We start from the raw sequence: 113,271 nt of genomic DNA on the forward strand, positions 1-113,271 counted from the left end.
TACAGGTACAGGTATAGTTACAGGTACAGTATAGGTACAGGAACAGATACAGGTACAGGAACAGGTACAGTACAGATACAGGTACAGTACATGTATAGGAACAGGTACAGTACAGGTACTTATTTAACACACACTTGTACAGTTTTGTCTTTTCTACACTAAGCAGCGAATTTGACTCAGATACGTACAGTGTAGGTAATAAACGTTGAGAGCTTTGCAGGTGTCGGAAATTTTTGGAGAGCCCCCCTCCAAGTGGACATATGCCAGGGGTGAATTACAGCCAAATAATAGTCAATAATAGTCTTTCACACTTAATGCTAAAATAATTAAACTTAATGCTAATTAATTAATACAATAAATACTTAATTACTAATACTTAATAATACTTATTCATATTTTAATACCAATTAATTAATCACACTTTAAACTTTGTACTTAATACTATTTGAATTTGAATAATAAGAAAACTTTCCAGACCTGGATGAGAATGTGCAAAACTCTTTATTGGTGCTGATCAGCCACTGCTTCCATTGAGCTCAAGGAGGAAAAAACTTCTAAGTTGAAAGTATCAAAGAAAAACCCAAACCGCGCATCCCCATGCCACCCAAAAAAGTCCCCCACAAAAAAGCAAGCAAGTAGGAGCAAGAGCGCCCCCTCCAAAGGAATCTCCTGAATATATACCCTGGCACCTCTAGATGCGTCTATACCTTCTTACGTCAATCCACCTGACCTGTCTGACTTTTCTCCTGACACTACAGAATTGCCCGTGGCACCCCTGCCTCGTCTGCCTTTTACCGAAAATTAAGTCAGGCCTGGTGTTGCTGTTCCCGCCGACTTTCCGAACTTTTGCATTACTAAAAATATGCTGCGTTGACAAAACTATTGTTTAGGATGAGCCCCCAAGAACATCTTGTCCTATTCCCCCTCACGTATCAGACGACACATATAAAATGATCAGATCAGTGATGATACTCAATCCCTCAATCACCTACCATCACCTATGATATAGGAGTTCTGATTTAGGATATGATTATAACATATACGACGTTTTATGATCATATGTTAGGATATGGGTTTTTTTTTGGTTACAATAACATCTGGTTCAGAATCAACTGAATCAACTGGTTCAGAATCAACTAATTATATATCAGTGGTATTCGACTTATGATTACGTTTTTTATCTGATTAGTAGAAGTACTGCACTATGACTTAAGCTAAGCTTTTGCATTTTATAATGTTGTTTTGCATATATATATATGGAGATCTGTTTATGCTGACTCATTAAATTTGCTAGACAATGATCTCAATCTGTTTGTACAGACTGGGCATGCACGTGCATTTTATTTTTAACCCTAAGTTCCTCTGTTCTCGCCTAAAGGATAGGTTCCCTTTTTTCTTGTTTTTCTGGAATTCTCAGAGTTCTGAGTCCTGAGTTTTATAACTTCAATAAACCCAATAAACCACCTTATTTCTGTTAACACTTGTCTCAAGGCATCTAACACTATATATATACATATATTATATTATAATCATATAACTCATATAGCTCAACACTATTACAATATCTGGCCTACCCCCATATGCCCTACAACATCAATTGTAATAGTTCATATAATAAGAGCACATATCAAGATTTTTTCCAACACAGGTCGTGAGTGATGAGTGTGATGAGTGTGAAGACATGGTGATGTTATTTACAGGCGTCCCTACAAGTCTTGTGCGTTCAGTGGAGTCTGATGGCATGTTGTGTGTGAACATGAACCAAGCTGAGGTTCAGGGCCCATGGTGTCTGAACCCCTGCTACGTCTTTCACAGGAGAAAATAACAGAGTCATCATTTTGTGTGTCACACACACACACGCACATATACACACACGCACGCACACACGCGCACACACACGCACACACATAAAGACACACACACAATGTGTGTGTGCTTCCTCTTCTCCCTCTTCCTCTTCTTCTTCTTCAACATCTTATTTAAAAAGGACTTTTCTTCATGGCTTGTTTGGCACATGTATTACTGTATACATTGTAAAGTGTGTGCATGTGCATGTGTGTGTGAATGTGTGTGTTAATGTGTGAGTGTGTGTGTTGATGTGTGTGTGTGTGTGTGTGTGTGTGTATGTGTGTGTGTGCGTGTGTTAATGTGTGTGTGTGTGTGTGTAAGAGAGAGACAGAGAGAGAGTGCTCACTCTCATGCTTTATCTTACTTTAGATTCTCCAGAGGTTCAGTAGCTCCACCAGCACATGATGTGGGAACCATTATATGTGGGTCTAGGCTGAAGAGTGTTAATCAGGGTCTTGAAGGCAGCTGAGAATGGCTGAAGGCCTTCACAAATAAAGTTGATCACCAGCTTATCTACTGTGGACTCCTGATATCATCTGATCAATTCTGTAGACTCCTGATATCATCTGATCAATTGCTTGCTTGAATTACTGGAACATGGAGTCTCCATTCTCTTCCTTCATTGAGCAATGCAGTTTTCATAATCTTTCATTTTTTTGTGGGTGCTTTCTCTGTAATGGCGCATATGATAACTGGATTTTTTTATACTTAAAGCATTTTTCTCAGTTAAGATAATGATTTACAGGGTAACAGTAAAACTCATTTAAAATCTAGCTTACATGTTCATTCTATTGCTCTGAGTAATAACTAATAAGTAGAACAGGATGGGTATACTTAAATTATGCTAGCTGTGTAGTGTTTTCATCTATTTTCATTATAATGTAACGTATGGGATGTCTATTTTTAGCCCAACACAAAATTAGTACTTTAGTTTACAGTAATGTGTTTAATTAGAAAACTTATACTAGTTTAACAGACATATACATGTTCATTCCATTTTGCACTGTACAGCACTTATGAAAATTAACCATGGTTTTTGTGGTAAAAGTGTAGTAACCATGGTTTTTTGGTGTATTGTTTATTATTAGCAAAACAGTGGTTTTACTACACTAAGCATTGTTTAACTATGTGTTTTGAAAACCATGGTTATTTTGTTGTTACCGTGGTTTTTTGGTTTTAACGGTAGTAAAAACATGGTTAATTTTCGTAAGAGAGTAAACGCTGTGAACATCACATGAAGTTTTTATTCAGTTAAATATCATCCACAAGGTTATGTTGGATTTTGTCGTGTCACACTTTAATGCAGGGAATGAGTTTCTCTGTATTTTCACTGAATCCACGCAAAGTGGTGCCAGATCATTAATTTACTTTGAAAAACGCACCTTGTCATTGGCTAGCGCATTTATTGGCTCATGAATCTTACAGCACGTTGTAGTTTTGAAACATACATGGATGATTTTTTTTTTGTTCTTTGTACTTTTGGGGGAAAATAAATGTAGCAAATTTGAATAGATCCTTTTTAAATTAAGTAAAAGTATAAAAGTACCACAATTTAATTATACTCAAAGAAAAGTAGAAAAAAATAAAAAAATGTACTCAAGTACTGTAACAAAAATATTTGTGTGTGCGTGTGTGTGTGTGTGTGTGTGTGTGTGTGTGTGTGTGTGTGTGTGTGTGTGCCTGTCCTTCCCCCTCTGCAGTATAAACTGTAATGGAAGTGAAAGTCGGCAGCTCCATTTTGTGACGAGTGAAAACTAAAAGATTTGAGGAGTAAAAACACAGTGAGTATCTAAAGCTCTAATATATAAACACACTGAAGTGACACTAGATTCAGAAGAGTTTTGTGGGTTTGTACTGAAGCTTTAATGTACACAGGCTGTTTTATAACTTTATAGCGTGACTATTTCCTGTAAGTGACCTCTGTGCTGATTCAGGGTTTAATTTAAAACACCGATGTTGGAGTGAAGTAAACGTGTATCCTGCTGTAATCTGGAGAAGGAGACATGACCTCCAACATGAGTGTGTCTGGAAAACAGGACTTAAAGAAAGACAAGAGGTGACTTACTTTTACATTCACCAGCAATAAATACACACCGTCTCATGGGAACACATCTGTATCTCTAAACACACAAGTTAACAGAGGAACTCAACTTTGCTTTAAGGTGTTTAATAGCAGTGAATATATCACTGATCTGATCTAAGAACAGTTTAGACCAGGGGTCGGCAACCCGCGGCTCCGGAGCCACAAGAGGCTCTTTCATCCCTCTGCTGCGGCTCCTTGTAGATTTTGAAAATAAATATTTAATTTAAATTTATTTTATTTTGGTTTGTTAGTTTTTAAAAAATGTAATTCTAAATTCTAAGATTATGATGCTCTTGTAACATTAAAATAAAGTGTTTAATTTCTTTGTCACTCAAAATATGCCTCATAACTGCCGATTTGCAAAATCCAACGCACAGAAGCAGACACATCTTTGGTTTGCTGCAGCCGGCAAGTTTTGATGTCATGCAGGGTTTTCAAGTGTCACACATTGAGAGTGACGGTCAAGCATTTGGGTCTTTTGTCACGCTCTCCCGCTAAACATCATATTTCTCACTCAGAAAAACTTTGACTATTTATCATATATTTAATATGGCTCAGCGCCACAAAATGTATCAGTCCGCACCGCTGTCTCTATGGAACCGGGCAGGAATCAAGCGCGTCTCCCCTGGAGTTCTTAGTCGAGCTTGACACTTATCAGCCATTCAAAAAAGAGGCTACACAATAGCCAATCAGAAAATAGCACTATCTGGGTAAGATTTAACGCAACAACCAATAAAAAAAACTTGGGGGGGGGGGGATGTCAAGCTTGCCTGTCTTCAAAACTTGAGAGCCCTGGTCGTGAACACGAAGAGGACTCAATTAGACATTGAACATTTTATTTGAAAGTAACCTTCAACCCAACAGAGCAGCATAGTCCCAGTCAACTTTGATTGGGACTCCTGATATCAGTGTAATTCCTGAGTTATGAGGCCTGTCTCCTGTTTGAATAAGTGTACAGACTGGATCTGATTTAAAAAGATGGAATTATTGGTGTTTAAAGATGAACACATTGTTTAACAGTGCTGATACAGCGGAGTATTAATTATTGCTGATATTTCTGTTGTAATTCTAGAATGATGGAGGGAAAGAGATCAGACTCACCAGAACCCAGCTGTGTGTCCATGAAGAGTGACTGGTCAATGGAACTTCCAGTTACCTTCAGAGACAGAGACAGTTCTACTGATGTGAGGTCAGTATAGTGAGGTGTTTTACAGCAGTGTTCCACCTGATCAAACTCACTCATCTCATTATGAAGCCCTTCATGAGCTTTATCAGGTGTTGAAGCAGTAAAACACTAAACTGTGCAGTGCTGCAGCTCTCGGACTGGCAGTGAGGAAAAGTGCTTTAAGAGTTCAGTTGTCAGTGACACGGGGAATAAAAATGGACAAAAACAAAACTCGGGCTGGTGACATGGCCCGCAAACAGGAAGTGAGGCGGCGCCCCCCGCGGAGAAACCAGTAGCGGAGCGGCATCCCTCACAGGAAAAATGCGGACCAATGTCACTAACACCGCGAAGTTCAGGGAAAAAAAATTAAAAACCGATAAGAAAAAAAATGCTCCCAATCAGTGCGAGCGCAGCTATCCTGCTGGGTTCTGGTCTGGAGAATCCTTCTGTCAGTGTCGCAGGGAATAAAAACAGACCCAACTGCAGGATAGCTAAAATGAATGGGATTTTATTAACATAAAAAACACTGAACAGGAACACGGACTCACGACAACAAAAAAAGACAACAGAGGATTCTGCGCTGCACGGCAATGCGGCAGAAATAAATAGACAAGACAAGCACAAACATGAGGAAAAGGTGTGCAGAAGCAGGCAGGGAGAGACATGTGAACACAAAACATAAACAAAAAGGCACATGGCCAAAGTCCGGGCAGAGTCCTGACATCAGTTCAGTCTGTAGTCCCTAAGCTGGAGGGTCTGTGGTGCTACAGAAGAACATTTACACCTGGGACATTAATGACAATATAAAGATTTTATTCATTTATTCAAACATTTGTTTCTAAACATGTTGGTGTCAGTTAGGAAATCCTGAAATCAGTGTATTGTGTTAAGAGGATAGTGTTAAATATCTGTCTCTGTATTTATTAGTGTGTGATTTGTGCAGCTATGAATACATATAGTCCATATTACATGATGGGTTTTGTTTGTTCACAGACCACAAAAATCAAACATCAGCAGAAATCAGCTGGACTCTATATTCAAGGTGTGTGTGTTGCTTTTAATGTGTGTAATGTGTGTGTTGTTGTTAAAGTGTGTAATGTGTGTGTTGTGATCCCTTGTAATGTCTTGATGTGCAGCAGCATTAAGGGTAATCAGTTGTATGAATTTTAAATGTGATAATAAAAAGACTTTTCTTCTTTAGATAAAATAAAAGCCTCTCTCACTGTGTAACATGATAATATTTAGATCTGTTCCTGTGTGTTTCTAACCAGGAGCTGGAACACAAAGTCATCACTCTGATAAAGAATAAGCTGATGACGTTTAGGAAGCTCCTGAGTCCAGATTATCCAGCATGCACTGAGAGGGAGGTGAAGGATGAGGAGGATCTACACATTGTCACAGAGGGAGCGATGAAGATCACACTTTACGTCCTGAAGAACATGAACCACACAGATCTTGCTAACACACTGCACAATAGTAAGAGCTCTGAGTCATGACTTTATTCCATCAGCTTCACTTTAGAGAGAGGAAAAAGTTTTAGATATGAACTTTTAGTTTTAAATTTTATTTTAATATTATGTTGTATCTGTTCATGGTCCAGCTTCAATAATATTTAGTACATCAGTGAGGAATTAATAGCAGGGTTTGAAAGATTTTGTATTATATTTATTACTAAACTAGATATTACTTTGTTTATTAGAACTCGCCTCTGTGTATCAGCCAACGTTGAAGTCCAAGCTGAGAGAGAAGTTTAAAAGAATTAATGAAGGAAACTCACAGCATGGAAGCTCAGCACTTCTGAATGAGATCTACACTGAGCTCTACATCACAGAGGGTTGGAGTGGAGACGTCAATAATGAACATGAGGTGAGACAGATTGAGGCAGCGTCCAGGAGACCAGCAACACAGGAGAAACCCATCAAATGTAATGACATCTTTAAAGACAAGTCCATCAGAACTGTGCTGACTAAAGGAGTTGCTGGAATTGGAAAAACAGTCTCTGTGCAGAAGTTCATTCTGGACTGGGCTGAAGGAGAAGTAAATCAGGACGTCACCTTCATGTTCCCACTTCCCTTTAGAGAGCTGAATCTGATGAAGCAGCAAAATCTCAGTCTGATGAAACTTCTTCATCACTTTTTCCCAGAAATAAGAAAACTAGAATCAATAGATTGTGACTCCTACAAAGTGATGTTGATCTTTGATGGTCTGGATGAGTGTCGACTTCCTCTAAATTTCCAGAAGAATGAGAGATTGTGTGATGTGACAGAGTCAGCCTCAGTGGATGTGCTGCTGACGAACCTCATCAAGGGGAATCTGCTTCCCTCTGCTCTCCTCTGGATAACCACAAGACCAGGAGCAGCCAATCAGATCCCTCCTGACTGTGTAGACCAGGTAACAGAGATACGAGGCTTCAGTAATTCTCAGAAAGTGAAGTACTTCAGGAAGAAGATCACTGACCAGAGCCTGGCCAATAAAATCCTCACACACCTGAAGTCTTCAAGGAGCCTCTACATCATGTGCCACATCCCAGTCTTCTGCTGGATCTCAGCCACTGTTATAGAGAGAATGTTGGGTGAAGCAGAGAGTGGAGAGATCCCCAAGACTCTGACTCAAATGTTCACACGCTTCCTGATCTTTCAGATCAAACACAAGGACCAAAAGTACCATCAGAAATGTGACCCTGATCCTCAGCAGACCAGAGACAGTATCATGGCACTGGGAAAACTGGCTTTCCACCAGCTGGAGAAAGGAAACCTGATCTTCTATGAGGAAGACCTGAGGGAGTGTGGCATTGATGTCAGAGAAGTGTCAGTGTACTCAGGAGTGTGTACCCAGATCTTCAGAGAGGAGTTTGGGCTTCACCTGGGGAAGGTGTTCAGCTTCGTACATCTGAGTGTTCAGGAGTTTCTGGCTGCTTTATATGCATTTTTCTGCTTTATTTTAAGAAATACAAATGTGGAGCAAAGCACAGGACTTTTTAATTTCTTCAGAAATCCAAACATGTCTGATCTCCTCAGGAGTGAAGTGGACAAGGCCTTACAGAGTGAGAATGGACAGCTGGACCTGTTCCTCCGCTTCCTTCTGGGTCTCTCACTGGAGTCCAATCAAACTCTTTTACGAGACTTAATGCCACAGACAGGAAGCAGATCTCACAGCAAACAGGAAACAGTGAAGTACATCAAGGAGAAGATCAGGGAGAATCCATCTTCAGAGAAATCCATCAATCTGTTCCACTGTCTGAATGAACTGAATGATCATTCACTAGTGCAGGAAGTACAAACTTACCTGAACAGAGATTACTATAGTCGTCTCAGTGGATCCAGACTCTCTCCTGCTCAGTGGTCAGCTCTGGTGTTTGTGTTACTGAACTCAGAACAGGAGCTGGATGAGTTTGATTTGAGGAAATTTGATCGATCAGATGAAGGTTTTCTGAGGCTGCTGCCAGTGGTCAAAGCCTCCAGAAAAGCTGTGTGAGTATTTTTATTTATAAATTTATTACTGCATGGTTTATTGTTTTAATGTAACACTGAACTGTACTGTTTGGATTAATGTGTGTTAATAGTTCCTCTAATCATCTTTACACAAACCTCTGGTACTTTTACAGGAGATTGTTTCACTTTTTACACTAACATGTTCTATCTGAACTGAGGGCTGGGCCACATGGACAACATCTTAAAACATCATATGAGTCATTTTATAGCTTTTATATATGAATCTTGAAACATTAAGTGTTCTCTAAAATGTATGTAAAAACATCTATACAAAATAACTGCATGCATTTAAGAACTAAAGACATTTCTGAACTAAACACCAGTGAAAGACTTTTTCTTTTCTGTCTATTTTCAAAACTCTCACAGATGAGAAAAACATAAGACTGACAAAATGGGATCAATATGGATAGAAAATATAAAAAGTAAATATTAAAACTTTATCAAGGACTGAGCTTGTGGTAAATAAAACATCAATCATCATTTTGGACCTCAACACATTGGTCAGATGAAGAGGGAAAATGTTCAGCTTTATCTTCTTATGTTAGAAACACACTAGGCAGCTAACTCAGATGTGTGATGAAGATTTTCTTTCTCTAACACTGACCTGGTTGTAGACGATGGATTTTAAATGTGACTTTTTGTATGAATGTAACCGGGTGGTAAAGAAAGAAACACACACGGCAACAGAATAGCTAAATGTTTATAAAGGGGTTTATCTGACAGCTGTTTTTTGTTTTATTTCAGTTTACAGTGGTCAATGGGAACGTTAGTAAACAAAAATAAATGAATGAATAAACTATTACAAAACAATGTTTCACCAAAATGCAGTGTAACAAAATCAGTTCTTAACGTCGATTTACCACAGCTAAACACTGATTAGAATCCCAGCACGAAATGCACTCTCAAAAGGCATCTTATGTGTTGAACTTCTCACTAAAGTAACTGAACACACAGGCTCAGAAAATATAACAAAACAAAATAAGCAAGAATACGATAATTGAAATAAAGCAAACAAAATACGGTAGTGCTATGGTACAAAAGAGATAAAAGAAACAAACACACACAGTTAAACATTAGAACAAGAGGTTTAACAGTATTTATAGCACTTAAAACACTTTCAGATAATCACATAATATAAGAAGCACTGAACTTACACTGAAACTTGTACTTGCCCGTGACACGAGGATCGCGCCGATTATACTCGAACCGACCTCTACAAGAGTTGCACACAAAGAAAGGTTCACACAAATAGGTCACTAGTTCCTAAGGTTAATTAAACAGTTTTAAAGAGATATTTACCAGGAGGAACAGCACCATTTTTAGAATAAATTCTCCTCAATATCAACACAACACACAGCATGCGACTATCCCACAGAGTTCTCAACAAAAATGGCTGTTCTATTCTCGCGCATGTGCAAGGGAAATCTCTCGAACACATGAAGATTGTTATTTTGATGGGGTTCTTTTACTTTGCTTGTGTAACGCTCCTTATCCGACGGCACTCAAATCACCAGGCGGACACGAGGAACTGCGTTCAATCATGCGTTGTGTTTATTTTCTGTAACACAAGGAGAAAAATATTTCCTCTGGCGACACAGTGGGCATTTAGATACATATGCATCCCCTCTGTGCATGAGATACACTTCTCTGCCCTTTTTATTGAACAAACACCAAATCGCGATGCAACGCGAATCTTATTAGAATAATTTTAACAGTAAACATTCAACCATATCAACATACCTGTAACACAAGGAGAAAAATATTTCCTCTAGCGACACAGTGGGCATTTAGATATATATGCATCTATCCAAAAAAACAGACAGAAATGAGATTCACCTGTATAGTAGTGAAAAAGATCGCACATGGTGAGCAAATTATGTCTAAACTTCACGAAGTTAGTCATATACAATCGACTACCATATCATTTCACAACATCACTAAACTATCAATTTAACATTATTTATGAGATAAACATGTGTTATGTAACAAAAATAATCTCATTTCGCTGGAGCACATTTTTACCTACCCCCTCTGTGCATGAGATACACTTCTCTGCCGAAGGAAGGGGTTTGGTCACAGGTTAAAGGCGAATGACCCACTAATTACTTAATGTCGCCACCGGAGGTCGCACAACAATTAACTGAACAAAAACAGTGATTTTGGTGAAAGTCATAACATTTAAAGTAACATTTTTAACCCTGTTACACTTATCAAGTGTACAAGCAGGTAAAAAGAGAGAGGATGAATAATCTGTCACAGGTGAGTGTAGTGTCGTGACCGCTGTTATTAAAAAGTCCTGTTTTGTTCTACTTGGAGCTCGACAAAGACACCAATCTGTCAATGACCAATCACATTCTTGTTCTTGGATCGTGATTTTTTTTTGTTAATCTGTTGTGGTTGAATTATTTGACATAGTTTTTTGTCTGGTTCACTGCATCAGAAGATGGTGGATGTGGTAAAAATAGATGGTGAACACAAAGATGGTTGCAGGTGACGGTCGGTCAGGTTTATCACTGTTACTGTTGAAGAGACGTCAGGTTTCGTTCTTTTGAAACTTTCTGTGGATTTTGGAGATTTTAAGCTGTGGACTGTGTTTGTATTTATAAGCAGCTGAGTCAGTGTTGCAATGTAATGGAGTAAAAATACTTCGTTCCTGTACTTTGTCCCGCACCCGGTTCTCACCCTCTCAGGGGGATTTTTCCAGGGCAGCTCAGCTGTGGGCAGGGATGAGGCATCTGTAAGGGTTATCTACTTTGATGGATCATACTTTTTTCCGCTGAACTTGTGTGAACTATTGTATTCTTTTGCATGATGCTTCTGAAGATGATTGATTAAATTTGTCGTATTGTAATTTGAAATAGTACATCCACCTCTTGAATCTTTACAGACATTACAATTTGCAGTGATTTTCTCTGCTGAATCAAGTGTAAAATAATTCCAAATGAGCGACATGTTTAACCCGCTGAGGTAAATGGAAAGGGTGCCTGCTAAACTTGCCTGTCTGTCGCAGTCGGTTGTGCAACATATTTCCTATAAAATTGATTATATTAATTTTCATTCATGCAATTTATTACACAAGTGTATTTTTCTTATAAGTTCAAGCAATAGTCTATGATGTTTGCTGTTCATTATTCAACCACCACGGGTATCAGATTGGATCAGTCACGCAACACCGATACCCGATCCACTCAAAATGCTTGGATCGGCGTTGATACCGATCCAAAATATCGGATTGGTGCATCCCTAGTAATCTGCTCTCTAGCCGATTCTTTAATTTCTGCATCCCTAAAATCCGTATGTCCTTTTGGTCCTTGCTCTTTTCAGTTTTCTGCTGCATATAATTGGAATCACCTGCAGCTGACTCTTAAGCTTAGATCATTTCTATCGCTTTCTTCCGTTAAACATTCAATTCAGTCACAAACTCAGGATCACTGTACTTGTTTTTAGCTTTTTGTTTGTTTTTACATGTCATTGTTTATAGCTGTGTTTGTGTATTGTATTAGTTTTTATGTTGCCTCCTGGTCAGGTCATTATTGTAAATGAGAACTGGTTCTCAACTGACTCACCAGGTTAAATAAACAAACAAACAAACAAACAAACAAATAAATAAGAGTTATTTACATGACATAAGGGTCTTCAACTTCAGTGTTCTGATATTTCATCATTTCTCTTCCAGGCTGTTTCAGTGTAATCTGACAGAGGAAAGCTGTAGAGTTCTGTCCTCAGTTCTCAGCTCAAACTCCTCCAGTCTGAGAGAACTGTACATGAGTAACAATAAACTGCACGATTCAGGAGTGAAGCTGCTCTCTGATGGACTGAATGATCCACACTGTACACTGGAGATATTGAGGTACACACACACTGTCTGTCTGTGTTTTTGCCCTGTTTCAGTCTGCTGTCTTGCCCTGCTGTTGATTGTTTGCTCCGCCCACTCATTTGTTACCATGGACACTAATTGCACTCAATCTTTTCCCCAGGTGTGCTGTCTTAGTCTCTGATCTTTGTGATTGGTTCCTGTTTGCTATATCTACTCTGTTTGTTCATTTCCCTGGTGTTAGTTGTTGGTATGTTGTGTGTTTCTGTCGATGTTCCCGTTGCCTGTTCGCTCTGTGTTCTGCCTTGTTTTGCCTGCCTGCCTGTTTATCTGTTTTGTATGTTGGATTTTTAGAACTCTAAAACTGCATTTGGATCCTCACTCGCCTTTGTCTCATCACGACACACACGCATAGCCACACACACACACACATATATATATATATATATATATATATGTGTGTGTGTGTGTGTGTGTGTGTGTGTGTGTGTATCTCAAACTATAAGTTAGTAAACATCAGCATGGCATTTTAACAGGCTTTATTTAAAAGGCTTATTGAGTTTAATAAAAGTAAGATTGTTGCATTATAAAGTCTTATAACATTGAATAGGAGCTTAGAATGTGAGAGGTTACAACATGAAGCATTAATTATCCTATGAATAAATTCACATAGCATCGTTTTTAATAATTTCATAACAGAGAGATTTAGATAGATCTTGTTCTTTCTCCCTAGTGTTTCACACAGAATACTGTAAAAGCACATAACATTATATATAAACACTGATGATATTTAAAATTTCCACTACAACAGTTAGATACATGGTGAGACTTAAACCATGCCTAAAGCCAGACAGAGTTTATCTTCCACTTCACTCCATTGTGACTGAGATGATCAGAGATGGACTCATCAAACACATCAAACAGAAACTTCCCCCATACCCCAAGACAACATGAAATGTTTGCAAGGTCACAGCAGTTTTCAGCAGTCTCACCATGTACTGTATCTAACACCCAAACTCAAAAGTGATCTGTCTAAATCTCTCCGATTGTTATGAAATTATTCAAAAACGATTCTAGATGAAATTATTTAGAGAATAATTAATGCTTCATGTTGTAAACTCTCACATTCTAAACTCCTATTCAGTCTGTTATAAGACTTTATAATGTAACAATCTTTACACTCTGTTATCATTACATAATGTTTAATGCATAACAATACTGAGGTACAGCGTCTGTCTATAAAAAACATCTTAATGTCAGGTTTACATACTCTCTTGTGATGTGGTGAGAAATCACAGTATCCTTTTATCTATGATGTGCATTCCTACTTGCCACATCTGTACACAAATGTTTATTTTATATTTTTATCCTGATATTAGAACCTTGTGTTCAGGTAGACACTTTATTTCTCACTGATGGAAACACCTCAATTCACTATCAGATAAATAAATAAAACATTTCATCATTTCTCTTCCAGTCTGTGTGACTGTAATCTGACAGAGGAAAGCTGTAGAGTTCTGTCCTCAGTTCTCAGCTCAAACTCCTCCAGTCTGAGAGAACTGAACCTGAGTAACAATAAACTGCAGGATTCAGGAGTGAAGCTGCTCTCTGATGGACTGAAGAATCCACACTGTACACTGGAGATACTGAGGTATACACACACACACACACACATACATACTAACCCTTTTGCAGGTTTTTCGCCTACATGACCTACCCAAAAAAAAGTGGTACATCTCCCACATACTTTGACACACAGGGGTGAGCCTGGTCTCATTGGAAAGAAGATTCTCTAGTTTCAGAAACTAGTTTCAGATTGATTCTAGGCCTTACTGGCACAAAGTTACAGAGGCTAGAATGGAAGGTTTTCATTTCTGCCTGGGTTGTTTACCTGATAAACTGATTAATCTTATTTTTCTGGAACATGTTAGGGACCAAATAACAACTGAGGGTCATAGCCACATGTCTTGGCTTTCACCAAAAAAAAATTCAAGTCAAAAGACCCAAAAATGGCTTCAATAAAAATATTTTTCTACGGACATGGTCGTCTGGTCCAGCGTTTTTGTGTACTTGTTTACTGTATAACTTTGAATTAAAAGGCTGGATGCTCAGTTTAAAAGGCCTAAAACAAGCAGAGACTCTCTGTCTACTACTCTGGTGTGAAAACAGGCCTGTAACTTGACACCCTGAGCTGTGAGAGGGACAAAAGGTCAAGGATTACGTAAGAATTCTTCTGCGCAGCTTTTTCACGCAGATCCTGGCAGAGGAGACGCAGCATGTTGCATATCGTTGGAATCGTCTGCTTATTGGCTAAAGAGCTGTATAGGTCCCGGCCCATTTCATTGCTCTTGGAAGGAGTAATTGTCAGTCAAATGTGGGTTCTCAAAAATGATGTCATGACATCATTGGCTTCTCAGCCGTCTATCTCTGCAATACAAGCACCGATTGGCTCAAGTGAGGGTTTGTTTGATTCGTTAGGCCCTGTGATATAATCAGGTTACTGCTATAATACGATGTGTGTATTTGTCCACTAGATGGCAATAGAGTGTGGAGTATGTGGGTATGCGGGAGTACTGAAGAAGTCGTTGTAGCCTCGTGCAAGCTGAGCAGTGAATGTAGCCACAGCATGTTCCTGTCCGTTTCTTAATATATATATATATGTATATCTGATGTTAATAAAGAAAAGACATTAAGACATCTCAGAAGCTTTATTAAAACATCACATGGTGTCAGAAGTGGGATCGCTATTGATGCGATGGCAAAGTTTCAACCCCCAGACAATTTCGACTTTAGCCACCCCGAAAGATGGCCAGAATGGCGCCAAAGGTTTCACCGCTACAGGACAGCCACTAAACTGGACAAGGACGAGGCCGAAGTGCAGGTCTGTATGCTGCTTTATTCGATGGGGAAAGAAGCGGAACAGGTGTATCAGACATTTACGTTCGGAGAGGGTGAGAATGAAAGAGAGGATTATGATAACGTGATCAGGAAGCTTGATGACTACTTTGTACCAAAAGTTAATGTTATTCATGAGCGTGCACGATTTCACATGAGAGTTCAGAGGCCAGGGGAAATGGCCGAAGAATATATTCGCAGCCTGCATGAGCTAGCCAGTACATGTGACTTCGGGGCAGCAAAGGATGAAAACATTCGCGATTGGCTTGTGTTTGGGATTTTAGACAGAAAACTGTCGGAAAAGCTTCAATTAATGCCGGATTTGACGCTCAAACACGCAATAGAGCTCGTGAGACAGTCTGAACAGGTACGAGGACACGTTAATGAACAAGCTGTGTGTGTTAGTACTCAAATCAGTGAAGTGACTGGTGCCAGAGGAAAATCACATTACAGTGGAAGAGGTAGACAACACATAGGCTCAAAATGAAATCAGGCCGAGCAAGCAACAGAATGGAGGTGTAAAAGATGTGGAAGAAATCATGGAAAAGGGGACATTTGCCCAGCAAAAAGTGCTGAATGTCGCAAATGCAGAAAGAAAGGTCACTTTGCTGCAGTTTGTAGAACTCGGGCAGTCCATGAAGTCACCAAACTGTCAGAGGACAGCAACGTCACACACTTCCTTGGTGAGTTGACACAAAGTAATGATGCACATGGAGCATGGATGGTCACACTTCCAATTCAAGGCACAAACATAGACTTTAAAATTGACCTGGGTGCAGACATAAGTGTACTTTCTGAGATGACATTCTCTGTTTTGAAGTACAAGCCACAACTCATGACTGCAAATGTGAAACTTGAGAGCCCAGGGGGAACATTGCACTGCAAAGGACAGTTTAAAGCCGTCACAGTCTACAGAGATAAACAGTACAGCTTTGATGTGTTCATCGTGGCTGGCCCACACATACACAATCTTCTTGGGCGGGATGCAGCCAGTGCTATGGGCTTAGTGAAAAGGTTGGAAGAGCTTCAACCCAGTTCCTCGCCTGAACTTGGTTTAGTAAAGATCAAACCTATCAAAATCTGCTTAAGAGAGAATGCAGTACCTTACAGTGTTCACACTGCACGTCGCGTATCCATACCTTTACTCTCAAAAGTTAAAGACGAGCTAGAGAGAATGGTTAAATGTGGCGTTATTCAAGAAATCACTGAACCTACTGAATGGTGTGCCCCTATGGTAGCTGTTCCAAAGAAGACGGGGCAAATCAGAATCTGTGTCGATCTAAAGCAACTAAATAAAGCTGTCAAAAGGGAGAAGTTTGTGCTGCCTACGATCGATGACATTCTTCATAAGTTGGCACATGCTGAAGTTTTCTCACTCCTTGATGCTGCTAGTGGTTTCTGGCAACTGCCACTTGATCGGGAATGTGCAAAACTGACAACATTTATTACTCCTTTTGGGAGATATTTCTTCCGTAGGCTCCCATTTGGAATAACGAGTGCACCAGAAATCTTCCAGCGTGAAATGTCCGCAATCCTCAACGGCCAAGAAGGAGTCGCGGTGTTCATGGATGATATTTTAGTTTATGGCAACACCCCTGAGGAACATGAGCAGCGCTTGCAGAGAGCTTTGACGGTCATAGACCGGGCAGGTTTGCAGCTGAATAAGGAAAAGTGTCTACTGAGACAGAGTCAACTCAAGTATTTAGGGCACGTCATAGACAAGGAGGGCATACGGCCGGATACAGCCAAAGTTGACGCTATTACACACCTGGACAAGCCACAGAACATCTCAGAACTACGGAGAATGCTGGGGATGATTCACTACCTGGGGAGGTATGTTCCTCATCTCTCAGATGTCATTCGACCTCTCAATGAGCTGTTAAAACGTGATGTCATATGGTACTGGGGTCCTGCGCAAGAGGAAGCGTTTAATAACGTGAAACAAGTAATCACAGAAGCTCCTGTTCTTTCATTTTATGATGTCACAAAGCCCACAGTTGTCAGTGCAGATGCCAGCAGTTATGGACTGGGGGGCGTCTTGCTGCAAGACCATGACGGGCAACTAAAACCAGTGGCCTACTGCTCCAGAGTGCTGACAGATGCTGAAAAACGGTATGCCCAGATCGAAAAAGAGTGCTTGGCAGCCGTGTGGTCCTGTGAGAAATTTTCCCGATTCCTGTATGGACTGGAAAGTTTTGTGTTGCAAACTGACCATAAACCACTCATTCCATTGATCAATGCAAAAGATCTGGATTCAGTTCCCCTGAGATGTCAAAGACTGTTATTGCGAATGATGCGATACAATCCTGAGGCACAGTATGTACCAGGAAAACAACTGGTGGTCGCCGACACGCTGTCTCGACACCCTCAGCCCACCATTTCAGCAGAGGTTTCCGAATTAGTGCTGGAAGTGGAGTCTTACGAGAATGCGGTCATTGATGCGTGGCCAATCTCTCAACCTAAGCTGGATTATGTGAAAAGAGAGACAGGACTGGATTATGAACTACGGATGGTGAAGAAGTATGTGGCTGATGGCTGGCCTAGATATGCAGCCAGTGTCCCTCAAGTTTTGAAATCATACTACAGCGCACGTCATCACCTGTCAGTTTTCCAGGACCTTGTGCTCTATGATGATAGGATCATAATTCCCCAAACAATGAGGTCAGACATACTCCAGAGATTGCATAGCGGTCACCAAGGCATTGTGAAATGTAGGGAGAGAGCGAAATGCAGTGTGTGGTGGCCTGGGTTAAGTAAAGAAATCCAGTCGCTTGTTAATACCTGCAAAGACTGTCTGGAAACGAGACCTACCCAGAAAAAGGAGCCACTCCTAACCACTCCCCTGCCAAGCCGTCCATGGGAGAAAATTGGCGCTGATATATGTGAAGTGGATAAGCAGCATTATTTGGTAGTGGTGGATTATTTCTCGAGGTATATTGATATAGCTCATCTCTCGGACTTGTCAGGAAAAACGACGCGTGCTTGTTTACAGAACACGTTCGCACGATGGGGCTGTCCCAACGTTTTGTTTTCGGACAATGGGCCACAGTTTAGTGGACGAGCTTTTAAAGACTTTGCAAGAGACTATGACTTTCAACATGTTACCTCGAGTCCTCACTATGCACAATCTAACGGTGAGGCTGAAAGAGCTGTGCAAACAGCTAAAAAGATCTTGAAACAATCAGACCCATTTGCGGCTCTGATGAGCTACAGAGCCACACCCATTCAGGCTACAGGTGTAAGTCCCTCACAGCTTATGATGGGTAGACAAATAAGAACCACTGTTCCCACTTTGGAGTCTAACCTGCAACCTGAGTGGCCAGATCTTCATCAGGTGAGGGAGTTGGATCGGAAAGCTAAAGCAAGCTGTCGAAAATATTACAATAAGAGGAACAATGTTCGTACATTACCTGAGCTTTCGCCCGGTGCTTCCGTGGCAGTGAAGTTGGATGATGAGAGAGGATGGATAAGATCTGGAACAGTACTTGAGAAGTGTGAGTCACCACGGTCTTACATTATACAATCTGAGGCTGGATTACTTAGACGAAACCGGCGACATCTAATGCCTACACCCAGTGACAAAGGACTGACATCTACTTCAGCTCCACAAACTAAACTACAGCAAGAAACTAACAGTCCCAACCATCTTGCAAATGAAATGCTTAATGCTGTTCCGAACATTCCGGAGTCAATTGAACAACCTGTAATTAATTTACCTGAGTCAGAGTCTAGCCAAACAGCAGTTCCTTCACCAAAGGTGGTAAAAACAAGATCTGGACGATCTGTCTTAATTCCACTGAAGTATAAAGACTTTGTGTAAATGACTTAATAAAATTAGCAAAAGAGGTTAAGTGGAAATGACATAAGAAAATGTGTTCAGCTAGACCCTGTATGACTTTGTTTAAAAGTTGTTAAATGTTATGTTGGTTCATGCAGTATTTCCTGTTACATGTTAAGTAACTCATAAGGAAGGGTGATGTGATATAATCAGGTTACTGCTATAATACGATGTGTGTATTTGTCCACTAGATGGCAATAGAGTGTGGAGTGTGTGGGTATGCGGGAGTACTGAAGAAGTCGTTGTAGCCTCGTGCAAGCTGAGCAGTGAATGTAGCCACAGCATGTTCCTGTCCGTTTCTTAATATATATATGTATATCTGATGTTAATAAAGAAAAGACATTAAGACATCTCAGAAGCTTTATTAAAACATCACAGGCCCTGGGCTATAAATATGACGTAAATTTAGAATTTTTGAATACCCCAATGAGAAGTTAGAGCGGCAAAACAAGATGATGGCGCACTACTGTTTCCAGTTTTCGGAACACAAACGGAATATTTGGAGCGCGACCAAAGCGTTTTGGATTAAAGATTTACAAGGCTTACAGATTCCAGTTCCTTGGACCTGTGTGGATTTTTGTGGAATATTTGTTTTGGAATATATTACCCCAGTGAAGCGTCTAAAGGTAAGGGAAAAACTGGTCTAGCGCCATCTAGGTCAGTTTTCTCCAAAAATAATTTCTAATTGTATGAAGGCTGTAAATCATATTATGCTTTGTGTGTGGGTTTAAAAATATTGAGAGTATAAACTTTACTAGGTAAATAGGTTTTTTCGTGTTTTTAGAGGATTTGATGCTTTAAAGATGAAATGAAGCTTGTTTCTGGGTCATCCCCTAGTGGTCACTTTGACTTCCGTGCCGTGCTGCTTTGTAAATGTATTTAGTGAAGGTGACTGATGAATAAACACTGTGAGTGAGATCCACATCCTGGGAGAAGCGACACTAAAAGCAGTTTGTCTGAAGCTTCTACTTATTAAAATTCACCTAGAGGAAGTCAGCATTTGTTGATGATAAACAAATATTTGAGATTTTATTAAAATGATTGTGGATGTCACAGGTAACCAGTACAGTTCCTTTAAATAGGAGTGATTTGGTTACTAACTGTAATGGATATATATATACAAATTCTTTCAGTGTTCCTTAAATGATAAAATGTGACTTTAGAGATATTATTGATGTGAGGAACAAAGCTGATGTCAGAGTCTACTATTACACCCAGATTTCTAATCTGTATCCAAGCTCATTGAGTTCACGTAGACACTTTATTTCTTTCTGATGGTAACTCCTCATTTCACTATAAATCAAACACTTCATCATTTCTGTTCCAGGCTGTGTGACTGTAATCTGACAAAGGAAAGCTGTAGAGTTCTGTCCTCAGTTCTCAGCTCAAACTCCTCCAGTCAGAGAGAACTGGACCTGAGTCACAATAAACTGCAGGATTCAGGAGTGAAGCTGCTCTCTGATGGACTGAAGGATCCACACTGTACACTGGAGATACTGAGGTACACACACACACACACACACACACACACACACACACACACACACACACACACACGCACACATTTTAATAAACAGTACAACATCCATTTCTCCTCTGTGGTAACTGTAATTGCAGTGATCTGATATATCGTGATTGTTGTGTGTGTGAGATGGAGAGTAAATGTACTGTATATAAAGATTTTGTGTAGTTCATGTTTTCAATACTAAAACTGAGTGTGTTAAGTGTGAGAAGGTTTTCTTTCTTGTAGGATGTGTAACTGCAGAATTACAGATGAAGGTTGTGCTGCTCTGGCTTCAGCTCTGAGGTCAAACTCATCACACCTGAGAGAACTGGATCTAAACAATAATAATCCAGGAGAATCAGGAGTGAAGCTGCTCTCTGATCTACTGAAGGATCCACACTGTAAACTGGAGACACTACAGTGAGTTACTGACTTACTGTCTTTTTACTGTATGATATTGTGTAATATTCACTGTGCTGTAAAATGTCACATCTAATGTGTGTATTTATGCTTCCGTTGTTCATAAGTAATGTGTTTAAATTTGTCTCTAATTCTGTCCTGTTGTGTTTTTCAGCATTAAGGATAATACACTCACCAGGTCTGGTGTATGACATGAGTCTCTCCTCAGACCTTTTTTCCAGGATAAATCAGTCATGGTGGTGAAGCGTTAGAACACGTCCCACATTTCCAGCAGTTTGGGAGCTGAATCATTCATATTCAGATGTAGAAGATCTATAACACTTCACACTTTAACATATTTTACAATCCAAAGTCAAATCCTTCAGCATCTACACAGAACACAGAGATATCATCACATCACACTGATTACACAAATACACATCCATGTGTTACAGATGTTTAGAGATTATTTTTACCTCTTTAATTGTATCTCGAATTTGTTTCTCCACAGATGATTGACTCACAGATGTCATGTTGATTTATTTATAAAAGTGTCTTCTTTTCAGACCCTTTTCACCAAACACTTTTAAAATCTTTATTGAAAATTATATTGAAATTAAAGGAATCTTCTTTTTTGTGTAGTTGATGTATTTTTCTATATTTCACTTTCTTAATTTCCTCATGACATTTTTTTTTATCTTGGTTGCATCTTGTTTTTAAATAATTTAACTTCTTTTTTTTCTCTTTTCACCATATATTTTGCTTTATTTCTTCATCTTGCCCACTTGAGTTTCCTACCTTTTTTATATTTTTGTTCTCTTTGGCCAATTCATTCTCTAATTTAAAATGTACTTTTACTTGTTATTTTTCTTTCTTTCTTTCTTTCTTTCTTTCTTTCTTTCTTTCTTTCTTTCTTTCTTTCTTTCTTTCTCCCATTCTACAATATTTAATTAAAAATGTTTAATTAAAAATGTGACATTATCTTCCTCATTCATTTCATTTCCTTTTTCTTTTTCTATAATTTCTCTAATCTTAAAATCATAGTCGTTTCTCTTTAAAATGTCTGTATTTAGAATCCATACACCTTGTCCCCTTTCTACATTATTCCAGTCTTAAAAAAATAAAAACTCATGATACTCAAACTTGTCTGATTATATCTGATTTTGTCTGTAAAGTTTTCTACATTTCTTGTACATAAAATAAAGTCAATCCTTGTCCTCTTGTCAGCGTACTCCTCCGAAGCTCACTTCCGCGGCACGCACCTGTGACTTCATACCCGTGTCTCATGACTTTTATACTCGGTAGCTTTTATACTCGGTAAGCGTGCCGTTCATGCTGGATTGTCGCCACATGATCTCTCGTCACTACATCACGATTTGTGAGTCACTCCTGCCAACTTCCGGTCCGAGTATTATCTGTGCCTCGCTGCTGCTCCGGCTTTTGCCATTAGGATTATCTTTTTCCTGTGTGGATTATTTTGCCCGTGCTTGGATTAACTTCCTTTTTGTGTGGATTACTTTTTGACCATTATTGGATTATTATTTCCCCCGCAATCGAACTTCCGGTTTTGAGACTGTTATGCCCTCGCGTAAGACTAGCACCTGTGCAGTGTTTGTATCTCTGCTACTTTGTTCTGAATGCGGAACAGGGGTCAGCAACCTTAAACACTCAAAGAGCCATTTGGACCCGTTTCCCACAGAAAAAATACCACAGGGAGCCACAAAATTCTTTTGACATCTAAAATGAAGAGAACACTGCATATATCGTTTTTTTTTACCTTTATGGGAAGTATATAAAAAACTGTACTGTGTTGCAATTATGAAATCAATTAACAGCTACCGAGTAAACACAATTTTATTTCTGCAGGCAAACAAAAATATTTTGAACAGTTTGAACTAACCTTAAGAAAAAAGACACTGGGTTGAAGGTTACTTTCAAATAAAATGTTTAATGTATAATTGAGTCCGTCGTATTCATGACCAGGACTCTGAAGTTTTGAAGACAGGAAAGCATGACATCTCCAACCCCTCTCTTTTTTTCAGTGGATGTTGCGTTAAATCTTTCCCAGATAGTGCTATTTTCGGATTGGCTATTGTGTAGCCTCTTTTTTGATTGGCTGAAAATTGTCAGGCTCGACTAAGAACTGAGACGAGCTTGATTCCTGCCCGGTTCCACAGAGACAGCAGTGCGGACTGATACATTTTGGGCGCTGCTATATGATAATTAGTCAAAAAGCTTTTCTGCATGAGAATACGATGTGTGGCGGGAGAGCGGGAGAAAAGACCGAAATGCGGGACTGTCACTCTCAATGCGTGACACTTGACAGCCTGCATGACATAAAAAGTTTAACTTGCCGGCTGCAGCAAACCAAAAATGCGCCTGCGTCTGTGTGTCAGATTTCGCAAGTCGGCAGTTATGACGTATATTTTGAGCGACCAAAAAAAAAAAAAATTAAACACGGTTTATTTTAATGTTACAAGAGCATCATGATCTTAGAATTTAGAATTAAATTTTTTTTAAAATTGACTAACAAAAATAAAAAATTTAAATTCATTATTTATTTTCCAAATCTACAGGGAGCCGCAGCAGAGGGATGAAAGAGCCACTTGGGGCTCCGGACACGTGAGTTGCCGACCCCTGCCCTAGACTCTGCCCGGCTACATCTTCTGTGCATTATTTATATATATATATATATATATATATATATATATATATATATATATATATATATATATATATATATAATTATTATTATTATACCTTTTTTCATTTCAATAAATCCTCTGTTTTGGACACTGGCCTGCGTTTGGGTTCTCCCTTGCACCCTCCTCTGCTCGCTGACAGTATCATCTGGCCAAAAATGAACCCAGCAGGATCTGAGGAGTTGCAGTCCCAGCTCAACTCCTTGTCCAAATCTTCCGCTGCGCACGAGCGCCAACTCAAGGAGATAGCTGCATCCACCAATGAGCTCATTTGGCGAATGAGCATGCTCACCACACAACAGGCCTTCTCGCGTTTTCCGATGCCACCTGCCCAGCCTCCCCTACTCGTGGTCGTGCAGAACCAAAACCCCATTCGGGAGCCACATCTGCCACATCCCGAGCGTATCTCTGGCGAGGCGGGACTTTGCCGTGCCTTTTTGATGCAATGCTCGGTGATCTTTGAACTCCAACCCTCTTCCTTCCCTTCGGTCTAAGGTCTTAGGTAGCGTACATTATCTCTTTGCTATCTGGAAAGGCCAAGATCTGGGCTACAGCTGAGTGGGAACATCAGTCAGTCATCTGCTTCTCGTTTGATGCCTTTTCGGCTGAGCTGCGCAAGGTTTTCGACTGCACTCTGCCTAAGATGGACGCCACTCGAGCCTTGTTTGAATCATCTCATGGGTCCCGCACTGTGGCTGAGTATGCTATTGATTTTCGCATGGCAGCTGGGGACAGTGGGTGGAACCCCACGGCGCTCTACGATGCGTTCTACTGCGGCCTGGCCCCCCAGGTGAAGGATGAACTCGCGGCCCGAGAACTCCCAGACGAGCTTGACAACCGTATCCAGGAACGAAGAGAGGAGGGACCCCCAATCTGTTCCTGGCCTCCCAGAACCCCATATGCCAGGTCTCATTTTGAACCTGGCAGATCATACTTGCCTGCCAGAAACCCGTATGTCAAGCCCTGCTCGGAATCTAACAGATCGCACTCGCCTCCACCTCCCCAGCCCATGAAGATAGGACGGCGTCTCCTGTCCTCAGCAGGGAAGGAGCGGCGCCGGGTCCACGATCTCTGTCTTTACTGTGGCAAGGCGGGACAATTTGCTTTCATGTTCCTCGATGAGGAGTTAATGCGTCAGCTGGAGATCAAGACCGAACCTCTACCCACCAGTCTCCATGTATGGGCCCTGGATGGCCATATCCTTCACCGAGCCCGCTACCGCACCAAACCCCTGCTGGTTTCCATCACCAATGAACACATGGAGTGGATCTCTTTCCATGTTATCCCCTCACCTCACGCCCTTGTCATGTCATGTTTTGTCATTACCTTGGCTCCAGAAACATAACCCTCACTTGGATTGGTCCAGTGGCCGGGTCCTTGGTTGGGGAATCTACTGCCAGGCTCACTGCCTGACCACCTTGACACCCCGCCCGTTATTAGTCAAGGAGGACCTGCCATCCTACCTCTCTCTGGTGCCTGCTGAATATCATGATCTGGGACAAGTCTTCAGTAGAGCTCGTGCTACTTCCCTGCCACCTCATAGACCTTACAACTGTGCTTTCAACCTCCTGCCAGGCACTGCCCCCCCTCGGGGGTGCCTTTGTCACTTATCCAAGCCTGAAAGGGAAGCCATGACCCAGTATATACAGGAGTCCGTGGAGTCAGGTATTATCTGCCCGTCATCATCCCCAGCCTGTGCAGGGTTTTTCTTTGTAGAGAAGAAGGATGGTACTCTACGGCCCTGTCTCGACTACCAGGGTCTTAATGCCATCACCATCAAGAATCGCTACCCATTGCCACTCATAACCTCTGCCTTTGAGCTTCTCCAGGGAGCCACCCTTTTCTCCAAGCTGGACCTTCGGAACGCCTATCACCTAGTCCGCATCCGGGAGGGTGACGAATGGAAGACCGCACTCAACACTCCCACTGGTCATTATGAGTGCCTGGTGATGCCTTTTGGCCTCACTAATGCCCCGGCAGTGTTTCAAGCCCTGGTTAATGACATTTTACAGGACATGTTAAATCTGTTTGTGTTTGTTTACCTGGACGACATCCTCCTCTTTTTTCGCACACCCGAGGAACACACCAGTCATGTCCGTGCAGTGCTCCAGAGGCTTTTGCAGAACCAGTTGTATGTGAAGGCTCAGAAATGTGAGTTCCATGTCACTACAACCACCTTCTTGGGCTTCATTCTGGCAGCAGGGAGTGTTCGGATGGACCCTGACAGAATCACGGCTGTTAGGGATTGGCCCCGCCCTGGAACATGTAAGCAGCTCCAGCAGTTTTTGGGATTTGCCAATTTCTATTGCCGATTCAACCGGGGCTACAGCTCTGTCACTGCACCATTGCACCAGCTGACTTCTCCACTTCAACCCTACTCATGGGGGCCCCAAGCCGAGCAAGCCTTCCAGAAGCTGAAGCAGCTTTTCACCTCTGCCCCCATTCTCACCTTGCCGGATTCCACAAGACAATTTGTGGTTGAGGTTGATGCATCTGATCATCCGGAACAACCGTTTCTGGTCTGGACGGACCATAAGAATCTCGAGTATCTCCGGACAGCCAAGAGACTGAAACCCCGACAGGCTCGTTGGGCACTCTTCTTTGGCAGATTCAAGTTTGCTTTGTCTTATTGGCCAGGAATGAAGAACAGGAAGTCAGATGCTCTTTCTCGTCAGCCACCGCTGAGCCTATTCTTCCTCACTCCGTCACTGTTCGGGCTTTCCGACTCGGGATCGAGAGAAGAGTTCAGCAAGCCGTGTCTAACCTGCCGATTCCTACTGACTGTCCGGAAGCTCCGTTCCCAAGTTCTCCAGTGGTGTCACAACTCCAGGCTTTTCTGTCACCCCGGTTTCCCTCGGACCCCATCAGTTATCCAGCGATGTTTCTGGTGGTCCTCGCTCAGATGTGACGCACGGGACTTTGTCGCAGCCTGCCCTGTATGTGCTCAACACAAGAGCTCCCAATCTCACCCAGCCGGCCTCCTGCGACCTCTGCCAATCCCTTGCAGACCTTGGTCTAATATTTTGCTTGATTTTGTCACTGGTCTTCCTCTTTCTGATGGCTACTCCACTACCCTCTCTGTGGTCGATTGCTTCTCTAAGCTCATCCATTTTGTTCCCCTGACCAAACTTCCTTTGGCCAAAGAAACGGCATTGCTCCTCCTCCAACACGTTTTCCGGCTCCAACATAGTCTCTGACAGAGGACCCCAGTTTACCTCCAATTTTTGGAAGGAATTTTGCCAGCTCTTAGGCGCCTCCATTAGCCTTTCCTCCGGTTTTCAACCTCGATACAATGGGCAGATGGAACGGCTCAACCAGGAGCTGGAGATGGGCCTCCGCCTCCTCTGTGCTGAGGATCATTCGTCTTGGGCCTCCAACTTGGTATGGGTCGAGTATGTCCATAACTCTCTGCCCTCTACTGCCATGGCATGTCCACTTTTCAGGCTGCCTATGGTTATGGCCCATTGTTCTCCTCTCAGGAGCTTGAAGCCTCAGTTCCTTCGGCCTTTGCCCTCGTGAGACGCTGTCATCGAGTCTGGAGGAGAGCTCGCCTCGCCTTGCTGAGATACTCTCAGAGATATGCTCGCTGGGCCAACCGCAGACGCTGCCCCGCTCCTCCTTACCGTATTGGGCAACGGGTGTGGCTTTCCACCAAAGACCTCCCGTTGAAGCTGGCATGTAGGAAGCTGGCTCCCCGTTTTGTTGGCCCATTCCCTATATCTAAGATGATCAACCCGGCTGCGGTCCGGCTCAAGCTGCCCAGAGTGTGGTGCACCCACCCCACGTTTCACGTTTCCCGGCTGAAACCTGTCCAGGCCTGTGCGCTGGTGCACTCATGACATTTAAAATTTCCTCTACACCAGCCTCTAGTACTCTGCAGACGCGTCTCTATGGCGACACTCCCGTGGTGGTTCGTTGCTCAAGACACCGCCTCCCCTGTCTCATTTTACAGCGTGTGTTAATGCTTACTGTGTAGCATGTGCGAGGCTAAAAAGGAGCTCAGCACCCCTAAAATTTTCATTAATATTTTAGTCCAGTGAGTCACCACCACTGTGGAGTAGCACAGGACCTGCGCGACTCGTCCATAGTCAAAAACGGAGAGAATTAGCGCCGGTTACAATGTTCTTCCGCAAGATGCATGCAGTTCTGTTTATTAACTGCTAGAGCGTGAAACAAAAACAGAAGCGTGACAAAGAAACTGTGTACCTGTGTAGTGCATACGTGTGTCTCTTTTGGTAAAGTTTATCATTAATTTGATACGCATTTTAACAATTGGGAGTCATGTAAACATGAAGCCCTGGCGGTTGGACCAGAGTGAAAATAAATGACAGATCACTGTATATCACCAGTATGTGTGAAAACACACTCATTTTGCTGTATTTATTCATTTCTCACACACAGAGGATTTAACCTGAACCAGGCGTAACTCCTGAACTCCTAGCATTACTCTCTCTCTCTCTCTCTCTCTCTCTCTCTCTCTCTCTCTGTGTGTGTGTGTGTGTGGCCTGCCAGTGAGCAATGGACATACGACAGTTCTTTAAAAGAAAAAAGACAGAATCAGGTGAGAGACTAGGGACAGTCCATAATGATCTTGTGAAAGGAATTTGTTATTTAATAAAAAGTTAAAAGCCCAAGAATAATAATAATAATAATAATAATAATAATAATAATAATAATAATAATAATAATAAAGACATTTAAAATGACACACCTCAGTGTGCCTTTTGATCATAACCTTAGCTTCAGCACCCCTGAAATGGAGCTCAGCACCCCTAATGCTCTGACTCTAGAATTGCCCCTGCTATATAGATGGCAATATGAAGCAGAGTTATCCATCTGGCCATGAAAAGTGAAAAAAAAAAGTGGAGACCAGTACAAAAAGTAGCGTGATAGCACTCCTAAATGGCAATGTTTATAGTCTCTCAAGGTTACAACAATGTTAATGCAATATGGAAACCAATGGATTTACATTGGAATGGACATAATGCCAGGTCAATATGAATACACATCCATCAGTAAACAATAACCATCAGGGATTAAGTATTGGTCTCATGCATCTCAGGCAAGCATTTTAGCTATAATACATTCACATGATCATCTCTATACCCTCACCAGGTTGCTGGAGGGTTCATGGGAGTTTGCCCAACCAGTCCACATGTGTTTTGTGGATCTGGAGAAGGCATTTGACTGTGTCCCTCGTGGTGACCTGTGGGGGGGGTGCTCTGGGAGTATGGGGTTCGGGGCCCTCTGCTAAGGATACAGGCGGCCGAAATGAGTTTCTTCCGCAGGGTGGCTGGGAGCCCTTAGAGATAGGGTGAGGAGCTCAGTCACTCGGGAGGAGCTCAGAGAAGAGCCGCTGCTCCTCCACATTGAGAGGGGTCAGCTGAGGTGGCTCGGGCATCTGTTTCGGATGCCTCCTGGACGCCTCCCTGGGGAGGTGTTCCGGGCATGTCCAACAGGGAGGAGGCCCCGGGGAAGACCTAGGACACGCTGGAGGGACTATGTCTCTCGGCTGGCATGGGAACGCCTCGGTATTCCCCTGGGAGAGCTGGAGGAAGTGTCTGGGGAGAGGGAAGTCTGGGTGTCCCTGCTTAGACTGCTGCCCCCGCGACCCGGCCCGGGATAAGCGGTAGAAAATGGATGGATGGATGGATTCACGTGATATGGATTTTTGATATCAAGAATTCAGTTTTCAATACTTAAAATGTAAATATTAAGAGTGTAATTTTTAGTAGTAACCATATTTTTGATATGAGGAATTCATTTTACAGTATTAAAAACATAGTTGATGATATCTGCTATTGAATATTCAAGAATCTACTATTGAATATTGCAAGAGACAAGTCATATTATAAGTAGTATTTTATATTTGAAATGAATAAAGAGGAATCTAAGGGAGGCAGTTTAAGTGGGGCCTAATGCCGCTTATATAATGAATAATAGTAGTTATCTATAACTTACAGGTGCTATGCTGAAATTTGTTAGTAGAGGAGATGCTGTCAAGTGTGAATGTGTGGTGTTGTGGAAGTTCTGAGGTTCGAGGGATTTAAAGAATAAAGTATAACACTGGTAGACACGAGCAAGAGTAAAAAAGGTTACACAATTTATTGTGCTCAGCTGCGAAGCAGGACCCAACACTCCACATGTAGCATGAGAGATGAAGGGCCAAGATCATTGATTACATCAAGGTTTTATAGACAGAACCCAAGAAGAACAGAAGATATGTAAAAGCAAAACATCATCAATCATTGGCTCAACATCTCATGCATCTCCTGTTCAAGATAATCTGACCAGGCCAAGGTCTTCTAGAGGACCTATAGGACATTGTTTATGGTCCCCAGTCCCTACTACCCTTGTCATAATCTTAACAAAACCTACTGATGACGATGTCAGTCTCTGGTCATGACGCACTGAGGGTACAAGCATAGAACAAAGCCTTATGAACATCTTAAGATTAGAAATTTCCACCACAGTGGCAAATGGTTCACATAGTTCACGGGTCAGGTAGGAGGGCCCCTTAGCAGAATTTTGCTTAGGGCCCCAGGAAGGTCAGGATCGGCTTTGTTCCTGATAACCAGTACAATAAAGATTAAAGGCTCGGCTCAATCCTCATAGCAGTGTTTAACAATATACCAACAGTCTTTTGTTGGAACCTTTCTGTGTGTCTGTCATTCCTGGTCCTATTAAATATACCAAGTCCTTGAATCCTGAACTGATTACTCTGTAAAATATAACCCTAGACTGACTCTTAACTATGTACATCTGTGTACCTCATTTCATGTTCAACCACAGGGTTGCTGTGGATCGGGAGTCTATCCCAGGAATACTGGACATGTGACAAGAATCCACCATGGATGAGATAATATCAATCACAGTGAAGTATATTATAGTAGATCCATAAACCTTGTTTTGTCTCTCTGGCTGCTATGGATGTAACTGAACATTAATACATAATCTAGATTAAACACCAGACTACCAGAGATATTATGTGACGATGGCTGGGGGAGTTTGTGCTCTGTGGTAAAAAAAATGTTTAGGCTTCACAGCTGACATTAGTGATGGTAGTGGAGAAAGAAGCTGACCAGTAGGTCTGAGGGGATAAAAATCAATTCACCTAACTATTGCAATTCTTTTTAAAACAATTTTAATATTGCTTCTTTTACACCAGAATCTATTTATATTTACTTATTTTAATTTTTCTAAGAGGTGGTGGAAGGAAGATACCAATTAATTCCAGCAAAAGGCACAATGTATTTTTTGTTCCCTTTTGAGGGAATTCGATGGTGCATCAGTGCTGACGCTATAGGAATGCTTCTGTGAGGAAGTTGTCTGAAGCTCTGTGTGTACATGGCAATTTAATGGCTCATGAAGGACATGTGATGAAGTGAGTACGCGCCAGTAAGTCCATATAAAAGCATCTACGTCTCATTACTCCAGATTAATTTGTCTTCAGGAAGCGCTCTGTGTATGTGTGTCAATTGTTTGTCCTGTCTGTCTAGTGAGGAACGACTAAATATGTTAAAGCATGTTGAATTGCATGCATTTGTGCCCCCACTTTATCACGCACTCTCTTTGCATTGTTTGTTTGGGAGAGGAGCATGTCTGTTCGGCTCTCGAGGGAGCCGGATGCTCGCATTGTGAGGGATTCCCTCTGCGTACTCTCCGATCCCGCCTGGCTGTATTTTAAGCTCTGCTTGCGCCTCGTAGTTCGGGTCCCACATCCGCTGAGGCAGCTTGGTGGCTTCGATCATTGGGTCCGCGGGTTGAGTTAGCAGAAGCGGAGTGAGACAGGTATTCCCTTTCTCTTGCCCTCTCCCCTGACTCCATTCGCTTAGTTTCGAGAGCTTGCACTGCGATTTCTCCCAACCCGGAAGAGAGCATGCTGCTTTCCACGTCAGGCTCTGAGCAGCTCGATGCGTGTGGGGAGGGGCTTTCCCCCTCTGAACAGCTGACACAATCAGCGGCGTTCAAATTAGATTGGCTTGAAGAGGAAGTTAGTGTCTGTTCTAAGCTATTCAGCCATTATAGGGCTTGAAAGCCATGGTATGGTGCAATGCCTCGGATTTAAGAGACGATTATGGGCTCTCTCTCACCTACATCACCCTTATGAAGGAAACCTGCCTTCCATTGAAGCCTTGTAGGATTACTTCAGCTCTTGTGGGTAGGGCCTACATGGCAGCAGGCCAAGCAGGTGTGACCCTGCACACCATGGCAGTTTTGCAGGCCTACCAGGCTGACCTGCTGACAGAGCTTGATGGTGGCCAGGGGTTGGGACCTCAGGTGTTATCTGATCTCCACCGAGCCACTGACTTTGTGCTCTGTGCCATAAAGCAGACGGCCTGCTCCATAGGCCATGCAATGTGAAGTAATTATACTGACATATGTGCCCTTTAGTGACACTTGTTTTCGGATTGCGTAGGAAACCCTTCCACAATCCCACTAAAGGATGTGTCCTAGTTTGCACGGGTTAGTATTGAAAACACAAGATCAACAATTAGAGTTGCTCTTACCTTGAATGCAGATGTCCTTCGAAGTCCCTCTGTCTTCTAACAAAGGTTCTGCTCCAAATTCTTCTACCTATTTTATTGATTGAATCTTTAGATGAAGGAGTCAGACTTAGACGTTTTTGTCTTTTCAGGATCGTCAGGAGGCCTTGTTTTTATTAAAAGTAATGTAATACAAATAGATGTGTGTGATATATGTAAGGTAAAATAAAAGAAAATTACAAACAAAAATCTCCTTCAAATAGTCAAACAATTCTAGCGTAAGTAGAAATAAGTAAAATGCAAAGATAAAACAAACCAAGAAACACTTTCCAAATGTAAGCCTGCGTTTGTTCTCCTGATGACTCTCCTTAAGCAAGCACAAAGTATAACACAATGAGCTTGCCTCAAGGTGAATGCACACCTATAACTGGTTCTAAGACCCTATTTATACCATTTATTAGTATGATGTCATAAAGGTCATTCTGCCTCTGTCAGCATACCATCAGATCTCATGATCTCATACTTTTGCAAAACATCATGATTGTGTGTTCTTATTCTACTGACACAAAGCCGCTGACAAAAAACCTTGTGATTTCCTTTTTAAGCTTTCACTGTTACTCTCTGTCTTAATATCTAAACATGAAGATTATATAATTTCTTAACCACATAATGGTTACATACATTCATATAAAGGTAAATGATACTTGTCATTTTATGAAATGAAAAAGAAAACTTATAACAATTCTATAATCTTCTTTTAGCAAGGTGATGGGTCTTGACCCAACTGTCTAGGTACAGTGTTTGTTCCTCTTTGGGTTGAATCAGGTTCCTTCTAGGTCTTTTTCTTTACAGTTTTAATCAGATATATTCAATTTCTTTATGTCAAATAACAATTTCCCCATTTCTTTTAGTTTATTTTCCACAGCTTTCTTTTTCCTTGCTCTCTGTCTTTGTTGTCTTTTATTTTGTTTCTCTCTTTTTGCTGCATTAATTTCCCTTTGTTTCTTTATAGTATTGGATGAGATAAAAGGATAACCAGGTGCACGTTGTATGGCAGTTACACATGATATGGCAGTTACTCCACTCCTAAAATTTCTATTCACAAATGGATGTGGTTGCCACGAAGGCACCTGTGCCTCAATTTAACTGATATAAAAGATAAGGATAAGTCCTCTCTCCTGGACGCCCCGGGGTCACCTCAGAGCTTGTTTGGCGACGCAGTGCGAACTGTCGTCGACAGGCACCAGGAGGTAAAATGCCAGTCGGCGGCATTCAGGGAGTTTCTCCCTCGTCCCGACAAGCAGTCTGGGTCATCTTCCATCCACACCCAACCCCCTCCTAGCTCACTCAGAGCAATAAGGAGGGTTAGTGTGGCTACCCGTGCCCCCCTTCGTCGAAGACTAGGGAGGCCGGTCAGCGAACCCAGGCCCAGACCAGATGCCTTCCTTCAGAGCTTCACATTCAATAAGTCTCCCCTACTGCCTGCCCCGCCACCTCCGGTGTGTCAGGGAGCAGTAGGGTCTATGCCTGCTCCTCTTCATTGCACAGATCTCCCTGGATTAGCACCTGCCAGTGAGCTGTTTCAGGGCACCGGGGAGGTCTGCATGAGGTTGACACCACTATCAGACAAGCAGGAAACTTCTTCCAGGTGTGTCTCAGTGGGTCCTGGGTACTGTAGAAAAGGCTACTGTATCCAGGTCTCCTCCTGTCCTCCATATATTCAGGGTGGTTTGCCCATGATCGTTGGCAGGCACCAGACAGTGTTCCTCCAAGAGGAACTTCTCTTGATCCTGAGGAAAGGGGCCATAGAGCATGTTCCCCTCCCAGAGCGGGACTCCAGCTTTACTGCCAATATTTTGTTGTTCCCAAGAAGGACGGGGGGATGCATTCGATTTTGGACCTGTGGTCTCTGAACTGTACTCTGAAGACTTACAGGTTCAAGATGCTCACGCTCAATGTTATCATGTCCCAGATCAGGTCCAAAGACTGGTTTGTGATGATCGACCTCGAAGACGATTATTTTCACATAGGCATTCTGCCAGAGCACAGAACGTTCCTCAGGTTCACTTTTGGGGGTGAAATGTACCAGTATTGTGTTCTTCCTTTTGGCCTAGTCCTTTCACCACAAAGTGCATGGACGCTTCCCCAGCACCATTGTGTCACCAGGGCATCCATGTAATGAATTACCTGGACAACTGGCTCATTCTGGCCCAGTCAAAGGCTATGGCGGCCAGTCATTGAGATGCTGTGCTTGCCCATATGAGGTCTCTAGGCCTCAGGTTGAACCCAGACAAGTGTGTGCTTTCTCCTTCTCAGAGAACCACCTTTCTTGGGCTAGTTTGGGACTCTACTACGATGCTGGCACATCTGTCTTCCACTTGGGTGGCTTCGATCTTTTCAGCAGTGAAAGCTATTCAGCTAGGCCAAAGACTCTCTGTCGCTGAGGCACAGAGGGTGCTCGGCCTCATGTCAGCAGTAGCCAACATTATCCCTTCTGGTCTGCTTCACATGAGGCCATTCTAACTCTGGCTTAGGTGTGAAGGCTTTCATCTTTGCAGACATCCCCTCTGGGTTATAAGGGTTACTCATTGTGGGCTTTGTACCTTTCTTATGTGGAAAAGACCCCGGGTCCTGGCCTTGGGTCCTACTCTAGAGGCATGTCTCTTTCGACGGACGCCTCACCTTTGGGCCAGGGAACGGCCTTGGATGGTCTATGAGAGGGCCCTTATCACTCATGGCACATTATTTGCCTGGAGATGAGGGATGTGTTTCTAACACCTCATGGGCTGCCATGTCTTAGACAGCACTGTGGTGGTTTCCCATATTCGTCATCAGGGCGGTCTGTGTTTGTTCCCCCATTTCAGGTTGGCGCAGCAGATTCTGCTCTGGGCAGAGACCAGGTTCCTTTCACTGAGAGCGATTTTCATCCCAGGGCAGTGGGGAAGCCTGGGGAGTGATGTCTCCACCCCCACGCTGGAGAGATTTTCAGGTGGGGGGAGGTCTGTGTGCCTTCCCTCCGGTAGCTCTTCTCCTGCAAGTCCAAGCCAGAGTGCGCCATCACCTTCTCCTAGTTGCCCCTCATTAGCCCTCTTGAATAGATTCATGGTCCTAGCCTCCCTCCTGAGCGGCACTCCATGGGAGGTTCCCATCAGGGAGGATCTTCTCTCTCAGATGCAGGGGGCAATCCTACACCCCTGCCCCGACATGTGGAAGCTTCTGGCCTGGCCCCTGAGGGGGACCAGTTCCTAGAGGCAGGCCTTTCATCTGAGTTAACTGAGACTCTACTGAATGCTAGGGTTCCCTACACTAGAAAGTTATTTGCTCTGAAGTGGAGGCTTTTTCGCCTATGGTTCAATGAACACTGTCAGGATCCAGTTCACTGCCTGCTCGGTACAGTGCTGGAGTTCCTGCAGACTTGCTTTTCTCAGGGCCTGTCCCCATCTATTTTAAAGGTGTACGTGGCTGTCATTACTGCGAACCATGTACCTGGCCTCTTTGGGTAGGCACCCTCTGGTCTCTTGCTTTCTGCATGGTGTCAGGTGGCTGAGGCCTTCCTGCAGACCACTCCTGCTGGAAGCCCCCCTTGGAGCCCATGGAGTCATCCTCTGAGAAGTTTCTGACCCTGAAGTTGGCTCTGCTCCTAGCCTTGGCTATTAGAATTTTTCCCCTGGCATGTCCAAGGCTGTTCTGCACCCCAGGGCACAGGATATGTCCCTAAGGTGCCCAGGATGTCTGGCTGTCTGGTCAAAATGCGGGCCAACTGTCCCCCACCCCATGAGTCAGCGGAAAAGGAGAGGCTGCATTTGCCAGTGAGGGCCTTGTGGACTTATGTCCACCGCTCTAGCTCGTGGAGTAACTCATCCACCATTTTAGTCTGTGTTGTTGGCCGGAATAAGGGTAATCCGGTTTCCAAGCAGCGCCTGGCGCACTGGGTACTGGAGGCCATTAGCTGAACAGCTGGCCGCATGCATTGTGAGGGATTCAATCTTTGTACTCTCCGATCCCACCTGGCTGTATTTTTGCAGGTTGAATTAGTGGAAATGGAGCAAGAGGCAGGTTTTTCCCCTTTCTCTTTCCATCTCCCCTAACTCTGTTCTCTCGGTTTAGGTTTTGGGAGCTCGCGCTGTTATTCGTGAGCATGCTGCTTTCCATGTCAGGCTCTGAAAAACCTCAATGTGGGTGGGGAGGAGCTTCCCACCTCTGAACAGCCACACAATCAGTGGCGTTCGAGGAGCTCCTCGAGGCGATGACACGCACTGTGTCTAGGCTAAAATTAGATTGGCCTGAAGAGGAAGTAAGTGTCATCTGTTATAAGCTAGATGACCGCTTTCTGACTTCAGGCCGCAGGCGGCTGCCGCTTTTCCCAGACCTCCATGCCGAGGTGTCGAGGTCTTGGAGAAATCCACTTTCAGCGCCCAAATTTTCCTGCTATGTCTGACAATTCAGCCAGTATAGGGATTGAAAGCCATGGTATGGGGCGATGCCTGGGATTGATCTCTCACCTACATCGCCTGCATGGAGGAGAGGTGCTACAGAGAGGCACCTGTGGCTCAATTTAACTAATATTAAAGATAATGATAGGTCCTCTCTCCTGCATGCCTGGTGTCACCTAAGGGCTTGTTCGGCGATGCAGTGAGTACTGTCATCGACAGGCACCAGGAGGTAAAATGCCAGTTGGCTGCGTTCAGGCTCCCCTACTGCCTGCCCCGCCGCCTCCGGCATTTCAGGGAGCAGTAGGGTCTGTGCCTGCTCCTCTTCCTTGCACGGATCTCCACGGGTTGGCACCTGCCGGGAGATTTGTGCGAGGTTGACACCACTAGCAGACAGCCAGGCAGTGTGGAAACTTCTGCAAAGTATATAATGTACATAATGTGTAGTGCATTGTAAATATGTCTAATAGTACACTATGTGTACTGACTATATATAAGCATATTGCATCTTTTTCACAATTGCACATTTCACCTGGTATTGAGCATTTTGCACATATTCACCCGTATGTAAACTGTTCTTAAAATGTTCTTAATTTCTGTTTAATTACTATATGTAATTTGTTCTGCGATTTCTGGAGTTTGCTCCCAATAATTTCACTCACCAAGGCACATGTGCTGTGGTCATGTGACAATAAAAGTGACTAGACGACTTGAGTTGACTTGACAGTGAGCATCACTACCAGAGATATTATGTGACGATGGCTGGGGGAGTTTGTGCTCTGTGGTAAAAATGTTTAGGCTTCACAGCTGACATTATTGATGATAGTGGAGAAAGAAGCTGACCAGTAGGGCTGAGGGGAAAAAATCAATTCACCTAACTATTGCAATTCTTTTTAAAACATTTTAAAATTTTAAAATTGATTGTTTTACACCCAAATCTATTTATATTTACTTATTTTACTTTTCCCAATAGGTGGTGGAGGGAAGTTGCCAATTTAATTCCAGCAAAGGGCACAATGTATTTCTTGTTCCCTTTTGATGGAACTCGACGCTGTGTCAGTGCTGCCGCTATGGGAAAGCTTCTGTGAGGAAGTCAATTTAATGGCTCGGGAAGGACATGTGACGAAGTGAGTCCATATTAGGGCATCTACGTCACATTACTCCAGCTTCTTTCTGTTCAGGAAGCACTCTGTGTATGTGTGTAAATTGTTTGTCATGTCAGTTTAGTGCAGAGAGACAAAATATGTTAAAACATGTTAAGAGTTGCATCCATCCGTGCCCCCGCTTTATCACGGGGGATGACATGCACTTTCTTTGCGTTGTTTGTTTGGGAGAGGAGCATGGGGTTTGTAGGTTGTTGATTCGATCATGGGGTTTGTAGGTTGAGTTAGCGGAAGCGGAGCAAGAGAGAGGCATTCCCATTCTCTTGCTCTCTCCCCTGACTCTGTTTGCTCGGTTTCGGTTTCAGGAGTGATTTCTCTGTGATTCACTGTGAAATTCACTGTGATTTCTCCCAACCCGGAAGAGAGCATGCTGCTTTCCACATCGGGCTTTGAGAAGCTCGATGCGGGTAGGAAGGGGATTTCCCCCACTAAACAGCTGACACAATCGGTGGTGTTCGGAATGCTCCTTGAGGTGGTGACACGTGCTCTATCTAGGTTAAATTTAGATTGGCATGAAGAGGGAGTTAATGTCATCTATTCTAAGCTAGATGACTGCTTTCTAATTTCAGGCCGCAGGTCACCTTCACGCAGGCAGCTGCCATTTTTTCCCAGACCTCCATGCTGAAGTATCCTCCTGCCATGTCTGACTATTCAGCAATTATAGTGCTTGAAAGCCATGGTATGGGGCGATGCCTGGGATTGAAGAGACCCTTACGGGCTATCTCTCACCTACATCACCTGCATGGAGGAAACCTGCCTTCCATCCAAGCCTTGTAGGACTACTTCAACCCTTGTGGGTAAGCCGTATACGGAAGCAGGCCAAGCAGGTGAGGCCCTGGACACCATGGCAGTTTTGAAGGCCTACCACAAAGCAGATGGACCGCTCCATAGGGGGGGCACCTGTGGCTCAATTTAACTGATATTAAAGATAAGGATAGGTCCTCTCTCCTGGACACCCCGGTGTCACCTCAGGGCTTTGTCAGAACTCAGAGCCGATCTCCAAGTCGACACATCGCAGGGTGATCTCCACACTTAGACTTTTTGGTTACTAAAGACTGTTTTAGTTAGACTTAACTGTTAACTCTATAATTACTACAAAACTACTGAGAGAACTCCTCAGACCTGGATGAGAATGACTTCTTTATTGTGGTCAATCAGCCAACAAATTATAAGAGAAATTGCCAAATTAAAAGTAACAAAGTTGCCCAATTAAAAGTAAATATTTCTACTAAGATTTTTTACAACAGCTTGTTCAGCGACGCAGTGACTTATTGTGCCTCAAATTTGAGAGATTTCTCATTTTGGGTGACTTTAACATCCACATAGACATAAACGATTCTATAACAACAAAAGACTTTTCATCTCTATTTGAAAGTTTTGATTTGAACCAGCTAGTGGACTGTCCTACTCATAATAAAGGCCACACTCTTGATTTAGTGATCCTAAATGGTTCATTTGTGTCCCAGTTGTCCACCTCTGACCTAGGACTATCTGATCATCTTGCTGCCTATTTTAATATAGAACTGCTTGACATGAGCATACATGTGTGACTCATCACACATAAAGTATCGCAAATGGAGATCTATGGACCCCTCTGATTTTGCTGAATACATTAACTCTTCTTTAAGTTGTTTTTCTCCATCTGCTGCATTGAAAGACAAAGTATTTATGGTGAACTCTGTTCTCTCATCTGGCCTGTATTTATTTGCCCCTTTGAAATTACGATCCATTTCCTTTGGACGATCCTCTCCCTGGTTTAATGATGATCTGCGTGCAATGAAGACATCATGTCATACAATGGAGCGTAGGTGGCGTGTGTCTGGCCTGACTGTCTATCAGTGGCATGGAAAAACCGCTTACTTGAATATAAGACTAAAATTGCAGCAGCAAGATCTGCTTATTTTGCACAGATTGTTGATAACAATCAGAATAACCTGAGACAATTGTTTCATTCCATCAATAAACTATTTAAATTTAATAACTCTTTGACTGGTTCTGCCTCAACTCACCTTTGTAATAGGTTTCTTGAATTTTTTAGCTCCAAGATTGATTACACTCTTGAATGTATTATTTTGTCTCTTCCTATATCTGTTTCTCCTTCAAAGCATCAATAGCTTCAAAATTTTCTGGTATCCATCTCTCAAACTTCTCCGCAATGGACTTGAATTCCCTTTGCAATGTGGTTTCAAAATTGAAAGCTGCCACTTCAATTGTTGAACCTGTACCAACCAGGCTGTTTCAATCATGTTTTATCACCTTATGTCCGGCTGTATTAAGCATTATCAATGATTCTTTGTGTACTGGTGTGATGCCAGCGGTATTTAAAATTGCTGCTGTGACCCCCGTACCAAAAAAAAAAATAATATCAACTTCGATAATCTCAGTAATTTCCGCCCCATATCCAATCTTCTAATTATCTCCAAACTCTTAGAGCAAATTGTTGCTAATCAATTGAAATCTCATCGAACTACAAACAATCTTTTTGAGCCCTTTCAATCTGGATTCCGTAAACTCCACAGCTTTAGTTAAGGTCACTAATGACTTGCTAATAGCTTCTGATTCTGGCAGTCTTTCTAACTTGATTCTTCTTGATCTCAGTGCCGCATTTTTACTTTGCATTCAATTTTACTTACTTGGTTAGAGTCTGTGTTTGGTGTCTCTGGGACTGCACTGAGCTGGTTTTATCTTTCAGATCAAAAGCAGTTCATTACTATGGGTGGTTACAGGTCTGATATTGATGTTGTGAAATCTGGTGTTCCTCAACAATCAATCTTGGGACCCTTACTTTTTAGCATTTACATTTATCCATTGGGTCAACTTTTAAGATCACTTGGTCTCAATTTTCACTTTTGTGCAGATTCAAAACCTGATGTTAAGGTGGCTGTGTCTTTTCTCTCACAATGTATCTCTGAGATAAAAAAAATGGATGTCTGGACATTTATTGTGTCTTAACAGTGACAAGTCAGAGGTAGTACTCATTGGTTCACCCTACTAATTATGCAATGCTGGGTCTTAATCTCTAAGTGTGGATGGCACTACACTAGAATTCCAAATAAAAGTAAATAATTTAGGGGTAATATTTGATGCACAATTAACATTTGTTCCCCATGTTCAGAACACTGTAAAGACATCATTCTTTCATTTGAAAAACATTTCAATTGCGTTCTATGCTGTCACTCCAGGTGGCTGAAAAGCCGATCAATATCTTTGTGTTTTCCCGCATTGATTATTGTAATGCTTTGCTGGTCGGGGTTTCAAATGCTACCCTAAATAAATTACAACTGGTCCAAAATTCAGCCGCCCAAATCCTGACTGGAACCAGGGCAAGGGATCACATCACAGTTTTGGAGTCCTTACATTGGCTCCCAGTCAGACATCGGGTGGATTTCAAAGTTCTCATGCTTACCTACAAAGCTTTGACTGGTTTGGTTCCTCACTACCTTACTGAGCTTTTAGCCCCGTACAAAGTCTGGCCTTTTAATCGTCCCTCATACCCGTCTTAAATCTATGGGCGATAAGGCATTTTCATCTATAGCTCCAAGACTCTGGAATTCCTTGCATGTTCAGATTAGGCAAGCAGAATCCCTTAGTGTCTTTAAATCCTCCCGTAAAGCTTATTTTCATAGGGTAGCTTTTATTTGAATTTGATTTTGTTACTTGTTTTGATAGCATGTTTTTATTTTTGTGTGTTTTTATATTTTACTTATTTTAACTTATATTATTTGTATAACTGCATGTTTCCTTTTTGTTCTGTGAAGCGCTTTGAGACCTAAGGTTAAAGGCACTATAGAAAATAAAGTTGTTATTATTATTATTATTATTATTATTATTATTATTATTATTATTATTATTATTATTATTATTATTATTGTCATTGACAGGCACCAGGAGGTAAAATGCCAGTCGGCAGCATTCAGGGAGTTTCAGGCACGCAGCCTGGGTCATCTTCCAGCCGCACCCAACCACCTCCTAGCTCACTCAGGGCAGTAAGGAGGGTTAGTGTGGTTGCCTGTGCCCTCATCTAAGACTAGGGAGGCAGGTCGGCATACCCTGTCCCAGACCCGATGCCTGAGGGCTGGGGTTCAATCACTGATGATTCCTGGACACACATCAGAGACTAAGCAGGTACATTCTGTACATCCAAATGAACCAGCAGCTCGGTGTGGAGAAACATCTCCCGGAAAAAAACAAATATTACTGTGTTGAAAAGTTTGGACCCCCATTCGGTGCAGGCCTTATTACAGTGTTTACTCATTTAACACATTCAGCACCTTCCTATTAAGTCAGAATTGTTGTGTTATTTTGTGTATTGTGCTGGTGATCTGTAGTATTGTGTTGTATATTGTTGTGTTGTTTTGTGTAGTGTCGTGTAGCATTGTAGTGTTTTGTGTAGTATTGTGTAGTTTTGTATGGTGTTGTGTGATGTTGTTTAGTGAAATTTTGTGTAGTTTTCTGTTGTTTTATGTAGTGAGTGTTGTGTTGTTTTGTGTAGTGTTGAGTTATTTTATAAAGTGTTGTGTAGTTTTGTATGTTTTGTGTTTTGTGATGTTTAGTGTTGTGAGGATTTGTATGGTTTTGTGTGATATTGTTTAGTGTAGTGTTGTGTTGTTTTGTATGGTGTTGTGTGTTGTTTTGTGTAGTTTTGTGTTGTGTAGTTTTGTATGGTGTTGTGTAATTAATAATCTGGCATTGTCTTCTCTCTGATAGATTCTTGGTTTGTTCCCTTTCATGTTTTTCTTCTCTTGTGATCCTGAACCAATAAATTATTTTAAATAAATTATTCATAATATTTTAATTATTTATTACAGCTGTAGGTTTTAATCCTGACCTTTACACTGAAAAAAGACATGAGGACCAAGTTTTTATTTCCACCTCAGTTCCTGAGAAGCTTGGGATGTTCCTCTTCACCATTAACCTGTTTCTCCTCGTCCTCTTCTTCAGTGCTTCCTCATAGATTGCTGCAGCTCTGCAGGCTGAGAATCCGACAGCTAGCAGGTGTAAAAGGACTGAAAAGTATCAGGAACCTTCCAGAAAGAATGATCTGCTTCCTCAACCACAAGGTACAGGAACAGGTACAGGAACAGGTACAGTACAGGTACAGGTACAGGTACAGGATTAATCTGACACTGGAGACTCATTTAGTTCCATTTAGTTCTATAAAACCTGCAATAGCTGCTGCTACAGAAAAATAATCAACCCCTTCGGACCAATCAGTGTACACGATTCAGCAGTACTGTGATGTCCTGAGTATTAATACAAGTCTTACTCTCTCTGTGTGTGTGTGTGTGTGTGTGTGTGTGTGTGTGTGTGTGTGTGTGTGTGTGTGTGTGTGTGTGTGTGTGAGAGAGAGAGAGAGAGAGAGAGAGAGAAAGAGAGAGAGAGAGAATTTTAGCCAGATGATGGAGCTCGAGTTATAATAAATAAATCTGACACACACATCCCTAATATGTGAGCGTGTCTCTCTCTCTCTCTCTCTCTGTGTGTGTGTGTGTGTGTGTGTGTGTGTGTGTGTGTGTGTGTGTGTGTGTGTGTGTGCAAATGATCCAAAATGCAGCTGCACTTTTCAACCTGCCAAAGTTCTCGCATAACACAAAGCTGCTGCGATCCCTCCACATTCAAAACATTGATGCTGGCCTACAAAGTCAAAGACGGACCATTCTCTCTTACCTCAAAGTCCTCATCACTCCTCACACTGCACCCCGCACCCTCAGATCTACCAGCACTGCTCGACTGGTCCCACCATCTCTCAGGGTAAGAGGTGAGTATACAAGACTTCCCCTAGAGGTCCGGACAGCTGAGTCACTGGCTATTTTCAAGCGGCGATTGAAGACCTACTTATTCAGGAAACACTTCAACTAGCACTTCTTTCCTTATCTTTTGCATTTATAAAAAAAAAAACTTTGACACTTTTTCATTGTAACTTTGAACAAATGTTTTAAACTCATGGTATCTTAAGTATGTAACCTAGTGAGCAGCATTAATGTGTACAATGTTAGAGATTTAAGCACTTATGTACGTCGCTCTGTATAAGAGAGTCTGTCACATGCTGTAAATGTAAATGTGTGTTAATGTGTGTGTGTTAATGCTTGTGTGTGTTAATGTGTTAATGTGTTTGTGTGTTAATGTGTGTGTGTTAAAGTGTGTGTTAATGTATGTGTGCTAATGTGCATGTCTGTTAATGTGTGTAATGTGTGTGTGTGTGTGTGTGTGTGTGTGTGTCTGTGTGTCTGTGTTTGTATGTTAATGTGTGTGTGTGTGTGTGTGTGTGTGTGTGTTTTTGTGTGTTTTTGTGTGTTAATGTGTGTATGTGTGTCTGTGTGTGTGTGTGTGTGTGTGTGTGTGTGTGTGTGTGTGTGTGTGTGTGTGTGTGTGGGTGCACGTGTGTTTTTGTGTGTTAATGTGTGTATGTGTGTATGTGTGTGTGTCTGCCCTTCCCCCTCTGCAGTATAAACTGTAATGGAAGTGAAAGTCAGCAGCTCCATTTTGTGGCGAGTGAAAACTAAAAGATTTCAGGAGTAAAAACACAGTGAGTATCTAAAGCTCTAATATATAAACACACTGAAGTGACACTAGATACAGAAGAGTTTTGTGGGTTTGTACTGAAGCTTTAATGTACACAGGTCGTTTTATAACTTGATAGCGTGACTATTTCCTGTAAGTGAACTCTGTGCTGATTCAGGGTTTAATTTGACACACCGATGTTGTAGTGACGTAAACGTGTATCCTGCTGTAATCTGGAGACGGAGACATGACCTCCAACATGAGTGTGTCTGGAAAACAGGACTTAAAGAAAGACAAGAGGTGACTTACTTTTACATTCACCAGCAATAAATACACACCGTCTCATGGGAACACATCTGCAGGGCTCTCAAGTTTTGAAGACAGGCAAGCGTGACACCCCCCCCCCCCCTCACACACACACACACACACACACAAAACAATAAATAAATAAATACAAATAATAGGGAGTTGTTGTGTTTGGTAAGAAGGTACTGACCGCAATTTAACAAAATAAAATTGAATCGGTTCCAGAGACAGCGGTGCAGACTGATACATTTTGGGTCCTGCGGCATATTAAAGATATGATAAATAGTCTTTTCTGCATGAGAAATACGATGTGTGGCGGGAGAGCGTGACAAAATACCCAAATGCGTGACTGTCACTCAATGCGTGACACTTGACAGCCCTGCATCTGTATCTCTAAACACTCACTAGTTAACACAGGAACTCAACTTTGCTTTAAAGTGTTTAATAGCAGTGAATATATCACTGATCTGATCTAAGAACAGTTTAGACAGATTATTCACTGAGAGAAGAGTAAAAAGGACTGTGTAATGTGGAGCATAAGAGCAGCATAGATTTGTGTCAGTAACTCTACAGGCTTTAAGACCCAGCTGAGTCAGTTAGCTGTGATTGGGACTCCTGATATCAGAGTAATTCCTGATTTATGAGACCTGTCTCCTGTTTGAATAAGTGTACAGACTGGATCTGAGTGAAAAAGATGGAATTATTGGTGTTTAATGATGAACACATTGTTTAACAGTGCTGAGACAGCAGAGTATTAATTATTGCTGATATTTCTGTTGTAATTATAGAATGAAGGAGGGAAAGAGATCAGACTCACCAGAACCCAGCTGTGTGTCCATGAAGAGTGACGAGTCAATGGATCATCCCATACACTTCAGAGCCAGAGACAGTTCTACTGATGTGAGGTCAGTATAGTGAGGTGTTTTACAGCAGTGTTCCACATGATCAAACTCACTTGTCTCATTATGAAGCCCTTCATGAGCTTTATCAGGTGTTGAAGCAGTAAAACACTAAACTGTGCAGTGCTGCAGCTCTCGGACTGGCAGTGAGGAAAAGTGCTTTAAGAGTTCAGTTCAGTTTGCAGTCCCTGAGCTGGAGGGTCTTTGGTGCTACAGAAGAACATTTACACCTGGGACATTAATGACTATATAAATGTTTTATTCATTTATTCAAACATTTGTTTCTGAACATGTTGGTGTCAGTTAGGAAATACTGAAATCAGTGTATTGTGTTAAGAGGATAGTGTTAAATTTTTGTCTCTGTATTTATTAGTGTGTGATTTGTGCAGCTATGAATACATATAGTCCATATTACATGATGGGTTTTGTTTGTTCACAGACCACAAAAATCAAACATCAGCAGAAATCAGCTGGACTCTATATTCAAGGTGTGTGTGTTGTTTTTAAAGTGTGTAATGTGTGTGTTGTGTTTAAAGTGTGTAATGTGTGTGTTGTGTTTAAAGTGTGTAATGAATAAGAAAGCTGTCCAGATATAAGAAAACTAGAATCAATAGACTGTGACTCCTACAAAGTGGTGTTGATCTTTGATGGTCTGGATGAGTGTCGACTTCCTCTAAATTTCCAGAAGAATAAGATATTGTGTGATGTGACAGAGTCAGCCTCAGTGGATGTGCTGCTGACGAACCTCATCAAGGGGAATCTGCTTCCCTCTGCTCTCCTCTGGATAACCACAAGACCAGGAGCAGCCAATCAGATCCCTCCTGAGTGTGTAGACCAGGTAACAGAGGTGCGAGGCTTCAGTGATCCTCAGAAAGAGGAGTACTTCAGGAAGAGGATCAGTGACCAGAGCCTGGCCAATAAAATCATCACACACCTGAAGTCTTCAAGGAGCCTCTACATCATGTGCCACATCCCAGTCTTCTGCTGGATCTCAGCCACTGTTCTAGAGAGAATTTTGGGTGAAGCAGAGGGTGGAGAGATCCCCAAGACTCTGACTCAAATGTTCACACACTTCCTGATCTTTCAGATCAAACACAAAGACCAAAAGTACCATCAGAAATGTGACCCTGATCCTCAGCAGACCAGAGAGACTATCATGGCACTGGGAAAACTGGCTTTCCAGCAGCTGGAGAAAGGAAACCTGATCTTCTATGAGGAAGACCTGAGAGAGTGTGGCATTGATGTCAGAGAAGTGTCCGTGTACTCAGGAGTGTGTACCCAGATCTTCAGAGAGGAGTTTGGTCTTCACCTGGGGAAGGTGTTCAGCTTCGTACATCTGAGTGTTCAGGAGTTTCTGGCTGCTTTTTATGTATTTTTCTGCTTTATTTTAAGAAATACAAATGTGGAGAAAAGCACCGGACTTTTTAATTCCTTCAGAAATCCAAACATGTCTGATCTCCTCAGGAGTGAAGTGGACAAGGCCTTACAGAGTGAGAATGGACACCTGGACCTGTTCCTCCGCTTCCTTCTGGGTCTCTCACTGGAGTCCAATCAAACTCTTTTACGAGACTTAATGCCACAGACAGGATGCAGATCTCACAGCAAACAGGAAACAGTGAAGTACATCAAGGAGAAGATCAGGGAGAATCCATCTCCAGAGAAATCCATCAATCTGTTCCACTGTCTGAATGAACTGAATGATCATTCTCTAGTGCAGGAAGTACAAACTTACCTGAACATAGGAGGTGACAGTCGTCTCAGTGGAACCAGACTCTCTCCTGCTCAGTGTTCAGCTCTGGGGTTTGTGTTACTGAGCTCAGAACAGAATCTGGATGTGTTTATTTTGAGGGAATATGCTCTGTCGCATGAATGTCTTCTTAGGCTGCTGCCAGTGGTCAAAGCCTCCAGAAAATCTGAGTGAGTATTTTTATTTATAAATGTATTACTGCATGGTTTATTATTTTAATGTAACACTGAACTGCACGGTTTGGATTAATGTTTGTTAATACTTACTCTAATCATCTTTAAAATATTAAAATAAGATAAAATATTACATATTGGTACACTACATTCTACCATGTCACTTATACCCACCTGAAGCCCACCTACACAAATCCTTTAGTGTAACACACAGTAGTGTTGTGTTAGATTTTTACCTACAAGGTGGGTTAGATTTCCCTGCTATGTGTATAGTCAGTGTTTTAGATTTAACAAACAAATATGTCTGTATGTTGATCCATCTAAAGCTAATACTGTCACTCATTTAAAGGTAAGAAGTTTGACTTCTTGACTTCTTTCTGATGCTGTGTGCAGTCGTGTTGATGTGACGTCACTCTGTAAACAGGGAAGGAGCTCAGATTTGAGAAGAAAACCCCACGTTCACTTCTCAGTTGTGGGGGCATGAAAGACATGATCCCATTTACTCTGTGAAGAAAGAAGGGTTCACTAAGCTGTGTTGAAATAGTAACAGTCACATCTGTTGTAAATAGTACCATGTTCTTTCTAATATCCTGTATTTACATTGTTTATGATAGATGATAGATTTTTACACTATATTTTATAAAAAATACAAATCATGATCAAGAACCGTTTATAATGTTAAAAAATTTAACCTTTCTCTTTAGTTTGGATGTGTTCGGACGTGTGTGAACACTCCACCTGTACTCAGGTCCACACCAAACACCTGAACCAGTGTGTGTGTAAAATCAGAGGTCTGGAGGTGACAGATTTGTACCTGTACGAGCACAGAGAACAACACACACCAACAGTTTTAGCGTCTATGTGAAATCCAACATATAACTCAGTGTAAAGTACGACTAGTTTAGTCATGTTATTAACTGGTAGTGTACAGCTGTATAATTCTTTATTTTCTGTAATAAAATGCACTTTATCTGCAGTGTTGGTTGTAGAATCTTGAACACAGATCAGAGTGTAGTGTTTGTAGGCTGCTCGCTTTCACAGAACTTTTACACGTTCTTCTAAACAGCTTTCGGTTAAAACGACAGTTCTTCCAATATTGGATTATGGTAATGTAGTTTATAGGTCCGTTATTATTGATGTGAGGAACAAAGCTGAGGTCAGAGTCGACTATTACACCCAGATTTCTAACCTGTATCAGAGCTCATTGTGTTCAGGTAGACACTTTATTTCTCACTGATGGTAACTCCTCATTTCACTATAAATCAAACATCTCATCATTTCTCTTCCAGTCTGTTTCAGTGTAATCTGACAAAGAAAAGCTGTAGAGTTCTGTCCTCAGTTCTCAGCTCAAACTCCTCCAGTCTGAGAGAACTGAACCTGAGTAACAATAAACTGCAGGATTCAGGAGTGAAGCTGCTCTCTGATGGACTAAAGGATCCACACTGTACACTGGAGAAACTGAGGTACACACACACACACTCTCTCTCTCACACACACACACACACACACACACACACACACACACACACACACACACACACACACACACACACACACACACACACACACACACGTGAGAGTTTACAACATGAAGCATTAATTATCCTCGAAATAAAAACATAGCATCATTTTTAAATAATTTCATAACAATCAGAGAGATTCAGATAGATCACTTTTGAGTTTGAGAGTGTGGTGTCAGTAGAGGTATAAAACACACTCAGACTCAGAGTTGGTAGTAAAAGCAAAAGGCTTCTTCCATACAGTGCAAAGTCTACACAGTGAAAAGGCAAAAACAAGTGTCTTAGCTCTCCTTTTTGTACCCCGTGTGTGTGTGTGTGTGTGTGTGTGTGTGTGTGTGTGTGTGTGTGTGGTTTTGTTTGTGTATGTATGTATGCATGTGTATGTACGTGTGTGTGTTCATGCATCCTCCCTGGTTACTGAAGATGTCTCCCTTTAAGTTATCACCTCAGCAAGGCCACATTCTACTTTCAGTTCTTATTGAACACCTGCACACACAAACTCCCCTAAAGTTCCCATTACAGTTAGAATAAGGGCCTCTTGTTCTTTCTCCCTAGTGTTTCACACAGAATACTGTAAAAACACATAACATTATATATAAACACTGATGATATTAAAATGTCCACTACAACAGTTAGATACATGGTGAGACTTAAACCATGCCTACAGCCACACAGAGTTTATCTTTCACTTCACTCCATTGTGAATGAGATGATCAGAGATGGACTTATCAAACACATCAAACAGAAACTTCCCCCATACTGTAGGTGAAGCGTGTCCTGGGTAAGCACTTGAGGGTGAGACAACATGAAATGTTTGCAAGGTCACAGCAGTTTTCAGCAGTCTCACCATGTATCTAACTCCCAAACTCCAAAGTGATCGATCTAAATCTCTCTTATTGTTATGAAATTATTTTATATTAAAAAACTCCTATTCAGTCTGTTATAAGACTTTACAAAATCTAACAATCTTTACACTCTGCTATCATTACATAATGATTAATGCACAGCAAAACTGAGGTGCAAATCGTATCTGCCACTATTTATAAGTACCAATAGCATATAACTACTATTTACACTTAATATTACCAATAAATGCTATAAATCATTAAGCTTTAATAAATCAGAAATCAGAAAGATCTTTATTGCCAAGTATGTTTTCACATACGAGGAATTTGTTCTAGTACAGGAGCTCCACAGTGTAAACAGAATGTCATTGATAAGACATGAACACATATATAATAAAGACAGTTGTACATACAGTGGAGAAATGTGCAAACTGAAATATAAATAAGTAAGTATGTTTAAATAATGTAAGAATAGAGTTTGTTCTGTGTATGTCAAGTGTTCATCAGATGGATTGCCTGAGGGAAGAAACTGTTCCTATGTCTGGACATTCTGGTGCTCAGGGCTCTGTAGCGTCGACCAGATGGCAACAGTTCGAAAGAGTGAGTGTGCTGGATGTGAGGGGTCCAGAGTGAGTGAGTGTGCTGGATGTGAGGGGTCCTGAGTGAGTGAGTGTGCTGGATGTGAGGGGTCCAGAGTGAGTGAGTGTGCTGGATGTGAGGGGTCCAGAGTGAGTGAGTGTGCTGGATGTGAGGGGTCCAGAGTGAGTGAGTGTGCTGGATGTGAGGGGTCTAGAGTGAGTGAGTGTGCTGGATGTGAGGGGTCCAGAGTGATTGTCTTTGCCCTTTTGCTCACTCTGGAGAAGTTCAGATCTTGGAGAGTGGGGAGAGTTGTGCCAATGGTTTGCTCAGCAGTCCGGACTTCCCTCTGTAGTCTTCTGAGTTCGGATTTGGTAGCTGAGCTGAACCAAATAGTCACTGAGGTGCAGAGGATGGATTCGATGAATGCAGTGTAGAACTGTTTCAGCAGATCCTGTGGGAGGTTGAACTTCCTCAGCTGGCGAAGGAAGTACAACCTCTGCTGAGCCTTTTTCACAATGGAGTCAATGTGAATGTCCCACTTCAGGTACTGGGAGATTGTGGTTCCCAGGAATCTGAATGACTCCACTGCTGTCACAATGCTGTCCATGATGGTGAGTGGGGGGAGAGCAGGGGGGTTTCTCCTGAAGTCCACTATCATTTCCACTTTCTTGAGCATATTCAGCTCCAGGTTGTTAAGACTGCACCAGACAGCCAGCTGTTCAACCTCCAGTCTGTAAGCAGACTTGTCACCGCCCTGGATGAAGCCGATCAGTGTGGCGTCGTCTGCAAACTTCACGAGCTTGACAGAGGGGTCATTAGAGGAGCAGTCATTTGTGTACAGAGAGAAGGGCAGTGGAGAGAGGACACAACCCTGAGGAACGCCAGTGCTGATGGTGCGGGTGCTGGATTTGAGTTTTCCCAGTCGCACAAGCTGCTGCCTGTCTGTCAGAAAGCTGGTGCCCCACTGACAGACAGAGGAGGGCACAGAGAGCTGGGTTAAGTTGGGATGGAGGAGTGATGGGATGATGGTGTAAAAGGCAGAGCTGAAGTCCACAAACAGCATCCTCGCATAAGTCCCTGGTTTGTCCAGATGCTGCAGAACATAATGCAGTCCCATGTTGACCGCATCACAAATCTTTCAAATGATTTCATGACCACAGAAGTTAGAGCCACAGGTCTGTAGTCATTTAGTCCAGTAATTTTGGATTTCATTGGGACAGGAATGATGGTGGAGCTTTTGAAGGTTGAGGGGACTTCACACAGCTCCAGTGACGTGTTGAATATCCGTGTGAAGATATGGGCCAGCTGATCAGCACAGGTTTTCAGACAGGCTGGTGAAACACTGTCTGGGCCTGGTACTTTTCTTCTTTTGTTCTTCCTGAAGACCTGACACACATCATCTTCACTGAACTGAATTTTAGGTGTGTTGGAGTCGGGGTTTAGAGGAGGTGAGAATTGTGCTTTTTCAAGCCTGCAATAGAACTCGTTCAGGTTGTCTGCCAGTTGTTGATTCACCACAGTGCTGGGGGATGGTGTCATGTAGTTGGTGATTCATGTAGAAGTTTCAGACCGTACCACACTGAACTGAGTCATTAGAGGAAAACTGAGTCCGTAGTTTTTCAGAATAATTCATCTTTGCCACTCTGATCTCCTTTTCCAGTGTGTATTTGGCCTATTTATACAAGACTTTATCCCTATTCCTATGAGCATCCACTTTGGCCTGACGGAGCTGGCTGAGTTTTGCAGTGAACCATGGTTTATCATTGTTGTAGGTTAAGTGAGTCCTGGTGGGAATACACAAATCCTCACAAAAACTGATGTATGACGTTGCAGTCTCTGTGAGCTCGTCCAGGACGGTGGCAGCAGCTTCAAAAACAGTCCAAACAGTGAGAGAGAAACAGGCTTGTAGATCCTGCTCCGCTTCCTTAGTCCATCTTTGTACAGTTCTTAATACAGGTTTCGCTGATTTCAGTTTCTGCTTGTAGGTAGGTATGACATGAACTAAACAGTGATCAGAGAGTCATAGAGTGGCCCGTGGGACAGAGTGATATGCATCCTTTATTACAGTGTAACAGTGATCCAGTGTGTTACTGTCTCTGGTGGGAAATGTAACATGCTGTCTGTATTTTGGCAGTTCTCCTGAGAGAATCGCTTTATTAAAGTTCTCAAGAATTATTACTACAGAGTCTGGGTGTTGTTGCTCACTCTCATGTGCGCTTGCGGAGGGTTGTAAACACTCACCAGAATGAAGGAGCAAAACTCCCACGGTGAATAGAACGGTTTGCAGTTAATGAGGAGCAGCACATCTTCTTTAACACAGTTAAATCAGAACACCACCTTTCATTGATGTAAAAACACATCCCGCCACAACGCAATTTCCCCGTTGATTCCATATCACGATCTGCTCTAAAGAGCTGAAAGCCCAGCAGACTTAACGCGCTGTCCGGAATGGAGTCGTTCAGCCAGGTTTCCGTGAAGCAGAGAGCAGCACAGTTCGAAAAATCTTTATTTTTCCGGGTGAGCAGAAGGAGTTCATCCGTTTTGTTGGGAAGAGTGCAGAGATTTACCAGATGTATGTTCTTAAACCGCGCTGTCTGAAATTCACAAGCCCGCCGGTGCACTTTCCCCGCCTGCGAGTCCTGAAGCGCTTAAACAGCACAGCTGCTCCGCCAACTACAGTATGCAGCAAAACGTAGGAATACTCAAAAACCGATAAAAGATGAATGGCTCGGGAAGAACACGTGACGGAGTGATTAGGTGCCAGTAAGTCCATATAAGGGCATCTACATCACATTACTCCAGCCTCTATTTGTCTGAAGGGAGTGGGAGAGGATGCCTGGGACAATACGTAACCTGGTGTAGTTAACAAATGGTAAACTTATACCTGTAAACAGGGCTTGAAACTGTGGCTAGTGGTTTTCAAAGGGATAAGACTAACTAATCCTACTTGACCAACTCTGAGCTCTTAATGATGACACTACACATCTGTCAATAGAAAACATCTTAATGTCAGGTATACATACTCTATTGCGGGCATCACCAAATGGCGGACCGCGGTCCGGATCCGGAACGAGTGACGGGTCTGCCCGGACCCGTTAAAATTCTAATATTATCATATTAAGGATCTCCTTATTATAATATTAGAAATTCAGTGTATGTTGTCTGTTACTTGACATGTAGTAAAGACAACTACAGGATTGTTTTCCATTCAAGTGCCAAACAAGTTCAGACTTTGAAAACACTTGAAATTTAACAATAAATTATACAGAAATGTATGTGCGTTATTGATCTTATAAACATGAGGGTAACAATTTTAAGTGACAATATAAGATTCAGACCTTTGCTGGGAGGAAATTTTAGTAACTGGACCTCTTGGAATTTAAATTGAATACCCCTGCTCTTTTGTGATGTGGCAAGAAATCACATTCTTACTTGCCACATCTGTACACAGATGTTTATTTTATATTATCCTGATATTAGAACATTGTGTTCAGGTATACACTTTATTTCTCACTAATGGAAACGCCTCAATTCACTATCAGAGGCATAAATCAAACACTTCATCATTTCTCTCCCAGGCTGTGGGAGTGTAATCTGACAGAGGAAAGCTGTAGACTTCTGTCCTCAGTTCTCAGCTCAAGCTCCTCCAGTCTGAGAGACCTGAAGCAGCGACACTAAAAGCAGTTTGACTGAAGCTTCTTCTTATTAAAATTCACCTTAAGGAAGTCAGCATTTGTTGATGATAAATAAATATTTGAGATTATATTAAAATAATTGTGTAACCAGTACAGTTCCTGTATAATAGGAGTGATATGGTTACTAACTGTAATGGATAATGGGTTGGAATTAATGTATCTTATTTAATTAAAATAGACAAACTTTTTCAGTGTTCCTCAAATGATAAAATGTGACTTTAGAGATATAATTGATGTGAGGAACAAAGCTGAGGTCAGAGTCGACTATTACACCCAGATTTCTAACCTGTATCAGAGCTCATTGTGTTCAGGTGGACACTTTATTTCTCACTCATGGAAGCATCTTATTTCACTATAAATCAAACATTTCATCATTTCTCTTCCAGTCTGTGTCGGTGTAATCTGACAGAGGAAAGCTGTAGAGTTCTGTCCTCAGTTCTCAGCTCAAACTCCTCCAGTCTGAGAGAACTGAACCTGAGTAACAATAAACTGCAGGATTCAGGAGTGAAGCTGCTCTCTGATGGACTGAAGGATCCACACTGTACACTGGAAATACTGAGGTACACACACACACACACACACACACACACACACACACACACACACACACACACACACACACACACAGTTCTAATAAACACTACAACATCCATTTCTCCTCTGTGGTAACTGTAATTGCAGTGATCTGATATATTGTGATTGTTGTGTGTGTGAGATGGAGAGTAAATGTACTGTAGAGATTTTGTGTAGTTCATGTTTTCAATACTAAAACTGAGTGTGTTAAGTGTGAGAAGGTTTTCTTTCTTGCAGGATGTATAAATGCAGTATTAGAGATGAAGGTTGTGCTGCTCTGGCTTCAGCTCTGAGGTCAAACTCCTCATCACACCTGAGAGAACTGGATCTGAGGAATAATAAACCAGGAGAATCAGGAGTGAAGCTGCTCTCTGATCTACTGAAGGATCCACACTGTAAACTGGAGACACTACAGTGAGTTACTGACTTACTGTCTCTTTACTAGGTTTGGGAACCGACAAACGGTTCTTATTCAGAACCGGTTCTGTTTTTAACAGGAACCGGAACCACATGGAATTTTTAAGTTTCAACGCGGTTCCGATGCAATGACGGGCAAAGCGCTGGGTGCGGTCACTTTAAATAGCCATGTCTTACCATGTCTTATGAATATTAATTGTTTACAGTCAAGCAACCAAATGAACGCAGTTTACCACAGAAATCAGTCACTCGCGCTGCTGTGCTGAGGTTCGCTTTGTGTTAAACATGTCTAAAAAAAAGTCTAAAGTGTGGATTCGTTTCCAAAGCTACAACAATGAAGCAAATCTACCCCCCCTCCACCCTCTCTGAGAGGGTTTTCTCCACAGCTAGAGATACAATAAGCCAGGAAAGATCTTGTCTTCTCCCAGAGAAAGCAGACATTAATTTTTCTTCAGAAAACTTGCTGTTTGTAAATCTGGATGTTAAATTTGATGTTGGATTTACGCCATCCTTAAAAATATTTTGGTCTGCAGTAACAGTTAAAAAAAAAAAAAAAAAAGGGTCGTAAGGTAGGTCTACATTTTTTTTTCAAGTTTCAATATAAAAAAAAGTAAAATTCTGGTGATAGTGATTACGGTGGTGATTCGGGCAAACTTTATCATTGCAAACTTTATTTTGATGCTGGACACAGTTTTTCCAGAACATCTTGCCAAGTTAAAGTGGTGTCGAGCTGTTTTAATGAATTTTTTAGATGTATTATGGTGCCCGAACCCATATGACTTTGAACGGTGACTGCAAACATTTTGTTTACCGAAGAGTAAAAAAAAAAAAAGTCGGTCTTAACGCAAATTTACGACCGGCAAGTCGGTCGGACTTAAAGCAAAAAAATAATAATAATAATAATTTGAGTCGGTCCTAAATTGACAGGGTCGGTCGGATAACGGCAAAGAGGAATATTTTTAAGGATGGCCTTATTTAAATTTAAATTGACATGAATTGAAATGCTCTGTTTAAAATATTTAGTGATTAATAAACACAAAAGGAATTGTTTAAGTATTGTGCATTATTTTTCACATTTCTTTAATTATGGAATCAGAATCAGAACCGGGAATCATAAGGCAGAACTGGAACCGGAACCGGAAAATTTCTTTTGATACCCGACCCTACTCTTTGCTGTATAATATTGAGTAATATTCACTGTGTGCTGTAAAATGTCACATCTAATGTGTGTATTTATGCTTCTGTTGTTCCTAAACAGTGTGTTTAAATTTATCTATAATTCTGTCCTGTTGTGTTTTTCAGCATTAAGAAGAATAAACTCACCAGGTCTGGTGTATGACAGGAGTCTCTCCTCAGACCTTTTTTCCAGGATAAATAAGTTATGGTGGTGAAGCGTTAGAACACGTCCCACATTTCCAGCAGTTTGGGAGCTGAATCAGTCATATTCAGATGTAGAAGATCCATAACAATAACTGTGACTGATCACATCCGTTTATCCTCTCAGCTACTTCACACTTTAACATATTTTACAATCCAAAGTCAAATCCTTCAGCATCTACACACAACACAGAGATATCATCACATCATCACACTGATTACACAAATACACATCCATGTGTTACAGATGTTTAGAGATTATTTTTACCTCTTTAATTGTATCTCAAATTTGTTTCTCCACAGATGATCTTGATTTATTTATTTTCCTTGAAAAGTCTTCTTTTCAAACCCTTTTCACCAAACACTTTTAAAGGAATCTTCTTTTTTGTTTAGTTGATTTATTTTTTCTATATTTCAATATCTTCTTTCTCAGTTAAATAAAAGATTAAATAATTCCTTCTTTTCATTTTTATCTGTTGAGTCATGTACATTTATTAAACTGACAAAAAGGAGAGCTAGATCTTCATTGTGTAGAGGCAAATTCTAGTGTTTCAGCCCTCCTATTTGTACCCCAGGTGTGTGTGTGTGTGTGTGTGTGTGTGTGTGTGTGTGTGTGTGTGTGTGTGTGTGTGTGTGTGTGTGTGTGTGTGTTCATGCATCCTCCCTGGTTACTGAAGATTTCTCCCTTTAAGTTCTCACCTCACCTCAACATTTCCAGTTCTTATCAAGCACCTGTACACCCCCCCCCCAAAGTTCCCATCTTTCTAGCATGTACAAATTAAACAGTTAGAATAAGGGCCTCTTGTTCTTTCTCCCTAGTCTTTCACACAGAATTTGCTGTAAAAGCACATAACAATTATATAAAAACACTCATGACATTTAAAATTTCCTCTACACCAGCCTCTAGACTGCTTTAAGCTGCCATCAGGTAGTTTTCAAAACAAAAAGAAAAAACAAAACTAAGAAAAAAACAAACTGAAATGGAGGAGAGCTTCACTCTCCTGACTACTGTCACTGAATAATAAAATTATGTTGTTACAGAATCCATACAGTAAAGTAAATGAACACCTTTCCTCCATCACCCGCATGGAGGAAACCTGCCTGCGCACCATGGCAGTTTTGCAGGCCTACCAGGCTGAACTGCTGACAGAGCTCGACAGTGGCCAGGGGTTGGGACCTCAGGTGGTATCTGAGCTCCACCGAGCCACTGACTTTGCTCTCCGTGCCACAAAGCAGACGGCCCGCTCCATAGGTCGTGCAATGGCTTTGCTGGCTGCCACGGAGAGGCACCTGTGAATCAATTTAACTGATATTAAAGATAAAGACAGGTCCTCTTATCAGACAACCAGGAAGCATGGAAACTTCTGCCAGGTGTGTCTCAGCGAATCCTGGGTACTGTAGAAAAAGCTAAAGGATCTACTTCTCCTACCGTCCTCCGTGTTTTTAGGGTGTCTTGCCCACGCTCCTGAGGAAAGGAGCCTTAGAGCATGGTCCCCTCCCAGAGCGGGACTCCGGCTTTACAGCCGATTTTTTGTTGTTCCCAAGAAGGACTGGGGGCTGCGTCTGATTTTGGATCTGCGGGCTCTGAACTGTACTCTGAAGACTTACAGGTTCAAGATGCTCATGCTCAAGGTTATCGTGTCTCAGGTTCAAAGACTGGTTTGTGACGATCAACCTCGAGGACGCTTATTAAATTCCTCAGTTTCAATTTTGGGGCGAAGTGTACCAGTATTGTGTTCTTCCTTTTGTCCTAGCCCTTTCACCACAAAGTGCATGGATTCTGCCCTGGCACCGTTGTATCTCCAGGTCATCCATGTACTGAACTACCTGGACGACTGGCCCATTCTGGCCAAGTCGAAGGCTATGGCGGCCAGTCATCGAGATGCTGTGCTTGCCCATATGAGGTCTCTAGGCCTCAGGTTGAACCCAGAAAAGTGTGTGCCTTCTCTTTTTCAGAGAACCACCTTTCTGAGGCTAGTTTGGGCACATCTGTCTCCTGCTCGGGTGGCTTCCATCTAGTCAGCAGTGAAACCTATTTGGATAGGCCGAGGCCACTCTGAGAGCGATTTTCATCACAGGGCATGTAAACCGGGAGGCAGACTTCCTGTCGAGGCAGGTGCTGAGGCCCAGGGAGTGACGTCTTTACCCCCATGTGGTGGAGCAATTTTCAGCTGGGCGGAAGTGGATCTGTTCACCTCCAAGGAGTCGACCCACTGTCTGCCGTGGCTTTCCCTTTCTCATCCGGCCTCTTTAGGCCTGGATGCCTTAGTATGGACTTGGTCGAGGCTCTGTCTGTGCACCTTCCCCCAGGTAGCTCTACTCACGCAAGTCCTAGCCAGAGTGCACCATGACCGGGTCAACCTTCTCCTAGTTGCCCCTCGTTGGCCCTCTTGAGTTGATTCACGATGCTAGCCTCCCTCCTGAAAGGCACTCCATAAGAGGTTCCTCTCATCTGAGTTGACCGAGACTCTACTGAATGCTAGGGTTTCCTCCACTAGGAAACTATATGCTCTGAAGTGGAGGCTTTTTTGCCTCTCGTGCGATGAACACTTTCAGGATCCTGTCCACTGCCTGGTCAGTACAATGCTGGAGCTTCTGCAGTCTTGATTGTCTCGGCACCTGTCCCCATCTACTTTTAAGGTGTACGTGGCCGCCATCGCTGCAAACCATGAACCTGTCCTCAGGGTCTCCTTGAGTAGGCACCCTCTGGTCTCTCACTTTCTGCACAGTGTCAGGCCGCTGAGGCCTTCCTGCAGACTGTGCCTTACTTCCTGGGACCTCTTTGTGGTCATGGAGGGGCTGCTGGAAGCCCTCTTAGAGCCCATGGGGTCAGCCTCTGAGAAGTTTCTGACCCTGAAGTTGGCTCTGCACCTAGCCTTGGTCTCTCTCAAAAGAGTTTGGGACTTGCAGGCCTTGTCGATCAACTCCCGCCTGCCTAGAATTTTTCCTCTGGCATGTCCACGCCTGTCCTGCACCACAGAGCAGGATATGTCCCTAAGGTGCCCAGGATGGCTGGCTGTCCAGTCATACTGCGGGCCTACTCTCCCCCGCCCCATGAGTAGGTGGAACAGGAGAGGCTACATTTGCTTTGCCAGTGAGGACTCCACTTCAGGGTCCCAGGTCCTGCAGGCCATTGATTGTTCCCAGTCTGCTCATGCTCTCTCACGGCCTCTGGCACAGTCATTAACCGGTGCATGGCGGCTTGGGTACTGGCGTTCCCATTGCATCAGCCCTGATGCAGCGTCAAGTTCCCTCGAAAGGGAACTACACCAGGTTACGTATGTAACCCGGTTCCCTGAGAAGGGAACGAGGTGTTGCGTCACTGGCCACACCCCTGGCATCCTCTCGCTCTTCGTTCAGACAAATAGAAGCTGGAGTAATGTGACATAGATGCCCTTATATGGACTTGCTGGCACATAATCCCTTCGTCATGTGTCCTTCCTGAGCCATTAAATTGCCGTGTGAACGCAGCTTCAGACACATCTTCCTCACAAAAGCATTCCCATAGCGTCAGCACTGAGCAGCGTCTCGATCCCCTTCTCAGGAAACCGGTTTACATACATAAACTGGTGTAGTTATCTAAAGTACATGACATCTACAGATCACAACATTCTCCTAGATCACTTAAAAAATTACACAGGAATTCATTGACAGGTTTTAACTTGGTTTAGATCCTACCTGTCTAATCGATACCATTTTGTAGAATTAAAATGTGAATCCTCCAGTTTATTGCCAGTTAATTATGGGGTTCCTCAAGGATCAGTTCTAGGACCTCTGCTTTTCTCAATATACATGTTTCCATTAGGGAACCTTATTAGAAGACATGCGATTAGTTTCCACTGCTTATATAGTTCCACTGCTTATACAGTTATATATCTCATCAAAACCAGATGAAATAGCTAAAGTGTCCAAGTTAACTCAATGCCTTAGAGAGATGAAAGACTGGATGAGCTGCAATTGTCTGCTGTTAAACTCTGATAAGACAGAAATACTACTTATAGGTCCAAAAACCAGTACACAGAAACTCTCACAATTTAACTTCCATTTAGAGGGATGTACTGTTACTAGTAGCTCGACAGTGAAAGACCTGGGTGTTTATTAGACAGTAACTTGTCTTATTATATTGCCCATACTACAAAAGCAGCCTTCTTCAACCTTAGAAATATTGCCAAGCTGAGAAACATCCTGTCTGTATCTGATGCTGAGAAGCTAGTTCATGCCTTCATGACCTCTAGACTGGACTATTGTAATGCATTACTAGGTGGTTGTCCTGCATCTTTAATAAATAGGTTACAGTTAGTCCAATATGCAGCAGCCAGAGTTCTCACTAGGACAAGAGAGTATGACCATATAACCCCAATTTTATCATCTCTACACTGGCTGCCTGTTAAGTTTAGAATTGATTACAAATTGCTGCTACTTACATACAAGGTTCTTAATGGTTTGGCTCCAATGTATCTAACTAGTCTTCTAACACGTTACAGTCCTTCGCACTTTAAGAATATTTAATCCACTAAAGGTGGTAGAGCATTTTCTTATTTAGCTCCCAAACTCTGGAATAGTCTTCCTGATAGTGTTCAGAGCTCAGACACACTTTCCCAGTTCAAATGTAGATTAAAAACTCATCTATTTAGTCAGGCATACACATAATACATGCAATAATATTGTGCACTATTACATCAGACTTGCACATTTTTTATGAACAGCAGATATGTTAATCCCTCTCCACTGCTTCTCTCTTTACACCCATCCCGAGGCATCCAGACATTGTACCAGCTCCGATCATCTTCCGTGTGATGAAGATGTTGGACCTCCACTGAGATGAGGCCGACTCTGTGAGAATCCTTAGACATTTACAAATCTACCAGCTCCAGTTGGACTCTGTGATACTAAAAAGGAGATCTGAACTCCATGTGATCCTTACACCAGTACAACATTTGTTTGACTGTATATTTATACTCACACCCTCCAGTGTCACCGATATGAGGATGAGGTTCCCCTTTGAGTCTGGTTCCTCTCAAGGTTTCTTCCTTTACCAATTCAAGGGAGTTTTTCCTTGCTTCTGCTGCCGGAGTCACCTCAGACTTACTCATTGGGGATAAAAACATACACATTCTGAACTATATATAATCTTGAATTTTTTATTATATTAATTCTTTATATTATTCCTTATGTTTACATTCTGTTCTGTGTTTATGTTCTGTAAAGCTGCTTTGAGACAATGTCTATTGTAAAAAGCGCTATAGAAATAAACTTGAATTGAATAGAATTGAACATCATGTCAGTTTCAAGCTAGTGCAAGAAGTAAAACCATGGTGGAGGCAGAGGAATAAACCTCTTTGAAGATTCATGCTGTACCTTCACGGTTTAAATATCAAGTTTGGAAACACTTTAGATTTTACACACTGCTGAAAAACTGTGCTAGACATGACTACAACTGTACTGTATGTAAACAGTGTCATATACTGATTCCATATTGTAACAATACAACCAACTTGAGTGGCCACCTTGCTCGTCACCATCCAGAGATAAACACCAAACAATCTGCAGCAGCCCAGCTGACTCAGTGTCACAGACTGCAATGCACATTTTTACTGCAAAAACATTCGTCCGTATAGCGTTGTGGAAAATGCAGGTTTTCAATTAGGTATAGTACTGAATCGGCAGGTAAGTGTATCTTTCCAGTACTACTAACCAGGTACCCAGTTTAGTCCAGGTGAACAGATCAGGTCAAGTGTGTGCTCATGAGAGTGGGTGGGTAAGTTGACATGTTGCATAAGTTAAAATACGTTTTCGAGTATTGACAGAAGTTCCTTGGTTTTAGCAGTATAATTGTCTACATGGGCATCGGAACCATTATATGTAGGTGGAACAGGACCCACCCACTTTTTATTTGCTTCTGATGCCCATGCTCCAGTGTGTAGATGATCATTAAACAGGATCGTGTGCTCTAACAGGGTCACGCAGCCAGAGTGTGTGACATGGAGAACTCTCCTTCATCTCAACTCCCTCACACCTGCCCAGTACTTTAATACAAATTATATTCACCATTAAAGTAACAGTGTAAAATACTTCTGACATCTGACCTCTGACTGACAGGGATGAGGATCAGATGCTGTTGGCTGTGGGGTCTGTAGATGTGAGGAAAGTCAAGAATATTCTGATGTGTGAGGAAACTCATTGGAATCTCCTGAGTCCGGTGAGTTATTACGGCCGATCCGAGCGCCTGAAGCTGCTGCTCACGGGTGAGGAGGAGGAGTTACTGTGGATACAGGAAGTCAAATAAAACTACATTCTGTATGGAAGAGATTAGCATTTTGTGGGCTTTTTCAGCTATTCCTGAGATGATTGACAGTCGAACCTGTAAGCCCCAGACTCCTCTGATCCTTGCCGTGTCCCGGGAAAATTTACACTGTGTGGAGTTTCTTCTGGAGAAAGGGCCGGATCCCGGAATTCCAACCATAACCAATGAGATGCCTCTGTATGAAGGTGATCACTTTAATCACTGGATTTAACAGTCAGTGTTTATATTCACAGCATTCAGACTTGATATCAGGGGGAAAAGATCTTGCATATGTTTATAAATATTTAATAATCCAGTACAGTAAACACTGTGATAGTAATAGTTGTAGTATTTATATGTTGTAAAGCCAAAAGGAATTATAATGAAAATCTAATACTTAATACTCCGTCCAGGGTGTATCCTGCCTTGATGCCCGATGACGCCTGAGCACAGGCTCCCCGTGACCCGAGAAATTCGGATAAAGCGGTAGAAAATGAATGAATGAATGAATGAATGAATGAATGAATGAATGAATGAATCTAATACTTAATCAAAAACAAACAAACAAACAATTAAACCACATGCTAAAGAAACATGGGAACAACAGGTATAACACAACAAACACAAACAAACAAATAAGCAAACACAAACAAACACAAACAAGCAAACAAACACAAGTAAACAAACAAACAAACAAACCCAAACATGACAAATCAAACTGTAAAGCTCAGATTTACTTTCAAAATCTTTTCACAAATGTAATGATTTTTTTTCTGCTTTGTCATCATTATATCTTCTGTATCTCCACAAACAGTTCTGTGAGATGATCTCAGCTCAGTCGGTGTGGCACTGCACTGAACCCCTCATTAACCTGCTCTTGGATTACGTCTCTCGAGTCAAACTCTGTTCCATACTTCAGAAACTCCTGGACACTGATGATTCCTGAACACATCAGAGACAAATCAGGTCCATTCTGTACATCCAGGTGAACAGCTCGGTGTGGAGAAACATCTCCTGGAAAAAAACAAATATTACTGGGTTCAAAAGTTTGGACCCCCTTTAGGTGCAGGCCGTTTACTCATTTAACACATTCAGAACCTTCATGATAAGTCAGAATTGTTGTGTTGTTTTGTGTAGTTTTGTATGGTGTTGTGTGATGTTTAGTGTAGTATTGTGTTGTTTTGTGTAGTTTTGTATGGTGTTGTGTGATGTTTAGTGTAGTATTGTGTTGTTTTGTGTAGTTTTGTATGGTGTTGTGTGATGTTTAGTGTAGTATTGTGTTGTTTTGTGTAGTTTTGTATGGTGTTGTGTAATTAATTATCGGCCTTTGTCTCCTTTCTGATAGATTCTTGGTTTGTTCCCTTTCATGTTTTTCTTCTCTTCTGATCCTGAACCAATAAATTATTTTGAATAAATTGTTAATAATTCATAATATTTTAGTTATTTATTACAGCTGTAGGTTTTAGGTCCGACCTTAACACTGAAAAAAGACATTAGGACCAAGTTTTTAATTCCACCTCAGTTCCTGAGAAGCTTGGTATGTTCGTCTTCACCAGTAATCTGTTTCTCCTCTCTGTCTATCATAGTGTACAGAAACAATTACAGGAACAGGTACAAGAAAAGGTACAAGTACAGCATTAATCAGACATTGGAGACTCCTTTAATTCCATTAGCATATAACCTGTAAGAGCTGCTGCTTTAGAAAACTAATCAACACCTTCTTACCAATCAGAGCACACGATTCAGCAGTACTGTGGTGTCCTGTGTATTAATACAAAAGTCGTAACGTGTGTGTGTGTGTGTGTGTGAGAATGAGAGAGAGAGAGAGAGAGAGAGAGAGAGAGAGAGAGAGAGAGAGAGAGAGAGAGAGAGAGAGAGAATTTTAGCCAGATGATGGAGCTCAAGTTATAATATATAAATAAATCTGATATAGAGACACGCTCACATATTAGGGGTGTGTATGTGCATGTGTGTGTTTGCATGTGCGTTTGTGTGTGTGTGAGTGTGTGTGTGTGTGTGTGTGTGTGTGTGTGTGTGTGTGTGCTTGTGTGGGTTTCTGTTTTTAGTTAATTTCTACAGATTTGTTGTCTTCATTTGTTTTCCTGCTTTTAATATAATAATCCATTCTTTGCTATTTGTATCAAAAAACTTATTTAACCTTAAAATATAAAATATCCTGTATTTTAATTAAACCGGAAATCTTTTATTTTTTAAATTCCAAGAGCTAAAAGAGCAAGACTGCGTCTCAATCCGCTCTCCAGTTCACTGGTCAGGGCCCTGATCAGGGCGTCGGCCAGTTTACGTCGTGTCTCAGTTGGTCACAAAAAGACTTTTTTATCATGAACTTTATTTGAGGTTGTTCTGAAGTGTGGAACGAGTTTAAAAAGTCCACTAGCGAGCCTACGATCCTGCTCGAAGTCGCATGAGAGAAAGGTGTGTGATGAAGTGAAGACATTTCTAAGAGGTATAGGAAACTAAAAGCTTTAATATATTTGGGTTTGTACACTGACTGATGAGGACTTGGAGTGATCAGTATCTCAGTGTGTGGTGAGTCCGAGTCCTTACCAGAGCCACAACTCCTCTACACTACACACTCGTTCACTACCTAGGGAGCCAGAGAGTGGCCTGAGACACAGCCTGAATCTTGGAAACATTTCAAGACATTAAGTAGAAAACAGGGTTCTTCAGGTAGCTTCATGTTAAAGCCCCACCAGCTAATTGTGGCTCTTCAAATTCCTGTCAGTTTGTGTGTGTGTGTGTGTGTGTGTGTGTGTGTGTGTGTGTGTGTGTGTGTGTGTGTGTGTGTGTGTGTGTTTTTATGCAATCAGAGTGCAGACCAGAGTTTGTGTTGTTTATGTCTATCTGAGCACTTTGTTTATTCCCAGCAGTATTACTGTATGTCTACCACTATAAGGGAACCACCAACACACACACACACACACACACACACACACACACACACACACACAAACACATACACTCGCTAACTCACACATGCCTCACTGTCCAACATGTAAGCCAAGTAAAGAGGTCACAGGTTTGTTTACAGCATTTTGCAAACAGATTGATTTTGCAATAGCTCTTAAATGTATAATCAAGCTCCCCACACAGATCAGTCAGCAGAGACGCTTCCCAAAGAGCACAACTTCTACAAAAACTTTGTCCAGTATCCTGGTTTGTTTTCACTCGGGTAGGTCACAAACTCTATCATCAACCAGATTAGCATGAAGAACAGCAAATGCTAAATTCTCTTCAATTTCTATAAAACTTCTATATTTTCTTCTAGATGCTTCTATAATTTCTATGTTTAAGTAAGTTCCTCTAAACACCTGATCTGGCTAATTTATGGAGTTGTACGAGGTCCAGACTTTGTTCATCATAGCTTGTATTATATTTTTAACAGCTTCAATACAGATGAGAGCAAAAGTTTTCCTCCATAAAACATCTAAGACATTAAAAATGAATTTAAATGAATTCTCCTTAACATGAAGAAAAGTTTGGAGGATCTAAGAGCTGTCCAGAGGAGAAGATAAAGGCTGGAGGTCTCACTGTATTATTTAACCTTGGGTCATGTTCAACCTACTCAGAGACAGCAGATACCAATGAACCTGTACTTCCTCAGTTATACAATTAAAATTAAAGCGGTGTTATATAAAATGATGGAAAGTTCTAAAAGGCGAATCTTACTGATATTCAGAAGCACTATAATCCATCTCCAGCACTCCCTTTATTGAGCCAGGTTGAGTAAAGTCTCCTATGAGAAATGTTTTTTTTTGTAAAACTATTTTATTCATTGTCTATTATAATTTTTTTTATTATTAATTGTTGGATTAATATTTTTTTTACTGTTTATCTTCATTGTATTTTTTAAATCTTTGAAATACAAATCAAACTCAAACTCAAATGAATTTGACTCAAATTAAACAGGGACATATAAATAAATACAACGTTTTAAAATATTTTTACAAGTTCATTCGTTTAGCACTGGAGCACAAACTTTTGCAATCTAAACGAATTCATGTGGCACATTTTTCAGGATCTCATCTCTTCGCGTAGACCATGGCGGCTGCACAGGTGTCGGTCCCAAGCCTGACGACTTCCTCTGTGGACATGGAGGACTACAGCCTTTATGCTAACATGTCTGAGGAGCAGCTCCTTCAGCTAGCTATTGAACAAAGTCTCGCTGATGCTAATACTCAACAATTCTGCTCTCGGGCCCCAAGACAGATAGCTCATTTTTCACATATCTCACAGTCTCTGAACATACAACCTCCTGCGAACCCACCTGCGAACCCACCTGCGAACTCACCCGCTAACCCACCTGCTAACCCACCTGCTAACCCACCACTCAATCTGTCAACAAGGTTAATCTTCACAAAACACTGTTAGCGCTTTGTCACTAAATAAGAATGCAGTGCAGCATACTGTATGAAATGATAACAGTAAAACCAGGTAGATAATGTCTATTAAAGTTTCTATTAAAGAGTTAAATTCTTCCAATTCCAATTTTACTTATTTACCCACAGTAACGCTTCAATTTCTTCCAAATCCCAAATGGCTTCCTGCTCACAACACATGCTTACGGTAATGTGTAATACCTACCTAGTGCATTACTTTGCACAATTGAACATCAATTCAGATACAGACGCTTAAAATGAGCAACGCTGAAAAAGTTATTGAAACTTTCCTCTATTTACATGAATGAATAAAGAATTGGCACCATTGTCTTGCCTTTAATGGTTTTCACTGTATTAGGCAGCAGCAGGTTATTTTATATCAATTACCATTAAATAATATTGTCCACCACTAGTCAATAACCTCTAGAGTGACTAATGCCAAAAAATCAGCATATATATATATACTCAATATACAGAGCTACAAAAAGTGTTTGTAAATCATCCTTTCAGTAAGAACCAATCTTCAAGAATCACCCGGGATGATCAACACCATTACTTCAGAAAGGACAATGAGGAAGTGGTTGCTTGGAAAAGACAAAATGGATTTCTCAGGGTTACTGTCGAACCATTCAAGTGAGTATCTTTGAAAGTATTGATAAGACCCAAATGATCAGAAATGTGGCTAAAATTACTGTGTTGATTGATGCATTTTATTTACAGGGATTTAGACCCTTTTCTCACAGCAATTTGGAAAGGAGATGCTAAGGCGCTAAGTGCTCTAATACAGACCAAGTCCAGAAACATTTTGGAAGCAAATCAGGAGGGTTGGCTTCCCCTGCATGAGTCTGCCTACTATGGCTATATTGATTGTCTAAAGATTTTGCTAAGTGGTAAGTAGTCATTAAATAAATCAGATAAATATAGATTAGTCCTGTATTTTCTGTGTAGAAGCCCATTTATCATGGTATTTCATTGTGTGATGCATTTAGCCGAACCAGGGACAATTAACAGAAGAACCCTAAAGAACCAAACGCCGCTTCTTCTGGCCGTGACTCGCCAACATTTAGCTTGTGTCAGTTATCTCTTGGAGAAAGGTGCTGATGTCAACCTGGCAAACATCCAATGGGAGACTCCACTGTACAAAGGCAAATACTTTTTAATATAAATCAATGTATGCTAGCAATAAATCGGGGGTGGCATTGTCTGAAACAGGATGGTACTAACACCATTGTTATTTCTGATAGTTCTTATAAATCATTGTTACATCAGATGCTAAAGCTTTGGTGCACTGCTGTTAGGCCAATAAAAATCTATATATATAACACTGTATTTTTACAGCTTGTGAAAAGGGAACCGAAGAAGCTGTTGCTCTTCTGATAAGACACGGAGCATCAACCAACAAGGCAACTGAGCAAGGCTCAACACCATTGCATGAAGCAGTAGCAAGCAAAAAGGTGGAGATATGCAAGATGCTACTGCAAGCAAAGGCAAATCTGATGGCTAAAAACATTTATGGCATAGATCCTCTATTCACAGCAGCTCAGTGTGGTGTTTCTGAAGTTCTTAGCTTCCTGATCATGAAAGGTATGCAACAAACAAGACAAGGTCATTTAAAAAGTGATTTGTTACAAGTGAAAGTATGTGGCAACATTTCATGTTGCTCTTGCTAGTTTGTTAGTATTTCTGTTAATTTACCTTTAGGTGCAGACGTCAACACTCAGGCTAACGATGGTGCCTCGGCCTTGTATGAAGCCTCTAAAAATGGTCACACAAAAGTTGTGGAAATACTCTTATCCAATAGGGCTGATGCTAACAAAGCTAACAAAGCTGGACTACTTCCTATTCATGTTGCTGCTAAAAATGGACATGATGGGTTAGTGAAACAAGGTTCATGATTTTATAAACTGATACAGAATTAATTTGATCAAGCAAAAGCTTAACTGCATTATTTCTTTTCCATATCAGAATTGTTGCCATGCTAATACCAAGAACTAGCAAGGCCAAAATGAAACACTGTGGCATAAGTCCTCTTCATATGGCTGCAGAACGCAACAGAGACAATATTCTTGAGATGTTAATAGAGGCCGGTTTTGATGTCAACTTCATGCTGTCGGAGAATTGGTCCAAAATGTATGAGGATCGTCGAAGCACCGCACTCTACTGCGCTATTTGCAACAGTAATGTTGATGCAACCACAATGCTCCTGGAGGCTGGTGCCAACCCAAACCTGGACACTTTCAATCCTCTTCTTGTTGCTGTGAGGAAGGGCCGCATAGAAATTGTCAAGCTTCTGGTCGACTATGGTGCACATATCAACTCCATCCTTCGAACTCATCCTACTGACTTCCCAGCTGCTCTGATTTTTTGCCTGAAACACTTACCAATGTTTAAGTACCTCATGGATAATGGGTGCGATGCCCTATCGTGTTTTAAGTGTGACTATGGCAGCAATACTCACCCACCCATTAAATCCAACAGTGATGGAAGGGACAGGCAATATTACATCAGTGATGAAACTCCAAACAGCAGCATACAGGTAAATCTCTAGATGAAATGTTGGGGAGTCCCAAGGGTCCATCCTTGGTATTTTATATCTGTATCTTTTACCTGAGTGTAGGATACATTTAAGACTATATTTAATGTACAGTCGTGGTCCTCAGTGTCTATTAATCTATGTTACATTCATGTTCCCAGGTAATACATAAAAAAAATAAAAAATAAAGGTTTAAAGGATGTACCCAAAGTGTTTTAGCAGTTTACATTTCCCTATTTGTCCATCAAAACATTTTCCAAAGTAAGTCAGCATGTGTATTACATGAACTTCAGGGTTATGTCACTGGGAACTTAATGCTTACTGACCCCCCCATGAAAGTTACAAAAAAAACACCCATAACCTGGTCAGGCTCAGCCTTGTGGGCTCACTAATAGCATGAAGGGTGGCGATCTGATGCAATGCCAGCCAGATAACAGGTATGTGATGGACGGTCTTAAGCCCTATTCAGACGGGATTAGTTTTACGTGTTGATGTGGGGGTAAAGTAGTTATTACTAGAGCTTCTTGGTGATTTTAGTCCTGTCCGAATGTGCCATCTCTGTAATCATTACGGACAATGTCAGTAAAGATTACGACGACTTTTACCTTCTGTAAAAAGGTCCGGAAAAATTACCTCAGGTAATACTAATCCCGTCCGAATAGACCCGCTGTAAATATGTACGGTAAAATTCCGTCATTTCCTGTTTAAAAGTAGTTTTTGGCGCGTTTTACAAGCATGGAGGCGCTTGAAACAGGAAGCAACGTCATATGCATATGATGAAAAGGAGGTTACTGTGGTGCGTAAAGCGAGTTACCCCTCCCACTTCTGCTAGTTTTACTGAGATGTCTTGTCCTGTGCGAATTGGCCAATTAATATTACAGACGTCCTGAGGTAAAATTGCGTTACTCCACGTCCCCACGTGAAACTAATCCCTTCCGAATAGTGCTTTAGGCTGACAAGGATTTTGCAATGACAATTTACTTCCCCAGTTCAAAGATACAAAAATATGTGCCAAGGCTGTATGTACCCTTGAGGTACCTTAGTGTCCAGCAATTGTACAAATTTTGTATGAACTTGCTTGTTCATTGCTTTATTATTAAAAAAAAAAACATAATGACTCCAACAGTTCTGCGAGGTGATCTCCAAGCCATCATTCACCAGTTGGGCTGGACCCATCATAGACATACTGCTAGACTATGTGGGTCACGTGAAGCTCTGTTCCAGACTTATTGAACACCTGGACAGTTATAGTGACTGGGCTCAAATCAAAGAGAAAGCAAGTATGTAAAATTCCAGTTAATTTGCAAACAATTTTCATTATAATTAGTGTGTGGTACAGAATCTGAAGTACTCATTAATCATTAATAAGTTCTTTATCCTGGTCAGGATGGTGATGGATCAAGACTTTATTCTAGTTATTCCTGGGAATACTTCTTGGTTTTTTTTTTTTTTGTTATCAGTCCATCACAGGGCACCACACACTCATACTCGTGGCTAATTACATGTTTCTGGGATGTGTGAGTAAAACAGAGAAACTGGAGGAAACATGATACAGGGAGAACATCCACATAACTCCACATACTGTAGAGAGCAAATTAAGCTCAGGATTAAATCAGGTGACCTGGAGCTGAAAATCTACCAGCTGCACCATCAATTCTTCCTGTGGTATCCTCTCACTTTGGAAAAACTTGTCATTCGGTGGATTCGTGACTCTACACTGGCTCCGAGTTTGAACATATGTGTCCATGGTGCCCTGTGGTGGACTTTCCAGTGTTAGTGTTACATTCCCACCTTACACCCAGTGTTCCCTGGATAGGTTCTGAATCCACCCTTACCCTGACCAGATAAAGTGCTTGAAGATAAGTAATGAATACTTACCCAGAACTTATTTAGGTACCTGTGTTTTATATCATACATGTACCTGCTAAATACTTGCCATTGTTTGTGATTAATGGACTGTGAAGCATTTTAACTCTTATCTGTCCAGTGCTTCCTCGCTCCCTGATGCATCTCTGCAGGATAAGTATTCGTCAGCAGCTGGGAATCCAGAGACTAAGACAGATGAACAGACTTCCTCTGCCTGGGAGGCTTATCAGGTTTTTACGCCATGAGAGCGAATTCTTTTCTGATATTGTGTAAAATGTTGGACTATAAATGTGAAAAATGTCTCGGTATTTTTCAGATGCTTCTATTCTTTTTGAATAATTGAAGCCACGGGTTTGCAAAAGATAATATAAAGAAATATCCTGAAAGCTTCTCAAAGCTATTAAAGATGTGTAAATTCAGCTTTCTAATGTTATGACACAGTCGTTTTATTATGTGTTTAGCCAAGCCAGCTGTTTTGTTTCATGTCACATAAAATATTTTAAAATCTTTTTACACTTTATTTTATTCAATTTTGTTTCTGATTCTGATTGGTAGATTATAGATTAAAATACAAAGTTAATTAGTTTATTATGGGATGCCTAGTCATAGTCATTAAATGAACCCAATTCCATATGATATTTTATTACATTTATAGTATAATTAATCTAATGTAGTATAATAATAATTATTATTAGAACAGGCATACATATGAAAGCTGAAGACTGTGTTATAAAATAGAATCGATGTTATAAAATACACAAGGTTGTACTTTATATTCTGTGGAATAATGTACAGAAAGTGGATATGTGTATAATATTCTATATGATGTATGATTAAATGTTTGTGCGACAACTTTCTGGTTGATTGAATAAAATAAATTACTTGTCTCTTGTGTCAATCATTAAAATCTATGCTAATCTAATGCTGTCTATTTAAAGGGTATTTTAAATATAAGGTCTTGCTAAATATTTAATTTTATACTATTGGTATATATTGTTAATGAATAATTTAGTTAGCATATGTGTAAAATAATCAGTTGTATTCTCTGAAAAATAAATCACTAAAAATAGCTGCTATTTCACCTTTTTTTTAATTATTAAAAAATATCTGGATCTAGGAATATGCATGATTATTCAAATCCAGGAACAATTAGGATTATCCTGCTGTCATTACTAAAAGTCTCACATCACTAGCTATAGTCAATAGTCGTTAGGTAATAAATGACCTAATAAATGAGCATTAGCATTAGTTTCAGAATTCAGTATTACACTCTCAATTTTTGTTTTCATATTTAATGCGTTAAAATACAACATTACCTTAGCAACTGTTATCTTCTCATCACTAGCATTATCTAGCTATTGTAGCATTTAGGTTTAATGGCTGTTACCATACGGCTGTGACGTGACTGGTTGAAATCTCCGAAAGGTTATATTTGGTGACATCACAAACTGATCGCCCCACCCCCAAAATCAGTTTCATAACAAAGTACTTACAACCATTATTTTATTGCATTTTTAAGTTTTTAATATAAAAAAGAGGATGACAAACCTATAAACTCGTCTGTCCTGAAGCTTAAAGATAAAAGCAGCCTTAAGTCTGACACTGACACCGGAAACTTCTTCCATAAATATCACATCATGTGGAGAAAACATGCAACTAAGCGGTTTAGTTTTCACAGTTATACAACAGTCATGTTGTGTATCAGCTGTTCGTTTAACATCAAATTATATTTAAACTGTTGCATAAGACACGTGTTGAAATAAACCCTCAGAAACAGCTGAGGATTATAAAACACATCTTACATCACATCACATATTAGAGAAACATCTGTCAGGGATCTGTTACACTGCTCCCAGCATGACCTAGGAGAAATCAGAGCTTGTGTGTGTGTGTGTGTGTGTGTGTGTGTGTGTGTGTGTGTGTGTGTGTGTGTGTGTGTGTGTGTGTGTGTGTGTGTGTGTGTGTGTGTGAGATCTGTCAAGGTCCAAAAGGCCGTGACTTACATGTTTTATCATTAGTCAAGGTGGAATTTAATACACAGATAAAGATTGAAGATTTACATTACATTTACAGCGTTTAGCAGATGCTCTCATCCAGAGCAACCTACATTTGATCTTATTTCATACAACTAAGCAGTTGAGGGCTAAGGGCCTTGCTCAGCCTGGTGGACCAAGGATTTGGAGTGGTGGACTACATCTTTATGTAGAGCAACAATTCTTTTTTTCAGATCTCAGAAAGTGAGAGCGATAAAACCAAATTTAACACAACTGCACCCCATTCAAACCTGAGACCTTGTAACTGAGTCACATGATGCCGGGGAGAAAAAAATGGGTAAAACACTCACAAATTTACATTTTAGCAAGTGTTATAAATATTTACAAAAATGTGAGAGGTGTATTCACTTCTGTGAGATACTGTATGTTATGTTGGGAACCTGAACCCACAACCACAGTTTGCATCCACAAGGAGTATTAGGAACTGAAGGCTCTGTTTGACATTGTCCCTTTCAGAAACCCAAGCAATGGAGGAATACATCAGGAAGGCATGTGTGATGGGCTTCATCTACCCCTCCACCTCACCCATGACAGCAGGAAATTTCTTTGTAGAAAAGAAAGACAGAGAATTAAGACCGTGCATAGACTACAGGGAACGCATTGCTATCACAGTCAGGTATCCGTACTTACTAACCCTGGTCCCGCCTGCCCTAGAACAACTCAAAAAGGCCCACTTTTTTTTACAAGCTTGACCTTTAAAGTGCATACAACCTTTTCAGAATCCAGTAGGGGGATGAATGGAAAACTGCCTTCCACACCATTAGGGGACACTATGAGTACCTTGTAATGCTATATGGCCTGACTAACATGGCAGCAGTGTTTCAATCATTTGTCAATAAAATCCTTCAAAAGTTTAATTGAATTTCATTGTTTACATTCATAACACACTGATCTGCTCTACCATGTATGACACCCATGTCACTTATTCCACACTGTTCTAACCTGTCTGTTAAGGCAGAGAAATGTTCCACAGGACACCATCATCAGTCCCTAGGGGGTGAAAATAGACAGTAAGAAGGTGAATGCAATCACAGATTGGCCCACACCATTGAACATTACAAAATTTCAGATATTCCTGGACCTCGCCAACTTTTACAGGCGGTTCATCTGGAACTACAGTTCTGTTTGTTTTGTTGGGAAAACCAAAAAAAACTTTGCTGGTCTGAAGCAACCGAGAAAGCTTTCACCCAGTTAAAACAGACATTTAATACAGCACCAATACTACACCATTCAGACCCGGACAAACCTTTTATAGTTGAAGTAGATGCCTACAGTTGTGTCATCATTGGGGTGCTTTCTCAACAACATGGAGACCCAGGCAAGCTGTGCCCATGTGTCTTTTTGTCTTAAAAATGATCTCAGTGGAAGGTAACTTTGACATCAGTAACAGAGAACTATTATCCATAACAGAGGCCTTGGAACCCTCCCAATCCAAGTCATTATCTGACCAAAAAAACCTTGAATATATCAGAAATGCCAAAAGACTAAATCTCAGACCTGTTCATTGCATGCTTCAACTTTACTGTAACTTTTAATCTAGGGTCAGAGAATAGCAAAGCCGATGTTCTTTCCTGCCACCATGTCCCCATAAACAAACCCAAATATGTTGATGAACATATTCTTCCTCCAGGTGCTACGGTATATTAACCTACTCCTACTGCAACTGCCATCCCACTATCACATCTTACCGTCCTTTGTCCTATGTTTCTAATATCACAGATACCAGTCTGCCATCATCACTAGAAATTGATGGCACCAAAGGACGGGAGGAAGAGTCATCTCCAGTATCTTGTGAACCGGGAAGGGTATGATATAGAGGAGATGTTTTTGGTTAATGGGACTGAGTTCCTTTTCATAGAAACAATTTCATAGAAACCACCATCTCCGACCTGCACCAAGACCTAGGGGGGAGACCATGAAGAAGAGAAGTGTGGGTTATGTAACATATCTACACACAGTTCCCCTCCCCAGACACCAGAGGGAGTCCTTGCCCACATATTGAGCCACTTCAAGGTCAAGGGTTACTTCCTGGTTTTAGACTATTTAAACCGTGCTCATGCCAACTTAGTTGTGAAGTATTGTGTTTTCTTTGCATAGCAAACTGTTTGTGTTTTGCTATAGTGTTTACTGACCTGTTTTGTTTCTTTTCTTTTATTATTTGTCTTCGTGTTCTTTGGATTTCTTTTGCCTCGTGGATTGCTTTTGTGTGTTTAATGACCTCTGACTGTTTCTTGACATTGCCTTTGGACTTGTTTGCCTTGGATTTGCATTAATAAACACTGCACATGGATTCGACCTCTGTTTCTGACCCAGCATTAGTTAAAGGCTATTAATAACTTAATAAACAGAGAATTTATTGAAATATCTTCTAGCATGACCTGAATATTTATCAGATTAAATTTGTAATTAATGTTAAGTAATGTTTGAATATGTTTAATTTTTGTGTAACTAAATTGTAATATGCAAAAAAGATATTAAAAGAAATTCAACAGAATGTAAATTAAAAATGTAGTTCACTGTAGAAAAAAAAAGGAAAAATCTATTGCAAAGATGGAGACTTTTTTTTTTTCATTTGATCACATTTTTTTTATTTTATACTTTTACAAATATTAGCTTTGTTCTGCATTGAAGGTCTCATTTTATGGGCCACTACATTAAATGCCAGTGGTGTTTGTGATTATTCATCTTTGTGTATAAATCTTTAGAATAAATTCACTAAAATTATCATTCAAGATGAACTTGTGGATGTTATTAGAAAAGAAAGTGGCATTAAGTGAAAGTGTAGTAAATCTAAAGCACATGATATTGTCAAATTACGAAAAAGACAGAAAGGGGATGCAAACTTTTGCAACTATATGTGCATATGTAAAACCTATCTATCTCTATGGGTGTCTTTTTAAAATAAAAAATAAAAACACCTTAAAACCGACATTTTCTCCTGGTCATATTGCTGTCTGTAATTCTTCCTCAGGACGCACGGTTCCTGCGGTTCCTCTTCATGCTCTGCTCCAGATACAGTATCTGCAGGGGGAATCTGAGCCCAGAGGCTGGTATGCAGTGTCCCTGAAATCATGTGCACACTTTAGAAATGTCCTATAAACAGAGCGAGGACGCAGGGACACAGACCACTGTAGCAGCCAAAGTCTTCAGTTACTTTTACTAAAAGTAATAAAATCCTGACGGAAATTTGAATTTTCAGACGAACAGAATCGTCCTCGTAAGTGTTTCTGTGCTTTATTTCTCTTGGTGTGTGGCACTGACTGCTTTAATATTAAAAGTCATTCATTGAATCCGGTTATGAACGCAGATGAGTGTCACTGCAGTTTAAAGAATTGTTTATTTACACAAAATCAAGACTTTTATTTTATAAATATGTCTGAATATACAGTAATTATAAAATAAACATTCAGACATTTATAAAATAAAAGTCATGATTTTGTAAATATGTCTGAATATTCAGTGTGTGCTTCGCAGCAAGCTGTTGTGTGATATTTTAAAAGAGAGCAGAGTTTCTATTTATAAACTTGAAGAGAAGTGAACTAATTTTATCCAAATATTGGGTCAGACACAACACATGACTTTACAAAAACACAACAAGACAGTGTTAGAGTGGTAATGAACACACACACACACACACACACACACACACACACACACACACACACACACACACAAAACCTCCATAAGTTGGCTCATTAAAAACATGTTAAACTATGTTTTCATTTGTTTTAGCCTGTAGTTTGTTTATTGGTCTTAATGAGCACTTAATGGGGTGCTCGTAGGTACTCAGGGGTAATCAAGGGCAACCAGGGGTACTCAAAGGTACTCATGGGTACTCTGGATTACTCAGGGGTACTTGGGGTATTTAGAGGTAGTCAAGAGTATTCGGGGTACTCAGGGTATTCAGGGTATATTGGGTACTCGGGGTACTCCGGGTACCCATGGTATTCAGGGGTATTTATGGTAGTCATGGTATTCAGGGGTACTCAGTGGATTCAGGGGTAGTCAACGGTATTCCAGGGTACTCATGGGATATAAGGGGTTTTGGTTGTATGGTTTTGAAAACTTAACACAATGTACAACACAATCACGTTACATAACAGTGTTTCTGAGTGAATTTTATGAAAAACAACCAGACGACTATCTGAGCTGGGTGCTAGGGTGTTGTTAGTGTGGTTGTTATGATATTTCAGGTAGTTGTGAATTGTTTGGTGGTTGCTGTCATTCTAGCAACTCGATCCTATTATGTGGTCTACATCTATGAACTTTGACCTGTGAATTCTTTGAGCCTTTTACTTGTGCCACAAGTAAAAAGAAGACAGAGCTGTGGGGGGTTTAGTCAGAAAACAAGTGAAGGAGCTGTGGGGGGTTTAGTCATTAAAACAGTAAAAGTGCTGTGGGGGTTTAGTCAGAAAACAAGTGAAGGAGCTGTGGGGGTTTTAGTCAGTAAAACAGTAAAGGAGCTGTGGGGGTTTGGACAGTAAAACAGTAAAGGACCTGTGGGGGTTTAGTAAGTAAAACAGTAAAGGAGCTGTGGGGGGGTTAGTCCGTAAAACAGTAAAGGAGCTGTGGGGGGTTTAGTCCGTAAAACAGTAAAGGAGCTGTGGGGGGTTTAGTCCGTAAAACAGTAAAGGAGCTGTGGGGGGGTTTAGTCAGTAAAACAGTTAAGGTGCTGTGGGGCGTTCAGTCAGTAAAACAGTTAAGGTGCTATGGGGGTTTAGTCCGTAAAACAGTAAAGGTGTTGTGGGGGGTTTAGTCAGTAAAACAGTTAAGGTGCTGTGGGGGGTTTAGTCAGTAAAACAGTCAAGGCGCTGTGGGGGGGTTTAGTCAGTAAAACAGTTAAGGTGCTGTGGGGGGTTTAGTCAGTAAAACAGTTAAGGTGCTGTGGAGGGTTTAGTCAGTAAACAGTTAAGGTGCTGTGGGGGGTTTAGTCAGTAAAACAGTTAAGGTGCTGTGGGGGGTTTAGTCAGTAAAACAGTTAAGGTGCTGTGGGGGGTTTAGTCAGTAAAACAGTTAAGGTGCTGTGGAGGGTTTAGTCAGTAAAACAGTTAAGGTGCTGTGGGGGGTTTAGTCAGTAAAACAGTTAAGGTGCTGTGGGGGGTTTAGTCAGTAAAACAGTTAAGGTGCTGTGGGGGGTTTAGTCAGTAAAACAGTTAAGGTGCTGTGGGGGGTTTAGTCAGTAAAACAGTTAAGGTGCTGTGGGGGGTTTAGTCAGTAAAACAGTTAAGGTGCTGTGGGGGGTTTAGTCAGTAAAACAGTGATGGAGCTGCTTATCACCAAAGCTTTTCTTTCTGGGAGGAAAAAGGAGGTTTTTGATGTAAAGTCTGTTTTTTTTTTACTTTCTGCTGACAGGATTGTATCTGTGGCATGTTGTCATGACGACTCTCTTTTTCTTGTGAACATTATTCAGGAGCTCGGTTTCCATATGGCGGCTACAGGGGGGCCTATACTAGGGGCCACCAATCCCACGGTGAACTACGATGACTTCTATGTCTACGGCTACATGTCTGATGATGAACTGATGCAGATGGCCATCGAGCGCAGTCTCACTGAGACCCACAACAACTCCACAACATCTTCAGCTGAAAACGCCAGAAGCCCCATACCTCAGCGCAGGACAGAGATTCCCCAGCCGAGTCGGCACCAGACGCTGCAACTTGCTCTGACTCCGCCCCCTTGTCCTGCAAACCCACCCAGGTACACGGCAGAGGAAAAAAACACACACACACACAAACACTCACCACAGCACAAAACACCACTGACCCCTCTGCAGACTATTGTGCAGATCTTGTGCAGAGTCAAACCACTTTTGGATTTTGAGGTTGTTATTTATTTCCTACAACAGTACATTGAGACATAACAAGCAAATTATTTGGACATGTTTTAGTTTAATTTGTGACTAAATCAGAATTTTTCAGGTTTATAATTTAGACACATTTCAGACCGTCTGCACTAAGAAAACACTCCAGTGTTGGAATAAATGATTATTTTTTAAAAGATTGTCAGTCATCAGCTTATCAACAACAATTCACAAATAAATTCAGCACTTCCAAACAGGTAGTGAGGATTTGCTCAGGAACAGTGTGACAATAAATGACTAAAGAACCGCAAATAAAGAGACTCTGAGACGTTTTGCCTAAATCTCCTCTAGGTGGCACCATAATTCCCACCTTTGTAAAACTGCTCCTGATTTCTGAACTGATCAGAGAGTTTGAATCTTTTTGAGGTTTTTTTTTTTTTTCATTTCTTGTCCAACGAATTTTGTCCAATCATGAAATCATGGATCCCAGTTTTGTAACAGCAACCAACCAAAACCTGAATCTTAACATTTTCTGATCTATGAAAAGTTTCATATATGATATGCAAATGAACCTGATTGACAAGTGAAGGTGGATCTCAGCAGCTCTTTCACAGTAAGAACTGATATAAAGCAAAAAACAGAAAGTGATGCAACATCTCAGCAACAGCTTGATGATTTGGCTTCAAATTGAGTTTATCTGCTTGGGAACGAGTGCTGATGTCCCACTCGTCATTAATGCCTAGAGGTAAAAGTGTTTGAACCCCTTTATGTTTGATTTAATGAATTATTTTAAAAAGCTACAAAAGTGTTCATCGTGCTGAGAAGCTGCGTGCTGTGTCAGTGTCAGTGTTGATTAAACACCGCTCAGATTAACACTAAAACCCTGGCAGGCGTAGTGACATTACTGTCATACAGCTTACAGTCACTTGATCTAGCTAAATATCCACACCTGTCCCTGTACATCCTGCATAACACAGCACTAAAATTACACCAGTATAAGGTCCACACCAGGAGGAAGTCCAGCTGAAACCCTACCAAAGCTCACTTTCCACCCAGAGATAAACAGAAGCTCAGCTTTGGGCTCCGTGTCTCTGCTTTGTGTTTAACACGGAGATCGAGTTCCACTGAACAACTGAACAGTCACAGATTATTCATTAATTTATGTTTTAATGTTGTCTTCGTCATGTAGTTAATTTCAGCGGTTTACTACAAGTCTCACTCTGGGGTTTTAGTTAAAATTAATTAATTAGTTAATTAATTATAATACTCTAAGAGTAACACACTGTGTATTGTGCAGTTACAGGAAAATAATCAGAAAGAAATACAATGTTCTAGTGACCTGTTGCACCTAAAATCTTTAATTGGCTCAGTTTAAGTTTGTAAAGTTAAAGTTATGTATTTTTTTAGTTGAACTTAAATTAAAGAGCCCATAATGTTGACTGAAATTGCAATAAAATATTGAGTCAACTTAATGATCTATTTTGACCAAATAAGGGTCCACTATATTTAAAATTGGATAAGCTGTTTTTGTTCAAGCAACAAAGTACAAATTTCTCTGTATGTACTAGAAAACATCTAATAAATTTCATACAATGCAAAATGTATGGTGAATAATGAAATAATTTTTAATAAGATCTAAGAGCACAGTGTAGAACTGCACAAAAATACTGCAGACATCAGAACTGTGCAAACTAGAATGCAAGACATACAATGTGCAATATGTCACAAAAGCTTGAGTGCAATCAGGAAATTCTGTGTGTTTATTTCTCTATACATTTATTTTACAGCACCATGATTTGAACTGGCGTTTCTGTTTACAAAAAGAAACATTACATAAGTCATTCATGCACTTTTGTACAAGACTAGACAATTCTGTCAACTGCAAACTGGTTTGAGCTGCAAAAAAGTGCATGAGAACTCTGATACACAGCTTGACTTGTAAATCAAATGCTCTTATTTTAGATTAAAAAAAATGGTTCCTCACTTTACCATCTAAAAGACATTATGTTCAACCATTTTACCAAAAAATTAAGTCTGTCTGAGGAATCTTGTGCAAAAGTTCAACCATGTAAAACTCAACAAGTCCAAGAAACATCTGGAGTGAAATTCAACCCTGCTGTTTAGCAAATTCTTATAATTGTCAGACATCCAAGGTTCACAAAGATCTTCCGGACAGCCTCAAAGGTCTACCTCAAGTCCTTGGGATACTCCATGTGAAGAGCATAAAGCAGACCAAAGAGGAGAATGAAGGCTTTTGTGACTTCATAAAAATGTGAATGTAATAAATAATAAACCAATGTAAAACCTGAATGTCGATAACTACTTCTTCTCCCAACATTACTGCCACAGTGACCAGTATAGGGTTTGATCCTGAGTGGACAGAACAGTCATTTACCACTTTACAGATTCTCATGTTCATGCCCTTTGTGTATGACAGTCCTATGAAACACAGTCAATAATGGAAATAATAATAATACTATAACGGACAACAGAAAACCATTTCATAAAGAAACAGAAACTGGACCCTGGAAACCTTTTGTACGTTTTTTTTTTGTACGAAATAAACCTCAAAACAAATGACCAGAAGCGTCTTTAAAACTGAAGCTGTCTCTCTCGTGTACAAGGGAAGACCACGAAGAACAGAAGACCTTCGATGTGAAATTACATCTATGGTTTCCCAAGAAACACAGTTTGTGGCATTTCAACACGTGAGCCATGGCATATAAAAACATTTTTACAGTTAATAAAAAAAAATACATAGTACAATATCATTCACAGACAGGTAAGTAACAGACCTGGGAAGTTCTTCCAGCTGACTTCCCCATATCTGTGTCACTTTGGCTTTGTACATTTTCAGCAAACCCCCTGGATTGAGTGTCCAGGGATGTCAGGAATGTTGACTTCGGGTCAATACGGTTAATTCGTGAAAATTCCACATAAACCTGTTGATAATCATTATAGAATCCAAATACACAAACAGCAGATAATGCAGAACAACTGATTAAGTCATTTAGTGTAGTGGTACATTTAAACTGAATATGATTTACCTATTACTCTAAAAACACTGTGGCATTCCTAGTGGATTTGTCTGCTTTAGGGTGTGATACATGTAATCTCCACAGATGGGCTACAAATACAAATAATATAAAAGTCCTTTAGCAGATTTCCAGTTATGAAGTCTGTTGTGCTTCACCAGAATGTTACGTAATGTAACTTAAAATATATTAATTACTTAGTTATTATTTATGAATTAATTAGTTTCACAGTAACTCTGAAGTCCGACACAAAGACTGTTGAAATGTGATTAAATAAAGTTCATTTTTTGGAGTAATGTTTACTCTTAAACATGTAAAATTGTAACAATTAAGAATTAAGTCAGGAGTCACATAAATAAATAAGGAGGGATTAATCACCACTTATTTCAACATTGAATTTCCCTTGTTATCAAAATACACAATTTCAAACACCACAAATGTTTTGACAATAGTACACAAAGCAGAATTATGTCTTTTCACCATTGAAAGCAAGCTCATAAATGTCCACCCAATATAAAAGTCCTGAGCTACCACAAATGTCCTTGGTGCTTCACTCCATTATAGATGTTAAGAGCATGATATTGTAGCTCACCCATAACAGGTTTATCCAAAGTTTGTAAAGGAGCTCAGATATATTCCCAAATTGAGGAGAAAAGCAAATTAAATTCTTGAGCCAGGTGAGATGTCCTCAAAATCAAGTAGATACAAAAACCCTATTAAGATGTAGAACATCAGTGTTCCTCAACCTGGGTTTACTAGATCAAAGCATTGAGAGTGCAAACACTCCCAGCTAACAAGTAACTTCACACACATTTCTACCTTCCTTTTACTCCTAGCCTAGAGAAATCTCCCCGATAATGACCCCCTATCGCCCTCTAATGGCAGGGAGTAAAATTACAACTAACACAAAGTAAGGAACACAGAGAATAGTTTACTGGAACTGTTACACACCTCTCCTCTCAGAAGAAGGCCTGACCGGCCGTAGAACTTTTTAAGATTTTCTACATGGTAGGTCTCAACTTGTTTGGGTTTGGTTAACATCAAAACTTTGGCAGGCCCTTGCTAGCTTGGCCAAATTGCGTCCCCAGCACGAGACAATGAGTGAGCTCAAATCCAGACAAGTTCCCCTTCTTGGAAGGTTACTTGCTGCCTCTTCAGATTGTAGTATCTCTGTTGCCTGGCCTGGGCCCTTGTGACATTCTCTTTTACTCTTTCCAGAAGCAATTGCTGATGTTCAATACTTCATATGCAGATTGGTCAGGATCAGGTGAACGATATTGGAATAGTTCAAGGGGTCCTTTCAAACTATGCCCTAGCTATTTCTGCAGGGGTATAGTTGGTACTTGCCTGCCAAGATGAATTAATAGCAATCTGAACTCATGGATCCACTGGTCCCAATTCAGGTGATTGTCCTTAACATGCGATACGATAATGACCTTAAGAGTCCTGTTCACTCTTTCAGTCAGGTTAGTCTGCTGGTGGTATGCAGTGGTAAGTTTTTGAATGGCACCCGACTGTCTGCATGTAGCGTTCAGAGGTTGTGAGGTCAATTGTGGTCCTCGGTCTGACACCAAATAAGTGGGTACCCCAGTCGGATAAAGATCTCCTTGATAAGGACATGTGTTATCAAAGGTGTCTTGGCTGACCACAAGGGAAACACCTCGACCCACTTGCTACAGTAATCCACAGTAACCAGTAAATACTCATTCAACTTCACGCTTCTTGGAAATGGTCCCATAAGGTCAATATTGACCATATATCTAGGTTCTTTTACAGGAGTAGATTGAAGGGTTCCAGAAAGTTTGGATATACTTGGCTTGTATTGCTGACAGACTTAGCACTGTTTGCAGTGATCCCATATGTCTCGCTGGATTTCTGGCCAATATACCACATTGAGTAATTTACGCAATGTTTTCATGTGCCAAAGATGCGATGGTGGGTTACTTTTCTGGCTTTGGCCAAGTTCTTCCCAGTTTATTTGTAAGTCTCCATTCAAATCCTTTGCTTGATATACTGCAGCACTTCCCAGTAGCTCTCCCTCAGGCATTGCACAGGGCAGTGAATCAGGCACAACGTTGCATCTCCCTTTTCGGCACCTCACAGTAAAGTCAAACCCCTGAAGTCAGATAGCCCACCTGGTAAGTCTTGATGTGGGGCGAGGATGGTTGAATACCCAAGTGAGTGCAGCATGATTAGTTAGGACTTCAAAGGGTTTCCCTTCTAGGTATTGTCGCCACTTCTCAACCGTCCAGACCACAGCGAGGCATTCCTTCTCTGAAACGGCATATGAATTTTCGGCTAATTGTAGCAGCCGAGATGCATAGACAATGACATATTCTCCTTTTTCTGGCTCCTGAGTCAGTACAGCCCCAAGTCCAAAGTCAATTGCATCAGTCTGCACTTTTAATGTTTTACTTGAGTCTGGAGGCATGAGAACTGGGGCTTTTTGCAGGGCATTCTTCAAATCTTCTAAAAAATGTTGCCATTCCTGAGTCCAGTTCAATGGTACACCCTTCCTCTTAAGTGCATGAAGTGGGGAAGCACACTCTGAAAAATGCTAAATAAAGCGATGATACCACATCCCCCAAGACCTAGGAATCAACTTCTTTAATATTTTTGGGCATAGGAAAATCCTTGACAGCATCCACTTTGAAATCCTTGGTCTTGACACTTTCCACTGAAATAACATGTCCCAGAAAAGTCAATGATTTCCTTACCAATTTACATTTCCTGAGGTTAGGCCAGCTGATTCCAGCCCAGCAAACACCTTCTTCAGATCTTGAAAATGTTGGTGGATGTCTCTGGAGTATACAACAATGCCATCTATATACATGAAGCAACATTTGCCTATAAGGTCCTGTAGAACTTTGTTCATACACCTTTGGAACATTGCTCCAGCATTTTTTAATCCAAAAGGTAGATGAACAAATTCATATTGGTTGTACTTTGTAACAATAGCAATTTTTTGGATGCTACTTTCATCCATCAACACTTGCCAGTATCATGTCTTGAGGTTGAGTGTACTAAATACTGTTGCTCCGTAGACAGACTCCAAGATATCTTGTATCTGGAGCTTGGGAAAGCCATCCAGCAAGGTTTTGGCATTCAAGGTTCTATAATCCACACAGAAATGTATACCTCAATCCTTCTTAGGTACTAGTACTACTGGAGCTGCCCATGGAAATGTAGATGACCGTATTGTACCTTTACTCAGCATGGCCTTGACTTCCTCATCAATGAAGCTTTACTTAATAACTGGAACAGGATAAGCTTTTTTTCTGTACGGGGATGGGGTCATTAGTTATGATCTAGGGCTTAATGATAGAGGTTTGACCCAGTGCATCAGTACAGACAGTCAGCCAATTTAACTACAACCCCTCTAAACGCCTTTTCTCAGTCCGAGAAGCATCAGCAAGATCCACCAACTCTTTGATGGCAACTATGGAGTCATTGGATACTTGCACTATTGGCAGGGCAGAGTGTATGTGAACTGAGGGTGATTGGTCATAACAAGAAAAAGGGTGTAATATTTCCTTTTGCCCAGGCAAGGAATATGTGGAGGTATCAAAATCCAGTGAGACTCTACATGTCACACGGAACTCAAGGCATAAGATGAGCAGAAAAGCCATAGCCTCATCTCTTATGATGAATAGTCGCAGTGGGTTTGTGCATCCTTGTAGGGTACACTGCCAAGTAACTTCACCTAAGGCTGTCTGAATATGGCTGTTGGCAAGCGAAAATGTCTGTCCCCGACTGGACTGCCAAGACTCAGTCTCATCCTTTCATATCCTCCACATTGACTCCTGGATTAAAGAGCATGAACTGCCTGTATCCATAACGACTTCACAAGAATGATTACATAAAGTTATAGTCAAGGTTAGCAGCTTGACATTATGGTCACTAACGACATGCTGTGCCTTCCAGGCTTACCTCTGTTGTACTTATCCTGCCCCCCTGTTCTGGAGGATTATTCAGCCTGACGTTGCTTCCAGAAGGCCCTTTCCTCAGCCACATCCACTCTACCAAAGCTCCTGGGTGCACCAAATCGTTCAAAATAATTCACTGTTCCTCTCAAAATGCTAGCAAGATGGGGATTACAGTTTCTCAAGGCAGCCTGCAGAATCTCCTTCTCAGTTATTGTTGATTTAAGCCTAAGACATAAGGCTCGATACTGGAAAGCAAAAGTTCGAAGATCTTTATCAATTCCTCGTTTTCTCTCTCTTATCCTCCTTTCTGCTTCAACCTCATGATCATCAGGGAGAAAAGATCACAAGAAAGCAGATTTGAACTGACTCCATGTTTTAACATGTGCTTTTTCGGCCACCCACCAATCCTTAGCGGTATGCGTGAACACCGATGGCAGAGTTGCTCATTTTAAAATGACAACTAACACAAAGTAAGGAACACAGGGAACAGTTCGCTGGAACTGTTACAACATTCAGAATGATTGGAAGATTCACAAACAGCTAATGTGCACCTTATTCGCTAGCATTTAACATGACCACATTTTAACCACAGTGGCGCATGATTTATCTTCAAATAAACTTCACTAACTTGCTAGCTATCACCAAAGTGTTAGTTATTTCACTGCCTACTGAAATAGCTAGTTAACTGAAACAGATACCTTGTTAATGTTGTCCATTATAATTTCTGTCAACCGCAATAAACAGGTAAAACAGCCTAACTCCTATTATATTAATGGAATTTGGGACAAAAACTAGCGATCTTCCTCCAGAGCACTAATAAGCACTATAAACTGTGTTGAAAAGCTTGTGTTAATATTATATGAGTTTAATGGGACTCACCCTTCCTTTAAGATGACTCCACACAAGTTAACAAACCGTGCGGAAACGTCCAAGCGCCCAGACGTAAGCATGCCCTGTGTTTTTCTGGGCAAACATAATCATGATTGTGTGTGTTTACAAATTGCCTGAACACAGTTATATTAGTTCACTTGTTGTAACTGTTAGATTGATACATCAAGAATGAATGATTGAAATTTTGCAATCATTGATAAGGTTAATTTTTCCTTTTTTGACTAAACCATTATTTTTCTTAATCAAATTTTGTATAGTGCAGTGACTCGATGTAGCACAGTTATTCTTATCAGCACTGCATACTGTACAACACAGAATAAACTATTTATTTATCCATTTACAGTTACATTTATCAGGTATAATCAGGCGTTCCCTGTATACCAGTCTCTCTTTTATCTCTCTCTTGAAGAAAATAAGACAGAAAACACAGCTTGTTACTGAAAAAGCACAAAGAAGTGTAAAGTTTTACTTCTGACACTGGAGACTCCTTCCTATGTGTTATGGAAACATCTGCTTACTTACATATTAACATTTTCTTTTCAATTAAGCAGTTGCTATAGAAATGATTATGTTGTTGCTATGGCAACTTAAAAACGACCGATCAGGGTCCGGGATTTAACAGCACCATAGTGTGAATGTTAATAGTTAGATCAATTGTGCTGAAATATTCTCTTTGCAGGGACAGAAAGGATCAGCAGTCTGTAATCGTGAGCCACTTCGTCACGGGTTACGGGAAGAGAATGGTGGCGTATCGGACATTTGATGGGACTCTGATAGAAGTCAAACCCGAGGCGGAAGAGTGAGTAGATTCACACTGTATCCTCATTTCAACATCATTAGGAGAATTTATTTATTTATTTTTGGTCTTGATGTTTTTGAGCAGGATGTTCTGAAGTGTTGTGTTGTGTTTTCTGATAGGGACGTGGATCCTGTTGTGAAGGCAATCAGGGAAGGAGACGTTGATACTTTGAGAGGACTGATCAAAAAAGCAGATTGTAACCTGCTGATGTCGAATGAATACGGCTGGATCCCGCTGCACGAGGCTGCGCACTTCGGCCAGGAGCAGTGTATTAGAGCGCTCCTGAGAGGTGGGACTGATACACACACACACACACACACACACACACACACACTCAAGGATTCAGATATAGTTTTGAAAATATTTTTTAACATTTACATTTGAAAGGAAAATAAATTCTTGTATGTAAGCATTTTTAAAAAAAGCTCCCCTGTGAGCAGTGTCATGTACCGTCACATCAAACAGAAGAAAGAGAAGAAACATTATTTTACAATAAGAAATTACAGACTCAAGGATTATTTCCTGTGGTTTAAGATTATATCCGTGTTGCGGTCCGGAGCATGTTTTCTCCACATGTGTGTGAAAAGAGAAATTTAACCGATGTTTTTTGTTTTTGTTTTTTCAAATGAGGAAAAAATAAAAGAAATTTCAGAGCACTAAGATCAGAGTGCAAAACATTTGTAACCATCAGCATGTGCAGGGTCACGCTGTGATGTTAGAGCTCTCAAAAACCCATTTTTTCATCCTCATGTTTTGGTTTTTTTTTAAATATCTGTTTTGATTTAAAAGGAAGACGAACACAACAAAAACTTGAAAAAATATCCAGACGTGACATAAATCCTTTGCATCCTTTCAGAGTAAACACTTTTCATACACTTAGGAAGGAAAATACCCCAAAATTACACAAGTTTAGAAAAACTTTTAAAAAAGTAGAAAACAAAACCTACAGTCTCTTCATTCAGCTAGTCATTTGACTTCTGACCAGAACCAGAACACCTGTGACTACAGTACTCATGGGGGTGAATACTTATGCAATCATTCATTCATTCATTTTCTACCGCTTATCCGAACTTCTCGGGTCACGGGGAGCCTGTGCCTATCTCAGGCGTCATCGGGCATCGAGGCAGGATATTCAATTCAATTCAATTCAAGTTTATTTGTATAGCGCTTTTTACAATAGACATTGTCTCAAAGCAGCTTTACAGAACATAAACATAGAGCAGAAGGTAAACATAATTAATGATAAAGGAAATAAGAATAATAAAAGTAAAAGAGTTGACAGAATAAAAATTCTAGATTATTATTTGATATATATAGTTCACAGTGTGTATGTATTTATCTCCCTATGAGCAAGTCTGAGGTGACTCAGGCAGGAGTGGCAAGGAAAAACTCCCTTATGTTGGTAAAGGAAGAAACCTTGAGAGGAACCGGACTCAAGGGGGAACCCATCCTCATATGGGTAACACTGGGGGTGTGATTGTAATATACAGTCAGTTAAATGTTGTATTGGTGTAAGGATCATGGACTTCGGATTTCCTTAGTATCACAGAGTCTAACTGGAGATGTCTCAGGATTCTTAGAGTCGGCCTCGGCTCAGTGGGCGTCCAAAGGCTTTGTCCCACAGAGGGAGCCGGTTCAGTGTCTGGATGCCTCGGGATGGGTACAAAGAGAGAAGCAGTGGAAAGGGATTAACATATCTGCTGTTCATAAAAATGTGCTGGTCTGATGTACTGGTGCATGATATTATGTGATGTATTATGTGTACGCCTGACTGAAGAGATGAGTTTTTAATCTACATTTAAACTGGGAAAGTGTGTCTGAGCTCGAACACTATCAGGAAGACTATTATAAAGTTTGGGAGCTAGATAAGAAAACGCTCTACCACCTTTAGTAGACTTAGATATTCTGGGAACTAGCAGAAGCCCTGAGTTTTGTGATCTCAGAGAGCGTGAAGGATTGTAACGTGTTAGAAGACTAGTTAGATACATGGGAGCTAAACCATTAAGAGCCTTGTACGTAAGTAGCAGCAGTTTGTAGTCAATTCTATACTTAACAGGTAGCCAGTGTAGAGATGATAAAATTAGGGGTTATATGGTCATACTTTCTTGTCCTAGTGAGAACTCTGGCAGCTGCATTTTGGACTAACTGTAACCTATTTATTAAAGATGCAGGACAACCACCTAGTAATGCATTACAATAGTCCAGTCTAGAGGTCATGAACGCATAAACTAGCTTCTCAGCATCAGATACAGACAGGATGTTTCTCAGCTTGGCAATGTTTCTAAGGTGGAAGAAGGCTGTTTTGGTAGTATGGGCGATATGATTTTTAAAAGACAAGTTGCAGTCTAATATAACACCGAGGTCTTTCACTGTCGAGCTATTGGTAACAGTACATCCCTCTAAATGGAAGTTAAGTTGTGAGAGTTTCTGTGCACTGGTTTTTTGGACCTATAAGTAGTATTTCTGTCTTATCAGAGTTTAACAATAGAAAATTTCAGCTCATCCAGTCTTTTATCTCTCTAAAGCATTGAGTTAATTTGGACACTTTGGCTATTTCATCTGGTTTTGATGAGATATATAACTGTGTCATCAGCATAACAATGGAAACTAATCCCATGTCTTCTAATAATGTTCCCTAATGGAAGCATGTATATAGAGAAAAGCAGAGATCCTAGAACTGATCCTTGAGGGACCCCATAATTAACTGGTAATAAACTGGAGGATACACCCTGGACGGAGTGCCAACCCATCACAGGGCACACACACACTCTCATTCACTCAGACACTCGCACACTACGGACAATTTTCCAGAGATGCCAATCAACCTACCATGCATGTCTTTGGACCGGGGGAGGAAACCAGAGTACCCAGAGGAAACCCCCGAGGCACGGGGAGAACATGCAAACTCCACACACTCAAGGCGGAGGTGGGAATCGAACCCCAACCCTGGCGGTGTGAGGTGAACGTGCTAACCACTAAGCCACTGTGCCCCCCTTATGCAAACAATCTATTTATATATTAATATAACATAGTTCATAGTTGAGTAGTTCATTGGGGGGGGGGGGGATACTTATGTATGGCATGTAAACACAAGACAAAAGCCTTCAGAGCTTTCACAAGAACGATTACAACATACTGGAAGACACTCTACACCCTTGTTATAGACATTCATGTGTTATATATAGATATAATTAAAATTGGACACCATGCTATCTGTGAATGCTTCAAATCACTCAGCGCTGTTTATTTTAGCTGTTTGTCCTTCTTGGCTTTATTATGGCTGACAATAATTCTTTCATTTGTCGTCAGTTGATCAAAATGTTTATTTTTATGTTTTAATGATGTGATTAAGTGCAACCTGGAATGATTAACAAGCGCACACCGAAAGATCAGACGGCGCTGCTGTTGGCTGTGACGAGAGAGAAGCAGGAGTGTGTGGCGTGTCTTCTGGAGAAAGGTGCAGATCCTGACATCGCCAACAAGGACAAGGAGACGCCACTGTATAAAGGTACAGCGGTGAATTTAATAATCCTGCTACAGCTCTAAACAATAACAAGTCAAACTGCTGATATGAAAGGAAACATCTATGGAAGGAGTCTCCAGTGTCAGCACGTAACAGTCAGAGGTGACGCAAAGGTGTCGGATCAGGCGTTTCATGGTTTCTGAACAAAAATTAGAATATTTGTACGCCACCTTGTGGTCACGATCTGTAACAGCTTTTTTTTCCTTTCTGTTCAATCATTTGGAAAAATTTGTGTTGAGTATAATTCCCTTTTTCTGATTCTTCTCATCACTCCTCTTGTAAATGATGTCCAATCAACACCAACTTTGGTGCACATCATCATCAGACCTTTTTACATCCTGGAGGTAAGTTTCATGAGCTGTTTCTGTGTTTCCAGCATGTGAGAAGGAAAACGCTGCGATTGTGGCCATGCTGCTGAATCACAATGCGATGGTGAACAAAAGCTGCATCCAAGGCTGGACGGCGCTGCATGAGGCCGTGTGCAGGAACAACGTGGAGATCTGTGAGATGTTAGTGAAGGCAGGGGCAAAAATTAGCACGCCCAACATCTACGGCATCACCCCCATCTTCGTAGCAGCTCAAAGTGGGAACATAGATACGCTTCGCTTCCTCCTGAAGAATGGTAACCCAGCATTTCTGCCTTTATATCAACACCTTCTTTGTGTTTTTTAATACAACCTTTTGTACTGGATTTCATTCAACCTCCAGGAGCTGATATTAACAGCCAGGCAGCAGATGGAGCCACAGCGCTTTATGAAGCCAGTAAGAACGGTCATGTGGAGATTGTGGAGTTCCTGCTGTCTCAAAAAGCTGATGCTAACAAACCGGGAAAAACTGGACTGCTGCCGATCCACATAGCAGCTCAGAGAGGAAACAATGGGTGAGTGTCCAAGCGTGAGACTCCTTAGTAGGTCTATAAAATAATTAGGGATCTTGTGGATATGTTAGTGTTTGGAATTTGTTTCTTTTCCAAATACACACACATTAAATTTCCAAAAAATTAAAACAGTCACTGAATTAAAAAAAAAATCCTTATTTGTTTAACACATTTGGATTGGAACCTCTGTTTTTATTTATTTATTTATTTATTTATTTATTTGTTTGTTTGTTTGTTTGTTTGTTTGTTTATTTTTATTTCCCCTTGCTCCAGTAATAACTCTCTAAATCATATCATAGTCCATGTTTGAATTTTTTTGCTGACAATCAGAAAAAAATTTAACTTGTTTTCTTCTCTCATTGAGCCTAGTGGAAGTAGCCTGACTGGTTCACAGTGAGTAATAACTTGATATATTAAAATAAAAATAATTTAGATAGATAGAAAGATAGATAATTTTATATCCACGTCCTGGCTGATGAAACATTATTATTATTATTATTATTATTATTATTATTATTATTATTATTATTATTATTATTATTATTATTATTATTATTATTAGTGTTGTTGTTGTTATAATTTTTTGATTAGTTGATTAATTAGTTAGATTATTAAATTAATAATAATAATGCTGCTTGTATGTTGAAATGTATCTGTCTGTAAATTCCTCTATCTTCATAACGGTTAAGAATTAAAAATGAAATCTATTTAATTTGTGCCAATCGACTTTACCGTGCATGCAGTTTGAGGTTGCTGATTATTTGAAAATATAATCAACAAAGTAATTGAAATGTAATTGAAGCTCAATTACTGTTTATGTTTTATTAGCTGTTGCACTAGCAAAAGAAGTTTCTGTTAGTGTGTCATGTGACCTAATTACTGCTCTTGTGTGTTGTTCCCATGTCCTTTGCAATGTTGTGTATATATTGTGTATATTGTGTTAAAATGTGTTTGAATCATTGAGTAAGTGTGTGAATGTTGTTGCACGCTGTTTCAGCACTGACCTCTTCACTTTCGGCTCAGCACACAAAACTGACAGGGCGCTTCAGTAAGTCCCACAGAGTGGCTGGAAGAATAAATGTGAAACTTTGCATTAACACGTAATATTATTAACATGACAATAATGTGTAGAGTTTAAAAAACAAAGTGTGTTTTTAATTTCTGAAGTAATTTCATCTTAACTGTGTGTCACTTCATTCTCAAATATGTGCTTTAGAACAACTGTCCAGATTATTTATTGCCGTGTTCATAAGGCTTCATGACACCTATGTAGATCCTTCCATATCAGCCTACATAACCAATGTTGGCATCCAAAGCCATAAAGAAATGTTATTAATACAGAATATAAGAAGACATAGGAATCTCACTTCATGTAAACTTGCCTTGCAAAAGTATTCATACCCAATGAACTTTATTACATTTTGACATGTTGGCCCCGCTGAGGTCGGCTGCCGTTGCGACTGCTTCGGTTACACTTTGTATTTTTTTGTTTATTATATATTTATTTACATAGATAGCATTCTATTTATACAAGATGGTCATCATTAGATATGACAGAGCCACTCATATCTATTGGTGTGCAATCCACTCACCCTTTGCCGCTTTTAAACCCGGACCCGTGCTGGCCGAGCGAGATCCTGAGGGCACATGCACATCTTACCTAGTATCCTGTTAGCCAATGTCCAGTCTCTGGAAAACAAGCTTGACGACCTCACCGCAAGGGTCAATTCCCAGAGGGACATGCAACCTTCTCTGCTTCACCGAGACATGGCTGAACACAGCGGTACCAGACCACAGACAGAACAATGGAGTCGGGGAAGTCGAGGGGAGGTGGAGTGTGTCTAATGTTGAACATCCACTGGTGCGACAGCGCTAGCATCGTTCCTCTTTCACGCTCCTGCACACCAAATCTGGAGCTACTGACCATCAAATGTCGGCCCTTCTATCTACCTCGGGAATTCAGCTCGATCATAGACAGTGCCATTTTTAATTCCACCTCAAGTGGACATGGACACTGCTGTTTGGGACTTACATGAGACACTAGCGCTACACCAAACACAGCATCAGGATGCTGTGCTCATTGTGGTGGGAGACTTTAACATTTCCAACCTCAAGCACGCGCTACCGAACTTTCAGCAGCACATCACCTGCCCCACCAGGGGTGAAAGGACACTGGACCACTGCTACACACCATTCAAGAACAGCTACCAGACACAATCACATCCACCGTTTGGGAAATCGGACCATGCTGCCATCTTCCTCATGCCTGTATACAAACAAAGGTGGAAACAGGAAGCTCCGTTTCAGACGGAGGTCGCGTGCTGGTCTGACCAATTGGTGGCCGCCCTGCAGGATGCTTTAGATGACGCAGACTGGGACATGTTCAGGTGCAACTCTGATGACGTCAACATGATTACGTAAGTAGTTGTGGGATTCATCGGGAAACTAGCGGATGATTCGGTGCAGAAAACCACAATCAGAACATTTCCCAAACAGAAGCCGTGGGTGGATGAAACCATCCGCAATGCCCTTAGACACTGCTCCGTTGCCTACAACACGGGGCTCGCCACCGGGGACATGGACAAGTACAAGGCTTCGTCTTACAGTGTGCACAGAGCGGTGAAGGAAGCAAAGCAGCACTACATTAGGAAACTAGAGTAACAGTTCCAACATGGTGGCTTTAGGAGCCTGTGGCAGGGACTAAGGAACATTACGGACTATAGACCCCCTGCTTCTAGAATGGGGAATGCGGACTCTTCTCTGGCATATGAAATAAATATGAGCTCTGGTATGTGGTAGCCTCGTGGTTAAGGTGTTGGGCTACCAATCGGAAGGTTGAGTTCTAACCCCATGTCCACTTAGCTGCCACTGCAGGGCCCCTGAGCAAGGCCCTTAACCCTCAATTGCTCACTTGTATAAAAATGAAACAATGTAAGGTGCTCTGGATAAGAGTGTCTGCCAAATGCTGTAAATGTAAACATCTTTTACGCTCGCTTTGTGGCTGCAGCTAACCACGCTAGTGGCGCTAGCGGCACAAACAGCGTGCACACTGAGAGAGCTGGAGAGGTAAACATGTTCACCATCTCGGATCATGACGTGAGGAGGGCATTCAGGAGAGTGAATACTAGGAAGGCAGCAGGACCAGACAGCATCACAGGTCGGGTTCACAGAGATATTCAACCTCTCACTGGAACAGTCTGTTGTACCCTTATGCTTCAAACAGTCCACCATTGTTCCTGTCCTGGGGAAACCCCAGCCTGCCTGCCTTAAACCATTGCTCATCCTCTCCACACTACTACCACACTATGGGCCACCTGGACTGCAGAAAGGGAATGCAAAAATGCTGTTTATGGACTACAGTTCAGTGTTTAACACCATAATTTCATCTATGCTTACCTCTAAGTTGGAGGTCCTGGGACTCAGCCTGCCATTGTGTCAATGGATCTCCAACTTCCTGACAGACAGACCACAAGCAAACACACCTCATCCACCCTCAGCACTGGAGCTCCCCAGGGTTGTGTTCTGAGCCCCGTGCTGTACTCACTGTACACATATGACTGTGTGGCCACTTCCAAATCCACCACCATCATCAAGTTTGCTGACTACACTGTTGTGGTGGGCCTGATCTCGAACAACGACGAGATGGCCTACCTACAGGAGACTAAAAACCTGGAGAGATGGTGACAGGAGAACAATTTTTTCCTGGACTTCAGCAAGACTACGGAGTTGATAGTGGAGTTCAGGACAAAGCAGGAGCGGTCATACACATCTACTGCACGTGGTGCCGGACCAGGGCCAGGAAGATTGTAAAAGATCTCAGCCATCCCGACAATTGACTCTTTTCTTTGTTGCATTCAGGGAACTTCCGCTCCTTGAAAGCAAACACAGACAGAAGAAGGAGAAGCTTCTTCCCACAGGCCATTCAGAGTTTAAACCAGGAAACACCCAGAATCTACTTCAGGACAACCTTCTTTTTGCACTATGACACTATGTCTCTTTAACTCTGGACTTGCACAGCACAGTGCCACTTTATACACACCATACTGCACATGGACACTTTAAGGACAATTAAAAAATAATTTTTAATTTTCACATATATTTTCATATAGTTTATACCACCATATGCATTTATGTATATACATATATTTTCAAATAAATTTTCATATATTTTATATAGTTTCATATATTTCATATAGTTAATACTTTTTTATTTATCTAACTCCTTTTGGTTTTATTTTTATCCTTAATTCCATTCCTTTCTATGTTTGAATACCAGACAGAAGTAAAAAGCATTTCACCGCATGTCGTACTCTGTATGTGCCAAATAAAATTTGATTTGATTTGATTACGAATGTATTTTATTAGGATTTTATGTGACCAACACAAAGTGGCACATAATTGTGAAGTGGAAGGAAAATGATAAATGGTGTCCAATTTTTTTTTTACAAATAAATATCTCAAAAGTGTGGCATGCATTTGTATTCATCCCCACTGAGTCAATACTTTGTAGAACCACCTTTCGCTGCAATTACAGCTGCAAGTCTTTTTGGGGTTTGTCTCTACCAGCTTTGCACATCTAGAGAGTGAAATTTTTGCCCATTCTTCTTTGCAAAATAGCTCAAGCTCAGTCAGATTGGATGGCGAGTGTCTGTGAACAGCGATTTTAAGTCTCGCCACAGATTCTCAACTGGATTTAGGTCTGGACTTTGACTGGGCTGTTCTAACACATGAACATGCTTTGATCTAAACCACTCCATTGTAGCTCTGGCTGTATGTTTAGGGTCATTGTCTTGCTGGAAGGTGAAGCTCCGCCCCAGTCTCAAGTCTTTTGCAGACTCTAACAGGCTTTCATCTAAGATTGCCCTGAATTTGGCTCCATCCATCTTCCCATCAACCCTGACCAGCTTCCCTGCTGAAGAAAAGCATCCCCACAACATGATGCTGCCACCACCATGTTTCACAGTGGGGATGGTGTGTTCAGGGTGATGAGCAATGTTAGGTTTCTGCTACACATAACGTTTTGAATTTTGGCCAAAAAGTTACATTTTGGTCTCATCTAACCAGAGCACCTTCTTCCACATGCTTGCTGTGTCCCCATACGGCTTGTCGCAAACTGCAAACAGGATTTCTTATGGCTTTCTTTCAACAGTGTCTTTCTTCCTGCCACTCTTCCATAAAGACCAGATTTGTGGAGTGCATGACTAATAGATTCTCCCACCTGAGCTATGGATCTCTGCAGCTCCTCCAGAGTTTAGGTCAGTTTAGATGGACGGCCATGTCTTGGTACGCTTGCAGTTGTGCCATACTCTTTTCATTTCTGAATGATGGATTGTACATCATGCTCCGTGAGATGTTCAAGCCTTGGGATAATAATTTATAACCATAACCCTGCTTTAAACTTCCCCACAACTTTATCCCTGACCTGTCTGGTGTGTTATTTGGTCTTCATGATGCTGTTTATTCACTACTGTTCTATAACACACTTCTGAGGGCTTCACAGAACAGCTGTATTTATACTGAGATTAAATTACACATAGGTGACTCTAGTTACTAATTAGGTGACTTCTGAAGGCAGTTGGTTTCACTGGATTTTAGTTAGGGGTACCATAGTAAAGGGGGCTGAATACGAATGCACACCACACTTTTCAGATATTTATTTGTTAAAAAAAATATATATATTGGACACCATTTACAATTTTCATTCCACTTCACAATTATGAGCCACTTTCTTTCGGTCTATTTCATAAAATCCCCAAAAAATACATTTTTCTTTGTGGTTGTAAAATATCAAAATGTGGAAAAGTTCAATAGGTATGAATACTTTTGCAAGGCACTGTACAGTTTCATAGAATTGGAAGTGACATAGATTTCATAAACATCTTATAAGCAGAAATACGGAATGCATGTCGAAGTGTGTCCAAGTGTAATGTCAGCTTGTCATCAGGATTGATTAATATGACTTCATGAATATTTATGTAGGTTTATGAAGCCTTTATGTCAGCACAGTACATGTGAGGTGTAAGTTGTTGTAAGAATCATCCTGCCATTTCACTGTGTGTATTTCACTCAATAATTTCAGCTACTGAGACATGAAAGTTTATATCGCTGCCTCTGTGCTTCAGGATTGTGACGATGCTCATCCCAGCTACCAGTAAGTCCCGTGTGAAGCGCTGCGGTATCAGTCCTCTGCACCTCGCCGCAGAGAGGAACCGAGACGAGATCCTCGAGGTGCTAATCAAGTCCGGGTTCGACGTCAATGCCATGCTGTCTGAGGACCGCAGAACCATGTACGAGGACCACCGCAGAACCACCCTCTACTTCTCAGTAATAAATAACAACATCGAAGCCACCAGAATGCTGCTGCAGGCCGGCGCCAACCCCAACCTGGACACTTTCAGCCCTCTGCTCATAGCCCTAAGGCAGGGCTGCATGAGTACCATGACCTTACTGGTGCAACACGGTGCTAACGTCAATGCCTACATCCCCCTGCACCCCACCACCTTCCCTGCCACCATCATGTTCTGCATGAAGTACCTCGTCATGCTCAAGTACCTGATGGACAACGGCTGCGACGCACTGTCGTGTTTCAGCTGTGTGCACGGCAGCAACCCTCACCCCCCTCTGAAAACGATTCACAGCGAGAGAAGAAGTTACAGAGACAATCAACCCATATTACACAGCACCTGCACCCAGGTAAGAGTCATTGCATTGACATCCGATTCGAATGGAAACAACTGTTAGTTAAAATCCACTATAGAGGAAATATAATATTCGCAACCTTGTCTTTAATCTTTATTGTGATTTGCACAACGAATAAAATGTAAAAAAAAAAAAAAAAAAGTCATAGCAAAAAAGCTACATTATTTGACTTTAGGGCCATAGAATAATATACAGTTTCATGGAGCAGGTATAGAGACATTTATAAAATATATTTATAAGCAAAAATGTGGACCTTATGTCAACCTGTGATCTGACTCAACTTAATGTGTAAATGTTTTTAGAACCTGTCCTGAAGGATTAATATCATGACTGCAGTGTGAGGGGTGAGATCTAAGATTTGGTCAGAAATGAAGGCATCTGTAATGAAGTAGCAGTTAGCAGGGTGTTGCTAGTGAAAGATTTCGGTGCTATAGTAAAGGTTTACTATATATGATGTGTTCATGAGTGTGGATAAGAGCAGTCATGGTACACAAACCCCTCTAATAGACCTCTAGAGTTCCATCTCTACAAACGAAATATATTGTGTGCAGTCCTCCAATCTTAACACAGCTATTCTAACGCTGTTGCTAATGCAGTATTCGTGTCTTCTGTGTCTCCAGTTCTGTGAAGTGGTCTCCATGGAAATGTACAGCCGCTGGGTAGGACCCATCATAGACGTCCTGCTGGATTACGTGGGTGACGTGAAGCTCTGCTCCCGACTCGTCGAACACTTGGACAGTTACCCAGACTGGGCCAGTATCAAGGAGAAAGCAAGTATGTCTTAACCCTCAGGATTTATGGCTACAAAACAGCTAAGAAATCAACTCCGTCCAACTGGTAGATAGAAACGTCCTGAATTACTACACCACAAGTACATTTCAGAAAGGAACACTACAGTACTGAAAGAAGAAAATCTCAAATATTAAACCAATCCATTTCAACATGCAATCTAACTAATATTATAATTATCTATTCCAATTTAACTCACCAGTGAAAGCTAGGCTGTGTAGCTTTGCTAAGTTAGGCTAAAGTTTTGAGACATTTGGGTGAAACCAGGCCAGATTTTCTTCAGAAATGTAACGAGTCTGTCTGTGTTTTCCCTTGTTTCTGTCTGCTGTCATTGCCTGATGTTAATTGTTGACCCCGCCCACCTATTTGTTACCACGGACATTTAATTGCATTCAATCTCTTCCCCAGGTGTTTTGTCTTAGTCCTTGTCTGTCTTTGTCTTGTGATTGGTTCTCGTTCACTATATGTACTCTGTTTTTGTTCACTTCCTGTTTATGAGTCGTTGACCTGTATGTGCCGTGCTGTTGGGTTATGTCTGGTCCTGTCCCCTGTCCTGTCCTGTCCTGTCCTGTCCAGTGTTCTGATCTGTTTTGTCTGCTTGTTTGTTACTTGTTTTTTGATTATTAAAAGGATTAACTGCACATGGATCTGCATTCCTCTGTGACTCGTCGTGACAAGTAAATTGTAGCATTTCTCTGAACCTTCACTTTTAATTACTGTGTCATTAATCACTTTACAGTTTTTTCAGTTATTATTTGTATTTTTCCAATGCTGGCTTTTGTTCATGTGTATATATATATATTTTTTTTATTATTTTAGTGCCTCCGCGGCCTCTTATGCAGCTCTGCAGGCTGAAGATCCGACAGCTGATCGGAAATCACAGACTGAACAAAATCAAAAAGTTGCCCCTTCCTGGACGACTGATCAAGTTCCTGAATCATGAGGAACGAACAAAAGATTTTTGAGCCTCGATAAGTATGAGAGAACACAGATGATGAAAAAGCTATAAATAAATAAATAAATAAATAAATAAATAAGCAACAACACATTTATGCTATACAGCACTGTGCAAAATTCATTGGCTTGCACAACCTCTACAGTTCTTCTGGAGGCTTGATTCTGTTTCTGCTTCTAAAACCAGAACAGCTTTTATTATATTTGTGTTCAGAAAATGAATGAATATATTATTTCTGTAATAAAACATGTACTTTTCTTCATGCCACAGCTGGAACTCCACTTCCCAGAATACACTGTGGCATTTAAACATAGACACAGCAGAATACAAACAGCACTTTTCCCCACTACCCACAGTACTGACACACCTGTTCCCAATCTCACCCTCCATCTTTACATACACAGATCCTCACTGTACTCAGTGTGCAGTTACCTGACTAACCACACCTTTGTTTAGGTGCCTGCTGTCCTGATTTTTGATCTGGCTTTACTTCGTGGTTGCTTCCTGTCTCTGATTTGCTGTTTACTGATCACCTGATGAATTGTTTGTCCCTGTTTTTGAGATCTCTTCACATTTTGTATCTATATTTCACCTACAATAAACAATTGAAACTGCAACCGCATTCTTCTCGGACTCCATCTCATGGCATCAACATCTCCAAGCATACAGCTGGATTCATGGTGCACCGCCTTTGCAGCCTATGCAGGGCAAGACACTTCATAGAACAACAACAACACCTGGCTTTGCTGCAAGATAAACTGAACATGTTCACCACCGATGCACATCTTTAACGCTTTGTCCCTCAAAGATCCTTGGCTGTAAGAATCGCAGAGGGAAAAGGTTTTCTACAACAGTGTTCCCTGTACTTCTCGGGTCAGCAGCAGGTTTCAGGTTAAAAACTTTAGACACACAAAGCTATCAAGTGGGCCATTGTGGCCTATAAAGGAGGAGACCTGCTGAATTCTTATAACAGTTTCAAAGAATTATTTCAGCGAGTATTTAACCAAACCCCTGAGAGAAGAATGTCACACTTGCTGCTTAAAGTGGATGAAATGAACTGAAATTCAGTCACTCTCGGCTCATCCAGGAAGTGCTCACAGAACTGGCTCATGACATCCTGTCACTCAAATCACTGATGGATCTAAGCATTCATCTGGATCATCTACTCAGCACTCAGCAAATTCCTAAGTACATAGGGAACCGAGATCCTGTAATCGACCCCCTTGACCCAGTGCAACTCTAAGGGATTCACCAGGCTGAAGAAGGAATTTAAAGACCTTCAAAGATGGTTGTGGGTCAAGAGCACAGTACTGTAACAGGTTGATGAGAGATGTCTAGGCTTATGGGATTACTTTAAAATTGAACTAGATTTGTAAAGTTTGTCACGACAAACTTTGATGTTGGCTTTGATGGTGCAAGTGTTCGAAAAGGATGGTGCTTTTGGAGGCAAGTGGACATAAGTGTTAGTGTTGCTTTTGGAGGGAAGTGGACAGAAAGCTAGAGTGTCAAAACATTTGGAGGTAAGTGGAGACAAGCATGTGACATCATCCAAATACTCTTGAAGAAGTTCCCCTCATTTGGCTGAGTGTTGTGCTAATTTTTGATTTTCACGTGACATCACGTGACGTCATCAGAATACCCGCGAGGCAGTTCCTCTCATTGTGCCGAGTGTTTTGATATATCACATGCCCATGTTGTGCACATTAATTATTTTCATATGACATCACTTTACGTCACGTAATGTCATCAGAATACATGTGAAGAAGTTCCCCTCATTGATCTGAGTATTTTGATATGTCACATGTCCATGTTGTAAAAGGTTTTTTGATTTTGCATATATTGTGGGCGGGGCTGCGGCACAACCGAAAGGCCAGTCGGTAAACCATTTTAAAACTTTGTTCAGAGTCTCACCCTAAAGGAGCTGACCGAGTTTGGTGTAGAGAGTTTGAAAGTTTGCCGAGTTATAAACCTCCAAAATTTATAATGGGAGTCTATGGGAAAAAGGCCACTTTGAGACCCGGTACCGAAGTACTGGTACACAGATCGCTTAGAAAAGACTAGGTCTTCAGACAAGGGTCTACAACATATCCGAATTTGGTGCATGTGGCTCGAAAGCTCTAGGAGGAGTTACTCTTGGTAACTTTTTGTCTAAGCTTAAATAGGAAAACAGATCGTTGGCTTCTACAAAGTGACATAATGAGCCAATCTCTTTAGCAGTACCTGAATCAGGTAAATAGACAACAGGCTGATATCTATGAGACTGATTAGGGCATAAAGATCTTGGACTATGCCTGCAATGATTTGAAGGTTACTGTGAAACAGGTCGGCAGTACAGTCACACATATCGCCTTGTGGATATCTGCTCTGCAGAAGAAGGAATTCCTTCAGAGGAACTGCACTCAAGTCCAATTCCAGGATCTTCAACTAATGCCAACATCTCAGTTTCACATCTCAGTCTCAAGCTCAGATTCTATCACAGCAACTGTTCATGTAAAAAGTTCATTTCAAGTTCAACATCCCCTCAATAGTCATGCCAGAGACAGGGGGTTCATGGGAAGCAGAATGGTAAGGCTCACTAAAACCCTTTTTGCTCCAAGTCAGTGCATCCATCAGGAAAACAGCTTTCCTGGTTATGCTCACCTAGAACATCTACAACAATGGCTCATCAAAGCAACTTATTCACCGATCGACCGCATGGAGAAACTCATAATTCCAGCCCCAAGATCCTCTGTTGTATCAACAATGTCTCATACACGATAGACCTACTGTACCAGGTCACAGTGGGCTCTCACCCTCTTCGCATGTTATTTCTGGACCGCCACATTACCTCATTACTCATACCACAAAAATGGTGATCAGTGACCAGCTTTGTTTTCTCCCTGGCACATGAACTCACCTGAGTAGTGATGAGACTCTCCTGTTTCCAGTCTCAGCCTTTATTTACACACACTCTCACTGGACTCTTCTCACTCAATGTGCCCTGTGTGACCAAACACTTGATTCTGTGCTTCCTGATTTTCGAACCTTTCTTTCTGCTGCTCGCCAGATTTTTTGCCTTTCCATGTTTTTGACTGTCACATTTTTTCTTTTTTCGCACCTCTAATAAACTCTGATTCATACTTTAACTCAGAGAAAAATAAATCTGATAAGAAAAAGACTAATCTTAAAGTTACTCATTATTTCTCAGTTTAGATGATTCAAATGATTACTATACTTGATACATATTGATATTCATTATAGAAACGATGACTTTTGCACAGTGCCGACTGTATCGTATTGTAAATAGCTTTATGCATTTGTTTAAATCAGATATGTGACGATATTAAAGGAAAAAAGAAACACAGCACAAACTGGGAAAAAATCTGAAATGTTAAAATAAAAGCCACAGTGTTTTCTGTCATTTGTCACATGTGCGTATTATACTTTCAGATATATTACCGTATTTTCCGGACTATAAGCCGCAACTTTTTCCCACGCTTTGAACCTTGCGGCTTGAACAATGACGCGGCTAATATATGGATTTTTCAATTTTTTTTTTTTTGAACAGTTTTCTCAGTTTTTTGGTGGCATGAAGTTTTCGTTAGACCAATGAAATTGCCGAAGATAGGGTCTCTGAATGTCTGAGAAATGCTTCAGAAAACTGAGTCGGGACCACAAACTAAAAATCTAAACAAATAAAAAACAAACATGTAGCCAATGAGCAGAAAGGGGTGGGGCTTGTCAATATGGGCGGAGAGAGTGTTCAGTGCGCGTGTGTGACGTTAGCAGAAAGCGGTTTTAACATTGACATGGAGGATAAAAACAAAGAAAGAAAGAGAAGAAAGACTTACGATAAGGACAAGAAGTAGGACGTGTTAATATAGGATCAGCTTTCCAGCGCTGGAGAGAACTGAAGGAGCAGGAAGTTGGCCACATATTCACAGGTTGGAGTTTCCCGAGTCAATAACTCCTGAGCTAAACGCTGTTACTACACAAATAACACCTCTTTTCTATCGTAGTAATGTAGAGAGGCAGCTACAACCGCGTTTTGTGTAGTAACAGCGTTTAGCTCAGGAGTTATCGACTCGGGAAACTCCAACCTGTGAATATGTGGCCAACTTCCTGCTCCTTCAGTTCTCTCCAGCGCTGGAAAGCTGATCCTATATTAACACGTCCTACTTCTTACCTTATAGGAGGAAGATAGTGACCACTGACTTTCTTGCTAGGCTACTGTTTACTGCTATTTTTTAATTTTTTGGTACAAGCCGTGTTTCCTTAAAGCCTGTGTAAAGTTAACTTGTTTACCTGTAGGCACCTGCGGCTTATAGACATGTGCGGCTTATTTATGTACAAAATAATTTTTTTAAAATTCAGTGGGTGAGGCTTATATTCAGGTGCGCTCAATAATCCGGAAATTACGGTATGTGTGTATATATTCATTATGCCATTTATATGTACAGAATGTGTGTGTTGAGACAAATGGATTGTAGTTACGATGCAATATAAGACTGATTTGCACTTTGTTATAGGTAATTAGACACTAATTTCTAATCTTATAATAATGATTAAAGTTACTTCTTACATTTTTAATGCTTTTTTTTAGTTTCTTCCTTTATACACACTTAAAAATAAAGGGTTTTTACACTGATGCCATAGAAGACATAATTTTGTTCCTCAAAGAAACTTTTTAAATGCTTGTTAAGAGAACGTTTTTTTAATTTATTTAAATGCCATAAAGAGCACTTTTTTATTTAATGCCGTAAAGAGCAATTTGAAATTTCTAAAGAATCTTTTTACACTAAAATAGATTATTTGCAATGGAAACGTTCCATAGATGTAGAAGGTTCTTTAGAGAACCCTAAAGAAAAGAACCTTTATTTTTAAGAGTATAGAAGGTGCAAGTGTAACCTTTATAGACGTTTAACTTATACCGTGGCCAAATACTAAATATGAAAAGTTTTTAAAAGTGTTTTTGTTTTATTGTACTCATGAATAAGTTTTCAAAGCACTGATAATAAATAACGTCATCTGTTCGGAAATTCTTGGTCTTCTTTCTTCGGTCTCATTCAGTATTTAATTCGGGATTATTTTTTTTCTCATAGCTGAATAGATGTTGTTTTCCATTTCTCCAGTTATTGAAGGTTCTCTGAGGTTATGTGGCATATAGGATGAATCCAGCAGGTAGCAGCTAGCCATTGTAGCCTCGCAGCTGACAAGCTGAAATGTTAAAGTCAAGAGAGAAAAAAGAGAACTTGGTGAGAGACGGACGGTTTAGATGCATATCAATGATGAGAAGCCTGTTTATGAGTGAACGAACTGTTAAATAATTTAATATATCAGAGTCAATTAATCAACACCTTCTGACCAATCACAATCCAGAATGTAAACTAATGAAGCATTCGGGCCCTCATGACCAGACTGTGTAAGAGTTTCTTCCCACAAGCCATCAGACTTCTCAATAACTGAACTGTACTATACTGAGCACAACATACACACACATCATCTGTATGGACTGCACAGACCCTCACAAAACACACACACGGTTTTGCACACTTTTCTGCACATACTGTACATTATCTCAGCCATTATGCACGTATTATACAATATTTCAGTCATTTGCTGCTTTTTGCACAACTCTATATATTATCCAAAGGACCTGCTGCTAAGGAACTGTGTTCATTCTAATGTTACTGCTCGAAATATTGTTTGAACATTCAGAATTTACACACAGTATACACACAGTATACACACACAGTACACACACAGTACACACACAGTATACACACACAGTATACACACACAGTACACACACAGTATACACACACAAGTATACACACACAGTATACACACTGGTCGGTCAGCGCTGTTTCTGTTACTGTTTATTGTCTTTTGTGTATTGCAATTTTTTGTACTTTTTGTATTGTCTTGTAACTTTATGTCTGCACTGTTTTTTGTCCTGCACTGTCTTTTGTCCTGCACTGTCTTGTTTGTCTTGTCCTGCACTGTTTGCACCAGGTTGCACAGTTGCACTTTATGTGGCTAAGACTACTTACATGTCCTTAGCCCTGTCTTTGTTTTATGTAGCACCCTGATCCTGGAGAAACGTCGTCTCATTTCACTGTTTACTGCAAAAGCTATATATGGTTGTAATGACAATAAAAGCTTTTTGACTTGACTTGACTTGACTAATGACATGAGCTGTAATGCTGTGTAAGTACCACAGGGGGGCAGCAACGATCTACATGTTCTGCAATACAATAAAGTCTGAAATATCTGGCTTAGACATTTGTCCAAAATTATATAATTAAATATCAGCTATACTGTAGTGCACATCTCAGCCATGTCGCTTCCTGCTGATTAAGCTCATTCTCCTTTTGTCTTCCATTTTAAATGTGTTTTGTCCTCCACTTTCCTCACGATGCATCAATCTATCGCCAGTCGATACGATTATGCGAGACGGCCGAGCCACAGCAATCCATAGTGTCTGGCTCATCTATGGAAAAAAATAGTTTTTCAAGAGCAGGCAGCGTGCCGAGGGTAGAGAGTTTCATCACGGTTTGTTTAGTGCAGAGGTTTGAGTGGACGAATAAATAGTCCTTGCTGAAGCAGGAGGGATGATTTAGAGATGGATGGAGCCAAAAATATAACTTAAAGTGTCTTCATCAGTCCCTCACCGACGATCACAGAAATTAATGCAGAATCAAGATATTCTAAGGATCTAGCGATAAGTACAGATTTTATGCAGATTCTGAGCGAGACTTGACCTGTGAATGAAGTCATTACATGTGTGTCTTCACTGGGAAGAGTTTAATAGAACAGTCCTGTGCTTACGATTTGACCCATTCACGTTTAGCTGCAACAATCACAAAAATACTCAGAATGACTGAATGATTTATACGTTCTGAAATGGAGCATTTAGTGTAGTAACATTTTTATTCCACAACAACCACAAAAATCTCCACAATCTCTGATTGACACACCTGAAACCTGCTTCCGGTCTTGTAATGATGTGTTTTTTCTCTTTCTGTCAGTCAGACTGTGTTGGTTTTTACAAGGCACTTGTGAAGCTGTAGAAATGCAGTGAGCTGGAAAGTGGATATTTTGGTTTAAGTCTTTATGCAGATTTCAGACCTCTGCTGTGTTTTAAGCAGGTTGTCATGATAGATGGACCAGATGTTCATGCTGGGGTTTTGCTAATCTTTCAAACCTTAAAACTGTCACCTGATTTCAGTTCTCTGAAAAGTCACAAGGGCTTTGGCAGTTTTTCATATAATCCTGTGACCCATCTATTTGGCATTTGATGTCCTTATCTTTCGATTCAATTCAAGTTAATTTGTACAGCGCTTTTTACAATTGACATTGTCTCAGAGCAGCTTTACAGAACATAAACATAGAACAAAAGGTTCATATAAAGATTAATATAATACAAAATACAAGATTAATATTAGATATACATAAATGTGTATGTATCTATCCCCAATGAGCAAGTCTGAGGTGACTCAGGTGACTGAACCCGGTGCTGGTTCAGAGCTAGCGCTGGTGCTGGTTCAAAGTTGGTTCCACTGGTGAACCTTCTAAGAACCGGTTTGCCTTTCCACCGGCTAGAGAGCATCACAGCGCCGAGTGTGACGTCACTGTATACGTCTCACGTTTCCCAGCAACGTTAGCGCAGCAGCGACAAACACAAACACAACAACAATGAAAAAAAAACCTACATCGGCATCGCGGCGAATAAAACGTGTACGTGCGGCTCCGTGTAATCTGTATAAACGGAGGTTGTAATCGATAAAGTACATAACGTTATTTTATCGTTAACACAGAAAAAAATTTAGCCTTAGCATGTAGCTACCTACTATCATGTGTGCTGATAATGTATCATATCGCGGTAAAGTAAAAATGTATCAAATGCGCTAACAGTAGCCCCGCCCACAGCTCCTGACGCAAGCGGTTCTTAAGTCTAGACCAGCAACATTTTGGTGCTACTTAAGAACCACTTTTCCTGGTTCAGAGCCGGTGCTTTGGCAGTCGAAACAGAAAGAACTGGTTCTACATTAGGCTCCGAACCTGCACTCAAACTGCCTCGGTGGAAAAAGGGCACTAGATGGTAAAGGAAGAAACCTTGAGAGGAACCAGACTCAAAGGGGAACCTCATCATATGAGTGACACTGGAGGGTGTGATTATAAACTGTTATAAACACCAGAGTGTTATTAAAGAAAGTGTCCTTTCTACAGTCAGAGTACAGCCTGACAGTTGTGTATTGATTAGGAGGTTGTTGTACTCAAAGAAAACATGGAGTTGGTAACTTCTCTTTAAATGATTCTTGAAGAGGAACACAAGAACACTGGAGCTGGAACACCTCTAGATACTGTACCTCAGGATGGGTAGAAAAATGGATAGAATTGGTCTCCAGGTAGAAGCTCTTCCCCCTCATCCTCTGTGTACTGGCCGTCAAGAAGAAGAAGAGCTTGACTGACTGCAGCTCAGAGAAACACCATCATTCACATCGCTGAGGTTCTTTTATTATCTTTCAGGCTTGGCCCAAAACCTCATTTCTTCCAGGCACCCAGAGGTTACCACAAAAACACCTTTATCAAGATCAGCTTAAAGAAGTGGTATGGACAGTGGTATAGTGGGATCTCATCAGGGCATTGTACTGTGACTCATGGGTTATGCAAGGCAGTGTTTCAAAGCATAGATCACCGGATGGTCAAAAACCAAAATATTTGCTCTCACTCTTGATTCAGTGGACAACTGAACCCTTATGCTGTAGGTTCACACATACTGTAGTCATAAAGACTGGGACAGTTTCTTCCCTCAAGCAATCCATCTGTTGAACAATTAACACCATGGAACACACAACACCTAATATTTGTACTCTGTATACCTCAATTGCACATTTCATACTTGCACATCTGTACATACACACATACATACATATTGTCTAAATGTTTACTGTTTACTTCAACCGCACATTTCACGATTGCACATGTGTACATACAAATTGTATATATTTGTATATGTATATTTCAACTGCACATTTCATCCCTGTAAATGTGTACGTACAATTTCGTTTACACTGTGGAGCTTCTGTCACTAAAACAATTTCCTCGCATGTGGAAACATGCCTGGCAATAAAGATCTTTCTGATTCTGATTCAATTGAATTAAACATCAGAACTGACTCTTCATGTTTGAATTTGCTTCAGGGGGGCACATTGGCTTAGTGGTTAGCATGTTCGCCTCTCACACCTCCAGGATCGGGGTTCGATTCCCGCCTCCGCCTTGTGTGTGTGGAGTTTGCATGTTCTCCCCGTGCCTCGGGGGTTTCCTCCGGGTACTCCGGTTTCCTCCCTCGGTCCAAAGACATGCATGGTAGGTTGATTGGCATCTCTGGAAAATTGTCCGTAGTGTGTGAGTGAATGAGAGTGTGTGTGTGCCCTGCGATGGGTTGGCACTCTGTCCAGGGTGTATCCTGCCTCGATGCCCTATGATCCCTGAGATAGGCACAGGCTCCCTGTGACCCGAGGTAGTTCGGATAAGCGGTAGGAAATGAATGAAAGAGTGAATTTGCTTCACTGTGTGAATTCATTACTTTCCTCTTTTTTCAAAATGCACATGCATCTTGTTAGATTTTGCTTGAATTTGGCTGCATGGTCATTGGGTGGCTCACCAACGTACTAGAATGCTAGAGGTAAAAGAAACGTAAGCTGGACCAAGTCCAGGGGAAATGTGTTTACTGAAGATGTTGGTGTAGCACAGCAGTCTTCTGGAACTTAACCCAAAAGTACTGTCTGTGTGATCAGACATTATACCTGGTAAGAAATGGCCTTCACACAATAGAAAGATACAGTTAGGACCTCCTACTGAAGAACTTACAATGGACAGGACAGAAGGGCCATCCTGTTTGATTCAGTTGATTGCTTTACAGACAGCTCATTATGTTAACTACAGGTGGGACACAGACACAATGTTTATATGTTAATTACAGGCACAGTGTAATCAGCCATTTGGTTCCCCCTTTACAGTTATATGTAAATCACAGGTGAGGCACCGGAACATCAGACATTGATTTAGTATGAATGTCAGGCATTGAATATGCATGAAAGAACTAGACACAAAATCCTTCAATCTGATCCTTTACCTATTAATAAAAAATAAGGATCACTTGTGAAGCCAAACAAACCATAAATTACATTCAATTATATCATCAGGGGGCTCAAACTTTTGCAAATATCTATACACATGTACAATCATTCACTTTGGTTTCCTTTTAATAAGCATTGTTCTATTTTTCTGCTCTGTTCATCATGCAATCAGCAGCTCTGCGGAGTCCTGGAGCTCATCCACACCTTCAGGAACCCTGAGGCATCTTGAGAGCTTTTTTTTTTAAAGCCCCATCAATGTCAACACAATGTTAAGAATGACTGACACCACAAATCAACAACCACTCGGGGCACAGAGGGCTGCCCAAACCTTCCCATGAGTCTCAGCAAAATATTCAGTAAATGATCAGAATCAAAATGAAGCATTCGGGGAATTTTATAGGTAAGATGTGGAGATCTGGTGGAAATAAAAATAGCTTGCTTTCACTTTCTCACACCTTAGGGAAAAGTGTGAAGATTTACTTTTAATAAAATATCATTTAGCCCAGACTTGTGTGATTCCTCTGATCACTCCTGTTGTGTAACGTTGCCTCAGTTCCCTGCTCACATCTTTAGCTCCTAGCTGTAGCTTATGTACTTCCTGTTTACTGTTTGATGAAAAAAAAGGAAGAAAATCTACTAACTAATTTAGTCAAATTTTTTATCATATCTTATCATATACAACTCTTCATTTAATGTGAATCGAGACGTTACAAAGAAAAATAAAGCATAGAAGGAATCTAGAGTTTGTGTAGCGAGTTTAGCTAGCTGGCTTTGCTAATTGAATCTACTTGGCACACCGATCGGACTTCATGCTAATTGTTAGTTACATATTATTACATATACAATATCTTAATTCAGTCAACAGAGATTTCTTATCCAGTTCAATTTATGATTTCAGGTCTGATCAGTGGCTAACTAGCTAAATTTACCTAGCTAGCTTGCTAACTTCAGCACTAGTGGTTTCTTTACTATAGAAAAAATGATTTGATTACTTAATTATCGTATATCCATTCTGAAGGGTATATTCATTGTGAGGGTTTTCTCTCAAAGTCTAACTGTGGGAGCTGTCTCAGATATAAAGAGGGGGATTATGGGTAATTGGTGGTAGACACTCCACAGGACAACCCTGCATGATACAAACGGCTCCGAGCACAACCAACTGCGCCGCAATGGTCGATGCTAATCACAAACACAACCCATGCTGCCAGATGCACCTGGCATCTCTCTCTCTCACACACACACACACACACACACACACACACACACACACACACACACACACACACACACAGAGGATTCTGCTTTTATTTCCATCAGACAGACAAAACAACCCCAGTGCCAGCTGCTGTGTCACCGCAGTGTGAGGTCTTCACACATGGAAGTCAAGTCAAATAAAACCAGTTAATACAGCTGTGTTAGCATGCAAGCTAAAGGCCTAAGATACTCTGTTTGAATAAATAAATGAATAAATGAATAAATAAATAAATAAATAAATAAATAAATAAATAAATAAATAAATCTCCTTAATTATATTATGGTTTTACAACCAATTGAGTTTACTGTCCCGGAATATTTAAACATCTTCACAGTTTTATTCTGAATCCTTTTATTTAAAACGATTCATTTGATTCCATTTCATCCAGATTATGCACAGTTTTGCTGAAATCAACAAAAAACTACTTTACCCATCAGCCCCAAGCACATCACATGTACATGTCATAATCATGTAGCTAGTACTTGATAATCTAACCTGAGAACTAAGCTAGTTCACAGCTGAGTGACTGAAGTTCATGCTAGTCTATGTGTTATGGGCTGATAAACTCAGATGAACAGCAAGGACACGGTAAACGTGAGCAGATGTGACAGGTCTAACAGATCACCTCCAAGGTTTCACACTTACACACTGTTCTAGTCCAGTGTGTAGTATATAATGTGTAGTATATAGTGTGTAGTACAGAGTATATAGTGTGTAGTATATAGTGTGTATTATACAGTGTGTAGTATATAGTGTGTATTATACAGTGTGTATTATATAGTGTGTAGTATATAGTGTGTATTAAACAGTGTGTAGTATATAGTACATAGTATACAGTGTGTATTATACAGTGTGTATTATATAGTGTGTAGTATATAATGTGTAGTATATAGTGTGTAGTATATAGTGTGTATTAAACAGTGTGTAGTATATAGTACATAGTATACAGTGTGTATTATACAGTGTGTATTATATAGTGTGTAGTATATAGTGTGTATTAAACAGTGTGTAGTAT

At 41.0% G+C, this 113,271-nt stretch overlaps 4 protein-coding genes and 1 long non-coding RNA gene across 8 annotated transcripts; all 5 read left to right on the plus strand.

The window, feature by feature from the left end:
• The first annotated feature begins 3,850 nt into the window (after window positions 1-3,850).
• On the plus strand, window positions 3,851-8,570 carry LOC113643352 (NLR family CARD domain-containing protein 3-like). The gene is made up of 5 exons (XM_047801812.1): window positions 3,851-3,904; window positions 5,004-5,120; window positions 6,090-6,138; window positions 6,368-6,572; window positions 6,796-8,570. Exons 1-5 carry the CDS (start codon window positions 3,852-3,854, stop codon window positions 8,568-8,570), a joined length of 2,199 nt encoding a protein of 732 aa, XP_047657768.1. The 5' UTR covers window position 3,851.
• Window positions 8,571-44,457: 35,887 nt separating this feature from the next.
• Window positions 44,458-46,229, plus strand: LOC125139032. The gene is made up of 3 exons (XR_007138143.1): window positions 44,458-44,619; window positions 45,414-45,530; window positions 45,964-46,229. It is a non-coding gene; the product is annotated as an uncharacterized LOC125139032 (long non-coding RNA).
• A 397-nt stretch (window positions 46,230-46,626) lies between these two features.
• On the plus strand, window positions 46,627-48,896 carry LOC125139029 (NLR family CARD domain-containing protein 3-like; the record flags this gene model as incomplete). The annotated part of the gene is made up of 2 exons (XM_047801813.1): window positions 46,627-47,441; window positions 48,734-48,896. Coding segments are annotated over 2 exons (978 nt in total), but the record flags the coding sequence as incomplete, so codon positions are not given.
• Window positions 48,897-65,773: 16,877 nt separating this feature from the next.
• asb2a.2 (ankyrin repeat and SOCS box containing 2a, tandem duplicate 2) lies at window positions 65,774-72,400 on the plus strand. 2 transcript variants are annotated; one of them, XM_027147524.2, is made up of 10 exons: window positions 65,774-65,923; window positions 66,770-67,097; window positions 67,641-67,763; window positions 67,851-68,020; window positions 68,120-68,275; window positions 68,469-68,714; window positions 68,832-69,003; window positions 69,096-69,666; window positions 70,790-70,943; window positions 71,651-72,400. In XM_027147524.2, the coding sequence occupies exons 2-10, from the start codon at window positions 66,793-66,795 to the stop codon at window positions 71,800-71,802; spliced, it is 2,049 nt and encodes a 682-aa protein (XP_027003325.1). In that variant the 5' UTR covers window positions 65,774-65,923; window positions 66,770-66,792; the 3' UTR covers window positions 71,803-72,400. The 2 variants fall into 2 exon arrangements, with proteins under 2 accessions (XP_027003325.1, XP_047657285.1); XM_047801329.1 differs by having other exon boundaries at window positions 66,770-66,872.
• Window positions 72,401-76,647: 4,247 nt separating this feature from the next.
• Window positions 76,648-102,780, plus strand: asb2a.1 (ankyrin repeat and SOCS box containing 2a, tandem duplicate 1). Of its 3 annotated transcripts, XM_047801932.1 has the most exons (12): window positions 76,648-76,800; window positions 78,994-79,280; window positions 87,915-88,034; window positions 88,154-88,323; window positions 91,387-91,542; window positions 91,934-92,179; window positions 92,266-92,437; window positions 92,804-92,827; window positions 93,432-93,482; window positions 98,557-99,127; window positions 99,754-99,907; window positions 100,742-102,780. In XM_047801932.1, the coding sequence occupies exons 2-12, from the start codon at window positions 79,009-79,011 to the stop codon at window positions 100,885-100,887; spliced, it is 2,082 nt and encodes a 693-aa protein (XP_047657888.1). In that variant the 5' UTR covers window positions 76,648-76,800; window positions 78,994-79,008; the 3' UTR covers window positions 100,888-102,780. The 3 variants fall into 3 exon arrangements, with proteins under 3 accessions (XP_047657888.1, XP_027003320.1, XP_047657889.1); XM_027147519.2 differs by lacking the exon at window positions 92,804-92,827 and having other exon boundaries at window positions 100,742-102,779; XM_047801933.1 differs by lacking the exons at window positions 92,804-92,827; window positions 93,432-93,482.
• Window positions 102,781-113,271: the final 10,491 nt, after the last annotated feature.

The sequence above is a fragment of the Tachysurus fulvidraco genome, chromosome 16 (assembly GCF_022655615.1).
Source record: "Tachysurus fulvidraco isolate hzauxx_2018 chromosome 16, HZAU_PFXX_2.0, whole genome shotgun sequence".
In the NCBI taxonomy this organism is placed as follows: domain Eukaryota; kingdom Metazoa; phylum Chordata; class Actinopteri; order Siluriformes; family Bagridae; genus Tachysurus; species Tachysurus fulvidraco.

Coding starts and splice junctions, on each gene's coding strand:
- LOC113643352 (XM_047801812.1), top strand. CDS start 3,852: ATGACCTCCAACATGAGTGTGTCTGGAAAACAGGACTTAAAGAAAGAC. Junction 3,905..5,003: donor GACTTAAAGAAAGACAAGAG/GTGACTTACTTT, acceptor TTGTAATTCTAG/AATGATGGAGGGAAAGAGAT. Junction 6,573..6,795: donor TGCTAACACACTGCACAATA/GTAAGAGCTCTG, acceptor TTTGTTTATTAG/AACTCGCCTCTGTGTATCAG.
- asb2a.2 (XM_027147524.2), top strand. CDS start 66,793: ATGGCGGCTGCACAGGTGTCGGTCCCAAGCCTGACGACTTCCTCTGTG. Junction 68,021..68,119: donor TCTAAAGATTTTGCTAAGTG/GTAAGTAGTCAT, acceptor TGATGCATTTAG/CCGAACCAGGGACAATTAAC. Junction 69,004..69,095: donor GCTAAAAATGGACATGATGG/GTTAGTGAAACA, acceptor TTTCCATATCAG/AATTGTTGCCATGCTAATAC.
- asb2a.1 (XM_047801932.1), top strand. CDS start 79,009: ATGGCGGCTACAGGGGGGCCTATACTAGGGGCCACCAATCCCACGGTG. Junction 79,281..87,914: donor TGTCCTGCAAACCCACCCAG/GTACACGGCAGA, acceptor TTCTCTTTGCAG/GGACAGAAAGGATCAGCAGT. Junction 99,908..100,741: donor CAGTATCAAGGAGAAAGCAA/GTATGTCTTAAC, acceptor TTATTATTTTAG/TGCCTCCGCGGCCTCTTATG.